Consider the following 144,179-nt stretch of genomic DNA (forward strand, 5'->3'; position numbering starts at 1 on the left):
CTGTAAGAGAATTTTAATATTTAATATTTAATTACATTTCTTTTGTATTTTTAATAGGGAACATGTTTCATCGACAATCCAGTAGAAATTAACTGGATTACATTTGCCTATAAGACTTTACCTGTCCTAAAATATATGTAGGCTAACTGAAATGAAATAAATTTAACTGTTGACTGTGATTCAACAGAACTTTTTATCTCTAAGCGTAAAATATATTATTCATTATCAAATGTTTCATCTTTACAATTGTAGAACTGAGGTCACGTTTTCAAATAAGCAAAGCTGTGTGCAACTTCAGTCATTTAAAGATTAAAAAAAAATGACTAGATAAAACAAAATAAAGAGCATGTAGTTTATCCTAAACGTTTCTTAGTGGAAAATGTGACTCACTTTGTCAATGTTATAACCTGTATGAGTAAAGGCATTTAAGAAATCATTAAAACAAACTAGAAAAAAAAATCGCTTCTCTTGCTTACTGATACAGTCGCTACGGTTACAACATGTAGACACGAGTCACGACTGGTTGGCAAACTAAACTTAATTGACTTAATCTATAATGTATAAATAACGACAATAAATTCAGTGTTCAATATCAAACTGTGTATTAAACCATTCTTACCTTTTCTTCTGTCATTTTGAGAACTTGTGTAGTTCTGCAGCTTTCCTCTCTTTCTAACCTCTCGCTTCTCGTCCTTCTTCAAATACGACAACGTCATCACGTCAGACGTGATCTCTCACCCAATCAGTGTTGAGGAGGCGTGCCCGCGTGTAAGGGGAGTGCCCGTAATGGGTAAGGGGAGGGCTGGTGTGGGGCCTACGGCCCGCAGTTAGACCTACTTGATAAAACATGAAAAACACACCGAGGTAACTCACAAAACCATGGCGAAATGAATCCAGGACACACAATATAGGAGTTCATACAGTCAGCCCAACTCTTACGTGGCTTATATTACAGTTAACATTGCTTTTCATACAGAGATTTGGACAACATTACCTCTACAGTTGATCTCTTCCCTGGTCTGAGTGTGACGTCACACGCCATGGAACGTGCTGCGTAACCCAGGTGCTGTTACAAACCATGACAGCAGATGGCGTACTCCCTATTTAGCTGGATTTAAAGCGGACCTAGACTGGAAGTTCCTATTAACGCTGTGTATCTGCGTCATTACCTTGTTTATGAAGCCCTGAAGTTTCGAAACAAACAGTACAGCCATTGCTGAGAACGCTGTGTTAATTGTAATCTCGGGCTCAGCGAGATCTCTGATAATCCCGTTATAGTTACGTAAACAGCGGTTCTCCTGAACAGCAGATCGTCCTGCTCCGGGCACTAGTCCGGGTACATCCGGTTGCGTAAATTGAACCGCAGAAGAAGAATAATGTCCGTTGTGGAGGTGTTTCACGAGCGACAGTGTCTTCTGACTCTGGGTCTGACTCCGGGTCAAAGTCATAAAAGGGACTGCGGCGGGAGTCGTGAAGAAGCTATTTTTAAACACTGTTAAAACAATGTTTTGATAATGAGGAGCAGTGCATCCACCGTTCCAGAGGGGGGAGCTGCGCTTCTGAGAGCGGATGTGCTGAATAGTATTGGCCAATCACAAGCCCACAAGTCTTCTGGGGGTGAAAGTTCACTCTGAAACAATGCGGTTTTTATATTTAAAAACCTTTAAATATAAACCTCTTTTCACACTGTTACACTATAATCACATATGCAGATGGAGCTAAGGAACCTGAAACAGGAGTGACATGATTTGGGGTAGCTGTACCAGCAAAGAGAATTGGACTAAGTAGGAAAACATCAGATATGTTAGGGGTATACACAGTGGAGATGCTGGCAGTGTTGGTAGCACTAAGCTGAGTGGAAGAGGCTCGGCATAACAAGGTAACTGATTTGCTCTGATTCATCATCAGTTCTGTCGAGCATGAATTCATTTCATTCCAATAGCCGAATACGTACAGTATGAAGTTTTGCAGTCTGTGAATAGAATAATGAAGAGAGGAGGTCAAGTTAGATTTATGTGGGTACCAGTGCATGTAGGAGTGAGGGGGAATGAGAGGGCAGATGAATTGGCAAAGAGGGCATTCAGGAAAGGAAGGGAAATTAATCTAAGGAAATTTCATAGGGTATAATATAGGATAAAATTGGGGAAATATGTAGGGGAAGTGTATGTGTTCGCGGGTGTATGGTGTGAGGGTGGCCTAGCTCTGATCCACACTCCAGTTCAGAAGGGGGCGGTAATACACATACAGATGGATGCCAACCACCGTAAAACCAAAAGAAGAAGAAGAAGAAGAATTGAATGACGACACGATGACGTCACTATTCTGCGTCCAGGGAACATGGCGGCATCCATGAGAGTGCTGGTGCGGAGGCTGATCCGTGTCTCACACAGGAATATCGCCGTGAACAGAGCAGTTTGTCACAGGGAGCCGGTGTTTTTTCGCCGTTTTAGTCATGACACAAACACACACTTTGGCTTTGAAACGGTGTCAGAGGAAGATAAAGCGAAGAGAGGTGAGTGACGGACAGCAGAGAAACACAACAGAACTGCACCGACAAATCATCACAATTAACACTAAACCTGCTTAAGAAACACACTTTTAGAGATTTGTTTTTGCATGTTAAGAGTTTGCTCAACAACTCGGCTCACACTGTTTGGTACGTGACACGATATGTATGTCCTATAAGACCTCTAAACTTTAACGAGTGATGTCCTTCCGCCTTATGTTGTGAGTTATCATCATAGTCCTTATCAGCATCACTTTAATAACTGTATTAACCAATCAATAACACAGTTATCCCGACTCAGGATTTTATCAGGACTCAGCGATTGTGCGAGCGCGAGCGAGTGAGGTCTGTTGTCTTGGCCACTAGTTCATTTAATTGTTTTTGTGTAGGTAAAATGTTGTGAACAAAACCGTATCAAATATAACCTAGCTTCGGTATCTATCTTTCACCCTCTTCTCTCCCCTGCACGTCAACTCTAGCTGCGCGCCGCAGCTAGACAGGCAGGTGGTGACTCCGGTGTTCCGTAGTGTTGTGTCGGTCAGGAGTGATTCGTTCGAAAGTACGAATCATTTGAGTGAACGAACTGACTGGGATCACTTCATGAACTGATTCGTTCATTTCTTAGTTCAGTTGAGCTCAGCAGCGATTGTTCTGTGAATCACTCCGTCGTTCGCCAACGCTGTCACTCACTCGTGAATCTTCGGCAAACGACGCCAGCCAGCGTGCACCGGGGGGGGGGGGTGGGTAAGAAGACCAGTAAGAAGAACTGTGTCTGCCGTGCTGCTGTGATTCGTTCACGCTGTCAGTCACTGACTCAGTCATTATTCGCAAACAAACTGAGAGACAGAGAACTGCAGAACTGTGGCTGTGGACGTGAATCTCGCGAACAAACTGACACAGAGAGCTGGAGAACTGTGGCTGAGGACATGAATCTCATCCGCGTTGTCACTCACTCAATGACCCGTGTCGCGAACATACTGCACTCAGGGAGGAGGTGAGTCATTTAGCAGGGCACTTGAGTAGACTCAAATGAACTGCCGATACCATCACTAGTGTTCAGGTGTTGGTTTTTCAAAATAAGGGTAGGATATTTGCAGCGTAGCGTCACATTTCACGAAAAACGCCATGTTTTGTGCCAAAATCACATTTCATACAATAATATACATTAATATAAACATAAAACAACACAATAACAAAGATAAAAAATTCTGAAGTTGTGGCGGCGTTTATTTTGCCGTGGCAGTGCGCCACAATCAATTACATGCAGAGGGAACCCTTCAATGAATATAATCCCTATTGTCATGTAAGGACTGTAGGGAACTCTTTGATTTGATTGGAAGGGCATCTTAAAGGTCACATTTCCCCACTAGAAAGGCACTGCTTTAGAAAGAATAATTGTTTTAAATGTATATTTTGCTGTAGAGGCCACACGAGAGGACACTTGTTTTTACAGTTTCGATATCGTAATATAAAACTAATCAGACTAGCAAAGGCAATATTGCATTGTAAAAATAATTAAAAGCACAGGTATAATCACACCACAAACTTTATTTAAAGAATAGTGCATTATCAGATAAAATGTAACAGCAAACATAAAAGCACACAAATTAAAAATAAATAACGTTTAGTGTTATCCAACAACATTTTAACCCACTCACAGAAACTACAACTACAAATACACCATGCTGCTCCAAGTGAAAGAGACGGGTTGCTCTGGGTGGCGCTGTAGAGCGAGTGTCTGTCCAATATCCAATTTCAAACCAACTTCACTGTGCTGCATAACAGATGCTTGCACACTGTGGTTTGTTTGTTGACATTTATTTTCTCATTCTCATCGTCTACGCTGAATCCTAAATGATCTCACACAGCGGACTTATGCGAAGACGGTGCCGCTTCAATTTCACTTCTTCCAGAGTCTCTTTCACTCGCGCTGTTTGACGCTGAAGCCGGCATGAGCAGAGCTCCTGAGTGGATCTAATCACGCAGCATTGTGTATTTTAATACATTTTCGGTTCGGTAAAACACCAAATACCGTTGCATCCCTAGTGTCTTGTGACTCAAAAGTCCACTTTAGTACGCAGCATTTTTAGGGCACATGCCCCCCACCACTGGACCATTATATACACCATGGATGTATTATATGAACTGGGTAGAGCTCCTCCCCTTTGCTTCGTTCATTCCTATGAAGCTGCTCACCCAGCGCATATACCAAAAAAGTTTTTGACTTCCGCGTTTATTTCCGGGTTATGGGGCCCATAGAGCATGCGCAGTAGTGTCACTACCATAATTCCTCTCGACTATGTAAACGACGAAATGTGCCTGATTTCCCTTATATAATTATCTAATTATTATTAGGAACAACAACAATGTGTTAAAGTAGTTTTATAACTCCCGATTCTTTCACTCAACGTGTTTATATTCAACTATAATTCGCGTGTTCATCACATTTAACAGTAACTTCATGAACCGATATTGACGATAAGACAAACAGCCTCACCGGGAATCTGTGGTAAAGTGACTGCAGGTCTCAGTGCATCACACGGTCACTGCTCCACAGTCCACACTAGGGATGGGAATTTCACACATTTTTTTGTGAAGTTTTTTGTGAGTCGATTATCGAGGTCCACGTGTCTAAATTTTTGTCTACTTTTTTTTTTTTTGCAGCAACAGCAGTAATGCGGGGGTGTAAACTATTCTACAGTGTACTACTTAATTTTAGGCTCAAAAACATGGCTGTAATGTCCATTATTGACCATCAGAACAGTGATAATAAAAATGAGGGGCAAAAAAAAGGAAAAAAAGCAACTCTCCGCTGGAACGCGGAAAACATTTGTTTTTTGTCGAGGTGCGCGTGTCGATTGTCGGTCGATTTGTCCCAATCCACAGTCCACACCGTCATCAGTGTCATAATGACATCATCACACGGTCACAGCTCCACAGTCCACACCGTCATCAGTGTCACAATGTCCGCGATTTGCTGTGCTCGTACACAGCTGTGACGTCACTCTGAGAAATAAGATTTGTCTGGGCTTTTTATGGCCTTTAGGAATGTTTTTCAAATATGAAACTCCATGAATTAAAAATATAGAATATAAAGATCTATAAAAGCCCGTATCCATGTCTCTAGGTGTCCTGTGGACACTTTTACAGGCGTCTCTTTTACGATTGCGGTCAATGGGAAAATTGCTTTTTGGGCCCCATGGGATTTTTTGTTGCAGTACCCACAGTTAAATATTAATTAAGTAATCGGCCAGTGAATCTTAAAACAAGCCATGCAATGGTTACATTTAAAAGTAAAATAAAGGAACATTAATATAAAAGTGGTAGTGACCCCTCATCTGCCTCATCTGCCCTTATCTGGTGCAGACAAATGGCCCTTTTATTTCTGCGCACCGCCCCTGCACTGTTCTCTTCTCCCTCTCCTGCGCCGTTTGTCGATCTGCGCTTCTGCGTCTCCAAGCGGTCTCTTCCAAAGCAGCCAGACTTTCCAGCGTTTAACAGGTGCTGTTCCACCGTGTTGTAGCTGTGTTTCGACCGCCGAATTATCGGTGTATCTCTAAATATAACATCTTTATTGACAAGAACGATGTAACTGTAATAATGACGCACTTGATAGTGTGACTTGGGTTTCGAGTGACACCTGGACAAGCCATTGGCTTGGGGGCGCATGCGCTCTTGTTCCCCGGTATAGAAAAAGCCGTGGTGTATAAAAAAATATATTTTCAATAAATAAACAACGCTAAGCCTGGCGGAGGGACAAGTAAAGCCTGGCGGCCCACTAGGCTTATAGTACACTGGGGAAAACACTGTATAGATAAATATATATATATGTACATATATATAAATGATCATGAGCATGAAAACCTCAGTGCAGTAAATTCCCTGTGTCCACATATCAGAGGAAAACCACTAACATGGGACCTAAACCACTTCCACTGAGACAGAATCTGTCTTTCTCTTTGTGCTTTCAGTGTATAAGGTGTTTGAAAACGTAGCCCAGAAGTATGACATCATGAACGATGCCATGAGTCTTGGGATTCATCGACTGTGGAAGGACATGCTTCTGCACGCCATGCACCCACAGCCTGGTGCACAACTCCTGGATGTGGCGGGTGGAACAGGTGAAGCAGCTTTGTGCACTGACAGAATCCCCTCTCCGGTGTGTTATACTTATAGATGTTTTTAATTCTCCTCCCTTGTAGGTGATATTGCCTTCCGTTTCCTGGAGTACGTTCGTACTAAACAAGAACAGAAAAGGCGGCGAGCGGCAAGGTCCATGCAGTCACAGTCGTGGCAGGACATTACCAAGAGCTACCAAACAGAGGACGAAGGAGGTTGCCAGGAATCCAGGGCTGTAGTCTGTGACATAAACAAGGAGATGCTTAAAGTGGGCAAGGAGAAAGCTGATGGCAACGACATCAGTGCTGGTATGTTTTTGTTGTGAGAAGGAAAACTTTAAGCATGTTCATATGGCCACAGGCTAGGACTAGAACGATTATACCATTGTGATTAGTTATCATGATAAAATCCAGGTCGATTACCGTGATCAGCTTTGGGCATATTTACTTTGCACACACAGCAGAAATGTGCGCATCAACAGCCAATCAGAGTCTACCTTTTCCTGCGCCATTCTGATTTGTGAGTTTGTGGGGAAGGTTAAGAAAGAAGATAGCAGAATGACCCAAAGTGAAGCTGAGGGCAGCCAAATGTGACGTTAGACATGACCCGAGGATGGTGAATAATAATAATAATAATAATAATGCATTATATTTAAGGCGCCTTTCAAGACACTCAAGGTCGCCGTATATGTTCTTATATATTTTTTTGCATGAATGCAGCTTATTTATTTATGTCAGTAAAATGTTGAGCTAATCTCTGGCTTATTCAGTTTCAGTGCAGATGCTGTAAAAATGGGTAATTAAGTAAGTATTAAAAAATAAATATAAAAAATTGGACAATATGAGAAAATATATGGTGACAGCACTAGAAATGGGCATTGATAGCTTGCTCACATTCTTGGTCTTTAAAAAAAAAAAAAGGGTTATGTTATTGGTATTTTTGCAGAAACATGAACATTCATGAACTGTTCTGTGTCCAGGTCCACTGTGTATAATATAAAAAGAGGCTGTATCAAAAACTAAAAATATCTATATTATTGTTCATCTTTAGTGAGTCGACCAAAGATGGAGTTTCCTGGAGTCAGAGATGAGTTAAGTTGAAAAGCTTTATTGGAAGTAACTCAGATCTGAGGACAACTGAGACAATGCCGACATAAAACAAGTATGTTAACAGTTGGGCATCCTCTGTCAGTCTGCCTGTGAGTCCCAGAGTTCGGACATTTATTCACATGGTGCCAGTGCTACACCAAGGCTGCTGTGATAGTTGCGGCAGGCACCGTCCTGAATTGTTTCAGCTTGTGCTTAGCGCTGATAACTTTAGAGAAGGCAGAATAATGTTTTCCCCTTACAATTATCACCTGAAATGAAGAACTGTCATGGTTTCGCTGTCTTAGAACAAAGCCTTTATGTTAGAGGGTCAGCCATCTTTTACAGTAGCTGAGAATGGACAGATAAAGCACTAACTGTCGGAAGGTGTTTTAATTTTTTATGCTTCTTGCACACAGCTCTAATCCCCCATATACACTTGAACCGGGGAGTGAGACACGAAAGGTAGTCACTTGTTTGTGATGCACAACTTCACCCCTGGATGACACTAAATCCTACACACGGGTCCTTTAAGTCAAAATAACAACTGTCCAGGGTGTACCCCGCCTATCGCCCAATGTCAGCTGAGATAGGCACAGCACCCCCCGCGACCCTCTGGTGGAGGATAAAGCGGTAGATGATGGATGGATGGATGGATGGATGGATGGATGATGATTTAAGAATTTAGTCTGTTATTGAAAGAGTAGTATTTTTTTGTAGAAAAGCATGGTCATATTCCTTAAAACAAAGTGTGATGTGTGTAGTGATGAAGGGAACGACTGACAACATACATGTGAATGAGTTCATGAGGTCATTCGACTGTAAAAAATAATAACACTGATAATCAGACACCAACAGAGTGCTCGGGTGTTATGCATGCTCCAGCATAGTGCCTAACATTTAGTGCAATAATCCACACAACCATTTATTACAGTGGCTAAGATGTGTAATACTTCCCAAAAATTATTAAAGACAAGGAAAGTAACGTGATCTTGGGGTGTAATCAGTAAAATAGGCAGAGCTCAGGTTCTGTGATTTTACTTGAATGTTCAGAGCAGAAAGGTTGTGATCTTACCATGTAAAGTGCCTTGAGATAATGAAGTGTCGTCACGCACCCAGTGACGACACTTCTGGCCAATGTGTGTGTTAATGATCTGGTTCTATACAAATACAAATGTAAATGTGTGTGTGTGTGTGTGATAATGGAGTATAAAGTTTTAATGGTGTATGTTGATGTGTCTCAGGTCTGTCATGGGTTGTGGGGGATGCAGAGGAGCTGCCCTTTGATGATGACCAGTTTGATATTTACACCATTGCCTTTGGCATTCGCAACGTCACTCACATAGATCAGGTAACTGATTCCACTAAAGCCAGGATACGTACGACAGCTCTTAGTAACAACAGGATTGATGTCACTTTTGTGATTGTTCTGAGAAGCTGCCTCCTTTTAAACAACTGCTAATACCACCTTTATCACAATAAAGGAAAACATTTGATGTTAATGATTTAATTCATATTTGATCTTTTTTTTATATATATCATTTTGTGCTTCAGCATTATCAAGGAAATCAAAAACAAAACGTCTCACTCTTTTTGACCACTATTTATTATTCCAAGTATTTCTCTTATTACTTTCTGTCCTTAGTTTGTTTTCCTTTGTTTTCCAAATAAAGAATAAACCTGAAAAGGCACTCTCTAAGTGCAAATAATATGCTTAATATATAACTTCAGTAATGATTCTAATTGTGATTGATGCATAATTTTACACAGATGGGCTAACCTGCTGACTAATTATTGATTTCTTTTCCTTTTTCTTTTCAGGCGTTACAAGAGGCTCTACGGGTCCTCAAGCCCGGTGGCAGGTTCATGTGTTTGGAGTTCAGCAAAGTGACAAATCCTGTGTTTGCAAGGTGAGGAGAAGCATTACCTCATGATGGATGTCTCTGTGTAAATATCTATGATCGACTCCACAATGTGCTCAGTTAGATGTAGATGTGGATTATTTACGATACAATACGATACAACTTTATTTGTCAGTTTGTGCTGAAATTCTTTTTGCATCCCTGGGCAGCTCATTTAAGGATAAGAGGACAGAAACAATACATACATGTAAGACATATAGCATTAATAGACAAACATGTATACATACAGTACATGTAGGACATGAAGCATCAACAGACAAACATGAGACATAGCCACAAATAACAGTATCAAGCATGACGGAAGACAAAGCATACATATATTACAAGAAAAAGGCTACAACAATACATCAAAACTTTCAACACTTGGAGACAATTACATCCATGAAATATATTGCACTAGATCTTAATGTTGCTGGTTTAACAAAAGGATTGATTGATGTATAAAAGAATATCTAAGTCTGTTGCGGTAAAAAGAAGGAACTCTAAAGCGCCTGTTTGAGGGCAATAGCTGATATTCTCTGTGTAGAACATGTGAGATGTCAGTGGACATGTTTCTGGCCAGCCTGAGCATGCTCTTGTTGTGGGCCTCCTGGAAGTGGTATGCTACAGGTATCCCAATGATCTTTGAACAAATCTTAATCTGATGATGTAGTTTTGCCTTATATTTGACTAAAAAGCTACTCAGCCAAGTTGTGCTACACTAAAGCATTACACTCTGGATCACTGATGTAAAGAACAGAGAGATTATTTGAGTTCTAGCTCCAAAGGATCTTAATCTATGTAGGAAATAGATACGCTGTTGTATCTTTTTGCATGTAAATTCTATGTGAAGGGTCCATGAGAGGTTTTTGTCTATCATGACACCCATGTACTTGTAGGTCGGGACTTGATTAATTTCTGAATTGTGAATCTTCACTGGAGACAGTTGAAGATTAAGTGCTTTCTCAAAACTGATTTCCTCTGTCTTTTATTGTGTTAATGATGAGTGAGTTTTTATCACACCATTTGACTAACCACTCAACATTGCCTTGGTACAGTGTATTGTCCTCGAATTGGGTGAATAGGGTCACTAGAGTGGCGTCATCTGAGTATTTTAAAAGATATTGATTTGTCACATTGGTAATGCAGTCTGAGGTGTACAGGGGTATACAGCCCTGGGGTAGTCCAATATTATTGGTATTTGGAGAGGAGAAGAGGAGTATTTATGAGAAAAGAAAAATACCAGTGAATAAGATATGGGTTATTCTGAAATCTAATCATTTTAGATAGAAGTATGTCTGGCTGAGTGGTGTTAAACGCAGATGAAAAATCAAGAAAAACAGCCCTGGCATAGGTTTTTGGTTTATCAAGATGTTTAGATAAGATGTAAACCAGTGTAATTACTGCATCCTCTACAGATGTGCTACGGCCTTGTTTATACACAAACTGGTATGGGTCTTTATACCTCTCCAGCTGTCTGTTTAGGTGTTGAACTATGATCTTTTCTAGTGACTTCATAATCACAGATGTAAGGGCTATTGGCCGATAATCATTGTATTCCTTGGGGCATTGTTTTTTGGGGATTGGCCTGATGTGAGATGTTTTCCATGCTAGTGGTATGGACTGTGTATCGACCGAAAGCTGAAAAATCGGTTGCCACACGGGCTAGTTCCCTGGCAAAGGATTTAAAAACAAGTGCACTGCTGTGGTCAGGCCCTAATGCTTTACTTGGGTTGTTGCGCTGGAAAGTACCCCTGACCTCCTTTACAGTTATGGCGATTCTGTCAATGTCAGAAGGTCTTAACTATGTTTACACATTCCTTGAGATGGGCAGAAGAATCAAAACGACAAAAGAAATAATTTAGCTCATTTGCAAGCATATATTCATAACCAGTCACAATGGTTTTATTTGAGGAGGACATTCCAGTAATTTGTTTCATATTGTCCCAGAGTCTTTTAGGGTTTCTTTCTTTGAATGTTTTCTCCAGCTGTTTTCTATGAATCCCTTAGTTTGTTTTTTTAGATCCCTCTCCAATTGTTTGCATTTGATGCCATCTTTGTTTTTAAAGGCCACCTTCCTTGAGTTTATTACGTCCTTAATGTTCTTAGACACAAACCTTTTATTGTTGGGATAGATCTTTATTCGTTTAGTGGGTATATAGTCAGTGGTGACTGTAGTGGTTTCATCCAGGGAATGCCGATTATTTCAGCCTCTCACATGCTTCAGGAGACCAGCATCTGATTTCTCTTTCTACTCGTTTACAGCGTTTCAGTTTTTTTTTTTAAGTTGGAATTAAGTGAACCACGTTATGATCAGAGTTAGCAATGGGAGGTCTTTTTGAGAACCATTTTTAACATTCGCATAGCATTTGTCAAGTATTCTGTCCTTCCGAGTCCAGTTTTTAATCATCTGACTAAAGCCAGGTAGTACAACGTCCAAGTGACAGTGGTTTAAGTCCCCCACCACAATGGCAGGTGCGTCAGGATGTTTTTGCAGTAGTCCGTAAACCTGGTCCGCGATAGTGGCTGCAGCAAACGCAGCCTTTGCCGCTAGGTGGAACGTACACCACAAACAACAGTACGCATCCAAATCCACGTGGCAGATAAAAAGGTCTTAGTGTCAGGCAGAGCAGTTCAACGTTGGAATCACATAGCACCTCTTTAACAGTGAACTGGCGACACCACAGATCATTGATGTACACACAGATCCCACCGCCCTTACATTTCCTAGATATGGCATCCCTATTGAGCCGGGTCAAAGTAAACCCGTTTATCTTAAATAGGGAGTCGGGAGCATTGGATTGAAGCCAGCTCTCTGTAAGGCACATTAGAGATGTTTCATGGAAATCGGAGCAGTGCCTTGCGTGGGTTCGGAGGTCATCGATCTTGTTGTTCAGGGAACGAACGTTGCTGAGGATAGTAGATGGGAGCAGAGGTCTGGTGTGTTTAATTTAATTTTTAGTTTAATTTATTAGACCACCAAATGTAAGGTTTGTCACAGCTGCCCTAAATTAACATCATTAGTAATTATCAAAATCAGTTAATACACCTGTATGTAGAAACCAGAATTATTACTCAAGGCTATAATATAATTATTATTGTTATCCATGCATTTTCAAATTTACTGATTAACAAAAAAACAAAAAAATAATAATAAAGCACATTATTTCTTTTATAAGATAGGGACGTCACGATTAGGGCTGGGCGGTTCATACCGAATACCTTTTTTTTTCCCATCACGACAACATCCGCGCAGCCGCTGCGATGCTGTCTGCTTTGCGAGTGAGCGCTCTGCGTGTAAACGTTTCATTAATGTTTATATATTTGTTTCAATCACTGAATGAAGCCTTTCATATTTGGGACAAGAGTCAGGACCTTAAATCACTTGCACAAAACATTTGATCAGCACTCAGCATTTGTTTGTCTGTAATTTAAACCTGTGTGCGCAGAGAGAGAGAGAGAGAGGGGCGGGCGAGAGAGAGAGCGAGCGAGAGAGATCTGCACTCTTGGTCATCAGTTCATTTACTTATTTTTGTGTAGGTAATATGTTGTGAAATATGTTTAAACTTAAATAAACTACATCTACAGGTAGTTATGTCTCGTTGTATTAGTTTGTCCTGTTATTGACGTCACGCTGTCATCACATGACAGTCTGGCTGATTGAAAGCCTCCAGATGCAGCGGATGCAACGCACACCAGATGCGCGATGCAAATACTATGAGAATATATTCGAATATCTGTGTTTTTTTAGAGGGAATATTCAAATATCATTTTTGAGCAATTTTGACTGCCCTAATAAGAATGTCTTGGAATATCAAGAATGCATCAAGTTACGTCAGCACCCATCACATCAGCAGGTAACACGGGGATTTTTATAAAAGATGTTGATTTGCACAGTCAAAGTTGTGTATTTTGACTGTAATTGTCTTTGCATTCTGATTCCTCACTTCATTAGAATCATGAGCTCTTCTTTGTAAACAGCATCATTTTCTGGGGACATGCAAACCTGTACTAGTGTGGAGTTATTCTACAGTATTCATCACAGTAAAATAGACCAACCTAACTTAATCTACTAGTAATTCTGTTAGAATGAGTAGAAAATGCTGTGAACACCTGATTATGCATGAAAAAAAAATACCGTCAGATACCGTGAAACCGTTCGAATTTTTGGTCATACCGCCCAGCCCTAGTCACGATTATGGATTTTCTTAGTACAATAATTGTCAGTTAATTGATTTCACAGCACTATGAATGTGTAAAATGAACATTGCTTATAGGTGTTAAAGTTTCATTTATTAACAGTATATCTTTTGATGCCAACATAACAAAATAATGTAGCAACAAAGTAAAGTAACCAAAAAGTACAAGAACAACGACAATAATCCCATTGAAATAAAATAAACATCACCACAGCTCTGTAAACAATAAATAATGGTACATGTATTTCTCTCAGAGAAAGCAGACGTGAAGGGCTACAGGAACCCTACCTGGACTTGGGTTAGGGTTCTTTCTGTAAACGACAGTACAAAAATGTTTTTGAACATTTCTTTTGAACCTCAGTTTATAATTTTGGAATACAGGAAAAAAAAAAAGCTTTTTGACTTACTGCTGCCCTTAAGCAATATAGCTGACTGCGATGAAATGAGTTTCAGGTTGGATATTTGATATACAACGGACATTCGCTCCAGATCTAGCCGCACCCTCCTCCGTCTTCACCCAGGGATAATTGCACGATCACGGCTTGTTCGACCATGGATGTATTATAAGAACTGGATAGAGCACTTCCTTGAATTTTTTTTTCATGGTGGCCACTCGTGGTACTGCAACAAAAAATACTCATCGGGCCCATAATGCAATTTTCTCATGACCACAATCGTAAAAGAGACATTTATCGAGATGTATGTCGTCCAAAATGTGACAAAAAAGTAATAGTATAGTATGTCGTCCAAAAATGGTCAAAAATGGTCAAAAACATCATAGTATAGTGGATACTCAATATGGATATTCAACTAAAATTCTAACAGGTCCACTTAGAGAAAATTTCCTCAAGCAAAGGTGTGGAACTTCATAATGTCAAATGTGTTATTATTTAGTAGTTGGATATATACTGAAGTAGCCTTGTAGTCTGCATGTAATCAACAACTTACTGTCAGATCAAATATAGAAAGAACAATTATAGCTCACATAGAGTGGTCCTGTTGCACATATATGTTAGTTATGGAGGTCTACTTACATACATTAACTTGTTTTTGTCAAAAACCTCTTAGTTGCTGTAAACGAGCCGATAGAAATCCCTCTTTTTGAATGCTGTTCCTCAGCTGCGATTTTTCAGACTGAACTCTCACACCCAGAAGACAGAGTGTGTTCTGATTGGCCAGCCAGCGTAGAGCCTTCCCAACTGTCTTGTGATTGGCCAATACCCGTAAGTGACATATTCAGCACACCCGCTCTCAGAAGCTCTATTTTCGCTGTCCACTTTTGTCTCTCTTCTTAGAGAGCGCCATGTTAATTATTATTCTCTGGCCCACTCTTCTCTACCTGTATCGCTCACTCGTCTCAGTCTTCTCTCGATGTATCGCTCACGAGTCTTCCCCGTCTGTCACTCGCTCCTCACTGCCCTCGCAATATTTAGCAGGATGCACAGATTTGATTGGCTTTTAGTGGCGTCACGAGGGATTGCTTAAGTCGAATGTAATTGGTCAGTGGATTTCCTGATTCGCTCAACCAGTACTGTAAAGTCCAGAGAAGCTGTGCCAGTCAAAATAGAAGCACCCGTCACCATTTAAAATACTTAAATAATTTATTCACTGCAGGTCCAGTTCCGTATAGGACAACGTCTGGGTCCGGACTCGGACGACGGTCCGCCTGTTAGTAACCTCTGGTATAGTATGTCATCCAAAAATGGTCAAAAAACAAAATTTTGGACGACATGCTATACTATGACGTTTTTTGACCATTTTTGAACGACATGCTATAGACCCCTTGGCAGCCTACGTCACACGCGTGCCCCCATTCTCTCTACTGCACATGTCGGTTGCAGAAAGCACTATTACAACAACATGTCTTATTGTGCAGTCGGTTGCACTAATCGTTTTAACAAACAAGACAAAAGCCTGAAGTTTTACCGGATACCGAGTTGCAGCCCTTTCAAAGCTAACCGGAGACGTCTTTGGTTGCAAGACATCAGGAGGATCGACTGGAACGAGCAAATGATAAAAGAAGCAAGAATTTGCTGTGCTCACTCCATATCAGTTAACGTTACGTTCATTTTTGGCATCAGGAAACAAGCTAACATAAATAAAGTAATTATTACTATGCATAACAATGTTTGAGAGCAACAGTGTAATTAAACTCGGGTCAAGTCAAACTACCTAGCTTAGAAACTAATGTACTCTGGTTGTTTAGCTAGTTGTATAGAACTTTCCATCAGGTATGGAGCATGTATATTTCCTGTTTTTCATCTGTAACTGATCATCAGAAGCTGTATGCTTTGTCGGTTTACAACCTATATAGCTGTGTGTAGAATAAAACCTCTTAAAGACACTCACGTTGTCTGCCGTACTTGTTCTGCTCGCCTTTCCCAGGATAGTTTAGTGAGCTGTAGGAAGCAGCCGGTCAAAATGCGGACAAGTTGTTTTGCTAATACTGTAACTGTTCACTTTCGTAATCATCCAGAGTCGTGAAGGACTTTAAGTTCTCCTTGGAATAAAGACTCGGAGTGTCGATCAGGTACGAGTGGAGCAGTTTGTTGCGACACGTCTTTCATTATCAGCATGTTGCACGTCCGTAGTCTGCGTCTTTCAGTAGCCAAAGTTTAAAGCTCTCCTTAAAAAGCCGCTCTGTTGTAACTTTCTTTCATACTTATTGATTTGAATTATTATTTCAGTAATGCTTTAAGAAATGGTTAAAACAGAGGAAGTGGTTGTATTCTGTAAGGGCTTTTTTGTTGTTAACGTTTTGGTTCACGCCTACAGTATACACTTGCAGCCACTGTGTGGCATCATTTGCATGTGAAGTGTTGTCCACTATAGGCGTCTCCTTTTTTTTTTACCACCGAGTAAGAACGCCCCCGTGTGTGCCTTGTGTTTTTAGCTTCTTCGTTAGCTTTTGTGTTAGCCGGTGAAACCCATACTTCCGTGTCAATTTAAATTTTAATCGCACATTACATCATTTTATTTATGTTTTACGCATCCAAAATATTATCCATGCAATATTACCATAACTTTTCCAAAACTTTACAGGAAATTTTGTTTTTCATTAGCTTTTTAGGGACCTAGAAAATGCATTTTCAATTTCCAAAACTTTTCCAGGTTTTTCATGACTGTACGAACCCTGGTAAACAACCAAGAGCCCTGTAGCATGTCATCCAAAATTTTTCAAAATTGGTCAAAAACGTCATACGATAGCATGTCGTCCAAAAATTGTCCAAAATGTCATAGTATAGTTAAGTATGTCGTCCAAAATTGGTCAGACATGTGAGTCTATATTATATACAGACCTTTGAATGGGCATTTCTTCCTATGTTCTATAATACACTACTAAAGCTAGGGATATTCGACAAGAACATGTGTATGAAAAGTTCATGCTACAGTGATATTCTACCACTGAACAATTGGACATGTGCATTAAAAAGTTTAGAGAAGGTTAACTTAGTTCACCTGTAAAGGTTAGAGTGCATTTTAGGTTCATTCTGAAATTGAATCCAAAAGCCAAACATCCCTGACTTTTTGTGAGTAGTTTATGCTTTGAATTTGTGCTTTCTGTCTCGTAGAGACAGAGTTCAGTTTTGAAAGGAGCTGATTTACTTGCTTTGTTTTATCCTTATTCAATAAAGCAACATCATGTTACTCTTTGATGTGTTTTTATTTTTCTATCGTGTGTATAAAAAATTATAATTATTAATAATTCATTAATTAATTCAATCATTATTTTAATCACAAATGTTTAGATGATGACCGTGGGTATAGGTGAATGTGAACATTGTATAGTGGGCAGTAGTGCTGGCTGAGATGACTTGGCCTGCTCCAGACTATATCATAAAAAATGACACGTAGTTGCCACTTAATTAGGTGAAAACTAACGCAGTCATGCAGACCAATCTAACAAGCATCATAAACTCACTTGGTTTTTGTGATTTGGACCAACACTGCCCTCTTGTGGATTTACATTGTATAGTATCTCAGTCGATAGCTGCTACCATGTGCTATGGATGGTTTCACACATGCCAGCTCTCCATACAGTATACCCTACAGCTGTATTTGCATATGCAATAAAATAGTTTGACTGAACTTAAAAAAAATGTATTGGTAAATTAATCTCGTATTAAAGATTGACAGGAGGTTTTTTTGGTGTTATTTTTCAGGATTTATGATGCATACAGTTTCCAGCTGATCCCAGTTTTGGGCGAGGTGATTGCTGGAGACTGGAAGTCCTACCAGTATCTGGTGGAAAGTATCCGCAAGTTCCCTGATCAGGTGAGAACATCTGTGTTTCCATATGCCAGGCCAGATATCATTAATTAAGATGCTCTAAAGTAAACATTCGCTGATGCTTTATTCTCTACGTCTTGAATAAACAGAGAAATCCTGCGCTTCTAACTTTACACCGTTTTGTTTTCTTCAGTATGTCGTATAGTGATCTTATTGGTATCGTGAGGTACTCTGTGATATTGTTACGTTATTATGGAAGCAAATGTATGCCATTATCCAAAATAAAATGCATTTTTCATTATTCATTATTCATTTTCAAAATGGAGCTGCATTTTGTGACTCATAAATAAAATGAATAATCAATATTTCAAACTGCATTTTCATCTTCAAATTCAAGACTGCTCATTCTGTGACTTAAAGGTCACATAGAGTGGTCCTGTTGCACATATAATGTTAGTTATGGAGGTCTACTTACACATATTAACTTTTTTTATGGTCAAAAACCTCCTAGTTGCTGTAAACGAGCCGATTGAAATCCTCTTTTCTGACGCTGTTCGTCAGCCGTGATGTTTCAGAGTGAACTTTCACCCCCAGAAGACAGAGGCCGTTTCTCAATACCCAAGTATGCCAGTATGTACTTGCTTACTTGGAAAGTACATACTTGAGAAGTACGACTGAAGAACATACTTGCCAAGCACGGGAGTACACGAGCACGATTCTTCAATTGGAACAGCAGCGTACTTCCTTGTTCTACTGTTTGAATGGCGGGTGGCGCGAAGCACTTAAGCCTCATTACCGCCACCTACAGTGTTGATGAACATATAAAATACTTTTAATAAATACATAAATTGTTGTTATTACACTATATATATATTACACTATATATACACTATAAATGTGTCCGTTATATGTAAATACATATACAATGACAGTGCGACTTTAATATAAATCTAAAATTCAAAGTTACAATAAATGAAACTTTAATATTAAACAAAACTTCACACTGTCAGGTCAAAAAGTTTGCATTAAAAACAAAACATGTCAACAACAAATCTATCGATCACACCAACTATGTAATGACGGAGCCGTCTGAACCAGCGGATCATTTCATCAGGACAGGCCGAGGTAACGCTGCTCTGTGCAGGGCACTGTGAGCACCGAGCGTCCACAGAGGCGGAGCTGATCACCTCCGACAGCGCCGCTGTCATACTATAAATACGTCATATCTTATTACATAAACCATATGTTTGGATTCTAAATGACTAATTTCTCGCCTCAAATGATTTCAAAACTTTGTTCTGGGACACAGAAATATATTTATTTCAGGTTTATATATGTATTTTATCCTGCTATGTTCCGCCGAAATGCATTCTGGGATATATGGCTTTCCCAAGTACGTTCAAGTCACCACCCGATGCATACTTGGTAAAATGGGTGGAGCGAGAACACTTCCGGGTATGAGAACCGTACTCGCTGCTCACGTTCTTGAGAATTGGAACAGAACTTGGGCTGAGGCTGATGACGTTTTCACAAGTACGGGAGTACGCAAGTACGCACAAGTACGCACAAGTATGAATATTGAGAAACGGCCAGAGTCTTGTGATTGGCCAGTATATTCAGCACACCCGCTCTCAGAAGCGCAGCTCCCCCCTCTGGAACGGTGGATGCACTGCTCCTCATCAAAACAACATGAAAACGAAAAAAGCATTTCTCTGTTTGCTTTGTCTTTTAATTAAGGCACAGAATAAGCAGTCTAGAAATTGAAAATTAAAATTCAGTTTGGAATATTGATTATTAATTTTATTTATGAGTCAAAAAAAATGCAGCTACATTTTGAAAAGAAAAAGCATTTCTGTTAAGGCATTTTAAATTGGATAATGGCACAAATTTGCTTCCAAACGTTATTGTTAATCAACGTAAAATGAAACTAAACTTAGGGAAAACATTTTTAGCCATATTTTATGTTCTTTATTGTCTTTTGTTGGAACCTCGATATGCACATTTCCTTTGAAAGAGGGAGGCAGATGCTTCACGTTTGAATTTTTTTAATGTATTTCTTATCAAAAGTTAAGATAGTTAGTGTGCTTGCTGAAAGGCAGCACACTATTGTCATTCTTAAGTCTTCTTATTCCTGTCAGCCAGATTTTTGGTCAGCTCCTGCTCCTAGACTTTTTGAGATATCTCCACCGGTCCAACTCTGGAATGTCCGTCCGGAACCGGTGTGGAAATTGAAGATAGTGTTACTGACCCTTATCTTTCTTACGCCATAATGGATTGAATAGAAAGCGAAACTAAACTTTCACAGGTCACAAATTTTGTCCGATCTTCACGAAATTTGATGTACATGATCCTTGGACCAAGCTTCACAAAAGTTACCAGAAGGATTTTTGATTTTCGGAAGCATTTGCCGTCACAGCCAGACGAAATCTGTTAGCTCATATCAGGAAAGCTTTCACATATTGAAACCAAACGTTGTACATGAACTCAAGGGACTGCAATATGAGGAAGCACAAGATCTGAAAAAAATAAAAAAAATTTTTTTTTAATTTTATGGATATTTCACAGACTTATTTACATGACCACACCCAGGCAACTTTACACCTTCGTCACTGCCACTACACTATTTAACAGTTTACTGACACAATTGCAGCTCTGCCTTGCCACGCATCATCAGGTGTTCAAATCTAACTTGTTTCATTATGATTATTATAGAGTACAAAAGCTGATCAGAGAGTAATATTCCAATGTTTACATCTATAAAAACATACAAATTAATATATTTACGGAAGATTATGTATTATTGTGTTGCTTTGCAGTGTTTAAAGACTAGCAATGCATTGTGGGTAGGCAGCGGCCATTTCACTGAAGCTGTAACTTACTATTATCCACGTTGCTTTGCATCCACTGGGTAAAACAAGACAAAGACATCCTTTCGCGTTAGGTCAGTAGAGAAAAAAAGAGGTTCATCTCACACTTTTAATGTTAATACATTTGTACACTAGGTGGCCCTGTTGTGTTACATTTCACATCTAAATAAGGTTAAATGTGCATTATGTAATAAATCTAAAGCAACTGGCCATAAAATCCTCCTAATATGTCACAGAGGACCAGGAATAATGTTCATATAACAAACTGAACTCACCAACAAAAATAGTAAAACAAAAATATTTGCATTAAAAAAAATCTTTTTCACACTGCAAAGTTTGTTTATGTTTTGGCATCTACCACGGTCTACCAATCATAGCAGTCAGTAGAGTCTCAGCTGTTGAGAAACCATGGGTTGCCAGTTACGTAACTACAACTGAAATGAAACGAAAAGGAAACCTAAAAGACCTCGGTATGAATGTCAAAAACGGCAAGATAAAGCGAGGGTCTATATAGGACATGCTTTTGAACGGTGGAGAGAGTTTAAAGCTGAGAGGAATTTCAAAACAGATGCAGAATGGGCTCTTCTCCTAGACAGGTAAGTTCAGCTTGGCTAACTAAGTTAGCATCATAGCTCGACTGTCGAGTTCCTTTTTGAACTGTTCCCTTGATCATACCTGCTTCGGTGCGGCGGGGGTTGTGGCTCCGGGAAGAACCACCACCACTTGATTTTGAGTGTAGGAACCGTTTTTGGCCACATTGTTACAGATGGCGCTTTTAAATTATTACAATTACTGTAGATATTATGGTATACAAACCCTAGCAAGCACACTCTGCAGTTCCCCCGGAAATGCATTCTAGTTAAATTTTCTGTTCATAAGTTACCTCAATTGATTGAATAATGTGTCATTATTTGAGTCACTTCATATGCTGTTTTTTCCTCTGCAGGAGGAATTCAAACACATGATTGAAGATGCCGGTTTCTACAGAGTGCAGTATTTCAACTTGACTGGTGGAGTTGTGGCTCTTCACTCTGGATTCAAGCTGTGACATGCAACATGAACAAATATATATTTGCAAAAATACTTTGTTTCAGGCGTCTCCCGTCCGTCTACTGAGATCTTAGAACATGAGATTCTGTCTGCAGACAGCACTACACAATGACACATATTTATATTATTGTCTGTTTGCCAATATCACTTGATTTTCTATTCACAGAGTTAAAACTATGTTTTCTTTGTACTATCTGTGGAGTGAATTAAACTATGTGAATACAACTGATATTGATTTTTTTTTTTTTTTTAGAACATCTTGGTCTTTGTGACAGATAGTAAATCCTGCAAAAGCTGATGAGAGTAACACATTTGACCGATGTCTTTACCCAGGTGCAACATTTTGAAACATCTCATATTAACTTTCCTTAGCAATAGACTTATTTATAAGTGTTTTTATCATGGTAAACGTTTGACAAAAAAAGTATAAAAGGGCACAAATGACATTACTACTCCAAAGACAGAAAAAAGCTGCAAGAAATAGAAAGGAATATACGACAACATGGGTTACTTGAATAAAACTGTATATTTTACAGATCTTTGTACACTTTAATTACAAAACTGTATGGTACTAAAGTTTTAAAATCAGTTTTTTGGTCAGAGATTTAATCGTCCTGTGTGCAATTAACCATGTATTTACAAAGTCTCATGTTAGTGATTTTTTTCTCTCAAAATAAAAAGCAACCGTAGAACTGAAAACGCTGATACACTCTGAACATAAGACATGGCTTAAAGATAAATATATTAGTAAATAAATATTCAGAGAACATATTTTCCATTTATGAAATGTGTTTTGCTATACAGGTACACAAATATACAGATTGATTTCTAGCCTTTAAACATTTGTAATGGTAATGACAGAAAATAATTATTTAAAAAAAAAAAAAATTAAAAATATTAATTTTTGTACACATTTTAATCTTCTTAAGTGCTAGAAACAAGAACAAAAAAATAATTAAATAGTGACTCAAGTACCCCAAAATGTTATATTTGCAGTTGGTACATATCTCTATGCAAAAGGCAAGATTAATTTCTCACTTGATTACAGCACTGGGTTAACTTATAAATAGGGTTATTTCAAAAGGTTTCCCTCCGTGTTGAATGTGTATATTTCATAGAAACAGTATAAAAACAGTCTGCTGGACAAACAGAAAGGCATTAATGACAAGCACTGATATCGCCAATATGTAATATGCACGGCATCATATGATTCAAACTGATACATTGTGTTATGTATAACTACATTTAAAAAAAATAAAAAAATAGTCACAGTACAATAAGAAACCCTTTTGAAATATGAGTATTTTCCTGCTACTTTCCTTTGGCCTTGCAAGATCATTTTTAAAAGATATATAATAGCCTCATTGAGGACATTGAGTAAGTGACAGCAAATAATTATATGCTCTTAAGGGCTTCCAAACAAGAGGTGAAGTGCTACACTCTACTCTGGAAAATCTGTTTACCTCACATCACATCACTGTCACTTGGTCTGGAGTTTAAACCAAAAACAGTGCAGTGTCTTTAGATATTGCTACAAATAGCTTACCAGCGTAAGGCTTTCATGTTGCTCTGGCACATCTCGTTCAGGTAGGTCAGGTAGGGTAGGCCACTACTGGACGACACAAATGCAACTCATCAACCACATTCTGGATTGTTCTAAAGAGAGACCAGTGTCAGCCTTGCATTCACATTAGTATGCATTTTTCTTTATATATACACGTATATATATATATATATATATGTATATGTATGTATATATATACGTATGTATATGTTTGTATATATATATGTACATACGTATATATATATATATATGTACATACGTATATATATATATATATACGTACGTATATATATACATATATATGTATATATACATATATATGTATATATACATATATATATATATATATGTATATATATATATATATATATATACACACATATATATATATATATACATATATATATATATATATATATATATATACATATATATATACATATATATATATATACGTACGTATATATATATAGCTTGCTCTCCTCAGAGTAAATTAAATTAAAAAAAACCTTAAAAACAATCATGTCTTTGTGTTTTGGTATCACTATGTCCATACAACCTATTTGAGTTGGTGGTTGAAGCTTTACAGGCAGTCAGTATTCATGTGCCCACATATACAGACATGTATATAATATGTGTGTACATGTTAGTGAACAATGGTGTTCTATTTTTTTTTGTCGAGAAAACTCTTTCCGATTTTTAGATCTTGTAGAAAAGATGGAGACTAAAAAGTGGGCACTAAACCTTGATGGTAGCACACAGTCCAACCTAATTCTACTTCCAGTTAGAAAAAAAAAAAAACCTCTAATCTTATTTGTCATACGACTTTGTCTCAACACAGTTTGACACGGAGACGTTTGCGGCCACAGGAATGAACTTGATTCTCTATAATCTAGAAATGACTGGCCACTTCAGTAGAAATCTACACAATCTAAGATGATAACATTCAGTGCTCAGAGAGTAAGGTTAGAACAAGGCAACTGAGGGTTTCGATGAATGACTGACTGATTCGGTACCAAATACATATACTTTTGACTGTCCCAGATTCATTTACCCAGACCTCCCTCATTTGTTGTAGTACTGCTTCCCACCACAGTGGGGCTCACAGCAGAGAGATGAGGCTGGAACAAAGCCCTGGTCTCCTCGTCCTGAGGGTATGACTGACCTCTAAACTGTCCTGAGGTTAAGTACCTCTCACTGGGATCATGTTGCTCCCCTGTTCCCACTTTTGCCTCTACTGTGACACGAATGGGCAGTAAACTGCTCTTGGTCTCTGCCACTGTGCCCAATTCACAATCTGTATCCTCAGGAATTATGGGTATTCTCTGGTTGAGGTCACAGCAGCCCTGTCCAGTACAGGCGTCTGAGTCTGCATGTGCATACTGCACATTAACAGCGTAGTCCTCAGTGTAGCACCCTGCTGTGGTCCTGTGAACCTTCATCTCTTTGTAGAAGCAGCATGGCAGTCCTTCGTAGCTCATCTGCTCTGAAGAATGGCATAAGTGCTCAGGGGCAAAGTAGTTCTTTGAGGCGGAGCTCTGAAATTCCAACCCTTGGCGACACCGCCCTGAGGCCAGAGGCCCGGCTTGGTCCAAGTCCTGCCCTTTGCACTCCACATTGGGAGGAAGCACCTCAAAGCAGCAGCTACAGGCAGCAGCCCCGATCTCCCCCGTCTCCTCCTGTGGCCCTTTCACCCTGTCTGCAACAGCAGCCTCTGGAGCCCCGGCTGAGGTAGTACTAGTGTTGCTGTTCTCCCTGGGTTCCAGTGATGAGCGACTGCTGTAGTTGGGCTCCAAACTGCAATTGGAGAGATGGTCCCCAGAATTATATCCCGAAGCCCCAGGAGGGAGCTGGAGACAGTCATGTCCCAAAGGAGCATGGGAAGATGAATCCTCAGTAGGAACTGTGGTGCAAGCTGCAGCCCCTGCTTCACCCGTCGAGCCCCTGCATGGGCTCTTACTCCGGTAGACATAAGGATCGTAGTCGCTGCTCAGCGAGCTGCGGAAGGTCGAGCAGCTGCCGTACACCCCCTGGTTGCTGACCTCAGTACAATCCAACATGGAGTCACTGGAGGAACAGTGGCACTGGCCTGAGCTGCTGCTGCTGCTGTCACTACCAGGACAGTCAGCGAGGTAACCACTGCACACAGAGCGGTGGCCATGGTAACAGCTTGAAGTACTGCCAGTGTCACCGATCCTGGAAGAAGACGCAGGTGCCATGTGTACCACTGTGGGGTATAACAGCCCCTGCTGAAAGGCCCTGCTGTGGTGGCCCTTATGGGCCCCTGCTCCACCAAGGTGTGCAGGCCCTTGGCCGCCCTCAGGCTGTTGAGGGAAAGTCAAGCCCTGAAAATAGTAGTGCTGGTACATAGTTTCATACTGCGAGAAGCAGGCAGCACGTGAAAAGTTGCGACTGTGGAACTTGGGTCGTTTAAACGCAGCGTGATGCGGCTGTGCTGGGTAAGCAGGGGGTCCTCGGTGCTCTAATCCACAGTGATGGGGGTTTAGTGAATGGTCCAGGTGAAGGGTGGGGTGGTAGCTCCGGAGAAAGGCAGACGTGGACTGGGGTGGGTACAGACCTTGAGGGTCTGGATGTTGGTCCACAGTGAGCACCGTGATGGCGTTGCCGTGCGGATCCATGCTGGTTCTGGTTGGATAGGCAGTCACCTGGCCAGCCCGGTGGACCCTGCCTGGATAATGCACTGGCAGCACCACCCTTTGTCGGCTATGGACTGGGTTGCCAGGGTCCATGCACACTGCTCCTGGATTGCCCTTCTTTTGCTCTGTGAAAACACATAATATGACATTGAGAATCTAAGTTCTAAGTAAGTCTTGGTTTTATCTTCACTGAAATTAACGTTTCCTCTGAACAACACACTTACCGATGATGTTGTGTCGACAGTGAGGACAGGTGTGATGCTGGAGCAGCCAGGGATCCACACACTTTTTATGAAATCTGTGAGCACAGGGGATAACTCGCAGCTCCTATACGGGAAAAATCCAACAAGATGATTAGATTTCACCTGTACTTTGATATATTTAGTGTAATTATCAGTTAATGCTATAACATGTTTCTTTAAAATGAGAACCATTGTCAAACCATTGTCCAAAAAGCCTAAAAGCAACACTAATAAAGTGAGACGGCAGCAAACTTTAGGATAGGGAATTCCCTGACTAAGTGAAACATGAGTGAGGTGAAACAAGAAAAAGAACTTTAGGTTAAGGAATTAAATCTGGACTTGGATTACAATCTGGATTGAAATCCTCTTTTCTGACGCTGTTCCTGAGTCTCGATATTTCAGAGTGAACTCTGACCACGAGAAGACAGAGTCTTGTGATTGGCCAGTATATTCAGCACACCCGCTCTCAGAAGCGCAGCTCCCCCCTCTGGAACGGTGGATGCACTGCTCCTCATTATCAAAACATTGTTTTTACAGTGTTTAAAAATAGCTTCTTCACGACTCCCCGCCGAAGTCCCTTTCATGACTTTGACCCAGAGTCAGAAGACACTGTCGCTCGTGAAACACCACCACAACGGACGTTATTCTTCTTCTGCGGTTCAATGTACGCAACCGGATGTGCCCGGACTAGTGCCCAGAGCAGGACGATCTGCTGTTCAGGAGAACCGCTTTTTTACGTAACCGGACTGGGTTTTTTCAGAGATCTCGCTGAGCCCGAGATTACAATAAAAACACAGCGTTCTCAGCAATGGCTGAACTGTTTGTTTAGAACCTTCAGGGCTTCTTAAACAAGGTAATGATGAAGATACACACTAAAAAACAGCGTTAATTGGAACTTCCGTTCTAGGTCCGCTTTAACAACTATAGATAACAAAGGTTGTTAGACAATGTATTTGCAAATGACCGCAGACCTACAACAAGATGCAGAATTAACATTAAACTGAGTGTGACTAAATGTCCAGAAGATGGCAGCAAAGCAAATGAGAAAGTCCCATCAGGGTTTAAACTCTGATGAACTAACTTTACATCGAGCCAAAAACAAAACTCTCCAAATACAGCGTTGATGATGATGATGATGATGATGATGAGTGTCTCCACTTTCTTCAACAAAACAAACATTAAGCTCACACTTCAAGGCAAAGAATGCAGCCCTTTGACACAGAGGAATTCCGAGTCACAAAAGCAGCTGAAGAGTTCATAAGAATTGTAATCTAATTTTCTTCAGAGAGAGCTCTTCCAGGGCCAACAGTACTTGACTCTTGCTTAATATGACTCATCTTTGGGCTGCTTTTGTTGCTTGGTTCACTGCTCAATAACCCCTTTGATGCCATTCAGCCTTTTATATCGCCACTTCCTCTGTGAAATCCTGGCGCCATGCTGTATTGTGTGTATTCTTCTTCTTTAGCGAAGAGACACAGAACCAGAAAAAAACGTACATGTAGCAGCTGTACGTCGCTCTGGGCTCTGTGGGTTTGTCCCTGCAGTGTCCGTGAATGACGATGAGCAATGATGTTACACTAAACTGTCAAAGTCCACGTTCATGATACATATTTCAACGATGACTTCTTGGGAAAACAGGAAGCACAATCACCAGCCAGTTATCTCTGCAGGTGTTCTGAATGACTGAGGCAAACATCTAAGAAGGTGCCGGAAACCACGTCAGTGAAGACCCTGAGCACATCGGGGAACTTCCATTCTATTGTCCATCAAAGTGCATTATGTTTCATGTGTGCAGAGCGTGGAATTCCAGCTCACAAACACATCCATGTTCACCTATGATCCATGTGTTTGTCCATCACGTGGAGGTTTCCTGGTACATAAACTGCTTCTATATGAACACCAACCTCAATATACACAAAAAATATTGATTGAATCATTCAAAAATATGCTATTTTATATGTTTGAAAGTACACTTTTTGTTTGCAATGATTGGGATTTTGTTTGCTCGGACTCTTTTTACGTTTCTGCTCCCTGATTTTTTGCACTGTGGTTTTTAGGGACCGAATGCATAAGGGAGTGGGCGTGCTGCTCTCACACTGTAAGAAAAGTAATCACAAAAATCTCCAAACAAACTCCTCTCCTGCCCACAATTTTCCAACTTAAACAGACATTTCTATCAAAACGTTGCTATGGTTGTTGTCTAACCCGTGTGTTGTTTATATTTATTTTTTATCTCTGTATTGAATTGTTATTCTTCAAAACAAAACTTTGACAAACAACTCCTCACACACAGTTTTGAGAAAACCCCCACACATCCTATATCAAACTGTGCGGTTTGATCGGGAATAGCCGGCTATGACTTTTTCTTAGCGTTTAGTAACCATGGCGACAAAAATCCCAAAGAACTGCGCAATCATTTCCACACACACATACATGGGAAACGTTGGAAAACATTATCAGAACCCAGACCAGTTTAGAACCTCACACTTTAACATAGAGACCTGAAACTTGATTTGAGACCAGGGATCCGTCCTGAACATGTGCAACTTGAAAAATGTGACAAGGGAACTTCCCTGAACACGTCTGCATGACATTACCTGCACACAGGAAGTAGGTCATCCGAAACAGGAAGTTGCCTGTTACTCTCCTGATATTGACCGAACTTGACATGTGAGACCAAGGCCCTGCCCTGAACATGTCTGCAAGACATTACTTAAACACAGGAAGTAGGTCACCCAAAACAGGAAGTTGTCTTTTATGCTCCCGTATAGTGACCGATTGGCTGAAAACTTGACATGTGAGTCCAAAGCCCTGCCCTGAACACCTCTGCAAAACATTACCTGCACACAGGAAGTAGGTCACCTGAAACCGGAAGTGGCCTGTAACTTGCCCGTACATCGACCAATCTGCCCTAAATTTCACATGCCAGATAAGTGACCTGGCCAGAACACAGAGTCCAGGACTTACCTGGCATGCTTGTGGCTAACCCTTACTGCTGCGTTTGAGTGACTTTGATGGTAGAAACACACTAAAAGATTGGTAATGACAATGTATTATTGCTTATATTATATTTGTGTCCCTGCCCACACATAGTCAGGACTATATGTTTCTACTAAGAATTACAGCATAACAGAGCACGAGTCCAACTGCTGCAGAACACAGAGTATATAAAAGTGTACACATGTTCCTACCTCTCCATCGATGTACTTCTCCAGACAGATGGCACAGTCTGAGGTGGAGCTGCTGCTCAGTGAATCAGATGCTCCACAGCTGATCTCACGCTGACCTTTTCCTTTAGCCTTGAACTTACGAGTTTCCATCTTCTCCAGAGCCTGGATGGCCATTCTGTTCATGGAGCTCTGTGGAAACACAGGGAGGAATATGAATATGTGCACGTTTGAGAACATCTTCCATGACCCATGATGTTTTTATTCAAACATCCATTTACAATATGCATCAGTGTAGGCAACAGTGTTCCCTCTGCTGTTGTTAACCTGACAGGATCGATGTCATGATATTGTGTTATGAAGTTTTCTGCCTCTAATTTCACAGCTTCTCTCATCTCTAATGTTTACTTTTAGAAAAGGACTCATTCCTATCAAAGTTAATGACGAACACATGAAACAGCCTATGTCATTTATGCTAGCTAATGCCTTGTTCAAGAGTTCTTTAGTAAGCTAGCATCTTTCTTCGTTCATGCCCACACAAAGACTGATAAGTCACATTTAAAGGACGTGTCGCATTAGTGCTGACAAACTTAGCCTTTATACACACACTATTGTTTGTGTGTAAGTATATATAAACGACATCATAGAGGAACCCTTAACAAAAGATAATGATCATTTTTGCTCTAAGGTTAACTGCTCTGAAAATATACAGATAAACATACAATAATGACGTGGAAGCAATATTTACTGTAAAAAGTTTACACAAATTATTATAATTATATATTAACAATTACCGGCATGGTTTATGAGCAGAATTACACCTATCGTCTGAGTTCATTAAATGCTCTAAACCTAATTCAGGTGCAGAATATAAGCCTTCATGGAGAGCTTTGTGTCAACACAGGAGGAATCAGTCAGTAACAGAGCAACTGACATAGTTAGGACACAGTTAGGACTGTTAAATGAAGCCAAGGTGAAGTGTAGTTTCGTCTCAAAGTGGGACGATCCGGACATCTCTATATTTGGACACTAACCTGGCTTCTCCTCTGCTTGAGTTTGATCTTGATGAGCAGGATGAGACAAACCAGAGACACGACCACAAAGAACGCCAGGAAGATCCCCATGTCGAAATATTCTGTGGGCTGCTGTGGGAAAAGGGGAAGAATGAGAAAGAGAAGTGGTCATCAAGTGTCACTAAAGAGAGTTGTATTTTTCACTTCATGCCAAAGGATATTTGATTTTCTTAGTGAATAAAAGAAAACTGTGACCATTACTTGTGTGTGAGGATTTTCTTTACCACAATAGAAACACAGCTGATTATTATTATTCCACCTTTCCTTCTCCTGAATTGATTCATTTAGGTAACATTGTCTTCGTGTTGAGTTGAAAACATACTTTTCTGTGATTGTGCTTCTCAAAAACGCTGAATGACTATTGTCATCAGTATAACGTCATTGTAAAGTCAATTTTAAAGGTGTCATATGTTAGAATGTGGCTAAAAACGGTTACTACACTCAAATTCAAAATAGCGAGGTCGTTTAGGTTTGCTTTAAGGGTTTTCTTTAATGTGTAAAAATGGCTGCTGTCTCTAAGTTGTTTAACTTTTCCCAGATCACTGGCCCTTCTTTTCCTTCTCTTGGGCTTTCATTTTGTCAAGTTACTTAACCTCAAATAGTGCTGATCTCTTATTAAATATTTCAAGCAAAAAAACCAGTCTTTGACCGGCCGATATTAATCTCTCACAGTGCTCAGAAGAAATCCTTGGCCTCAGGCTCAGCACAGAGCAAAGAAGAAAGGGAAGGGGTCAGATTTCACAGCTGGAATTTTGCTTTTTGTCCTCACATCTAAAACGTCTCAGCTTCACGTGAACACGTTCATCTCTTCCTCCTGTTCCTTTTCACTTTTGGCTTGAGCTCTTACCCTTGGGGGTCTGTGTTGTATCCGAGCACGAGCCACTTTCTGCTTGTTGACGATGTTCATCAGCTTCACGGCGTCGTTGCCCTTCACGTAAACCACCGGCCGCTTCAGAGGATCTTCGGCAACCTGGTTGAGCTGAGGGGAGAAAGAGAGAGAAAGAGTCAGTCCGTCATTAGCTTATTTTAAAGTGTCTCTTCACCAGTTACACACATTAAAGTGGTGGTTTTACTACTGGCTTCTTATCTAACATTTGTGTTCATATTGTGTTACTACATTTATCACAAAATAGCTTCACTTGCACTGTTGTAGATTTAAATTGGTGATACTTTTTTGAAAAGTGATCTTTCTTTATCGCTGAGCTGACACACACACATTCTTGTACTTGCTGCATACTGAGGACCGGGTTGCTGACAAAGTGAGGACCAGCATTTCCACTTTATAAATCAACACAATTACAAATATCTACTTCATGAATGACATCTACAAAGAACTACTGGTTGCAGTACCATAAAGTGTCTGCAGGTGGAGCCCCAGAGCAAAAAGGGCTGGAAAACTTTTTCCAAAAAAACATCATACTTATACTATGTCGACCAAAATTAAAAATAAAATTTGACCAAAAATGTTTGGTCCAAAATTTGACAAAAACGTCATACTATACTATGTCATCCAAAATTTTATAAACTCTTTGATAAAACATTTTTGGTCCAACATTTGACAAAAAAGTCATACTATACTACACAAGTGCTTTTCTAGTTATAATTATAATGATATTATTGCCCATGTTTGCCTGTCTGTGAGTGGCATAGTAACTATGGAGGTCATCGTCCAATGAAGAACTGATTAGATTCTGGTGGAGAGTCAGAGTTGAGTGCATTTATACTGTGGGAAATGTCAAAAATGCATCTTTGCTAGAAGTGTTCGGCTGACTGGAGTTTGTGATGCGTAGTCAGGTATAAGTTGTGGAAGGACTGACCTAACGGCTGTGACTGAGCGTAAATAAAGCCAAAAGGCATTAAGTCATTTACCAAGTGGATAAAATGACCTATAGGCTGGAGACGTGGAAACTGTGGTCACAGGAGGAAACGGACAATGAATTATGAATTCTCTAATTCTTCTCCTCGAACCTCTTGTCTGCCACTTAGAATGTGTCATTTGTAAAGCCAGAGGGAATCAGCGAGGGTATTCACATTTCTGCTTGTCATGTTGTTATCGCGCTGCCCTGTGAGATATTCTATGTTCTGAAATCTTATGATTCTACTAAAACTAAGACTAAAAGCAATACCACAGACAAACAATACAGCAAACTAAGCCTTTAAATAAACACTAAGTTAGACAAGAAGGGAGAAAATGCAAATGAGCAAATCCAAATAATATACTGTTTTTTTAACTGATTTACAGAGATGATGTGTTTTTCAGCAGACAGCTGCTCTAAGATACAAGTCTGAGAGAAAGTTTAGACTTAGACAGACTTAATTTGGATTTCAATCAAAATACATTTTCGTTTCGATGGCACACATGAACTTATTTAACAAGAATAAATAAGTTGGGATTTAAAGAAATTAATCAAATTGACCTGAGTCGCTTCCTTTCAAGAAAATAAAAGCCCTACGTCACCTCTCTTCACTGTGTTTCTGTCAATTATAACAAAAAAGATCTGTACAAAAAATACAGGCCAAATTGCATCCAATTCCGCTAAAGAATATGAATAAAAAACACAGCAGCATCATCATTATTTGAAGTTTATTCTTCACTTGACCAAGTAGGGAAAAAAGAAACAAACCCCAAAATGTGGTCTTTTGTCAAAAAAGTATATGAAGTAAGTCAAGTTTTCTTTTATCATTCCATAAGACGACTTGAACCCTCTGCTTAATTCTCCCTAAGCTCCTCCTCCCTAAGCTCCTCCTCCGTAAGCTCCTCCTCTTCCCTGCCCCTCGCTGATGGGCTGCTCCGACTGGAAATGCCTCTCGGGAATTTAACACGACCGCCCAGCTCTGCCTTTCATGTGGTCTCTGCTCAATCCTTTTATCTCACACAGTGACGCTCTTTACGACCCAGCGGCAGAGAAGAAGAAGAAGAAAAAAAGAAGCTTACAAGTCTAGGCCTGGCGTGGTGTGGATGAATACCACAGGAGAATTCTTGTGTATTAGAACTCCAAACAGCAAAGATACAGGAGCCAGAAAGACTGGAAGCAGGAGGAATGTGAGTCTGTGTGTGTGTGTGTTTCCATAAATGTGCACTCAAAAACATCCATGTTCTCGAGGGATGAGGTCATGTAGTGCTACCTGTGCAATTATGCGCTCAACAGGAGAGTTTGGTCACGGTCGAGTGAAAGCTGAAGCTGGAGATCCATTTCCAGTCGTCCCAGAGTGCAGTGCACTCCTGAAAACATACCTTTGAGCTCAAAGGCCCACAGTGGCTCAGTGAGAGAGAGGCTGATCCACATGCTTTGAAAGCGAACTAAAGATAGATCATTGTCTGTACAAATACACAAACACACCCTGCCACTGAGAGGGCCAGGACATGGCGCTCTTTCACAGACACACTTAGACCCACATTAGAGCGTTTTATGTTGTTAGGTGTGTAGCACACACTGTGTACCAACCTGGTCGATGGCATCGGGATTCTCCGACACGTCAAAGATGACAGCTGTGGCCCCGCGCTGCACCGCTCGCTTTGCCTGCACAGAACAGAACAGAAGCAACCATTAGATAAAGAGCCACAGTGTGTGTGTGTGCGTGTGTGTGTGCACGTGTGTGTGTGCAGACAGCACAGTTTGTCAGCTGGTTAATTCAGGCCACTAGAGGGAGTTCTCTGCCCAAGTGTATCCACACACAGCACAGTGGGAAGCAGAGAGTAAACTGTTGCACTGATAACACTTGTTTGGATGTACATGTGGTCTCTTGCATTGTGTAATTCACAGTCACTCTGCAGCACATTAAGCTAAAGGAGCCAACTGTGCTGTCATACACTAGTTCCTTCAAACAGCTGCGTGCACACAGGTCTATGTGATGCTCCTCTCCATGAGGACACCAAGAATCTTTCAATTCAATGAAGTTAGCAGGCTGGTTAAGGAAGTTGTTGCTCAGAGTTTGAGTTTTTCCCCCTTTCCACTAAAGACATGAACATTCTTGTGCAGAAAGTATCGACAGAATCTTCCCGTTGTTTCCTTTATCTTTAACTGGAGCCCTTTTCCCTCCAGTTTTATTCACTGTGCTGTGTCTAGACCAACAGTTTGATGTGAGCACTACATGATCTAAAAGAGTGCTGGGATCATATCCTGGTTTTATCAAGTGCCCTTGGGTTCTGGCCAGCGCTCTTCATTAACTGGAGGAAGATCAAAGTGACGGAGTACAGTTGTGTGTCTGCTGCTGAGTGACTCTTTGGTGTCTGGAGAGTGTCACACAGAGTGTCACACAGAGTCACAGAGTGTCACACAGAGTGTCACAGCTTCACTGAGTGGAATGTCCAGGCGAGGCACACTTGCTCATTTCTCGACACATCGTGCTCAGTTTGAAGGATGATGCACATTTCGGCATTTTCCGTCCAAAGTTTGAGTTCCTGAGTGAAAGTTTAATTGTTTGAATGAGTTAGTTGTGGTTTCCAAACTTCAAACATTTCAAATCAATGCAATGATGTGGCTCAAGCTTAATTAGAACACAAAAAGACTTCATTTACTCACTGATTACGACAATTAATCAATGAGTGTAATGATTGTTTCAGTGTGCCTCAGTCAGGTGTTGAACAATAGCAAAAAGATCCCTTCATTTGGTGCTTTGTGATAGAAGAGGAGCGTAACGTCCCTCCTATTGTTCATGTCATCCACGTGAGTGGTGAGCAGACATGAATGAAGACAAAGAAACAATCAAAATATTGTTGAAAATACAGATGATCGAATGTTGAAAGCCAACCTAAATCCATGTTATTTTCACAATTACTTTGCTTGTTTCTTACTTTGCTTTTGTCAGAACTTAAGCATTTGATTTAACACATACAGTATGTGTTACGTCTGAGAGTTTTATTTTGAAGTTTTTGTTTGCTTCCTGCAGCGCTAAACTTGATGTCGTTGTGTTGATTTTGTGTAAACTTTCTGATGACTGGTGCTTAGTGGCATCTAAGATAATAGAATCCAGATTTTTAGCTGCAACTGTGACAAATCCATGTTCCATGTGGGCACTTGCATCATTGCTCCGACTTCCTGCACGAGTCTTAGAAAAGGGTTAATGATTAAAAAGAGCTTTTCAGAAAGTAGTATGTGTCGTGAAGGAGGAGGAGTTCCTACTCCATGACTGTAGTTAGTTCTGTAAAATACCACAACAGATTTGATTTGACACTTGTGTGGACCACAGTGGCTCTTTGTCACCTTTGGTGTGACTGTAGCGCTGCAGCTTTGAGAAGTTACAGCAGGAGGAAACAAGACCCAGGGCAATAAAATAGGTCTGTTATAGAGTCCAATTTATACTCCTGTGTAAAGTGCTCTACGTAGGTTACGCAGAGCCTAAAGGCCACATTATACTTCACCGACTGCGTAATGTGTTATCCGACTGCGTCACCACGGAGACACCTCGAGCCTTCATACTTCTCCATCGTGGTGACAGATACGCGCTGCAATTTCCCGCCCGATCAGTAGGGGTCGCTACGCAAGGTTGTTGCTTTTGGCTTCAGTGAGCAACAGTGGCCGTTTCTCACTTTTCTGTGTCACGGACATAGTTTTAAGATAATTTGAGGTGAGAAATTAGCCATTTAGAGTCTAAACATGCGCTGTGTGTCTTAAGATATGATGTATTTATAGTTTGGCCGCGACGTTGTCAGCGGTGATCAGCTCAGCCTCTGTGGACACTTGGTGCGCACTATGAGCCGGCACAGAGCAGCTTAGCCTCGGTCTGTCCTGAGGACCAATCGCAGCCCTTGCCGTCTCCGTTGTCCCTTGACGGAGTGACGGACACTTAAAAGATATTTTGTGCAGTCGGAGACGACGCAGAGGGCTCTGCGTAAGCTATGTAGAGCCCTTTACGCAGGAGTATAAATTGGGCTTAAGACCAATTAACTCTGATCAAATTGTAAGAATTAACAGCAAAAAGCTATAAATACAAGCTCTGTCTTTCCACTTCGCTCACATAGACCAAAGCTGCTCTTTTCTTACTTTCTTCACTTTTGTACTCGAGATCTCGCTCAGCAGTTTCCTCTCTCAGCTCCACACTAACTGTCAGACTCCAGACCCCATTGAATTCAGCACAAGTCTGCTCTTTGATGTTCGCTCTCCCAGTTAATAATTAATAGCTGTTGGTAAGACGCTTTGAGCAGAAAGAGATCTTCCTCCTAAAGAATCTCCACGCTGCAGTGCACAGACTTGCCTGACGACAACAAAAATGCAGCCACAGGCAAACTCTTAAAAAACATGACACATCTCCTTCCCGGCTCTATAAAAAAAACACCAAAGCAAGGATACAGATTTCTTACTTTATGACCATTTTTCTCCCTCCCTCTCACAACTTTGCCATGTTGCTAAAAACTCAACACTTCAGAGGGGAAACAGTCCACTGTGAGTCAAGCTGCCGATAGAGTTCCTGAGTGAGGAGAGATTATGAAATCTGAGACAGTGTTCAGTCTGTGGAGCTGCAAATTTCTAAAGAACAAGATGAAAAGAAAAAATGCTGAAGACGTCAGCTTTTCTTCATCCTCACAGGTCAAAGCCTGTACACTAGTTAGTGATCAGGATGTTAGAGCTCAAACAATTTATCGATTATTAATCCATTACTAAATTAATCTTCAACTATTTTGATAATCGGTTAAGCTTTATTTCATTATTCTGATTGTTTTAGCTTCTTAAATGTGAATATCTTCTTTGTTTCTTTGCTCCATTTAACAAAGAAATCATTAAAACTCATTAAAAAACAAAACAATACAAATCGAGAACATCGTCATTTCCAGGTTTGACAAACACTGATCAACGTTTTCAACATTTTATGGACCAAACAATTCATCGAGAAAATAATTGACAGATTAACCGATTACAAAAATAAGTGTTAGTTGCAGCTCTACAGGATGTTTTAAGAATGATAAGGACCAGCATGTTTGGTGTGTTTGTCATACAGCACTGAATAAGAGAAACCAATGATTGTGATGCAGCAAGTGTTCAATATAACAGAGATACAAACACTCTGGTGATATTCTAAGCCCAGAGAGTTGTGTCCGGATATTCATTCACATATAAAGAGTGCAGCAGCAGACTTTGACAACGGCAGGAGAATCTCTGGGGGATCCAGATGTTGCAGCATCCATGTGAACATTCTCAATAGATTAGACGAGGTAGAGCTGGCATGACAATCTCTGGACAATGACCCAGGAATAACTTTTTGTGGACATTTGAGTTGGCACATACAGTACAGTCCCTCCAGACGATCTACACAGAATGTCCTAAAACGTCTGAAAGCATTTTAAGTTTTAAGCCCAATTTATACTTCTGCGTAAAGTGCTCTGCGTAGGCTACGTAGAGACTCTGCGTCGACGCAGAGACTGTCGAAGAGCCTCTGCGTCGTCTCCGGGTGCACGGAATATTTTTTAAGTGTCCGTCACTCCGTCGAGGGACTACGGAGACGGCAAGAGCTGCGATTGGTCCTCAGGACAGGCTGAGCTAAGCTGCTCTGTGCCGGCTCTCAGTGCGCTCTCCGGGCGTCCTGACAGAGGCGGAGCTGATCCCCGCCGATAACGCCGCTGCCGAACTATAAATACGTCATATCTATACACACACAGCACATGTTTAGACCCTAAATGGCCAATTTCTCGCCTCAAATTATCTTAAAACTGCGTTCCGTGACACAGAAAAGTGAGAAACGGCCACTGTTTCAACAACAACAGTCTTTCGCTCTCTTTCTTTCTCGGACGCCATTGCTCACTGTAGCCAGAAGCACAACAACCTTGCGCAGCGACCCCTACTGATCGGGCGGGAAATTGCAGCGAGTGTCCGTCACCACGACGCAGAAGTATAAATGCTCGAGGCATCTCCGTGGTGACGCAGACGGATAACGCATACGCAGTCGGAGAAGTATAATGTGGCCTATAATGTAGAGATCATCCATCTTATACCACTTTATCCTCCACAGGAGGGTTGTGGGGGGTGCTGCGCCTATCTCAGCTGACATAGGGCGATAGGCGGGGTACACCCTGGACAGTTCACCAGTCCATCACAGGGACACATATAGAGACAAACAACCGTTCACTCACACCTACGGTCCATTTAGAGTGACCAATTCACCACATCCCCAAATCTGCATGTTTTTGGACTGTGGGAGGAAGCCAGAGAACCAGGAGAAAACCCATGAACACATGGGGAGAACATGCAGAAAGGCCCTTGTTCTGACTTCTTGTTTAGTTAGAGATTTTTTTATTATAATAAGTATAACACTATTTTGGTGCAGATGAGTAAAGTATGGTAGGGTGCCACAGTCTTGGAATGGGACACAGGAATTATTATTTTCTGTATAATATAATGACAGGAAATATTTTTAACGTACACTCTCTTCTGATTTACGTACAAAAGTTGAGAAAATTCAAACCCTGTTTTGTTTCCAGCTGTAAAGAGTACAACGCAAGTTTTGGCAAGTACGAGCTAAACTTATCACGGCACAAACGTAAAGTCACAGTGAGATGAGGTCAAAGAGCCGTCAAAGTGCACTGCTAATATTTTTCCCAAAGCTGAAACATGAGCTCTGGGCCCCACATTAGTCCTGGGTCAGTCATCCATGCTCAACAATCCGCTAAACTGAGTTTCACAGGTACAACACTGCAGGCTAAACTAACGTCCCACTGGCTCAGGAGGCCTGAGAATTAGGCTACAATCTTCTCTTTCGAGTGCACACAAACCACAGCACACAGTACTGAGAATGCAGTCTAGACGAGGAGAGGAAAACAATAGCTATGTTTAGCATCCCTGAGTAAGTCTGCCAGCCTGGAAGATCTGAAGGAGAGACTTTTCACTTGTCTGGAGAGGGACTTTTCTCTGCAGAGGGCTCACTGTGACATTCAACGTTTACCGACGAGCGTCTTTAAAACTGTTTTGAAACGATACCTGCAGACAGACAAACAGACAGACAGGCAGGCAGGCAGGCAGACAGGCAGGCAGGCAGGCAGGCAGACAGACACACACAAACACACAAACGCCTGGACTACACCTGCATCATCTGGCTCATGTGAACATTCTTTTATCACATCATTCCCTCTTACTTTAAAACTTACTTCTTTGCTCCTCCTCCTAATGCTTTTCTCTCCCTCCCTCCCTCTCTCTGCAGTGCTATAATTAAGGCAATTAAGTCTTCAGAAGACTCTACACTGCTATTATGCTGTAATTTCATGTTGCCTCCTGGCTTTACGGTTTATTAAAAGATAAAGGCATAGTTTTCTCCCATTGATTTTCTTATATGTGGTTGGTCCTCTCCCTCTCTCAGTGTCTCTCTCTCTCTCCTGTTCCAAAACATTATTTACACTCAGCTAAAATAACAATTCAAACGTGGCTCGCTGTGTGTCATGTGATTGACGAAGACCGTGCAGCCTGAAGACAGACATGAAAACGATGTCTCTTTCTCATTCTCTGACCTAAACACATGAAGTCTCAGACCATCTTCAGGATTAAATCCTTTCCCATGTTCATTGAGCACTTTCCTCCATGTTTGATGTTCACGCTTCACTGTCATCACAGGTCAGAGTCCTGACACTGGTTTGACTCTCATCGAGCTGGATTAACCAAACTGCTTTTTTCCCTGGTAGTTTTTCCTTACCCTGGTCGAAGGTCTAAGGACAGAGGATGTTACCAACCCTGTGAAGTCCTGTGAGACAAACTATGTTTTGTAAACTGTGGGCTATACAAGATTGATTGATTGCTGTGTCACCTCCACTGCAAAATAATAACTTCACTGTGACTGCAGGTACATACAGTACGTGTTAATATTGTCCTGAAATCAGCTCATCAGACACACTTTACTGTATTTATACAATTTATATATGGTATGAAAAATATACAGCATTTGTGTTTATATTTAATGTTATTGTTTAGTTTAGCAGAACAACAATTTGCTGAACTCAACAGACATGATAAAACCTAATGGAACATATACGGTATATAGATAATACACTACTCACAAGAATATCCCTAGGAAAAGTTAATGCTACAGTGATATTCGACCATGAAAGCAGGTCATTTATGTAGAAGGATGCAAATGTCATTTCTTCATCTCAAACAAGAGCTAACAACAAGAAAACATCTCAATTAGTGCTGTCAAACGATTAAAATATTTAATCGCGAGTAATTTCACATTTTTATCTATTCTAAATGTCTCTTGATTTCTTTTTGTACCATTATTTTTCCTCATTTTAATACTCTTATCAACATAGAAAAGTGGATTGGCTTGCTTTGTGTACGTGTTATTTTGGCTGAACAATTAATCGAAATTTATCGAAATTACAATACAGCTTACTGCAATTTCAAGACACAATATTTATAATATAATATTTGTTCAAGCCAAAATCTAATTTTAGATGAATTATTATTACACATCTTATTCTACAGACTGAACCACCCTGACAGACAAGCTAATCTATGTTACAGGCTAAACCTGGTGTGTGTAACTTGTGTGTGTGTGTGTGTGTGTGTGTGTGTGTGTGTGAGGAGCTGTGTATGTGTGTGTGTGTACTGTATGAGTTACGAGACGTTTGCGTACTGTGACGTCAGAGAGGTGCGTAGTTGAAGCAGGAAGTAATGTGTTCCGTGTGTTTACATTAGCGAGCCGCAGGCGAATATCACCGTCACTCTGCATATTTTCAGTTATTCCTCTCATTGTGATAGAGCCGCACAGTAATAAGAGAGTCTGTGTATCAGCCCGCAGTTCTGTGAATACAGAGCCGTTCTTTAACACAGACGAAGTCCCGTGGTTTAATGTGTTGTTGCCGTAACAAGTTAATTCGAGCTGGAGGAGTTAGCGGAGAAGCGCTCGCCATCCACTCAAAAGACTACTCTTTGACCGGCTCACGCAGTGTGTCTGTTGTTTTGTTTCCAGCCTATCTAGATCCGGTGTGGTGTTGTAGTTGTTCTGACGATACTAGTTGATGCAACAGCATGTGAAAAAAACTACAAAGTTTGCTCGGCCAAAAAGATGCCGTTAAAATGGGTTCACGTTAGCGTGTTTAACTGACAGCACTAATCTCAATGTCTCAATAACTTGTCTCAAACGACTGTTTGAATACAAACTGTCATTGAAGCAGAACAATTGAACCACTATATCAGACAGTTGTTGTGATTTTTGCGGTTAATCACCTTGTTAGAGAACAGCATGTTATTCAATAGATAGATACTTTATTCATCTCACAGAGAAATTCACAGTATAAACTGAACCATTGAACAATTGGACACGTGCATTCAAAAGTTTAGCGAAGGCTCACTTTAAGTTCACCCGTAAAGGTTAGAGTGCATTTTAGGTATATTCTGGAACTGAATCCAAAAGCCAAACATCCCTAACTTTTTGTGAGTAGTCTTGAGGATTCTTGATCTTACGAGAGCTCATGAAAGTATTGATAGTGCTTTAAGCACCGTCACACGATTGTTCCATTCAGCCCATGTTCAACAAAGTTCCATCGCCCTACATCGTCAAAGACAGGAGTTACTCTAAGGGCCCTCATGAACTCCTCTTTGCTTTTCCAAATGGGGGAAGAAGTCGTCTTAGACGAGCCATAGCAGAGGAGACTGTGCAGTTTTGCCATTAGCTGTATTTCCGCTCACGTAGTTGTTGTAGTTGTTGTGGGTGGAGACGCGTCAGAGACTTGTTGTATTTAAGCTTCTGTCCAATGTGGTCACAATGCGTCTCCGATCACCTCATGAAGTGGTTTGGCAGATTGGATAACAATCCGTCTTTCTAGTTCCTCTCATCTCCAGCTTACATTCACTGATGACGGCTGCTTCAAAAGTTGCTTCAGGAATGAGAATGGTGCCGGAGCCATTTCAGTGGGAAAGTCCTATGAAAGTTTTAAAAACTAATAAAATTTGATCTGATTCTAAATCAAACTTGGCTGTTTTATTTACACTTATGCAACAGTTTACAAAAATATAAAAGTAAGTACAACATGTTGGGGTAACTTTGTGTTCCTTTTCTCCCTCCACCTCCCCAAACTTATCAACTCTCCAATATTCCTGTTTCATATTTTTTTGCATGCAATGAAGGCCCTGACTGGAACATTTGACATGTGTCCCAGGATATCTCAGGATATCTAAAGCACCGTTTCTACAGCTGCATTCAAAGCTGTTTACAGAGCACGTAAACACTGGCCAGCAAGCCTCCACCTTTCCATCTTCATAGAAACTAGTAGTTTACTCAACGTAAACACACAGAGGAAAGAATCACTTGAAGCACTCAGTGAGCTCAGTGATGGCCATTTATATACGACTACAGATTAGAGCTCTGGTCAGAAAGAGAAGGCAGATCTGTTTATTGTGACTCTTCACTCTTCAAGCTGCACTAACAAGAGTTCTATCACAACCTATAACATGGACGCCATACTGTATTAAAGAAGACCAGGAGTCGCCTCCTGATGGCCATTCAAGAGAACACACATTTCAAGGAGTTCCACATGGCTTCACCTGATGGACACAGGCACATTTTTCAAGTCATATATGCACTATATGCTATACACCGAGTATTCCCACACCACATATAAGTTTTATCTTTTATTATTTGACCCCTGGATCCACAACACAGGACAATCACTACAACTCTTGTGTGTAATTCACTTCACCACTGCTACTAGTCCAATACTTCTGCATGAATATTCTAATAAACTGTTTCAATGACACTAATTTAGCTCTGTGCCACCACGGCAGCGACAAAAGACTAGGAACACTGTGAAACTCAAGGTCCTTGTCCTTCACACAAACAAGAAAAGACACCTTTGAATTCACTGTCCTTGCAGCAGACGGTGAATGAAACGTGATTTAAAGGCATGAATGTCATCCATTTGAGAAATGAGTCATTCCTTTAGTTTGGGGGCAAAAATGTTATGTTGATATTTTATTAGAAAACTGATTTTTCAACTGTTTTTCCTTCTAGGATAAAGCAGCTATGGACCAAGTATCCTCTGCATGTTTCCATTCATAGTTACCAAGATCAGATTCCATTTACCAAGATCTGACCTAGTGATTTTGACCAGTATTGCACTGATACTGTACACCATGTCCAGCCAGCACGCACGCACGTAGCTAATAAACGTTTATTATTAATCGATCTGATGGATTGACTTGTATAGGGCACTGTCTAGGTAGGAAGCCACATTATGTCTGAACAAACTTTAAGCCAAACAACAACAAAAAAGTAGAAGTTCTGTTTTCAAACGTTGTGGAATCAGTTCTGCCTTTGAACACACCCCCTTCAGACGGTGAAACAGAGCGAGTGTGCTAAAATAACCCTAACCCGGAAGAAAGCTTGAAGAACTACAATTTGTACAGGATTGCAATATGGAGACGTGTGGTGCGCTGCAAGTTCTGTAGTTCTAAAGTGTCAAAATACCCAGGCATAAAAGTTCAGCTTAAGTCTATTTTTTGGAAGATGCAACTGGGTTGGGTATTAATTGTAGATACCATACTAGATGGCGCAACACCATTAGCTAACGCTGTATTCGGTTAATATTAGCACTTGTAATATTATCCACTGTATTAATTCTAGATACTATATTAGATGGTGAAACAACATTAAAACGCTCTGTTCTATGGTTCTCAAATGTTAATTAAACACATTTACTGTACTTACTTCTTCTTCAGATTTACTTTACGGACTATACATATGATGCCGCAATCCGCAATGTTTGTGTCATTAATAAGCACAAGTCACAAGACTGACCGCCGCATTTGCTGTTCGCTGTGTGCTGTCTGTAAGCACCGTGAAACAGTAGTTTCAATCACGGCGTAACTTTCAAACTTTTGATTTAAGTTAAACTTTAATTAACATATATGTGGTGGTTTTATATAATACTTATTTCACCATGTACACTGATTGTAGTTGGTGGCATGAAAGAAACATACGTTAATTATTTATTTTCTCCCACAGTTCGAAAAAACATGCAATGAATGTATGAATGATGATAGTGGTCTGAGGGGCCGTTTGCCGCACATTGGCAACTACACTCCCGTCAGTCTGCTCCAGAGCAGATGTGGCTCACGTAGCTTACCACCAACAGTGAGAATGTGTTAATTAATAATGGGTCATTTGTAAAGCGCTCCGGATTCTAGAAAAAGCGCTCTAGAAATGCAATGAATAATAATAAACCTGATATATACATATAATGTGTGTGTGTTGCACTGCTCGGCCATGATCTGGATTTGTGTGAAAAGCCTCCTTTGAAATGTGCTCATGTCAAGCTGCAGTGAAGGAAAACTTCACACATGACAGAAGAAGCCGGAGCTTTTCCCAGAATAACGCTTCAACCATGATCCAGTGAAGATGTCCAAGTCTACTCCTCCTCCAGTTTTTTCTGACAAGGCTGCCATCTTTCTTTTGTTCTTTTCCTCTTCTTCACCTCATCTTTCACACACACGCACCTCCACCCCAGTTCTGTCTCCGCCTCACTGAACATCGGTTGGACATTGCATAACCAGAATTATACAACTGAAGTGTGCTATCAAAATGTGCTTGGCACAGAGCAGTGATACAAAGAGGGAGGTGGGAACCACTCACTCTCTGTCATTGTACGGCTCATATCGAGTATATTCATGGCTTTTATCAAACTACACACATACGGTGTTCACATATACACATCAAGAGCTTTTCCCTCCACATCCAATCAAAAATATAATTTAACAGACTGAAAATTAAATATTCCAAATATAGCGATGATATTAACATATTTAATAAACTATTTCTTAATCCTGCTTTTATTTTTATGAAATGTAATGTAATAGTAAATCAATAGTGCATCAAGATACCTTTAATTTCTCAGGTTTTTGGAGCCACAGGCTGTTCTTTTAAGTGATATCTTACTAAAGTGTTATCATTATCCTAACAGTAGTAATGTGTTGTGTTTTTAAAGCATGTTTTGGAGACACAAGGTGACTCAAACTTGCACAAACAGGAGGCCAAATCACCTCCTGGCGAGTGATGAATATAAAACCATATTTTGGCAGAAGGCATTCACCAGGGCAACAAAAAGATAATTGTTCTCAAAAATGTAAATACTTGAAGGCCATGAAGGAGGACTTCAGAGGAAACACAGAGAAACACTTCATGAAGAACTTATGCTGTTTTTTAAAAAACATTGACTTTGTTGTTCATGTTGAAAAATGTGTGATATGATGGAGAAATTATTCATGATTCAAACGACTCAAATGAATGCCGATCAACAGAACAGACTCCTGTCTCTCCGAATAAACGCTCGTCTCAGATGAATTTTTCATCCTCTTCTCCTCCTCTAACTCTCCCCACACTAGGGCCAAAGGAATGGACAATCACTAATTCAATTTCCTCCACTTTTCCTCTCTGTCCCTCCCATGTTGTTGTTTTTTTTTTACCGGTTTTGTATTCTGGTCCTTTGTGAATCACAGGAAAATAAACAAGCACTTCTAGCTGGGGGCAAGAATATGGCTCCTCAAGTGCTTCTTCTCCATTTAGTCTACTGTCTAAACATCAGCAGCCTGGATCAAAGTGAGGTTCAGTCTTCATTACAATGTTATTTGTAATTTTTTTTATTTTATATTATTTGTTTATTTCTAAATCAGTGTAAAACTTTGAATGCGGCTAATATTAACCACTTCTTCCCTGACCCTCTTTTTGGAGTCCCTGCTCGAAAATGACATGCCCAAACTAAATAGAGTAAACCTCTGCAGTTACAAGCTCTATGTGGATTATCTTGGTATCAAAATGAAGATAACACTTGTGAGATAAGTTTCACTGTAGATGCCACTGTGTCAGAGTAAATGTACATGGAATACAGCATAACTAAAGGATTTTTTTCTCTCGCCTAAAAAAATATTGCATTTTAAAGCAAATATCACCTTTAAAATATGCAGTAGGAGCTTAAAAACACATGGAGGTCATATAACAACATGTTCACAGCATTTTCTACTGGTAGAGAACATAATTACTGCAGATGGTCTATTTTACTGACGTGAATACTGTAGAATAACTCCACACTAGTACAGGTTTGCATGGCCCCAGAAAATGATGCTGTTTACAAAGAAGAGCTCATGATTCTAATGAAGTGAAGAAATCGGAATGCAAAGACAATTTACAGAACTTTGACTGTGCAAATCAACATCTTTTATAAAAAAAATCCCTGTGTTACCTGCTGATGTGAAGGGTGCCGACCTTAACTTCATGCATTCTCGATATTCCAAGACATGCTTACTAGGGCAGTCAAAATTGCTCAAAAATGATATTCGGATATTCCCTCTAAAAAACACAGATATTCGAATATATTCTCATAGTATTTGCATCGCGCATCTGGGGTGTGTTGCATCCGCTGCATCTGAGAGCTTTCAATCATCTAGACTGTCATGTGATGACAGCGTGACGTCAATAACAGGACAAACTAATACAACGAGACATAACTACCTGTAGATGTAGTATTTAAGTTTAAACATATTTCACAACATATTACCTACACAAAAATAAGTAAATGAAGTAATGACCAAGAGCACAGATCTCTCTCTCTCTCGCACAAACAAATGCTGAGTGCTGATCAAGAGTATTGTGCAAGTGATTTAAGGTCCAGACTCTTGTCCCAAATATGACAGGCTTCGTTCAGTGATTAAAAAAAAAATATAAACATTAATGAAACGTTTACACGCAGAGCGCTCACTCGCAAACAGACAGCAGCACCGCCGCAGCGCTGCGGCTGCGCGGATGTTGTGTAATCAAATATACTGGTATGGCGGTATATTAAAAATTCATATCATGACGGGAAAAAAAAAACGGTATTCGGTGTGAACCGGTATACTGCCCAGCCCTAGGTTCAATGTACGCAACCGGATGTGCCCGGACTAGTGCCCTGAGCAGGACCATCTGCTGTTCAGGAGAACCGCTGTTTACGTAACGTAGCAGGCATTGCTAAAAAAAACAAGTGAAGCTGCTTTAACACACCGTGTCCATGCTTGCATGAAAGAGAAGTTACTGTTGTTGCCTCTCTCTCATGGAACACTCTATCCTCCTCCTGCTGCTGCTGCTATTGGGGGTGGGGGTTGCTGACGTCTCTTTTTTCCCTCGGCAAATAAGGCAGAGCAGGTCAGGACTCAGTCCTATATAACCCCCGTAATGCCTCTTTTCTTACTGTACCTATTAACTCTATCTGCTGTGGAGCTATCCTAACAACTGTGAGGTTGACTGTACTTATCAACCACCCATGCAGCAGACACCTTGTGTTCTGTTCAGGTATGCATGCACGGAATGCCAAACTGCTGTGGAAAGCTCATTTTAAAGTCATTCTCATCCGTCTGCAATGGTGTGTCCCCAGAGGTCCACTTGGATCTGCATGAAATAAATGTCATCATCCACCTATTCCTGTACTTGGTGACAGCACAATTTTATCAAAATGTTATTGTAATAGCAATATGCAATAGTTGTTAAAGCCAAAATGTGTGTGAAAATCAAATTTTGGATGAATTACAGTGTTGGTCTATACACATCTTATTCTACAGACTGAAGAGAACATCTGTGTTTGTCACAGATCTGCACAAATATAATCATTTTAAATATGTTTTGAATGAAAGTGAGAATAATGATGTAAATAACATTCCCTCTGGTAACGCAACTCCTGTTAAAATAATCACAATTAAATATTTACTCAAACTCTTTCAGCTCTAGCATGCATGCATGGATCCTCACTTTAGTAATAACAGAACCACAAACATTCACACGCATTCAGAAATACAAAGTCTTTTGTCTCTCCTTTGAAAGTCTCCAGTGAGATCAAAAGTTATTAATTATAAACAAAAATATTATATAATTATTTGCTTATAATTATTTGCTTTTTAATGAGAATGAAAACAGGTTTAATCAAATGTTGGTGCTGATTTAGCACTGCATTCATAATATTGTTGAATTCATGCTGGACAGAAGGATATCTAATGTGTCTCCTGCACAGCAAACCTGGAGTCGATGTGATGAGCAGGCTGCAGAGGTCGAGGACACTCACACACCCACTGACACATTTAATTCAATTCAAAACCCCAATTGATTAGACTTCAGACTCCTCCCTCTAGAGACTCAGAAAACTTTGCACTCTCATTTTTTCCACAGTCGCGCTCTCTGTAAACACAAGTTGATGTGTGGATTTCCCCTTTTAAGTGATCTAAGTCTGAGGAGTCACAAGATGGTTGACAGGACAGTCAAACAGAGAAACACACAGTTTGGGCTTTTTCTTTTGTTGAGAACAAAGTCTTTTGCTGTAAAAAATAGAACAGTGTGAAGAACAAATACATTCCTGTGCTGAAATTGGACTTCACATCAAAGCAAAACCATGTTTATAAGCAGGATATTGTCTATTTTAGAAAGTAGAGATGTGTTGTCTGAGTCAGTATATAAGACTGTCCCTGTAAAGGTAACATCAAAACAAAAAGGACTTGAACTCACATTACTCAAGCTCTTGTAATCTTGTTGTAATTACCTTATCTATAAAGAGTACTGTTGTGTTTGCAATTTAGAGAGAGAAGCGATTGCGTATGAAGGATCTGAAACTACTGCCATGTATTCCGACTGCTCCGGTTTTAAGTAAACTATATTAAAGGATTATATGTCTCTTTTCTTGGTTCCTGAATGTAACAAGTACCAGGTAGTACGCGTGTGTATGAAGTACTGACTGTGATGCTAATTATTTACCAACTAGCTGAGAGTTAGCACATCATAAGCTCATTCAGTAACAGACTGATCCATCCACACTACACCACAGAGCCACTTCAATGTATTTCATTAGTGCCTGCGGCAGCAAGGCAGTTGGATTTGATATTAGAAATATGTGTCTATCGCTGATCCTTCTCTCTTAACTATATATAGTATATTTTGTTTGTCATTTTTATGGAACAACAAAAACAGATGATGGAAATATAGTGGTATGCAAATGTTTGGTCATCCCTGTACATTTTCATGATATTCCTTTATAAATCATTGGTTGTTTGGATAAGAAATTTCAGTTAAATATATCATATAGGAGACAAACACAGTGATATTTGAGAAGTGAAATAAAGTTTATATGATTAACAGAACGTCTGTAATATCAGCAGATTCTGGAGAACAATGTCCAGGAATCAGTGACAAAGTTGAAGTTGTGTCGGGGCTGGATCTTTCAACAAGACGACTCTAAACACTGCTCAAAATCTACTAAGGCATTCATGCAGAGAAACAAATACAACGTTCTGGAATGACCATCTCAGTCCCAAGACCTGAATATTATTGAACATTTGTGGTGTGATTTAAAGCGGACTGTCCTTGCTCGGAAACCATCAAACCTGACTGAACTGGAGATGTTTTGTAAAGAAGAATGGTCCAAAATACCTTCAGCCAGAATCTAGACTCTAATTAGAAGCTATAGGAAGCGTTTAGAGACTGTTATTACTGCAAAAGGAGGAAGCACAAAATGTTTCTTTTGTGGTGCCTAAACTTATGCACATGCCTAATTTTGTTTAAATAATTCTTGCTAACTTTCTGTAAATCATATAAACTTTATTTTACTTCTCAATCATCACTGTGTTTGTCTCCTATATGATATATTTAACTGAAATTTCTTATCCAAACAACCAATGATTTATAAAGGAAAATCATGAAAATGTACAGGGGTGCCCAAACTTTTGCATACCACTGTATGACTACACAAGTGTAAGGACAAGAAATGATAATAGAATAAGCCCCCCCCCCTTCCTATATTTTTGAAGTTATTTCATTTCAAATCTTAAGAGGTTATTATGTCCAGTTTTTTCATGTATTGTATATGTATTGTTCTGTGTAGCAGTGTACCTCACAACATTAGTATCTGTGCCCATACATAGCAGGGTGTGGTTTCACTGACAGCTTAGACCAGGAGGGGGTTGTGCATGTAAATGTGATGATTCTGTCTCTTGGCTCTCAGAAGGTGTAAATCTTTCACCTGGACATTGTTGGAAAGCTTGGAAATCACACTTTCAGAATCTGTAAATAACTCAAAATGTCCCTAGACTTGTGACCGGTTTTGCCATGACTGGCCACATATGCATTTAAGGTACTTTTATGCATCTGAGAGCAAAGTATTAGAAGGCTTTTGCCCATGCACAGCTGTCATCCAGATGTCTCTTCACGCTATTGTTCTGTTGGCCTCTGTAAACAATGCTGATGTTTTCCCAGTTTTGTGCATTCCCACTCTTCAACCTTCCTATGTCCACGTTTCCCTTTCTCCTATTCCATGACCTCACCGTCTGACACACAAACACACACCACTTGAAATTCCATTAAATTCAGTTTTATTTGTAAAGTGCCAGTTCATAACATACATTAACTCTCCATCTCCTGGTGCTGGGCCTAACCCTGGCAGAGCATAAAAGAGCAGGAGGCCATATCCACCTGCACTAACCCTAAAGCCCAATGTATACTTCTGCATAAAGTGCTCTACGAAGTTTACGGAGACCCCTCTACGTCGCCGGAGAGGCTGTTGGAGAGTCTCTCTGTCGTCTCCGGCTGCACAAAATATTTTTTAAGTGTCTGCCACTCCATCAAGGGACAACAGAAACAGCAAGAGCTGCGGTTGGTCCTCAGGACAGGCTGAGATAACGCTGCTCTGTGCTGGCCACTGCGCGCATCGAGGGTCCACAGAGGCGGAGCTGATCACCGCCGACAACATCGCTGCCAAACTATATATAAGTCATATCTTAATACACACAGCACATGTTCAGACTCTAAATGGATAATTTCTCGCCTCAAATGATCTAAAAACTGCGTTACGGGACACTAACCCTAACCCTACATTTTTCCCCTAACCCTACATTTTGCACGCTCACGTGTAGGGTGGAGCAAGGGGAAATGCAATTTTCCCCTTATAATCAACCCTCAAAATGTAGTGAGCTCTGATGCAGGCTTAAAAAGAAGTGGAAGATAAAATTACCCATGATGCTTTGCGGATTCAGCGATCCGGCTGATATATTTCAACAAAGATGGTGGCCACATCTACCGAGGAACATTTTCGTTGTAATATATTTTCCCAAATAAGCACGTTACAATGTCGAATTGTGTTGGAATATGTTGGTTTGATATACATCCAAAGGACCGTTGAGAGCATGCCCGCAACTCAGAGCTGCATGACGGGCAAATGTTGTCGAAGCACCTGGCAAACAGCCGCTAGCCAGCTCTGCTACATCTGGGTAGTGTGTGGATGTGTGTACCGGCGTTCACTTGAACACGAATACCCTGGACTTGTCAGAGAAAAACCGGCGTTGACGAAAAAAAAACAAAAAACAGCTGTTCCGCCGGCATTTTTTCTGAATGAAAATAGTAGCACGCTCCACCGGTAGAATTGTCAACATGTGACGTAGGTTAGCACGTTTGTTACGTTCACGACACTAATTTGCATGTGGTGATGTCTCAATACCACTTCCCTCAACGAGGGGAATTTATGGTTGAGGGCGGTATTGGGACGGAGCCTTTCTCTCTCGGACGCCATTACTCACTGTAGCAAGAAGCACAACAACCTTGCGTAGCGACCCCTACTGATTGGGTGGAAAATTGCAGTGCAAATCCGGCATCACGACGGAGAACTATGAAGGCACAAGGGACGCATGTCGGAGAAGTATACTGTGGCCTTAACCCTAACCCTGCAGAGGAATCACCTGCAGCTGAGAGGCTTCAGATTATCTGTGTGGGGACCAGGAGACTTCAGTTTCAGGCCCAAGCCTTAAAGACAACATGGCCATGACATACTGAGCGGGATGCAGGGCGCAGGGATTCTCACGCATCCAAGCACATTTCCCTACAAAGCAACTGGCTTAGACAGAGATGAAGGGAGAAAAGACGAGGCTTTGGTTGACATGGGCGGATGTTCCAAGATTTACTTTTTTCCATAGCTCATCTTTTGATCCAGCACTGCCCACTTTTTCCTGGGAGCTGTTTGACAGACAGAAGAGCTTTAACTGCAGCTGGTATCTGACTTTCAAGAACAACTGCGAATAAGGACAGAAATCAGTAGAGTAGGGTGGGGAAAACTAAAAAAGAAACAACTCCTCAGTGGCACTAACTGCACTTTCTTGTCTTTCCTCTCATTTCCCTTCCTTTCTTCCTCTCCCCCTCTGTTTTCTCCCCTCGCCTTCTCTCTCTTCTCTCTTCTCAAGTCCCCAGGGCTCCTTTCTTCTCTCTTTAAATAGGGGCCTGAGCTGTGAAGTCTAATAATGGTCATTTGGCCTCCCATTGAAGGCTGGGTAATTCGGCCCAGGGACGGCTCACTTTGAGCCACATGACACAAGGAGCTTCCCAGTGACCATGGAAACAGGCGCAGTGGGATCCCAGGCGCCTCCCTGTGCCGTCAAACGTGGTGAGGCAGTGATTTAGGAGGGGGTTGGAGAAGGAGTAAGGTGGTTGAGGGTTCCAACGCAGCCTTAAGCCCAATTTATACTCCTGCCTAAAGTGCTCTACGTAGGTTACGCAGAGCCCTCTGCGTTGACGGAGAGCCTTTCGAAGAAGCCCCTGCGTCGTCTCCGACTGCAAAAAATATTTCTTAAGTGTCCGTCACTCCGTCAAGGGACAACGGAGACGGCAAGAGCTGCGATTGGTCCTCAGGACAGGCCGAGCTAAGCTGCTTTGTGCCGGCTCACAGTGAGCACCGAGCGTCCACAGAGGGGGAGCTGATCACCGCCGACAACGTCGTTGCCAAATTATAAATATGTTATATCTTAATACACACAGCACATGTTTAGACTCTAAATGGCTAATTTCTCGCCTCAAATTATCTTAAAACTGCGTTCCGTGACACAGAAAAGTGAGAAACGGCCACTGTTTCAACTTTCTTGGCCAGGTCACCCTTGTGAAAGAGATCTTGATCTCAAAGGGTCTTTTATCTGGTTAAATGAAGGTTAAAAAACAAAACAAAAAAAAACAAACAAGTCTTTCTCTCTCTTTCTCTCTCGGACACCATTGCTCACTGTAGCCAAAAGCATAACAACCTTGCGTAGCGACCCCTACTGATCGGGCAGGAAATTGCAGTGCGTATCCTTCACCACGACGGAGAAGTATGAAGTGGGATCTCGAGGGGTCTCCGTGGTTACGCAGTCTGATAACGCATTATGCAGTCGGAGAAGTATAATGTGGCCTTTACAGCAATACAGTGAAACAGAGCATGAGAGAGGCCCCTGCCTGGTCACAGTGGAAACCTCTGCCGACACCCTGCCAGGAAGAGCAGCCAAGATAATATCAGCAAGTTGAGGCGTACACAAACATGAAAGGAGAGCCCAAAAATCTGAACCCCCCACCTCCCCCCCAGGGCCACGCACTTCACAAGCTTTTCTTTCCCCTTTCTTTCTGCTCTCCCTGCTCCTCCTCTTCCTCCTCCTCCTATCTCCTATTCTTTTTTCTATCCCTCCCTCCAGCTGAGGTGTCTGAAAGTGTCAGTGAAATGTGTTTGGGGCGAGGGGCAGGTGGTAAACTAAGCTAAAGCTGTCAGCTTTATTTCAGTCCAATAACTCAATATTGTCTACCGTTTGAGATGTGGTAAAAAAGGCAGGGGGGTTCACTCTGGACAGTTGGCCAGTCCATCGCAGGGCCGACAACAGTGCAAGTCACTTGAAACTGTGGATGCAGTTCCATATGAATGTATGTGAAGTGATTCTGTGGACACATGAAGCCTCCCTCTGAGAAAACCCTTTAGAAACTTGTTGGCTATTTTTGCAGTCAAGTCCATGAAATACCCTTTAAATCTGACAAGCATATTGCAGACGAAGGATGCCCAAATCCTTATATTCAACAAAGCAGAGCAACGTATGAAGCCGCGATAACACCTGCCTCCATTATAGCGCTCACATAAATGAAAGCTGCCTTGATTTAAACAGGCATAGAGAAAAAGAGAGGATAATTGTCTTATCAATATTCTGCATATTGAACAGATTTTCTATAAAAACTTTGGGGTGCGACACACAAGCTTTATCCGTATCGAACAGAAGCCACTGTTAAAAATCAATCAGTATTGTGGCTTTGCCACAATTTAACAAAACAATCTGTAGACTGGGTGTAAAACTACAGCAATTTTCTCTCCCTCTTGTTATTGAAGCTCTCTGATTGACTGACGTCTTTGCAGAGGGAAGAGGAAAAAAGCACAAGAATGACACATTTAGTTTATTCAACCAGAAAAACACAAACTGATCCACCACCATGCGTCTTTGCAGAATCAGAATCGGGGCTGAGGTCGTGCACATCGACAGATTCTCCTGCTGATTTGACACCATTGTTATCAAGTGGACTGAAAATGCAGCCGCTTCATTCCAGCACTGAATCTTCTTTACAACAAGCCCTGCCACATGACACCTTCCTGGCATTGCCATGGCCTTGGGATGAACTCGAGCACACAACTCAGTGTGTAGGACAGCTAACCTGGCCGCAGGCTCGCCGCCAGTCAGCCACAATATCACACTCATCCGTCTGTTGCCATTTCTTTCTTTTTCTTCAGACACACACTTGTGTACATTATCCATTCACCCTCTGTGCAGCTCTGGCTGACATGCCAGACACATGTGGAGCCCAAAAGCCACTTAGCACTAAGATGTAGCAGCTGTTATCTCTGGCCAGTTGTCCTACAGTGCCAACTAGAGGGCCACGGTACAAAAAGACACACTCTCCTGCCCACGCACATTGTTACATGGCAACAGTGGTTTTAGGATTGAGTTTGTATGTGTGTCAAAGACTGAGCTTCCCACACAGGATACACTTTTTATGGTTATGTGCCTCTGGCAAAAACTTCAAAGTAGCTTGCTTTATTTCTGGAAGGACATGTCAATAAAGATCTCGAAACTTTACTTGTTGCTCTGGTTATTTTTAAGTGATTCGTTGAGGCCTGTCCCAGGCCAGTTACACTCTGCTGCCATGAAATGTTTTTCTTGGCTGGCATTTAAGGTGGAACCAATCGTAGATCAGAGACTAACTGGTCAAGGGCAGCGCCAGGCCACACACAACAAGCACATACCAGGCAATTTAAATGCTATGCCAGCCAAGAGGCTTGCTTTACAAAAAGTGCTGTGCTACATTGGAGGACGGGTCACATTTTTTTCTGCTAATAATATATATATTTATATATATGATACATATTGGCCTCCGTCATATGCTTGAAAAGCCAAAACCAACGTCTGTCTTCCCTCTGACTCCCTTCTCTGTGGTCCCTCCCCTGGTTGCTGGGGTTGGAGGCTGATGTCATGAGAGTGTGGGCAGGATGAAAAAGGGGAAAAGTCGGCGAGCTAAGGCCTCATGTGCCCATTGAAGTGACACTGCAGAGCTTGAAAGAAGAGAGATCTCACTGGCACTGTGACAAGGACCCCCGCGAACCGGAAAGCCAGTGGCATGATTTCATGTTCCACGGACACTGCCAAGAAACGCAATATACAGTATGTATGTGAAAGACAGTGTAGACATGAATTTCTGAGAAAGTCAGAAAACCAAGAATACTACATGTTATTGACTACAATAAATAGTTCAACTTCAGAGTGGATGTGAGTGGAGGTGTAAGCATGATTTGGAACATTTACAAATGACTCAGAGAACGCAGACTTGATAAACGGTAACTTGACAACCTACCACTTGCAGCTGTGTTCTGCTTCCACCAGGGCACCTTGCACTGTCATCTTTGTATGACAACAAAACAACTTCAAAGAATGCCTTAAACACAGTTGGCTACAGTAGGAACTGATTTACTCTTTGTTTCCTGTGTTTGGGGGAGGAGCTGCTGCTGTGGCACACAAAAGGTCAGCGGTTTAACAGTCCTGCGGCTCTCACAGGAACCAGACAGGAAGTGCAGGAAAAAACTGTGTACATATATATGACACGCCAGCACTTTGGTGAGGATTGCACGTGGACTTCAGAGGCCAGCATGACCAACCTCTTTTCCTTCTCAGCTATGCTGCTAATATTTGCTGATGTCAGATGACAGTAAGAGCAGCTGCGTATCTTGGATATAATAATTTAGTAATAATTTAGGGTAAAGCTCTAACTTAATTAAGAAAAATTTCCAACGACAAAATATCAAACCAAATATGTTCAGCACATCTCTACAATAATGAATATTATTATAATGACAAAATCTGTCACATTATAATGAAACGGTGTAAAAACCTGGATAGAAAATCTACCTTAAGTTCACAGTGTGAGCTGATCGCTCATGTCTTCTAAACCTTTACCAATCACTTTGCTTTGAAAATGATCAGCATGAACACGAGCACATTAGGACTGAACAAGGTAAGTCACTACCTAGTATTCAGACAACTTTAAATAGAGGTTGGAATGTCCATTGCTTCAAAGCACAGCTGGGGGCCATGTGCTCCCAGACACTATTTATCTAGACATGAATTAGAGTAAACAGCAGTTTTCCTTCCTACAACCCAGTTTTGTGCGTTCACTGGGATTCTGTAATGAATTGGAATCTAAATAGACCAGACAAGACCCCAATACTGCAAAGTGGCAGCAAAGTGGGGTGGGCTCTTGGGTTCAGTCAGGGGCCAGACAAACAGGGCGGGAGGGAGACAGGGGCTGTCCAGCATGATGCCAGACCAGGCAGGGTGACTGTGTAAAAGTGGGCATCGCATCCAGACAAGGGTTGGGCATGAGGACCTGACTGGCAGGGCAGAGTAAGCAGACTGGCAGGGGGTAAACACTGCACTGTCTGGCCTGGCAAAAGCAGCACTGCCAACACAAAGCACCCAGCTGTGTTCAGGCCCTGGGCAAGGCTCTGTCAAGATGCGACAAAGGGCTTTCCTTCCTATAATTATAGTCCTGGCTGAATAACACAGAGGAAACACAGAGGTGCAGAGGTTAGGGAGCCTGGCTGAAGACAGAAAGGGTCACAGGCCAAGGACCCTGTCATTATCACCACTGTGTCACAAATACTGTTTTTATCCCAGAATCTATAAAAATGGCTCATTCGAGCTCTACTTTAACTGGGAATCTTTGAGCAGAAGGTGTACTTTTCTTGTGTGCTCATGGCTAAAGCGGTGATTACACTACAACTGCATAATGCGCTATACAACTGCGTAACCACAGAGACCCCTTGAGCCTTCATAGTTTGCCGTCGTGGTGCCGGATACGCAATGCAATTTACCGCCCAATCAGTAGGGGTCGCGACGCAAGACCGGCCTAGTCCCAAGACGCCAATGGTCGGTAATGTCGTTGGTTGTGCTTTCAGCTACAGTGAGCAATGGCGTCTGAGAGAGAAAGACTGTTCTTGTAGTTGCAGCTGAATAACATTGAAACACAAAAATGCCGGGAGTGACTATTTCAACTACAAAAGAGCTCACTTCATTGTGCTTATGGCTACATGTGATGCCACGTATCGGTTTACGACAGTGGACGTCGGGGCATATGGACAGGAGCAGCCCTTGCCGTCTCTGTTGTCCCTTGATGACAAGAGGTTCTATGACAGGCTCTCCGTCAACGTAGATCACTTTACGCAGGACTAAAAATTGGGCTTAACTAGGGAAAGGCACATGCCATGCAGTCGCAATATATTGGATCTAAATGTGGCCCGATCATAATTACCTGCCTGCATCACTAATCGAAAAAAAAAAAGAACTGATTTTGCTTTACATACACAGCTATACCAATAACCAACAGGTTAATGGGTCGTACCAGGATATTCACTGTGCACTCAAGTAGGGCTGAACGATATATCGTTATCGTATCGATATCGAGATATGAACATTCAAGATATTAATATCGAAAAAGCGACGATATGAACGATATAGATTTTCCCCCTGCGCTCGCCCTGCATGTACAGCTCTGGCAGTGACAATACACATCTTTTTTACGATTGCCCTTGAATGCACCACTACGGATAGCCAATCACAAACATTATTTCATGCTTGCTGTGGATCGACAGCTGAAGCAAACAAATGACAAACATAGGAGGGCGGGAGGGAGACGGAGACTGAGACGCACACTCAGACGACATACAGTGGGAAAATCAAAAAAAAAAGAAAGAAAAGTGACATGAGTGTGGAAGATAATGAGGCCGGTGGCGATTTTGTGCCAAAACATAAATCATCGATCATTTCGCCACAACCACGGACCTGTGGTCAAGCCGGACAACCGAACCTTACATCAGTTTAACAATCCATTTGTTAAACGACCTGTAGTCGTATCGTATCGTATCGATATCGAGATATCTGGCATGAATATCGAGATATGAAATTTTTTCCATATCGTTCAGCCCTACACTCAAGTCAAACTCATGATTGACAGTTTTTAGAAAAGCACAAAAAACATCTTCAAAGCCTGCATTACCCACAATGAAACCATCGACAGGTAACAAAGCTAAAATCACTGACACAGGGTTTCCCCCCCATTGTATTAAAAGCCTGGTGGGCCGCCAGGCTTAGCGTTGCTTGTTTATTTATTTTAAATAAAAAAAATGTATAGACCACGGATTTTTCCAAACCGGGGAACAAGGACCGGTTGAAACTCAAGTCACACCATCAAATGCGTCATTATTACGGTTACATTGTTCTTGCCAATAAAGATTATATTGAGGAATGCACCGATAATTCAGCGGCCGAAACACAGTGAGTAAACTGTGGAACAGCACCTTTTAAATGCTGGAAAGACTCTTTGCGCTAAAGCGAGCAGATTATGAACTCCCCGCGAGCAGATTATGAACTCCCTGCGACATTCACTCCACACCAGAGAATATTCTCTCTCTTTGAGCAGTTAACTAAGGACATCAGCTCAACTGATGCATCTGTTATTCCCTTAATTACAGCACTAAACTGTCTTCTACATAAATATTGAGACCACGGAGTCTGTCACCATGTTTTACTAAGATCTACTCGGATCACCTGCACTTTATCGCTATTGTACTCCATCCTCGTCATAAAGATCATTATTTGTATGTGGGCATAAAACATGTAGAGAAATGATCCAGTCTGCTTTGGATACGGAGAGACCGCTTGGAGACGCAGAAGCGCGGGAGCGACGAACGGCGCAGGGGCGGTGCGCAGAAATAAAAGGGCTGTCTGTCTGCACCAGATGAGGGGGCACTACCACTTTTTTATTTATGTTGATTTATTTTACTTTTAAATGTGACCATTGCATGGCTTGTTTTAAGATTCAATTAGTATTTCACTTCAGTGAAAAAAAATTATATATTTTAATTTCATTAGTGTGTCTTTTTGTAAGTCTCTATAGTTGGTTATAGTGGGCTTTTTTTTTTTTTTTACAAAAACACAGTGGGCCGCCAGAGAGGCCCTACCACCGGGCTTAGCAGGATTTCTGAGGGAAACCCTGACTGACAGCTCATGTCAATCTTGACTCTGTCTCACCATACTTGGAAATGTGTCCGCGACAGAAAAAGCAGGGTTTGCTAACCCGTAGAATTACACTGTCACATTTTCACATCTCCATATCAATGTCAAAAACAACTTCTCTGTTGCTCTCTTGATTGGTTCATACACTGACCACCTCAATTTCCTGCACTCCAGGGGCCAAAGGTTGCGTACGCACAAAAACGTGACGTACGTCCTTTTCCACGCTCACGTTCAGATGTATGAAATGTGAAATGACCGTGGAAATGTGCGGTGCCCACGCCAACTTCATGGCTGGCGTACGCATGTTTCTATAGCTATTGTTCCCTTGGCGACACTTAGTGGTGATGCTGGGAAACTGTTAATAATGTGAAAACAAGTAGTCATCAGAGTGATGTGCACATCAGAGACATACTTATGAACAATTAACACACTGCAAATGGTGCAATCCGACGTGAGCGAGTATTTAGGGAGCGCGAGGATTTACTTGCAAACGATGGTAATTGGCTCATAAGCCGATGCGGTCAGGAGTGTGCCAGTCAACCCTGAGCCGAGCCATGTCAGCTGTGTGGGACGGAATCATCTGAATGTCATCCAGGTTCATCAAACTCCCATACAATGCTGTTAAACAGGCCAACATTAAAGCGCAATTTTCAGCGAGAGCCGGTTTCCCTCCGGTTTGCAGAGCTATTGACTGCACACACATTGCTATAAAAGCGCCGTCACATAATTTGTTTACGTTAATAGGAAACATTTTCATTCCATCAATGTTCAAATCATATGTGATGCGCAAAAACTAACATCATGGCAAGGTGGCCAGGTTCAACACATGACTCATTCATTATGACTAACAGCATGGTTGGGACCAGGCTGGAGGCTGGCACAGTGTGAAAGTGGTGGCTTCTGGGTGAGTAAATAGTTTATTCCTTTAATTGTCCTGTATGTAAACCAGCGCCGTGCACATTTGGGCATGTGCGCATTCACATATCATGTTTTTTTATTTTCTGCTGGTGAAATTATAGCTACAGAGCTTTCTAACAAGCCCCTGATCGTCTCCCTGTGTTCAGTATTCATGTCAGTAAAAGCGGGCGTAAAGTTGGAAATGTCTGCCGCGGCGCACTTCTGCATTCATTAATAGTGAGAAATAATAAAAAAAATTAAACATGAGTTAAAATGTTTAATATCCTGCCATCTTTACGCACGAGCGATGTCTGAGCAGCTGATTGTATGACCTGTTGCGGTCACTTTGCTTCAGCGGTGAGCAGAAACCCTCTGCTTCACCTCCACCTTCAGATCTGACCATTTCTTTATAATCTCTGTGTGTGTGTGTGTGTGTGTGTGTGTGTGTGTGTGTGTGTGTGTGTGTGTGTGTGGGTGGGTGGGTGGGTGTGTGTGTGGGTGTGTGTGTTGCTCTGATCCCACGGCATTTACAGACTCACGCACACGCTCCCACTCACGTCTTTTTTTGTCATATTTATCCATGTTGACAGAGTACCAAACAAAATCTCCCTGCGCGTTTTCATTCATTCACTAGAGTCTCTTGCTCAGACTGTGTGAAATTCCTTTACTTTCCTTTGTTCAGTGCGTGGACAGGGAGGAGTTCGGCACCTCTGCATGTGCGCTCAATTCCACGTTGACTTGGGATGTACAAAGGGAACATGCTCTGATCCATGCGTACGCACACTTTGATACATGTGAATTTATTTGGGCGTACGACAGTTTCTGGGTTTTGGCGTACGCCAAGATTTAGTAGGAAATCCACGCAAGTCTTTGTACATGAGGCCCCTGGTGTCCTCTCAGTAAAAGGAAAATCTATTTCTCCTCGTTTATATGATCAACATAATCAAATCCATCCATTACCAAAATTTCAAAATGAAGAAAATAGCAGAGATATGGACACAACACATACTGGCAACAAGCTTTGGTTACAGGGAGGAACATATTTGACAAAGTGCCTTTCTACTCTTCTTTTGTCCAGTGACATTAATCAAAAGTGTCAAGTGAGAGAGAATATATCAGGACTTACTGTCCTATCTACAGACATCATGGTATAGTAGTTTAACCAGTTCCTCAGTTAGCATTAGCATTATTTACTAATGAGCAAGGCCCACACCACAAAACCATGATATATTCTTAGTAGCAGTCAGATAACATTCTCAATGCCAGATTTCAGGACTCTGCATCAGTATGCATCATCTAGGTAGCAGCAGGCATCACCAAAGAAAGTGGCCCATTAGCATCTCTATACTGTACAAGGGCTCCTTAAATTATGAATGGCTGCTCCCTTTCTGTCACCAGGCATGAAAAGGATAAATGAGACTATAGCCAGAGCCGCCCCACCCTCATCTTCCTGTTGGTACATTCCATTAAGAGGAACACTTAATTAAAGTATGATAAAATACCACTCAGAGACTCCAGAGGGGTCTGGGGATAGAAGGGAAAGGAGAGAGGGGAGGGAAGATGGAGACAAGGGGGTGGTAAGAGAAGACGACGGAGAAATTTAGCTCAGCCTTATTCTTGCAGGAATAAAATAAAACAGTCACCCTTCCATGAGTTGCCTCAGTGACCTAAATAAAGTTCACAGATAACTTCTTTGGAGTGGGTTGATAAAGACAACGGGGGACAAGTCTAAACTTTTTGCAAAGGTGACAACTTAAGTATAGGATTAGGATTTTAAAAGAGCACTATTCTTTCAATATTCATGTCCTTAATGATGGAAACTGTATATGGACAGATAACCTTCTGGTACGCAACAAACACACAAACATGCATGTTTTGGCCACTTTGTGTCACTACAGTGAATATGTCTAATATGTCTAATATCCTATTATGTTTACGACACCTTTGTTATTCACTTACAGTGGTTCTCTTATGCACACCAGGCTACACCCCCATGGAATATCTTATGTGAAGTGTACAGCATGCATGCAGCTGTTTGATGTGTGCAGAGATCTTTTGCATTTCTTTTTCAAAGATTCATCCATGATCATTACTTTTAACTAAAATAACCTGAGCATGCTATGGGAGTAAATGACGTCATTGATCATACAGTGAAACAAGCAGCTATTTACCTTTCCCAGAACGGTGAGACAACTGGGGTCCAGCTCAGGTTGCTCCAGCTTCACCACTCCAACCCAGCCATACTCGTATAGATCCTCCTCATCATTATTATTACATAGTCCCAAAGGATGCATCTGGAGAGAAGAGAGAAGTGATGTGTTAACATCAAAGACAATGAGTGGCTACAGATTTCAGAGGTGACTGTGTTGAAACCTTGCCATGATCTCTAAAATCCAAAAAACACTCGTGTGATGAATGTGAAGGAACCTGTTAAATCCACTCCATCTGTGACCACGTTTATGGGGAGTACCCCTATTTATCATTCATTTGTCACCCTTTTTTTTAACAAAGAAACACACAAGAATGTGCTGTGCTGCAGAATTGTTCAGGATCTAAAAACATACAATGCAGCCTCCCACCTGATTTCTCAAGGAACAGTGCCAGATAAATGCACTTGTGCACTTTTCATGGATCTGCCAACGTAGCACAATCTCACCGAATATCCACCTTAGGAAAGTTGCATAATGGCTACTTCCCATCTTACTGCTGAGGCTGATTAATGGAGCTGCTATTTCTACTGTGCCTGTATGAATTTGTGCATACTGGTGAACACACTGCTCTGATTATGGTCTACCAGACTTTCTTAATATTGCTCTCTTGTTATACTCAAGGCCACTAAATTGACCAAGCTGTTTGTGTCATGAAGTAAAGCCAGCAGTGAGACAATGTCTTTAGAGAAGAATAAAGAGTAAAATAAAAGAAGAACACAGTAGTGCTAGCAACCCTTTATCCTGCCCTGATACACATTTACAGATGACCTTAACAACCATAATCACATGCTTGAACTGAACACAAGTCTGAAATAAAACATGGAAATAATGCAAACACAAACCAAAAACCAAGATAAAGGCTGCAGCCATTTGCTATTCATGAAATAATGATGTGCTCAAACAAGGCTGGATTCAAAATGGATCAAAACTGTAACCATGTAAAGTTCCTGGATCCAGCCCCCATCCTTATAACAGAGCAAAGACAAGCTCTTATATTAGCATTAGCATTAGAACTGGGCCAAACTGACCTTCAGGCCACTTATTCTATTAACCCAATGACCACAGCACCCCACTCAGCCAGAACTGTGACGCCAATCCCTTGGCCACTCTGGCCCCTGGGCCACCACTGATGACCCCAGATACATTTTCCCTCTAGTGACCCCTGACCTTTGAACCCCACTTCATCAATTTGAGAGCAGGTTAGATGTTAGCAGGTTAGCAGCCAGCCATTTGGAGAGATACTCAGGAGTTGCTGGGTTAGGATTAGGACTTACTTCATTGCAGAGGAGTCAAGTCTCTGACCTGAAGGATTTATAGGGAGGATTTAGGTGAGAGTAAAAGGGCCAAATACAATTCAGGTAGAGAACAGAAGAATTTTTAAGATGGAACATGGACAACACGTGCCATTAAATAATTATTCTCTCTGTCTTGGAGATCTGATGACAAGATTGATATCAGTGTTAAACCTCGGTTCTGCAAGTCTTAAAAAGTGAGCCATGGGCCCACTCATCACAGCTCTGCATCCATAACACAAGAAGAAAAAACTGTGACACATGAAAACCAGAGGATGACGCTGCACTCTGGATAACAGGGCATTACTTCACATAGATCCAGCCAGGCTTTCATTCAGCTTGCATTACTCAACCTATAAACTCCAACAACTGCATACCAGCACATCCCAGTCAACTGAGGTAACACACTGTGACATACCCATAAGAGCATGTTATTGGGGGGAAAAGATTGAGTAGTCAGTGTAGGAGGATCTAAAGAGAGCCTGTCCCAGTGTCTGAGTCAATCTAAATGAGGCGCAGGACATGGAGCACTGCTCGCTGTGTGATGACCTCTCTCTCCTGCTTGTCTAACAGCTTGGATGGCAGTGGGGAGCCCCGCCTGCGCCCTGGGTTCTGAACACTAAGCCATTGTGCCGGGGCTCTTGCACTCCAAATGGGGCAGTGTTGTTGTTGTGGACCATGTTATTTTTCGAGGCTGGCAATTGCACATTATCTTCACCACAGGGATTTCTCTTTTTGTCAGATGTTGACGTAGGCATTGATAGATGTAGGGATGAAGAGTGAAATGGAAAGGGAGCTTGGTATGGATGAGAAAGGGTGATCCGTTGAATTGTGTCACAGCTACTAGCTGTGCACACAAAATAGTAATGAGCGCTAATTCAAACAGGCCTGCACACACACACATGACATGACATGACACAGACTGTCCCCTCTTGTGTTCCAACAGCTAGGTTTCCCTGCTCTGCCCCAAATCACACAAGCTCAGTCCACTGGAAACATCCGGACACTCCTTTTTTGCTCCACTTAGCTCCACTCCTCTGTACCCAGGGTTTTAGGTGAAGGGCATCCGGTGCCCCCGAAGTGCCACGAGGGGGCAGCTCTTGTTCTGCCCTGCCTAGAACGCCCCTGGGGGAGACAGCCTTTCACATGACTATCCTGTTACACAGACCACACTCTTAACGAAATTCTACTGGGGATTTGGACTCCACCTGTCACTCAAGTTGGGCAAACCCCTTGCCAACCCCCAACACCAATATGGAAAACCACCTGAAGATGAAGGACAATTTTTATTTGATCCCATTTGATCCCATCTTCTTATGATATCTATTACAATATGAGATCGGATTCATAAGAAGGGGTTTTTATTATTAGCCAGTGTGATCTACTGTGTGATCCAGAAGTTGAGTTCATACTAATTTTACCTTCAGTGTCCAGGTTTTTCCTATAAATACACAAAGTGGCTCCAAAGTCCATTGAAAATCTTTAAGATTTAAGACTAAAATATATCCTACATTGATTTTCTTTTTTTAAATAAATATTCAAACTCTGACACTCCTTAATGGTTGTTTCCTCCAAAAACAAATTACCTTAAAAACAGTTGGTAATGGGATCAAGAAAATGCCACTATGGTCTTCTCCTCCTCCTCCAACCCCATTCCAGCCCCTGAGCTCTCAGAGGAAATCAAAATGCAAGTCACACCATCCAATGCCATTCTTCTCCATCTGTCTGTGACACAATTCACTGAGTCTTTGATCATACAACACCCACTTCTTTTGCCCCTCCTCCTCTTGCTAGAAGCCCTTTTTCCTCTCTCCCTCTAAATAATTGGTGGCCCTGGTTACAGCCCCCAATTGCCCTCATCTGTCCAAAATAGTCACCCTCCCCTGATCTCACCATGCTACATCTCCCTTGGCTGAAAGAGATTGTTGTTTTACTTTACACAGCTCTCTATGTTTGAATATATTACAATTATTATTACAAAGTTTGTACGGACTTTAAATTCAATGCTTGAAGTAGTAATGGTGAGCATCAAAAATAATTATTGCTTTCTTTGACAAAAACTGTTCTCTATTGTTTTTATCTCCAGCAGTCAAGAAAACATTGTGAACGATCCACACAGAGTAGCAAAATCTAAAAAAAACTCTACAAGAAGTTATTGAAGTGAAAGTGGTAGGACTAGAAGAGTGATCCCTGAACCTCGCTGATCTACAGGCGTACACACACATTTGAACGCCAACTAAAAAAACATCTTAAGCACCAATTATTTCCATAGAGCTGCGTTCCAACAAGTATTGTCATGCAATGTAGGTCACACTGAGGACAAGTCTCTGTCATAACAATCAAAGCTGCCTTGTTGTCTGAACTAAGTGACAGCCAGAGACATTTTTTACAAGCTGTTCTTTGTGAAGCTGGTTAAATGATTAACCAGACACATCTGATATCCATGGGTGTCTTTGAAGAGTTTGGGAAGAGGAGCTGGCACCTATTTCACATGCACAAAATATAGAAAGATGAAGAACCTGGGCGCAGTGCCAGTCCTCGCACCCATCTGCTTTCCCAGTATCTGGCTGTTTGAGCATGGCCATGTAGAAAGTACGTCTGTAACACAACATGGGTGACTGTGGCATCTCTCATGTCACCATGGACTCATTCACCCTACCCAAGACCCATCCCGCCCACGTACCCAGGCCTTTAATTCAGCCTCCCCCCCACCAACACTGCCCAACACTGCCCCACCTCCCCCAACAATGTTCTTCAACCTCCTTCAATATGGGGGGGGGGGGGGGGGGGATATTGTCAACTTCCTGGAATAACACAGCAGTCTTGCCAACAGAGGTGGCGAGTGGTTGTGTTGAGGGCTGTGGGGATGGGATGACTAGGTGGAGCTGTGTGATCACAGCCCACAGAGACGTGGAACTCAGACACAACTCGTCAGAGCTGTTTTTGAAGAAGAAAACAGGGACAGACAGTGGTATGCGTATTGTGCAGAACTAGACAAAAACACACACAACTACCTTCAGCCTACACCTGGACTCTGCTTTTGAGAACTGATTATAGTACTTGACTTATTTGGCTGATTTTCATCAGGATTAATAAAAGCACTATTTAAATAAAATGGATTGTTTACATTGATTAACTTTTCTGTCTATCAATAGTGTGGTTGACTCCAAAAGAACTGATGACTAAATTATACGACTGCAACTGCCACACCCGGTTAATGGTTCAAATAGGTACATAACTACACAGGACTCCACTCAAATTATATGACAGTGACTATTAGTTTGTGTTATCCAGTTGTCATTTTCAGTTAGTGTGAGGTCTTTTCAGGAAACACAATAGCATCAAAGATTTCACCAAAACAATAAAACCACAAAGTAAATATAAAAATAAATTGTTTAATACAAACCAGTCTATCACATGGATGCTATATTATATAACATCTAGCAAAAACAAACTAGTTAAATGTAAACGTGTTAGCACTAGCACCTTCATGAACCAACCTGCTTCACTCACCCTGCCAAACTGCGAGGTGTATATAGGTTTGTATCCTCCAGAAACACAACTCAGAAGAACACGTACACACAAAGATACACACTAAATAAGCACACACTACATACCTTCATTCACAATACTGCATGTATTCAAGAGGTACATGGCAAGTCACAATTGATTGACAGTCACAGGTCAAAGGTTACTTTTTCCCAATGTCTTCTCACCATCTGCTAAATGGAATTCCTCTCTTAGCTTTCATCTCTGCACATCTCCTCTAATTCATAATCACACTTCCGGCGGCTGGCTCACACGCTCTAAACCCTGATGAGCATCATGCAGGAAGGACAAAAAGTCAAAGTCAGACACCTCAACCAAACAATGATCCACAGAAGGCAAGTTGTCATTGGTATATAAAATTAATGCCTTTTACTGACCTAAGTTACTTAACAAGTTAATCTTCTTGGACGCAGCTATATATGCAATTAAGTCATGTTTATTTTCAGAATGCATTTAACATGTACAGGGTACAACCCAAGGAACAATAACAACAACAGACAGACAAAAAAGACCTCAGTCTAATGGAATAATGCACAAGCTCAGCCAATAAACCTAGCAATGTGAACGTAGTAGTCCAGAATGTTGTTTTCATAAACTCTGCTGGCCAATGTTGATGGTCAACTCTATATGCTCCGTGAAGGGAGTTAGCATGGCAGCTAAAGACAGCCTGGTGGATATCTGACAGGGCAGCAACAGATGTTTCACATCTCAGGTGGTCTCCGTTCAGTGTCCCTCACGTCTGCTCAGGCCTCAGGAAGGTGGTTTAAGATGAATTCAGCTCGATGGCATATTGAGAGACTCTCAAGTTAAACGCGAAACAGCACTAACGTCAGCCCGGCATAGTGCTTGTTAACACTGACTTTACGCTAGCCACAGATAGTTAAACCTCTCACAAACACTGCCTATATAACGCAAATACATCGGATGTAGTGAGGTATTAAATACTTATGACAAACATGACATAAAACAAGCAAACAGCACTGTTTAGAATCCATTTGGTCCAGTATCAAGAACCACAGCGGCCGCCATGTTTCAGTTCTGTTGACAAGCAGCCACCCAATTGGTGCAGAACGATCACGTGACGAACCGTGGCACTACTTTTGCCCAAGATCTTATTATGCCGTGAAGAGACTAGTTCAGCAAAAAACGTCGCTAGAAGAATCGTCTGGAAATTTAGCGAATAACTATTTCTTTGTGGAAAGCATGACTCGTTCTTTTTTATGAACTTAAGATTATGTAGTTCCATGCCTGTGGAGCGGGATCCTTTTCTAAAGGACTTTTCGAGGTTCACCTTGCGGCCTATCTATGGGAGACCTGAAACAGGTCCCAGAGTGGGAAAATCTCAAACTGCTGCTGTTGCATTTTCAGACAACAAATATGCGACTTTAGGAAAACGCTGATGTTATAGTCCCAGCACACACAGTATTTTGACTTGAATGAACAGATTAGGGGGTTCCATGTGGATGGAGACTGAAACTATGTTGCGTTTACTGGAAACTTTTTTCAGAAATGGATGGTTTTACGTTTTTTGCAGTGTACATGTGGATATGGCCTTAGTGGTCCAGTGAATAGTGATGCAGCAATATTAGGCTACTTGAATGGCATCTGTGAAAGTCTGCACCATGGTGCATTCTGCAAGTACAACCCCTGGGAAAAATTATGGAATCACCAGTCTTGGAGGATGTTCATGTTTAGTTTTGTAAAGAAAAAGCAGATCACAGACATGACACAAAACTTAAGTCATTTCAAATGGCAACTTTCTGGCTTTAAGAAACTCTAAAAGAAATCAAGAAAAAAAATTGGTATGCAGTAACAGTTATTCTTTTAGCCCAAGCAGAGGGAAAACATTTTGGAATCACTCAATTCCGAGGAAAGAAATTATGAAATCACGCTGTAAATTTTCTTTGCCAAAGCGAACACCTGCATCAGATTAGGTCTGCACGTTAGTCTGCAGTTAAAAATGGAGTGATCACACCTCAGAGAGCTGTTGCACCAAGTGGATTGACATGAGTCATGGCTCCAACACAAGATATGTCAATTGAAACTACTTGAAACTCAAGTCACACCATCAAATACGCCATTATTACGGTTATATTGTTATTGTCAATAAAGATGTTATATTTAGGAATGCACCGATAATTCGGCAGCTGAAACACCGAGTTCACTGTGGAACAGCACCTATAAATGCTGGAAAGTCTCTTTGCGCAAAAATTTAACTTATGAACTCCCCGCGACATTCACTTCACAGCAGAGAACATTCTCTCTCTTTGAGCAGTTAACTAAAGACATCGGCTCATATGATGCATCTGTTATTCCCTTAATTGCAGCGTTGTAGGGGTAAAATTGCGTGTAGAGAAATTATCCAGTCTGATATGGAGAAGTGCACGGCGCAGGAGAAGGAGGACAGTAAAGCACAGGGGCGGTGCGCAGAAATCTGTCTGCACCAGATGAGGGGGCACTACCACTTTTTTATTTATGTTAATTATTTTACTTTATTATTGGCATTTACTTAATTAGGATTTAACTTAAATGAAAATAATTTAACAATTGAGAAGTCAGTGGATTCAAGAAGAAAGTTGCATTTCAATGGACATTTTATTCACTGACACAAAAAGCACACACTCTATGGTGGTTAAGTAAGTATAAAAGGTAAAAAACGGAATTTGGAAAAAAATAAATCGGAATTTGGAAAAAAATAAAACGGATTTCATAGGGCCCTAGATCAGTCAGAGTCTGTGCTACGGTCATGGAGGATGTATTTAAAATATTTTAATTAACTGACACTGAAACACTGTGTATGTGTGTGTAAAACGTCATGCATTTACCATGAATATATGATTCTGAAAATTTAGATTTTTTATTAAATAAATCAGGGATTCTATTTTTAGGCCATATCACCCAGCCCTAAAATGATGTACAACTATTTCTGACAAAACTATGAATTTCCTGGCAGTTTCCTTCTCCGCGTCCAGAGATGCAATGTCAGAAATTGTGGCACGTAAACAGGCAAAGGAAATTAGTTTTAAATTGCACTCTATGTTTAGCATGCAATAATATACTCACAAACTTGAATGCATTCATTAAAACACACAAGGACACACATGCACGCACGCACGCACACGCGCGTACACACACACACACACACAGCCTCTTTTCCCAGCACTTGAAATAACTTCAAAGAGGACCGGTAGCCTTGAGGAGAGGGAGTCCGATCCGGTTACAGTGGAGCAGCTGGGAGGGCTCCACAGGTAGGGTTGACACTCCTCCTGTAACATTATCACCGTAAAGCGATCACTCTGCTTCTCCTCTCAAATAATGAAGACTTCCTCCCTTTTGTCTTCTACACTGGGAATAATGGAACAATTAATCCAATCCAGCCCAGTGGCCAGCTTTTGTTTTAGTGGTCTTCATCGACATAAAGCAGGAGGAGAATAATAGAGTGTTTGCAAAAGTTTTGGGAATATTTTGGTAATGACAAGAATGTGAATTAAATTTTAATCGTAATCTTTGAATCACGTTCACCTTTCAAACCATCTTCATATCAACAGGAAAAGCAAACGACTGTTCTGGTTTCAGTGGAGTAGAAGATGCTGGCTGGCAGAAGACACATACTATCATGTAAATGTCCTGATATGTTGCACACGGCTCTGGGGTTGACAGCTTTAACACTGAGCAGGACGCCCAGCTTGTGGCTCTATTAAGTCTCTAAGTGCATCTCAAAACTGTCAATGGTGTGTGTGTGTGTGTGCCTTCCTGGTGTCACTTTCAACTCTTCAGTCTTAAAAACAGAGTGACATGAACTAAGGACAGGCCGACAAAGTTCAGGGGTCAACATTGGGCTGGATGCAATCATTTTGGAAAACAGAGGGGTGGGAGGCACAACTGCCCTCACATTGTCTCTATGTGTGAGAGGCTGCAGTCCTTATGTACCTCACATAAACTATGTTCTGTCACTCTCTACAGAACCATTCATGTCCAATAATGAGTCAACATTAGGGATGGGAATTTCACAAATTTTTAGAGTCGATTGTCGAGGTCCACGTTTCGAATTTTTTGTCGACTTTTTTTGGTTTTTAAATTATTCTACAGTGCACTACTTCATTTTAGGCTCAAAAACATGGCTGTAATGTCCATTAATGACCATCAGAACACCGATAATAAAAATGAGGGGCGGAAAAAAGACTCTCCGCTGGAACGCGTGTGTCGCCACTCGCCAGACGGCTCAGGTTTTTGAACCTGCGCTCGTTAAGTGTCCACCAGAGTGAAGTACAGTGATCCTGACTGGGTGAGATGCCGTCTTCATTTGTGTAGCGCTTGTGTTATGTCCCCCACCCCCGTCCTAAACTTAAGCGCAACCTCGTTCGCACTGCACACACACACACACACGCTTGGAGGCGCACAGCCACTCGAGAGAACGAGCCGGTGACGCGCACACCATCATCTGAGAGCGCAGAGAGCCTGGACAGTAGGATCACCTTTTCGTGCACAGCTTCTTTAACCTCCGTGGTTGTGAAATTCACGTGTTTGTGACACTTCGACTTTTTTTACTTTTCATTTTTTTGTCAAGGTGCGCGCGTGTCGATTGTCGGTCGATTTGTCAACAAAAAAGTCCCATCCCTAGTCAACATTTTACATTAATAACTTGCAGGTGACAGTGAAAATTTGACATACTTAATTTGATCTGTCCAAAATGATCATCGCATGAAACATAAAAGCTATGAATCTTCTTATTTTAGTGGCAAAAGCTTGCAAATGTACAGTCATTGCTGTAGCTTGACCAATGGCCTCTTCTGAGGAGGTTGTGCTTCACTGGTGTTTGTCTGTCTGTTACTCAAACAGTTAAGAATAGAATTTGAATCGATATTTTGGAGATGAAGTATATTCTGGCATACGGAAGAATGTATTACATGTTGATGGTGATCCAGAGTTATGTACAAATGTTCCCACACTGTGGGACAATGTGTGGCCTTGGCAGAGGTTTGCTCTCGAGTAATTTTAGCAAAACACAGTTCATCAAACAACAGTTTTCTACCATTGTTCAACACCACATTCACTGTCTGAACAGCGATTATGTCTAGTGCCACCACCACCACCCCAATTATCAGTGGCATAGCCCTTTTCCGCCTCCTCCCATGCCTCCTCAACCCTCCCAGTAAAACAAAAGTCAAAATCACTTCTTAATGAGCTGGTAAGCCTGCGGGGAGGAAGGAGGGAAGCTGAGGGGCACACATACCTGGCACAGTGAGCGTATTTTAAAACTGAGGTTGACGTTGCTAAAAGTGGACTGAGGGGAGGATTGCAGTCATCAACACCTAGACTTTGAGTGGCCTTTGATGTTGTGCGGCATCTTTGATGGCCCTGATGATGGAGGTATGCTGCTCACGCTCCCTCTTCGTCTAAAACGTCCTCAGGGTTGTGGAATGCAGAGTTAGCTGCTGCTGTACAGCCCTGTAGACTGGGATTAGAGCACGAGCACCCTTCCTCCACTCCCTCATCTCTCTCACAAACCTGCTTCTTGAAGTAGGCGATATGGCCGCAACCTTGTCCAGATTATGAATATTGTAGTGATGGAGTTACGACAACAAGAACACATGTGTATATTCTTTATATACGTACTGTATGTCTATTGTCATATTTACCCCCTGGACTTTTCACTCAGCTTCATACTACAGTGGCGTCTTTCACTTATTTCCTGATGTTGGGGGTCTAACTTGTAACTAAAGCTAAAACTTCATTTTGTCCAATCAACTGAACAAAACCGAAACATATTGGAGGAATAAACTTTTTCTACAAGTAATGGCTTGAACCACTGATGCCTGTTAATATTTTGCCTAAAAAATGGCAAATGATCAATCGGCTAAAGTAACACAATTAACCTCTTCTTCACGGTTGCCCCCGGAGCCGGGGGCAGCGTCAGACGCAGCGACAAAGGCGTCATAAAACAATATCTAACTTTAACAAACACAGACATGCTGCATACCCACAAAAAGGTCAGAAACTCAGCTAAAAGCTCATATAAACCATTCTTACGTTCACCAAACACAGTTAAAACACCGGTGGATCAAACAGCAGGAGTGGAAAATAACCATCACAGCGCAGACATCAGCGTGATTATGTAAACAAAAAAAATGTGTCGACTGGACAGCGGAGAATCTACAGATTCCAACAGTACCATTTTTATCACTCTACGACCAAGATTCACGGATCCAGCCCCAAAATAAGAGCAAAACAACAACTGACTTTCAAGAAATACAAGCAGAAATTTTGTCTTACCTTCGCTGTTTATCAAAACAAGTTATTTCCACCAGAACAAAACCACTTCTAATTAAGAACTACACTTTCCAGCATGCTTTGGGAACAAATCCCGGTCTGATTAATCATTACAGAGCAACATTAGATCGTTCTGATTAGAGAAGGGCGAATGTCTGCACAAATGCGTCATATGCATTTATGTCCTTTTGACTCGCTAATGAAGTGATTCACACGCATTTGGAGACCGAGGTCTGATTCTATTGGTTTAGAGTCACCCTAATTGACCAAGGTAAGCCAGAGCTATGATGGCACAGAGGGTGCCAAGCTGTGCCAAAAGAGAGAACGCCCAGACATCTCTTTACTAAAACCTCTGTAATTTCACTCTGCTTCATTTCAGCATCAGACTTTGCCAACTCATGTCCACATGTTGTTATATGACCTCCATGTGTTTTTAAGCTCCTACTGCATATTTTAAAGGTGATATTTGCTTTAAAATGCAATATTTTTTTAGGCGAGAGAAAAAAATCATTCAGTTATGCTGTGTTCCATGTACATTTACTCTGACACAGTGGCATCTACAGTGAAACTTACACCTCTGGTGGAATCTCACAAGTGTTATCTTTATTTTGATACCAAGATAATCCACATAGAGCTTTTAACTGCAGAGGTGTACTCTAGTTAGTTTGGGCATGTCATTTTCGAGCAGGGACTCCAAAAAGAGGGTCAGGGAAGAAGTGGTTAATGATATTGTCTGTTACAACTGTAAAATATATATAACGTGCATAGGCCTGTCGCGATATTCAATAAATCAATTAATCGCACGATAATTAAAATTAGCTCGATCATTTTTCTGGCCACGATAAATGCCATTTGCATGCTTTTTGTTTTCCCCGTCTCTCTCTCTCTCCCTCTCGCTCTCGGGTCCTAAAGTGTGTGAAATTTGATGTAGTGTGCATGCCAGGTGGCTAGGTGGCATTGTGAAGCACTGCAATAAAACAACACCAGGAGCGCGCGCATGCGCTGAAACTTCCTTCTACTTCTCTCTAGTAGCGCTGAGTAGCCCACAGTCGAAAAACCCCAACATTAACTTGGCGTAATTGCTGAAATGACTCCTGGATAGGTATCAGAGCAGCTAAGGCGACTTGAATGTGCGATTGATGGATTCTCATCCACATGTTTGTTGTTGTTTGTCTGTACTGCACATGGATCTGACGTCAGCGTACAGGAGGATAGCCAGCGTGACGACGCTGAAGTTGGCACCACATTCGCCTCAGGTTCTCTAAAGAGAACCGGGGGCGAATGTGGTGCCAACTTCAGCGTCGAATGTGGTGCCAACTTCAGCGTCGTGCCAGCGTGAGCAGCTCAGAAAACACTTTTGCGTTTTCAACCCTTTAGACGGGAACGCGACAGCGGAGCGTTTTTAAGATTTCCACTCTGGAGGGTGGGTTCATTTTTTTGCGTTTTTAAGCCCCAAAAACGCCATCGCCGTCTAAACGAAAGGCACATCTGATAAAATATTTTGTCGGTTTCACCCGGGAGCGCTGCCGTGTAAAGCCAGAGTAACGATGAGTGAACCCTCATGTCAGTCAATTGTCAGTCGCATGATGTGTGGGGAGGCGGGACTCCTGGCGTAGCCTACCACAGCAGAGTGCAGCTAACCCATTTTATTTATTGCTTTTGCTTGTTTGTTAATTTATTGTGTTCTAGTGTTAAATATTCTTTAAGAATAAAAGTTTATTTCTCTTTGAAAAGGTGTACCTGCATTATTATACCATTATCATTGTATTAGATGAAAATTATCTCAGAACAACAATATTATCGATTATCGCAATAATTTCTGAGACAATTTATCGTCCAGCAAAATGTGTTATCGTGACAGGCCTAAACATGCATTTGTTGACCTGAAAACAGTGAAACAGAACTTCTAGCATGCAAACAACCATGTCTTCAGATCAAGCGCAGTAGCCTATGTTATAGCATTTCATACAAACATGGTTACGAACCAGTCATTGCAATCAAACCAGACGATTGTGCTCTATTGCTGATTTTAAACTTCTGCAGTGAAGTGCTATTTTGTAGTTACTTGTGTTAGCATGGCGCCAACCTGAAACCCAAAGTTGCATCATGCTAATGCAGGTGATGTGGACCTGCTTCACACCCTGTCAGTTGATTTCCATCGAAATGATGTTGGAGACAGAAATCCTACCTTGTATTAGTTTAATGGGCAAATTATTGAACCATCTAACAGAAAATAGAGCAAATTAACAAACCTGTAGCAAGCTTTTGTTGAATTAACTCAGACCAAAGTCCCATTGTGTTTTAAACAAAACTTTGCATTATACTGTACATTTGGACACAAATGGCCAAGTGCTGATATGATTTAGTCATTGCAATACGAATGATAATTCTTAATGACAAGTCTTAAGAGGCCTCTTGTCAAACATGCACAGTAGCTCTTGGAGTGAAATCTCCTGCTGTGCAAAATATACAGTATGTGAATATATGCGTGTGACGGTTCAGCTGGAAGAGGATCACTCCTCAGTGGGGACGGGGCTTTCTGCAAAGGTCAGGTTCATTTTGTCCTCACACACTTAACATAGTAAATGACCTTCCAGACAACAACTGCACAAACAAGCCATTTTGGCTGTGGATGCTGGTGTCTGTCAGAACTTGGCGAGACTAGACACAGCTAACCAGAACATTGGCTGAAGCTGCGCAGTGTGTTTGCTGAGGATTGTAGCTCCCCACCAGTGAGAGTTGAGAGGAATGTGAACAGGACTTACAGTACATGCACATGTTTGCACACTTAAACGGTGGGATTGGTGTTGTAAGAAGTGCACGCCCTCCCCTCTCTCCTTACCTCTGCTTTCACCCTGACCACATGGTTTAGGGAGGGAGGGAGGCGAGGAGGAGCGGCAGCCAGCATTAGCTTTGGTTTCAGATTTCGGCCACCTCTGACTTGTTTTCTTTAGGAAACATTTAGTGGGTGCTACAGCTACACCAGGGGAAGTGCTCACCTACATCACTTCCAGGTCGGGGGGCTAAGGTCACGCTGCACTCGGGGGAAGGAGATGAAGACTGGGGCACCATTAAACCACATGTGAAATGCATTTAGTGTCACTAGCAATTAACCTGGCTGTTTTGTCTCAAATGTATGGACTTATAGAAAACATGGAGGGGTAAGTGGGAAGGGGGGAATTAAGAGATTGATTTTCCTTGTAAAAACTAGTGCACAGAGAATCAGCCCCATGAATGTTTACCAAGTCTTTTCTTGGCTTGTCCATGTCAGCTTTTCTCCCCCTGCCCCTCGCTTTCTTTTGCTCCCTCTCATTTCTGTGAATGGCTGCACGATCACCTTTCATGACAACCTGGAGGGGGGAAACAGAAGGAAAGCTCCATCCAGGAGCTCAGGGCACTCCAGGAAACAAATGATATTCCAGAGGAAATGAGAATTCAAACATGAAATAACTTTATAAGGGAACAATTAAATTAAGAAGTTTTAGGGATTTATCACAGTAATTTAACTAAATTAAATGTATTAAATGGACCTATGTGGATGTCCATATGCAGCCCAGTGGAATAGAATAAGGATGCATGCATGGCACGCCACATGGATCTATGTCAGAGTGCATTAAGTATGACGAGACCTTAAAAATACTCATTTTTAAGTAAATTGGGGCAAACACAAGTCTTAAGAAAAACTTGATCATCAGCCACAAATGTCATTCACATCTTCGAAGAAACAGGCTACAGGCATCAGGTTTATCCCACCTCTGAATCTACATCTCTGCATGTGTTTCAGAGCCTCTCCCTGTCCTTGTTCAGACCAGTGATCAAGTTAGACAAGTCCGTCTATTCAGAGCTGCACCATAACACCGATATCCCCAAAGAGAGGGAGGAGGTGGAGAAGAAGAAGAAGACGACGGATAAGGAGAAGAAGGGGTGGGGGAAAAAATCCTATCTGAGAGATTAACTCACAGCACCCAACCGTCAGTGCTGGGTTCACCGGCTCACTCAGTCCTATCCTACCCAGAAGTCTCTTGTTCTAAAGAAAAGCACGTCTTTGATACTCAACTAGAAGGAATCTGGAGGCGTTACAGGTTTCTTTTGTGCTTTGCAATGCACAGAGAGTCTGTGTGTGAGTGCCAAGGCTGGGATTTCTTTTCTTTAACTGCCTCCCTCCCTTTCTTTTTCTCCCTCATCCCCTTGCCTAGTCTCCTCCCCCCTTCCCCCCACCCCAAACACAAAGTCAGTAAATCATAAACCTTTTCTGCCATCACGGACTCATCTGCTGAAGTTTCAAACTTCAAACTGGCTGTGTGATCATGTTCAAAGTGACCATGTTTGGGTGATGGACACTTTTGAGTTTGAAGGAGAAAAGGAGAGGGGAGAGAGGTAGTGGGGGGTGTATGGGTGTGGTTTGACTCCCTTGGAGATTTTCTTAAACCCATTACATCAGCTTTTTTCTGCTTCATGGACTCAAAATCTTGTGCTTTTGTGAGGGTAGAAAATGATCTAAATTGACATTGAGAGTAGTTGGGGTTGCTTAATTGTCACCTGGCATTTTTGTCATTGATAAATCATGATTCCACAGGCCTTCTTCTTTAACCCTTTGGCAAAGTATTTCTTCTTTTTTTTGAAGTATGGCCTCCACTGAATGTAAACTACAGATAACCAGAAACCATGTGAGCATTCTCAAATGTGCTCGACCCCTGCTGATTCCCATGGTGCGAGTCAGCCTTTGAAGCCAAGTGTGCAGTGCTTGTATCTGTACTTTTAGATTATTGAACAACCTCAGATTTAGTCATGATGAGGAGGCTGTCAAAGTGGCACATCATCTTTGGTGCACCACAGGAAACCGGCCACCAGCAGCACAGCCAAGCATTGAGCATGAAACACTATGCAGTCTCTTAAGCTTTCTTCCAGTCACATGGTGAGGGGGGAAACATGAAGAGTGGCTCGGCAAACAGTGAGCGCTAAAAGCTCAAAGGGGCCTGGTTGCCCGGGAGAGTGGGACCCACTGCACCAACAATGTCCACATCAAGTGTCCAGCTACAGACCAGGCCTCGCAAAGGTGCCTTCCCTGTGTGCTCTGGGGTCAGTGGCGTGGACAAGAGGGAATGGGGTATAGAAAGGGAATAAAGGCTTAGGACTTTAGAAAGAGGTGTGTAATTGTGTATGTTTTCCAGGAAGGATAAAGGGAACACAAGAGAAAGCAAGCACAGAACTTTCAAATTTCACATTTGAAACCGATCAGAGTTGAAAACCTGGGAGGTGATGCTTCAGAAACATTTCCCCCTCAATGTAAATTCCCATCCCATTTCTCTTTGATGAAATTCCAAATCTTTCAAATAAAACCTCAGGGGTTCCTGTGTATTTTGTAGACAGTACGGCATCAGTATTTTCTTACTACGATGACATTGAGGGCTATCCTGCTCATGAGCTTTAGTGTACAGACATGATTCCCAGTTGTTGCAACGCCTCCTGAAGTCAGTTGGTCACTGAACACAAAACCATACCTGACACACTTAAAATTGATCTACAAGTCTTGAACTACTAAAAACTGTATCCAGTGTTGTCAAAGTTTTAAAAATCTAACCCCTATTAGAGGCATATGCCACAGAATTTGGACTCACGGATGTTGAGTGTTTTTGTGCGCTTGTTTTTGCAATTTTAGTTATCAAAATGATCTGGCCACACCTTCTTCTAGTGGTTTGAAAAACTGTGTGCACACAGACACAAACATACACACTCATTCACCAACTGTCCCTTCACACACACCAATAAAAGGGGGGTGGGGCTGCAGTGGTGATCACTGGACAATCACTGTTATTGGAACTCTGCTGAGTAAAGGCCACATTATACTTCTCCGACTGCGTAATGCGTTATCCAACTGCGTAACCACGGAGACACCTCGAGCCTTCATATTTCTGCGTCGTGGTGACAGATACGCGCTGCAATTTCCCGCCCGATCAGTAGGGGTCGCTGCGCGAGGTTGTTGTGCTTCTGGCTACAGTGAGCAATGGCGTCCGAAAGAGAAAGACTGTTGTTGTTGAAACAGTGGCCGTATCTCACTTTGCTGTGTCACGGAAAGCAGTTTTAAGATAATTTGAGGCTAGAAATTGGCCATTTAGAGTCCAAACATGCTCTGTGTGTTAAGATATGACGTATTATAGTTTGGCAGCGACGTTGTCGGCGGTGACCTGCGTAAAGTGCGTATAAATTGGGCTTAAGGCTATTGTGCAGGCGAACGGTAAAGGCTGGGGAGGGCCGGGGGGGACATTCAGGTTGCTTCAATAGCTGACTCCATCAGAGATACACGACAGAAAGGAGGAAGGCCAAGTAGACACACAGTGTTCAAATCATTCATCATGTCTTTCTGTTTTACTCCAACTTAAAGCACTCAATTTTGTGTTCTTGTCAATATATATGTCATGTTGACATTTCCTACTAAGGTACTTGAATTTATTTGATAGTTGAAAGGATTCAGATAAGCTAAAGCTATTGATCTCCACAGCCAGAGGAACAAGGTGAAATTGAACCACATCTTTACATCATCAAAATCAATTGCTAGTGAAGAAATGCATCAAATGGATTTTTCCATAGCAATAGCATTTGTTTTTGATTGAAAGAGCTTTCTTATTTGGCTGAACCAACATTATTCTCTTCAGGACCATTAAAGTCATCTTCCACGTGGATCCTTAAACCATTTACCTCAGGGCCACATTGACCAATGGTCTAGGTGTGGATTAATGTCACAAACCACATAAAACCATCGCTTGAGGATGGGGTCTGTGGACTTCATACATTCCAGTGAGGGAGGATTTACACTTTAGATTATCCAACGAAAGTGTATAAAATGTTTTGATTTCCTAAATTCCATGAAAGCAGTCTCTGATAAAATGAAATAAAGATTTTAAAAAAGAAGAAAACAACCACAGTGGATGTTATGGCACTTTTCCACTACAGTTCCAGCACCACTGTACTCGGTTTGGTATTGTTTTTAGTTACTACAGTACCTCCTCATAGCACAGCTGCATAAAACTGCCATGACGACACATTGACGAGTGACTTGTAAAGCAGTCGTTTTCGGTGTAATAATAGATTTCTTCACAGAATCGTTTAGTACTTCCTGCATGACCAGAGCACAGGCTCTGCCTGACACAGTCACTGTAAGTAAAGTGTGTAAACTAGGGATGCACCGATCCACTTTTTTTCACTTCCGATCCGATATTCTGAATTTGGATATCTGCCGATAGCGATACTATTCCGATATGGATGCTCGGTTTGCTTTAATATTATTATCATCATTTTGATTATAAGGCTTTAATAAACTCCTTTATACAGGCAAGTATGATATGTACGACTTTTACAACGTTTACAGTGACTTTACAGACCCCTGGCGACTTCTTTTTTTTTTTACAATTCTGTTGCACAGAGTGAGATCCAGCTAACTTTATTTACTGTGGGCAGAGAGTCTCTCGCTCACACACACACACACACACACACAGTGAGGGCAGAGCAGCGCATACATAAACCGGAGTCACAGACGAGCTGTGAAAACACAACGCGATGCCAGCGTTTAAAAAAATAAATAAATAAATACTGTCTCCGTGTCTCACCAATAAAATCATTGATTTCACCGGACATTTTGGCCAGTGATATTTTTTTTTCATCCGCCAAATTCACGCGACAACAGCCAAAAACTGGTATATATACCGGCTAACGTGAACCTTGGCTTGGAGGAGTGTGATTTTCATTGTTTTTATGCCACTGTCAGTACTGTTCTCCTCAACGAGCAGGCGTTTAAAACGGTGACGGCTGGGATTACGTCGGCTGCAGGTTGCGGAGCTGAACTTCCTGGTTAACTCCTGGTCAATCATGCTCGCCTGCTAGCTGGCTGTAAACTGTGGAATGCATCGTGCATCATTACTCCGCGTCTCATCGAAACATGCCTCAGTTCAGGAAACCCATTCCACTTTTTGCAGCCAGCTAGCAGAGCAGTCTAATCACTTTTGGAGACATTTCAGAAGACACACGCAGACGGATCCGAAATTTCCGATCCAACTATAGAGATTTCAAATCCGTCAATTACGTCTGTATCGGAACCCGATACCGATACTGGATCAGATCGGCCCCATCCCTCGTGTAAACCATCCACCCATCCATCGTCTACCGCTTTATCCTCCAGGTCACTGCAGCCAATCCCAGCTGAGACGTGGCGACAGGCCGTACAAGGCAACAAACATGAACAACCGTTCAGTCCATCACATCAATATTTTCACAACATCAGTGGCAATTGCAGATTGCAGACAAAATGTTGTTATGTTAAACATAATGTAAAGTTCATGTGCAAATGCTTTTCATTCATAGGGTAGCACTTACTTAAAATTGTTATCAAAATAATGAAAATGTTGATGGTTGAGGTATAATGGGGGTTGAGGGGGTGCTCAGATTTATTTGAATGAATTACAGGTCATTATAGATTCATTCAAACTTGATTTTTGAAAAAGTTACAGCCCAAGCCTACAATAGACTGTCATGGCCTCAGACCTCGCAGAACTAACAGGACTAAAATGAAAGGTCTACATGTTGGTGAGAGGAGAGAAAAGTGTAATTGTTGTGGAAATGATTCATTACCCAATACAGTACTGAGATTTGCTCTTTTAATCAGCCAAGAGAGTTTATGATGTCACTGTCCGATCAGCCTGGGCCCAGTAGCAAGGCCAGCCATAGAATTCCTCTGAACATTTGTTTATCAGCAGAGCACTGTACAAACACACTATTGTTCCTGGTGCTCTTGTTAGTCATGCTTCCAGAGGTAGAGGCTGATGGTGCCTGAGAGGGACACAGAGTTTTGGGGCTAAGTTGGGAGTTTGGAGTCAGCAGACCCTGAAGATAACTGGTCCTGAAGGAGTTAAACATCAAACCCACTTTACATTCAAGCACTTCCTGCACTTGGTGTTACCAGGACCACTTTGAAAAGGTAATGACCAACTACTAAAGATGAGGTAATTTCAAAGTCAAGAGGACTATTCCATTACAGAATGCCCAGAGCCACCACCTTACCCACTCCACTTCTACTATCAGCATGTTATAGCTTAGAAATTATCCAATCAAAGCCAACAAGTTCCTCCCACATCTAGAAATGGTGCAGAGTAATAACCAGACTGAACCCTGACTGTTTATTAATATCACAGCCTCCTGGTGTTCCAGCGTCACTTGCAGTGTTGGTGCTTGGCTTGTTGAATGGCCATCGATGAATCGATTATTAATTGATTACTAAATTAATCGCCAACTATTTTGATAATCGGTTTGAAGCTTTTTTCATGATTAAAACAAGATTTCTGATTGTTTCAGCTTCTTAAATGTGAATATTTTCTTAGTCTTTGCTCCACATAACAAAGAAATCATTAAAACTGAATCATTTTGGTTTGTGGACAAAAGAAGATCGTCGTCATTTCCAGGTTTGACAAACACTGATCAATGTTTTTTTTTTAATTTTCTGCCATTTTATGGACCAACCAATTCATCGATTAATCGAGAAAATAATCGACAGATTAATCGATTACAAAAATAATTGTTAGTTGCAGCTCTAATATACAGTATGCTACATTCAATATTTCTGTCTCTCCGCTCGAGGTAAAAGTCAGAAGTTGAATGTGAAATCTAAATGCTGATGTTCTTTCACCAGGTTAAGACAACAGAATTTAAGTAAACAGAAATATAACGTGTAGGTTGACTGGTATCAAGAGAGATCTTGTTGTTTGAGGGCTACTCGATGGAGGTTGAGGATTATGAGGAGGAGACAGACAAGGCAGAAAAACATGCACGTTTTAAGTTCTGAATCAGAGGAAGAATATACTATCTAGTCTAAAATGAACTGTTTTTTCCATTACAAAACCTAAACAACATTTTAAATTTTGCAGCCAAGAACTCAGACAACAAGCAGTTCTCACTCCCTCACAGAGCAGGTGCAGAAAGAGATAGACATACAAAGACCTGCCTGCAATCCCATCTGGACCAGATCCTGTGGACAAGTGGTAGGGTAAGAGGGATAACCTCCCTAATCTATCTGTCCTCTCAGATATCTATTTTTTATGTTCTAATTTGTTTTAATATGTTTAAGTTCTATTTCAAGCCGTGTTTAAAAAGTACCAGTTTGGCACCAGTATAGAATAAAACCTCAACAATACACAACCCTACTGACACCCATGCCCTTGTCTGGGGATATTTGGTAAAGACTTATCTGTTCCAAAGTTCACGACTCAAATATCATAAACCTCTATGGATCCATGTGATTTGATTTGATTTTTATTACAAACAAAGAACCACTTAACTGTAACCTTTGGGGCATTTGGCTCCAGAAAGTATTTCTCTGAAAAAGGACAGCCATGGTAAATATGGCCTATGGAGACAAAAAAAAAAGTTGGGATAGTGATGCAAAGTTACTGTATTTGAGACAGCATGTCTCAAAGCGAAAAAAAAAAGCAAAAATAATCACATGATCGTTGCATAGGAAAGCCTGTGCAGATACGAGTCATGTAATGTAGCAGAAATCTAACTTTTCAGAGCCCCATATTAAACAAAAAATGTGGCTTTGAGCTCCTTTATAGCATAGATGATTTTAAAACCCTGTCTGCAGGGGCATTTACTCTGGCCCTCCATCATCATTGGACAACAATGAATTATGGGACTGGAATGCGTTTTGTTGATAGGCAATACAGACCCTTTAGAAAGTCAGTGTGATAAAAATATCAAAAGGACAGAGGAAGACGAAGGGTCAAGGAAGGTCAGTCCGTCTCTGCCTCAGCCAGAATCAACATACGCCTCACCTAGGACTGTTGCAGAAGGAACTTTCCCTGCAATAAACTGAAGTGGCTTAATACCACAGTTTGCAATATTCAGTTTGAACCAGTCTTAAGAAATGAGGTCATATGCAGTTGTTCAGTGTTGTGTATTGCCTTGTTCGTATCCTTGTATTTAATCTTTGTGATTATCGTGAATACCTAATTCTGAGGATCCAAAGATGATGAATTCTAAAATGGAATGAATGTATATTCAAATAGCCTGGCAAGTCTGGCCTATTTTTGCATATGAAATTCCACTGCAACTGAGGGTCGAGACCTCTGAGTCCTTCAGGAAAGAATTTGTGACTTGAAACGGGAGACCAAAGGGACTCTCTTGCATCCCCTGGCCTCCCAGCTGTGAGGACAGCATACGGATCAAAGAGACTGGTGAATCTTCAAGAGGGGCGATCGGGATAAACTCGGAGGGCATGTGAAGGGTCTTGTCATGCACTGTGTGTGGAAGCCCGTTGTCCTTGGGACCATTTACAGCTTCTCTTTGTTTTATTAATAATTCAAACAAACATGACAACGACTGCAGCCAACTTCTGCCATAAGAGTCCCCAGGGTGTGCTGCTAGCATGTTACAGTAAGCCAAGGATTTATATCACATTTGTCTTGACCAGCTGTGTGGTGCCATATTAGAGCAAAATGAAGAATGACGAAAAATCTTGGAAAATGCATGATGACTCCTCTCCTGTGTTGTACTGGCTGAGCACGAGTCATGAGGGTAACATGTGCAGGCTCAAAACCAACATCACAGTGGCTGACAGTCACAATTCAAAGCTATTGTTCACTACGTCTCTTTAACTCATAATCTCTTTGCTCTTTCGTCACATTTATGAAGAATAAAATGTTAAAATATTCTGATAAATGGGGTAATAAAAAAAACCCCACCTAGAACATGTGAGAGATAAAGCTGACATTGGGATATGCGACTCCCACCTTAACCTGTATGTTTAGGTGGGGCCTGGCATGTCAATAACAAGAGCTGATAACAGAGAACAGAAAGCATTTTGCAGAGAACAGCAAGGACCAGCATCTCTTGTTGGGCTGAAGTCTCCCAACCTCCTGTACCTAATCTGCCAGCCTGGAGAAGCCTGTCATCACTACCACAGAGGCCTCTATTCATCCCTGCAAAGACAAAGCCAAAAGTGTACAGCAGCCATCCAAGGCATCCCAGGCATCCAGATCACGCTTTTAGCTAGGATTTTTTTTTAAATATATATATATATATATATATATATACATACATATACATATAAATGTATATGTATACACTATTTCCCGTGACCTCGTGAAGAACAATATGTCTGCAATGACACTTTAATTTTGCAACATTGCAACAGACAAACCCACACACAGTCAAACATGGAGACATGGAGAGCTGCATATTTTCAAAACACAAAAGCACAACATTCAGCAACAGTGAGAATGGCTCGAAGCAACAACAAGCATGACTGATGCTTTGACAAGAGAAGTCTTTGAAGTCCAGTACAGGAAAAAATACTTGTCAATTTTTTGTGTTCTAACTTCAGAGGGAAACTAAAAAGGCATGTGCTCAGTTCACAGGTTAACGGTAGATCCACGCTGTCCAGAGCTCACAATGAAAACCCATGTACCAAACCTTTACGGTCATATATTCCTCTGGTCACCCCTGAACCTGCTGATAGCATCACCTGCCTGCTCTCTCCTCCCCTCTCTGTGTGGCATGTGTGGTGGCCACTGATAAAAGAACTACAGGTAAAAGGAAACACAAGCACTCAAAACAGGAGAACAGAACATCAGCCAAGTGGAAAGGAAGCAGTCGAGAGGCAGAGGAAGAAGGACAAGGACAGGGGGAGGACGCTGGCTCTGTCAAACTAAAGTTAACAGTATAAACAGAAACATGGAGCAAATTTAAAGAACAGTTCTTCATGGAATATAACGTCATTACCTGAATTAGGTTTATATTAGGGATGGGTATTTCACACATTTTTAGAGTCGATTGTCGAGGTCCACGTGTATATATAATATTTTGTCTACTTTTTTTTTTTTTTTACAGCAACAGCAATGTGGGGGTATAACCTATTCTACACTGTACTACTTCATTTTAGGCTCAAAAACATGGCTGTAATGTCCATTATTGACCATCAGAACAGCGATAATAAAAATGAGGGGCAAAAAAAAGGAAAAAAATCAGACTCTCTGCTGGAACGCGTGTGTCGCCAGACGGCTCAGGTTTTTGAACCTGCGCTCGTTAGGTGTTCACCAGAGTGAAGTACAGTGATCCTGACTGGGTGAGATGCCGTCTTCATTTGTGTAGCGCTTGTGTTATGTCCCCCACCCCCGTCCTAAACTTAAGCGCAATCTCGTTCGCACTGCACGCACGCACACATGCTCGGACGCGCACAGCCACTCGAGAGAACAAGCCGGTGACGCGCACACCATCATGAGAGCGCAGAGAGCCTGGACAGCAGGATCACCTTTTCATGCACAGCTTCTTTAACCTCCATGGTCGTGAACTTTACCCGTTTGTGACACTTCAACTTTTTTTACTTTTCATCAAAAATGAAAAGATGATTGTTGATCGATTTGTCGACAAAAAAGTCCCATCCCTAGTTTATATCATGTTTGTCAAATAAAAATCGTGAGAGGCCCAGCTAGAGAATCATCTTTCAAGTCAAGTATATAACGTCATAATATCTAAATTAATTATAGAGTACATTTAAATATGTGCATCAACAACTAAATATTAAATCTAATTCAGTATAATAAAATCATATTTTGATTTGTTTTTGTTCAATTGAAGTGGACGGAAAGTGGATTATTCTAATGCAGACGTCTAACCCAGGTCTGAATATATCAGACTGTTTAACCCGATGCTACATTAATATCACCTGAAATAACCTTTATTATCATGCTCAGTGTCGTTAGCATTAATCAAATAATTTACAAAATTTTTCATACAATCTAAATCTGCCATGGCTTAGAGGGGAAACAGACCAGGGGCCTCATGTACAAAGACTTGCGTGGATTTCCTACTAAAACTTGGCGTACGCCAAACCCCAGAAAGTGTGCGTACGCACAAATAAATTCAGATGTATCAAAGTGTGCGTACGCATGGATCCAAGCACGTTCCCTATGTACATCCCAAATCAACGTGGAATTGAGCGCACATGCAGAGGTGCCAAACTCCTCCCTGACCACGCCCCATTTACATATGCAAATCAATTTAAATAGAACCTGCAATTCACCTCTTTGATCAAATAACGCACTGAACAAAGGAAAGAAAAAGAAAGAACACACACACACACTAAAAAGAAATGGTCAGATCTCAAGGTGGAGGTGAAGCAGAGGGTTTGTGACCAAACATGCCATCCCGCACTGTGCCAGCCTCCAGCCTGTTCCCATGCCGTTAGTCATAATGAATGAGTCATAATGAACCAGACCACCAGACCCATGATTGAACATTGATGGAATGAAAATATTTCCTATTAACATTAACAAATTCATCCTGTGACGGCGCTTTTATAGCAATGTGTGTGCAGTCATTAGCTCCGATTACATGAGGGAAACCGGCTCTCGCTGAGAATTGTGCTTTAATGTTGGCCTGTTTAACAGCATTGTATGGGAGCACACCCCTGACTGAAATCAGCTTATGAGCCAATTATTATTGTTTGCAAGTAAATCCTCACGTTCCCTAAATACTCGCTCACGTCAGATTGCACCATTTGAAGTTGTAAATGGTTCATAAGTGTGTCTCTGATGTGCACATCCCTCTGATGACTACTTGTTTTCACATTATTAACAGTTTCCCAGCATCACCACGAAGTGTCGCCAAAGGAACAATAGCTGGAGAAACGTGCGTACGGCAGCCATGAAGTTGGTGGGCACCGCACATTTCCCCGGTCATTTCGCGTTTCAAACATCTGAACGTGAGCGTGGAAAAGGACGTACGCCACGTTTTTGTGCGTACGCAACCTTTGTACATGAGGCCCCTGGACTCCATTTACTGACTGATCCAAAACTGTAACTCCACTTAATACACCATGAAAACAATTACGCTGCTGCAGGATTCTTCCTGGAAAGGCTTTAGTGAGACTGACAGACTTTATTATTATTAATATTTTCTGAAATCATGACAACATCACACTGCCATTTTTTCAGAAATCCTACAGCAAACACTAAAAGGCCATCACAAAGCTGCTTCCACTTCAGTTCTCTGGAAAAAAAAAAGAGCGAATGTAAATAAATCTGAGCTGTTGACACGAGCCAAGAGTGGAGGCGACAGGTGCCACAATGACTCGACGACCTCCATGGGGATGTATGCATCCCATAGCGGTGTCCCCTTTCAAGATGGACACCAGAGGGGACAAACCAGTTGGTTCAGCCAGGAGTGTGAGCACAGCAACGGGTCACTCTTCTACAGCTATTAAACACCCACAGCTTAGGCAACATTTACATACATTGGTTGGATTCCTTACATCCTGCACAAGGATTTCTACCCCTCATCTACTATGACCTACAGATTATTATTTTGGGTATAACTGCAGCTTTTAACCCTGCTGTGCTTGAAAGAAAGCTGTGCTGTGAAAGAAAGCGTTGGAATACTTGCATTGTACATACTGTATATGTACACATATACACACATAAAGATTATTTTAGCCTGCATTCAACTAACAAATATACCCAGCTCCTGGCATGGGCTTCCTCCTATTGGCTTACAGTCAGTGCGACGTGCCTTGGTAATCCAACAGTTGTCTGTCTACACTGAAAGTCACCTCTGAGTCCAGCTCTTGCACTCATGTCAGGAATCCACAGGCTCTTTGCATATCGAGTGGCCGGATATCCTCTAGTTAAAAAGGGCCCTCAAAGCCAAGGCCATGTGTCGGTTGATTGGGGAGGGTGACAAGGGGTAGGGGTGTTTTTGGGGGGTGGTGTTGGCAGGGATGTAAAGGCAGTGCTTTAAAGGCCAATTGCCTGAAATCAGCACCTCTTTGAGCCAAGACAAAAGTTGGGCCGATTCCGATACCAGTATCGGCGAGTCCTGGAGTCCAGGCGCCGATCCGATATCACGTAATATATTACAAATAGGAATCCGTTTACTGGTTAGCTCCGTTAGCTCTGACACAGTTCTTCATCGCCGCTCTTAAAACAGTTGCGCCGGTCTGCCACCTGTAGACAAGGAGCTAACGTTAGCGTGTCATGTCGGCGGTTTGGCAGTATTTCACACTGGATGCTCCCACCAGTAAGACTGCGACATACAACATATGCAAAGAAGCAATTTCGAGGGGTGGCACGACCAACCCATCTGTTGTCGAAAATGTGGGATTTCCCAGCTTAATGGAGCCATGGTACTGTTTTCCCAGTCATTTATGTAACCAGTAGGTCACATAAATGTTTCACGAATATTACATGAACAAAAAAGGGGTAGTATGATTTTAAAATAAATAAATAAAAAATTATAACAATGGTATTGGTACTCGGTATCGGCCGATACACACAGCACAAGTATCGGAATCGGTATCGGGAGGGAAAAAATGGTATCGGAACATCTCTAGTATTCACCAAGTGTAACGGGTCGCTTTCATACAGCACATTATGGATTTGTTTGCATTTCCATTAGAAACAGTAACAAAACAACCAGACCCTTCCTGTGTGTTACCAAGGTAAAATGGTATGGTACGGTCAGGTGAGCCATTTGAGCTCCACCCACGACAATCAGCCTATTTGGTGACAGAAAAACGTCACTCCCTCGCGATTGGTGTAAATATCCCATGGAATTCAACGGCCACAATCTATTTTCACACAATGCTTACAAACCGCAAACCGAGCAGGAAGAAAAACACCTGCTGGTCGTCCTCCACTGTCTGTTGTGTCGCGGTTGATGGCATTGTGTACTGTTTAGGGCTGTAATCAACTAAAGAAACTCTTGGTAGACTAAAGCCCTGAAATTTCGATCAAAAATCGACTAATCGACAGGGGTACTTTGCGGGTGCGGCTCTTTTATTTTGAAAAGAGCCGCACCCGCAAAGTACCTGTGCGGCTGCGGCTCTTAATTTGAAAAGACCCGCACCCGCGGCTGGAGTTCAACAGAGTCTGACGGCTCTGACAGTGTTTTGCATTACGTTCATCTCCGCAATACCATAGCCCGTGATATCAGAAAATAACTAGTAATATCAGCACAATAAGTGTTGAGGAACACAGAGCGAGACTGAACAGCGCAGCGCAGCTTCGCGGCTGAGACACAAATAGACCGCGGGACGATGCCGCTGTTACGAGCAGGTGCGCCTGCAGTTATAAAACCAATCAACGATTATTAGACTAAAACATTGAAATATGCTAATAATTCTGATATGTTCATACTCAAAACGGACAGAGCAACCTTAGCTTAGCGTTTTTTAATGATATGTCATATGATATGTCATAGAGCTGTAGAGCTGTGAAAAGCAAACTGTCGCTTGCAAAGTTTGCATTCCACTTTTTTTACTGTCATCTACTTTTGAAAAATGCTGCCACACTGCTGATGTCTTTGACATGGATGTGACAGGAGGACTGACTGTAGCATAACATGAAAAGCTCAAAATTCATGTCTAATTAAAGGCAACACGAACCTGTCTGTCTCTCATGAGCCATGGAGCGACAACAACTCACTGGGCTGGACTAAACCAAAATAGTGGAAAACAAGGGGGGTGTTCTCTGACGACAGGCTGTTACCTGTGAACCACGGGTGCTGTAAAACACCCCTATTAGCATGTGGTACTTTCCTCCAAATGAAATTCACCATAAAAAAATTTGAAACAAAAGTCACACTATCAAGTGCATCATTATTACAGTTACATTGTTGTTGTCAATAAAGATGTTATATTTAGGGATTCAAAAGCGAAACTTGGCTCCATACGGCGCAGATTATGAACTCCCCGCGATATTCACTTCACAGCAGAGAACATTCTCTCTCTTTCAGCGGTTAACTAAAGACATCAGCTCATCTGATGCATCTGTTATTCCCTTAATTACAGCGTTAAAGCGTCTTCTACATAAATATTGAGACCACGGAGTAAAAACGATGAAAAGTGCGCTCTGCTCTTCAGAGTTTGTCACCACGTTTTACTCAGATTCACTCAGATCACCTGCACTTCATCGCGACTGTACTCCATCCTCGTCATAAAGATCATTATTATTATGTGGAGATAAAACACGTAGAGAAATTATCCAGTCTGCTTTGGAAGAGACCGCTTGAAGACGCAGGAGCGCAGATCGACGAACGGTGCAGGAGAGGGAGAAGAGAACAGCGCAGGGGCGGTGCGCAGAAATAAAAGGGCCGTTTGTCTGCACCAGATGAGGCAGATGAGGGGGCACCACCACTTTTTTATTTATGTTGCTTTATTTTACTTTTAAAGGGCCAATATTGTGCAAAATCAACTTTTTAATCATTTTAGTACTTATATTTGGGACTCAGGGGGCCATACAAGTCCCCAAAATGTAAAAAAAACAAGACTCAGTCATGTTTTAGTGGTTCCACTTAGTGTAAGTATAGGCGATAAAACACGCGATCTTTAAACCTCCCGCGCAGTTACGACATAGCGAACATTTCACCGTGAATGTTGCCCCCCCTCCCCCCGCCAGGCAGAGTACTTCAGAGCTCCACCTCCACATCCCATCCAGAGCACTTCGGTCAGCTGACCAACTGTTGTTGGAAGTGCCCAGGACAGGGCTAAAATCCAGGGGGGACCGAGCCTTCGCAGTAGCAGCCCCCAGACTCTGGAACTGCCTCCCCCTACACATCCGTGCAGCACAGTCCCCAAATATTTTTAAATCCCAGCTATTATGCTACAATGTGGGCCGCCTGTGGGCTGCCTGATAGGTCCTTCCACCGGGCTTAGCTTGACTTTACCATTCCAAACCATACCATGAGGGAAACGAAGCAAAAGTCGCAAAGTGAGAGTGGACTGTAGAAGTTCCTTGGAAACCAACCGACCGAGCCGTTTTCCTATGGATCTACAGAGCAGTGCACCGTCTAGGCCATAGATCACCAACGTGGTGCCCGCGAGCACCTGGTAGCCTGCAGGAAGCCAATACGGTGCCCGTGGGCTCACTTCACCTCACTTGCATGTATCCATATGATCACTCAGTAAAATATAATTGATATTGTTTATAAAAACTAATAATCGTAAGCACTAGAATTAGTGTGAATGCAATTGAATACATAATATTAATCACTTAAATGGTGAGAAAAAATGGTGCATAAAAATGTTAATATGGTAGCCCTCCATATTATTCTTTACCCGTAAGGTAGCTCCTGGTCTCAAAAAGGTTGGTGAACCCTGATCTGGGCTAATAGCACACAGATCTGTGCATCTGTTAATGCCTTTTGTGCTGCTGCTCAGGCAGAACAAAATGAGTTCAGGTTACTGCACTCCTCCCATTATTGGACTACATTGTCTCTAATTATTCCAGCAAACATTGACACAGCATGTGTGGTCTCACATCTATACACCTTCCACTTACCCTCCCATGCTAAACAGAGAGAGAGAGAGACAGAGAGTAAGGAAAACCTTATGAAAGGGAGAGAAGCGATGATGAGAGAGAGAAGTTTTTACATTGACTGTGATGCTGTTATAGTGGAAACTGCTTGAAAATGTACGGACATGCTTGTTTTCATGTACATGGAGAGAACACAGTGTATACCCACGGGTCCTCATCATCTTTCTCCCATGTCACCTCAGCACAGGCGAGAACAAATGCACCATGACAACAAAAGCTACTCATACATCAACAACCAAGCCCAGATCAATTTGCGCAAAAAAATATTTTTAGGGGGGGACGCAACAACAGAAAGAGAAAACAGCCCTTCTCCACAGCTAAAAAGCACAATCCCACAGTCTAATTTGAATTCTGGAGCTTCCCTGTTGCTGAACAATTCCATCTCCAGCCTCTGCAAAACAATAATTATGACAAATGTATGGATCAGTAGTTTAAACGTCCTCTGTCTTCCCTGGAGTTTAGAAAGGTTGAACCTAATGTGCAACATGTGGTCACCAACAGGAAATGATGGTATTGTGTAGAATAAAAACCACAGTGCATTCCAACAGTTGCAACGGGTGAATTTCCAAACTATAACATTAGTACTGACCTTTTATTATCATTTTGAAAACCTAGAGAAGTGCTCAACTTTTCCTGTGAGACCTGCAATATTTCTGATCTTCTGATATCTCTGAATTATTGATCATCTGTTGCGATTAATAGGAAAGTGTGGTGTTTGTTATCATGTGAGCTCTATGTGCATGTCCATGTGTCAAGCGAAAAGCACTGCAACAGGATAACATTATTAGATTAAGAACCCTTTAAGTCCCGCAAGGGGAAATTTAATTCTGCAGTGAGTTAGTGAACACACACAGCACACAGTGAGGTGGAGAACATGCTAACCCAGCGCAGTGAGCTGCCATGCCAGTGAGCGGCGCTCGGGGAGCAGTGAGGGGGTTAGGTGCCTTGCTCAACAGCACTTCAGCTGCGGACTGGTCGGGGATTGAACCGGCTACCTTCTGGTCTCGAGCTCGAAGCCCTAACCACTAGGCCATGACAACATCATATCATTTTCACTGATGCCCATTGCTGTATCATGTGCAGGTGGTACAGCTACAGAGTATTTTCCTGCAGTGATTGAGGATGAAACCTCTGTGTTTCAGTGTTTACCTGCTCGGCCATAGTCATACTCTTCACAAAAGTACATTAAATCATTCTAGGTTTATTTGAAATGAAAGGTTTAAGTGCCAATAACTAAACTTGAGAGTGAAAACATTTTGTCACACTGTTAAAATAATCGCCCAAGTCATTTTTTCTCAAAACATTTTGCCTAAATCATCTCTTCATGACACCGGCCACCTATGGTAAAATCACCTATATACTCAGTTGATCAGTTCATGTGACCCTTTTAAGATAATGGCCTATGTCAAGTGTGATGTGTTTCCTGAAAAACTTGAAAAAATGAGTTCGCCGATTATTTTAACAGGGTGACGATTTGCAAATAGGCAAGAAAAAGTGTAATTCCTTAAAGAACACAATGTTTCTTCCTTAGATGCTAATGAAGGTACATAAGATTCATCTTATGGTTAAATAAACAGTAACACAATATGTTGTGAACAAATGACACATCTCCCTGCATCTCTTCCATCCGCGGTTGGCTAAAACTGGCTGCTGAAGGTTACCATCCAACTCTCAGACCAAGCATTCCTCGAGATTGTCCTTACTTCGAAATGCCTGTGGGATGCATGTCACCATGGGGGTGACAGTTTGACTTTGTCACATGCCTGTGGGATGCAGACAAAATAGCAAAAGGCTGTATTGGCCCCTCTTTCTCAGTCATCCTCATCTCCTCCCTCTCAATCTCTCGTTTCTATCAAAACAACATTCTAACTAGGTGGACTTCTTGACTACTCTGGAGACAAGTTATCATTACTGGGCCAAATGTGTTTGGACATAGAACAGTCAGTTTCCTCTGTACCTGTTTTTTAGTATTTTTTTAAAAAGTGCAACTTTTACAACAGAAGGACAAATCTGGATAAATACAGGGATGACACTAACATGGAGACAGCAGAGTGACACAAATAACAATGTGATCCATAGTAATTTCCCCTAATATGACGACCTGTATTCCATGTCTGCACAAAATCTATGCAGACAAAAAATAATGTGGCCAATAAATTGTCCTGACCTTTAAACAGTGACGTTCACAGTGTAAAAGTTACCCTGGTGTGATTTTATCCAAGTCGGCAGGGTGCACATACTGCAACATATGATAAAGATGGTATACATTACAATTAGTGAAGAATATTCTATTAATTTTAACTAGGGCTGTCAAAAGATAAACATTTTTAATCAGATTAATCACAGGGTAGCTGTGGATTAATCACGATTAATCATGATTAATTACCATTCGTAAATATGCAAAATAAATTCTTTATTGTAGGAACGGAGTGATAAATAAAGTATGTGAAAATATAAATGTAAAGAACAATAAAATACTGTAAATAACTTGTAAAAACCTATACAAACTTAGTAAAAAATAAACATTACATTGTAAAGAACCCACATTATAAGACAATATAAATAAATAGAAAAAATAAAATGCTGTAAATAATTTTTTTTTTTAAACTTTTTAAAAAAACTACACATTGCACTGTAAATAACTCACATTATAAACAAAATATAAAGTATAGAAGTTAAATAGTTTTCTTGGGGGAACTAAACCCACAGCAGGAGAAGCACTACTTCTACTAGTTAGCGTTAGCGTCAGCTAGCATTCTGACGCTAATGTTAGCTGCTGTCTGTGTTCCCGTTAGTTAGACAATGACTGTTAATGTTATGATTATATCATTATCTGCGCCAGCAGCGCCACTTAACTGTCTTTCTTTCTTTCTTCTTCATCCTCTTTTTTTCTTCCTCTTCTAACTACCTGATTGATAATTTTTTTTTATGGTGAATTTCATTAGGAGGAAAGTACCACATGCTAATAGGGCTGTTTTACAGCAGCCATGCTTCACAGGTAACAGCCTGTCTTCAGAGAACACCCCCCTTGTTTTCCACTATTTTGGTTTAGTCCAGCCCAGTTGGTTGTTGTCGCTCCGTGGCTCATAATCAGCGTTGCCTTTAATTAGACGTGAATTTTGAGCTTTTAATTTCAGGCTACAGTCAGTCCTCCTGTCACATCCATGTCAAAGACATCAGCAGTGTGGCAGCATTTTTCAAAAGTAGATGACAGTAAAAAAAACTGTAATGCAAACTTTGCAACAGTTTGCTTTTCACAGCTCTACAGCTCTATGACATATCATATGACATATCATTTAAAAATGCTAAGCTAAGGTTGCTCCTTCCGTTTTGAGTATGAACATCAGAATTATAAGCATATTTCAATGTTTTAGTCTAAGAATCGTTGATCGGTTTTATAACTGCAGGCGCACCTGCCCGCAACAGCGGCAGCGTCCCGCGGTCTGTTTGTGTCTCAGCCGTGAAGCTGCGCTGTTCAGTCTCGCTCTGTGTTCCTTAACAGTTATTGTGCTGATATTACTAGTTATTTTCGGATATCACGGGCTATGGTATTGTGCAGATGAACGTAATGCAAAACACTGTCAGAGCCGTCAGACTCTGTTGAACTGCAGCTGCGGCTGCGGGTCTTTTCAAAATAAAAGAGCCGCACCCACAAAGTACCACCGTCGATTAGTCGATTTTTGGTCGAAATCTCAGGGCTTTAGTCGAGCAAGAGTTTCTTTGGTTGATTACAGCCCTAAATCTGTCCTTATTGAAGCTCTTGTCAGCCGCGCTGTTTCAGACAGAAATCTCGCCCGAGAAGGCAGACTGTGTTGTGATTGGCCAGCCAGCGTAGAGCCTTCCCAACTGTCTTGTGATTGGCCAATACCCGGAAGTGATAAATAAGCACCCTCTCTCTCAGAAGCACAGCTCCCCCCTCTGGAACGGTGGATGCACTGCTACTCATTATCAAAACATTGTTTTAACAGTGTTTAAAAATAGCTTCGTCACGACTCCCCGCCGCAGTCCCTTTTATGACTTTGACCCGGAGTCAGACCCAGAGTCAGAAGACACTGTCGCTCGTGAATCACCTCCACAACGGACGTTATTCTTCTTCTGCGGTTCAATGTACGCAGCCGGATGTGCCCGGAGCAGGACGATCTGCTGTTCGGAGACAGGATCCTTACGTCACGTTTCCAGGCTTTTTTAGAGAATACAATAAAACCCAGAGTTCTCAGCAGTGGCTGAACTGTTTCCAACATTTAGGGCTTCATAAACCAGGTCATGAAAAAAGCGTTAATAGGATCTTCCGGTCTATGGGAGCTTTAAAGCAATTAAAAAAAATTGTCTAAATCAGAATATGTAGAATGTTACCTGCACTTAATATATATATATTAAGTATAACTAGCCTACGCTGTCGGGGGCCGACAGCAAGGGGTATATCCGCGAACCTGTCCAATCCTCAACTTTCCAATATACCCAAAGTATACGCACTCGCACCTGCCACGAACTGTTTTAATTAATTATTAATAAATTCAACAAAATAACTGTTAAATATTATGATATAATGCTGACTACACTTTATGCATGTTCAAAGTATCCATATAAACTCGATATTGAACACAGAATACCTGAACTTGTAAATTTCTCTCTTTAACCTATTATACCTTGTTAAATATTATGAATATTAAAATGCTAACCACACCTGCCATATCTTCAAAATGTCCAAATTTCATGAAAAAGCATAAAATATGTTCAAACTTTCCATTCAATGCATTAATAAAGAAATGGAGGCTTAACTATTTTTTATATGATAATTAATCAATTTATATTATAATGTAATAAATATTATGAATAGGTGCTAAAAATAAACCCATGATATCCTCAATGTGTCCAAATGAGCTCAATAATAAAGAAAAAATGCCTTAACTATTTTTTCTGTGTTCACTAATAAGTTAACCAGTTAACTTATTATGTAACTATTACCAATCATAGCCAAAGTAATAATGATTGTACTTGTAGATGGTTGTTACATGAATCATTGTACAACATTTGAAGGCAATATCTCCATCAGTCTGGAAGATAAAGCCGAAAATGTGTTTTTAGCATAATAAATTAATTAATTTGCTAATTAATATTAAAGCTACAAAGATAGGGATAATTCTCAGGTGGTATTTGATGCCCATGCAAAATTTGAAGCCAATTCCTGCAATACTTTGGAAGATACAGGCGAAAATATGTTTTTTATATCATTAATTCATTAACTAATTAATAATAATGGTAGACAGCTCAAAATCAATAGGGATCATCTACAGGGGGTATGTGACCCATAAAAAAAAATAAGAACATTTAATCTCAAACGCCTTTCCAGTTATCGCGTTAACGCACATTTCTCGCGGATATAATTAAGTATATTTTCTTAACATCTGCTCTGATAATCTCTTAATTGTTGAGAATGTCATCAAGCAAAGATGACAAATGCAGTGATTTACTTTTCTCTGTTGCACAGGAATGCTCATTGTGAATGTTTTGTTGAATTTATTTCTGTGCGCTCGGGAAGATTTTAGGGGCATTTACCATTGTTTACTGACAATCCACAGCCGAGTTAAAGGGTGAACTGATAAAGAAAACTGGAAACAACGAGGTTTCTTCTTCTTTATGAGGAGCGGAAAAAGCTTTATGCAGCATCGCTGACTTCAGAGTTCAACCCAGGATGCCGGAGCTAAAAGAGCGACCTCCACATGAACTCCACATAAATAAAACTGCAGCTGTTAACTGCTAATGTAACACCAATGAGATGCATGTTTACAAAACCAGGGCAAAGGAAAGCTTCGATCAGAGAAAAAAACATAAAAAACAGCAGTGAATTATTGATGTGTGCACACAGCAAGGTACAAACATTCCTGTAATACATCTGTCAACTGTCATGGGAGCTCTCAATGAGTCATCAGCTTAATGACAGGGCTCTAGAATGCCACCAATATGTGACCAAAAATCTTTGGGTTAGGGGTAGAATTAGTGTTGTCAGTTAAACGCGTTATTAACGGCGTTAACGCGAACCAATTTTAACGGCGTCAATTTTTTTATCGCGCAATTAACGCTCTTTTTGACCGAGCAAACTTTGTAGTTTTTTTCACAAGATGTTGCATCAACTAGTAACAACTTGTTAGAACAACTACAACACCACACCGGATCTAGATAGACCGGAAACACAACATCAGACACGCTGCGCGAGCCGGTCAAAGGGTAGTCGGCTCGCGTAAGTAAAGAGTAAACGTTCCGTTTTGAGCGGATGGCGAGCTTTTTTCCGCAAGCTCGTTCAGCTCGGGTTAGCTCGTTACGGCAACAACATATTAAACCACAGGACTTCGTCTGCGTTAAAGAACGGCTCTTTATTCACAACACTGCGGGCTGATACACAGACTCTGTTATTATTGTGCGGCTCTATCACAATGAGAGGAATAACTCAACATATGCAGAGCGACGGTGATATTCACCTGCGGGTCGCTAATGTAAACAACACATTACTTCCTGCTTCACCTACGTACCTCTCGTACCTCCTACAGCACACACACACAGCTCCTCGCTCTCGCGCGCACACACAGACAGACAGACAGACACAGACACAGACACACACACACACACACACACACACACACACACACAGCTCCTCGCTCGCGCACACACGCAGCTCCTTGCTCATGCACACACGCAGCTCCTCGCTCGCGCACACACACACACACGCAGCTCCTCTCTCGCGCACACGTGCACACACTTGTGCAGCTATTATTCTTAGGACAGTAAACACTTTAGTCTGTAACAGATTAGTTTGTCTGCCAGGGTGGTTCAGTCTTTAGAATAAAATGTGTAATAATCTAATAATTCATCTAAAATTATATTTTGGCTTGAACAAATATTATATTATAAATATTGTGTCTTGAAATTGCAGTAACTTGAATTGCAATTTAGATACATTTCGATTAATTGTTCAGCCCTACACTACAGTATATGTCAAAATATGCAAATAACATTTACACAACGCAAGCCAATCCACTTTTCTATGTTGATAAGAGTATTAAAATGAGGAAAAATAAAGGTACAAAAAGAAATCAAGGAACATTTAGAATAGATAAAAATGTGAGATTAATTGCGATGAATCGCGAGTCATTAATATGACATTAATGCGATTAATCGCAATTAAATATTTTAATCGTTTGACAGCACTAGTTAGAATAATGTTTCACCAAACATTTCCAGAGTTTCCCGTACATTGATCAATGCCTGGCGACAGAATCTGCACCGATTGAAAATGATTCAGTCAACACACACAGCACCTGCAGCTTATATGAAACCATAATACTAAGAGAGATCTCCGTTAGCATATTTTGTAGATAGCATTAGCCGGCGTTGCTTGAAACTTACACCTCTTGTGGAATCTCACAAGTGTTACTATATATTATTATATTGTTATTTTGATACCAAGATAATCCACATAGAGCTTGTAACTGCAGAGATTTACTCTTCTTAGTTTGGGCATGTCATTTTTGAGCAGGGACTCCAAAAAGAGGGTCAGGGAAGAAGAGGTTGAACTTTTTTTCTTTTTTTACAAACATGCCGTGGTCCGCCGGTGGGCTGCCCGAGAGGCCCTACCACCGGGCATAGCAGGTTTTCTGAGGAAAACCCTGCAATGTCACCATTTAATGTGGCTGTGTGCGCACACACACTCTGTTTGGGTTTCTAACAAAGGCAAATATTGACTTACACCGTATTCTCGTTTACAATCACTGACGTATGAATGTATAAGGGAAAGGACAAAAAGGCAACCCACTGAAAAGTGTGGGCACACCAACATGCATTAGCCTGGAGCCCTGAATGATCCTGTGGCATTTTATAAAAAGATCTGAGGCCACGCTTGGTTTAGGACACACTACAAGTGAAGTGCATGCGCCCACAGAACAAAAGAGTCAACTCTGTTCCACCTGAAGTGTACTTTGGAAACGCCCAGAGGATTGTCTGCATAAATCAGATAAAAATGATTTCCTCTTTCAAGTCCTCAATCAAAAAATGTCTATGACTATTTTCTTTGCACCCAGATCTTTACATTAGCCGAGTGTGAGGAGGTGACCCGATACCTTTGCCTGCGAGTTCTAAACTGTCTGGGGTCAATCAAATACTCAGAAAAAGTTGTCTCACTGTGCCTGTGCAAGGCAACACCTCCACCTTTATTTGTATGGGAGCGGATTTAGCTCGAAGGTCTACAATTACGTCATCACTGAGTTTTGCAGCTCTACATATCAGGGCCGGCATTAGTCAGAGAAGCCTTTGAAGAGTTTGGCCCGGCCCTCACTCCCTCGCTTCCCTCCTCCCCTACACCTCCTCCCTTCAGGCTATGCCTTTGAAGTTAGCGCATGGGGCTGTGCAGCACGTCGAGACCTCACTGCTCTCCGCGTCTTGCCTGATCCTATCTGCTCAGGCTGCACATTCATGTGGTTTACACCCGCAGCATGACTCCTCGGCAGCTATTCACCCAGTGCTACAGGCCCCTCCCTGTTTAGGGTCTAGGGTCTGGAGTAGCAGGCAACATGGTCAGAGCTGCCAACAGGGGTCCCTGAGAAGAAGAAGAGGAATTGTGGAGGTTTTGTCAAAGCCCAAGGCTCAACTAAAAACTTTTATTTGGCACTATATGTCTGTGGATGGTCTATATTTATATAAATAATAATAACAATGATAATTTAATCATTACACCTGACCCTGCAGGATTTCGTGGAGGCTTCAGCAGAAAGTTAGCTCATTCCCTTTGAACTGACTGCATTATGAACCTGTTGCCTTGCTTTGCTCACACGTTCTAGTGGCATCAAAAGAGTCAGCCAATCAAATCACGTGATACAAATATTCCAGCACAGGCACTAGCCCATTTACGCATTTTAGCTCAACAGTACACCTTTCAAATAAAGCTCACAGACAAACCTGTGCACTCATCAATGGTGGACCCTATCTCACCATCACTTCAGCAACTTAAGCCACGAAGTTGTCCCTAAAAACAAAGCATGCTCTGCAAACATCTGAAAGCAGGCAACAACATCAGGTGTCAGGAACTCCCACTGCCATGAGCTGAAGTCATGCTTGCATAATGAGTGTTCTGTTAGAGCCACAGTGTCACAGACCTGCAGATGTGCACACCCAAGTCAACCAACACAAAACACCACGTCAACATACACTGCTTAGGCAGCCATCAGGAGGCAAACAACACTTTTGATTTGCATTTGGGGATGTGCCATGTTTACAATTGTATATAGGCTTATAGTCAATAGATCAGAGGACTTGTCTTCTGAGTACGGAAGAGAACAACCAACATCCACCTATGATGCAGGGATGTCATAATAAGAAGCCAATATTCCATTTTAAATCTATAACATCTATAACAAGGGCTGCATGTTAGAGGACATACATCTTCACTCTGGAGCTAAACAACACACAGTACTCCTGGGGGAATGCATAAATAACACAGCTTGTTTTTGTCTGACCAAACCAGCTAAATTCATCACAGGGCTGGCCCCATTGCATTAGAGCCTGGATTCTCCTCATTACTGGAGCAGCAACCTGCAAACACATAAGACGCATCTACAATATGGTCTATTTAATAAAGAGAGGTGATGCTAGAGTTGGAGTGTTCACCTGAATCTGATTTGTTTCTATCTGGCACCGCTGTAAATGTAGGAATTCATTTAAGAAAACAAAAGCTGGAGAAAGACAAACGACAGGCTTGTTGACAGAGGGCCTGTCAGAAAAACCTCACCACATTAATATGATGCATTGGGCTGAGGTTGAACATGTGCACCAAAGCAGGCATGGCTGCCTTGAACAATAGAAAGAGAAAGTGAGAGGCTAAAAAAGGCAGGATCTTCAATAACAACAGTGTGATATATGTGAGACGTGAGGCTGATAATTATGCAAGGATGTATACAAGAGAGACTTTGAACCCTCTGTTCTTGAACTTGGGTGAGTGGGCCAGACCTGTGATCGGATTTCATGAAAACAAATGCCAGTGGTTAAGGAGGATTGAGCACATGGATAGAAGTATAGTGGGAGGTAGGAGAAGAAGGACAGCAGATGGAGTGTAGTGCTACCTTGGTAGTCCATTGGCAAAAAGTACTACAAAAAAGGGGGAGGCTAGTGTGGCTTTTCACATTAGTCAGCACATTCCTCGCAAACAACAAAGCATGCCGCTCCCTGGATGAGCCACTGTGAGCATTGTCATTTCATAACCCTCGACCCGTTAGCCTTTGTTTTGCAGAGCCTCTGTGTCAGAGGATAAAAATGTGGGCTAATGGGGTGGACTGGGCCTTTCAGCAGGATCTCATCAAACACAGACAGACACATCAGGGGCCATTCACAAACTCTAGACCCTTTATCTTTGAATTGTTGTTAATGTGCTTTTATAGTTAAAACTACTTTTACCTATAAAAGTGTGTGACAGTCTGTTATGGTGCATTACCCAACAAATTACAAATTATAGAAAATGCACACTCTCAGGGAAAAATTCCTAGAGTGTAAAGGCCACATTATACTTCTCCGACTGCGTAATGTGTTATCCGACTGCGTAACCACGGAGACACCTCAATCCTTTTCCCGCCCGATCAGTAGGGGTCGCTGTGCAAGGTTGCTGTGCTTCTGGCTACAGTGAGCAATGGCGTCCGAGAGTGAAAGACTGTTGTTGTGGAAACGGTGGCCGTTTCTCACTTTTCTGTGTCATGGAACACAGTTTTAAGATAATTTGAGGGGAGAAATTGGCCATTTAGAGTCTAAACATGTGCTGTGTGTATTAAGATATGACGTATTTATAGTTTGGCAGCGACGTTGTCGGCGGTTTACAGCTCCGCCTCTGTGGACGCTCGGTGCGCACTGTGAGCCGGCACAGAGCAGCTTCGCTTGGCCTGTCCTGAGGACCAATCGAAGCTCTTGCCGTCTCCGTTGTCCCTTGACGGAGTGACGGACACTTAAAAAATATTTTGTGCAGTCGGAGACGACGCAGAGGCTCCCCGACAGGCTCTCCGTCAACGCAGAGGACTCTGCGTAACCTACGCAGAGCACTTTACGCAGGAGTATAAATTGGGCTTAAGACAGAGGATAGACAAACGACATTGAACACAACAGCAGATTGGGGAGAGTGTCATGGCAGAATAGGGTTCCCCTGGGAGCAGCCCTGGCACTGGAGATAGCAGCAGTGAGCACCAGCACTGACTGCTAATCTCCCTTGTAGTGGAACATCAAAGATTAGCTCAGCTACTCAATTCAGTGGAAATGAACATAGCTACTGGGGCGAACAGTACCACAACGCTATTGTCTCAGGTGGAGCTGTGCAGTGAGCAGGAATTAGAGGCTCAAGCTCAAGCACACAGTAGGAGATGGAGTAATAATAGAGATAGTAGCACAAACATTCAATGCATATCAATGCAATGCTAGTTGTTAGCATGTCCAGTGCCATTCAAAGTCTTCCTAGCGTCCATAAAGTTTAATATATTCAATCTACGGAGACGTATAGTCTCCTCGTCAGTTTACTGGCCTGGATTTCATCATCTTATACTTTATACCGGCTTATTCAATTATTACCAGGTTTAAGATAAGGTGGAAAATGTGGCACATGCACAGAACACCCAGGCCAGCTCGAGTCTGATAGTGATTCACCTCAAAGTCCCCAGACAAATCTGGACAAGTAGATGAAATGAATGGGAAAATGTACTATTAACTATTACTATTGTTTACTAATAACATACACCTGAATGCTCACTACAAGCAATCACTCATAAACCGATTATTCCTGCATGCTTAGTCGGACAGGAGTGAGATTTCTGCGCATTCACCAAAATGTCATTGCAGTACTGTTGCCAGATATCAAACGGTGTATGCAATATATTTAGTTATACACCTGCTGTGAAGTATTTGCTCAGTGTATAGACAGAAATATTTAATCCATCTAAAAACATTACTTGGCAGTTGCTGCTACTTCAATGCGTTTTGGGTTTTACCTGATCCTAGACATTTTTCCAATTATTTCTGGCCAAATCAACAAAAAGATTATTGATGATGGAATAATTTCCTAAAATAGAAGTATTTCAGGTATTTTTTGGCTTTATTATCAGGTTGACAAGGAAATTGCAAGCAATAATGGGAGAGGGAGAGGTGAATGATAAGGCAAAGGTAGCCATGGAAAACCACAACAACCCAAGTGACAATTTGTCAGTGCACGCTGATTAAGAAAAGGTTGTAGTCATCATGTGAAGTGATTCTCATGCAATATAGCAGGCATGACAACAAAAAGAGCAGACTGGTGGTGGGGGGTGAGAGTGTGTGTGGGAGGGGGGTGTGAAGCAAGAGGAAGAGAAAAACAGTTCAGACTGTTCTATTCCGAAAAGGGGAGAAACGCAGCCTCAAATTACTTTGGCTAGGACATGAAAGTTAAACAGGGTGGCGGTTAAGAGACGATAGAACTTAAAATACAGCTGTAACCGCCAAGCCAATAAAGGGAAAAAAGTAGGGAGCAGCACTTTTAACCTTTTAAACCAGTGTTTGTGTACTGCTACTGTTGCTTTGGAGCTGGGAGTGGCCCGATCCCTGGCACCTCCCGTCTGAGACCAGCCCATTATGGCCTCTTGAGGTTTCCAGCCTGTGGTGAGAAAGTGCACTAGATGCCTTAAACCACTAAAGCTCTCATTATAGTCTAAATGCAGAGCGACACAACTCCTGCCAGCTCCAAGGTAGGAGCTCCAGGATTTAAGCTCATCGTTGTCTTAGCACAAAACCAGCACTTTCCCTGTGCACATCCAGTCAGAAAAAATGCCACTTTCAAAGAACCACACCAAGAAGTCTCCCAGCTATAGTTACTAGAATGTTGTGCACATGGCGACAAGGTTCAAAGGAGAAACAGCTCATGGGTTGGGTTGGGAAACTACAGCCTCTTGTTCCCCATGAAGGACTCAGGGGATGCTCTGTGTCTCATAAAAAGAAGTAGGTAAAAGTCACATTATTCCCTCTGGTTCTGGCCGATGACACTACGAGTTCCATCTAGTCCTCTTGACTGGCCCTGCCACGTCCCTGCCTCAGCTCCTCACTCTCACTGGAAATCAGAGGCAGATGTGCGGTCACGCAGTGCATCGCAGCTCATCTCACAGCAGGAAAGACAATTTGGCGTCTTGAGAGAAAATAGAGACTGATGAACAGCAGATGGTGCATCCCTTTGCACGACTGGCATTCTTATCAGTGGAGCTGTGTGAGCGTCATCAACGATCATCGACAACACATTAAAGACCAGTCCAACTTTGAAAGGAGACCATTTCTAGCTGATGGAAAGGCTTACAGTGTGCTCAGTATCACCAGGCTTCATGTCAAAGCTGATGTCAGTGATCAAACCTCGGTGACTCATTAAGGAGATCAATTGGTTGTGCTTCTTTTGCCCTGCGTAACAGCTTTAACTCCAATGAAAACTCTCAATAATATGTGGTAAGGTATCATCATCTTTTAAGCTGTGAAAATTGTAAAAATCTAAGAAACTGAGTTGTTCAGTTAGTTTTATTTTCCCTTGACTCCTAATTTGACCAGGACATTCACAATACCATGATCTAATCGACTCTGGGACTGAGGACAGTGAAGCTGAAAAAATCTAGTAGCCAAGAATCGAGAGGTAAATGCACTTTCAGCTGTCTTATGTCATGGAGAATTAGCTAAATTAAGCATCGAGTGTTATGAACAAAGATTGCGGTTGGGTCTTTGCTCAGGAACATTGCCAGCCTTCCCCAACCCCCCCGTTTCCTTGAATTTGAACCCATACCTGCTGAGGTCTGGTCACTACTGTACACACAAGGTAACATTAAAGGTAACATTAAACCCCTTGGGGCTTTATACAAACAGCACAAAGTGAGAACTAGACGGCCCCATAAACCTCAGGCAGACCAAATCAAGACCCCTATTCACTCAACACTGAAAGCTCAAACCTTTAAAAGAAAAGTAGAAAGTGTCTAGAAAGTAGACAAGTGCACTGGTTGCCGAGTTCACTGCGGTCGCGTGAAAGCACCAGGACCTAAATACTATCTTCAAAACTATGTCCGTTACAACACCACAGCAATTTACCAACACATTACAGCAATGTTATTTTGCAAGTAAAGAATTTGCAAGTGGGGAATGTGATACCAATTTTAAATAATTACATTCTTCAGGTTGTATGGTTTTACATTTGTCGTCTTTTGCAGCGTTCATAAATCTTTGCTAGAATATATGCTGTAAGAAATTCAAGATAGCACACTGTGCTGGACATACTGCCCCTCATTATAGTCTGACAAAATATAAGCTGCCTCTAAGTGGTCAGACGCTATGTTAGAAAAAAAAAAGCAAACCTAAATAGATGTGGTTTTCGATGTAAAGCTGAGGTCTGACATTTCTGTGTGGTTACCAAGTGGCGCCAAATGGCCATCACTGTGTATAAACAGGGGCCATTTTTGTGCAGTGTATCCCCTAATTTGATCCCCATGTGTCATCCTTCTTTCGAAGCTTTTTAGGAAAAGGAAAACGAAGTTGGTTGTGTACTAAAAAGATGCTGCTGCTGTGTGGCTGATTCGGCCATTGTTGCAGGGCAGGAGGGAATGGATGGAACGAGCTGTGTAAACTTCACCGTCATCAAGACGAAGGAGTTTGTTAAACCTCATCGCCATGTTCTGCGGAACTATTATGACAAAGTTGAGGTTTCCTGTAATAAAGAGGCTGATGGACTCCAACACATCACCTGGCTGTCTACACAAGCTGTGTCCTCCATCAATGATCTCATGTAGTTTCTCCATTACAAGACCACACCTCACAGAAAAGGCAAACATCAATATCATCTCTGCCAAGATTCTGTCCAAGCACTGACACCACAGTGATCACAGACCTCACATGTTAGAGTTGTTTACCTTGTTAACCTCCGCCAACGAGGTATATGTTTTCGCCAGAGTTTGTTTGTTCGTCTGTTAGCAACATAACTTGAAAAGTCACAGACAGATTTGGATGAAATGTTCAGGAAATGTCCGCAATGGGACCAAAGTGATCCATAGACGCTATCCCTATTTTAATCGCTATTTTGTAGGAACTGAGCTGCCTTGGCGGAAGTCTGCACTCTCCCAGTGCTTTTCTGGTTAAAAATTATATCATAAGAGTCACTGTGAAGCATGCAAAACTCAAGCAGTCTACTTTCTTTGACGTGTCCTCCCACAGTCTGCTCTATCACACAGAATGTGTTGGAGGTCAGGAGATAAAAGCTCCTCAAACCTCATGAGACAGAGCCTGGATATAATATAGGTGTGTAGATTCAGAGTTTTTTTGCTCTATCAAGGTTTGGTCGATCTAAGATCTCTTTAATCTGTAAAATACAAGTGTGTAACTTCAGAGATGATGATGGCTGCTGTGAATGCCAACACAGACAACAAAACAAAACTAATTCCGCTGTTAAAACACAACCTTTCATTTTTTAAACAACACTCGCCACAAAAACAGCGTAAACGTCGTGAGACCCGGAGCCAAAGAGTGGCCTCGCAGCCGAACACTGCTGCTCTGATCGCGGGGGAAGTTTCATAACTTTGAGCGAGCTCCACGATCCACAACTTTATTTTTATTTGTTCACTTGACGTAAAGACGCGAGCGCGTCCGCGAGAAGATACATGACACACACACACGAGCACAAACAGAGGCAACAAAATAACCTGCAAGAGCATGTTCTCACAGTGAATGAATTCCAGCAGATAGGAGCCATCTTGTGACCGCATACGCTCGCATGCTTGGTACCATCCACACACACACACACACAACACACACGCACGCACACAAGCACACACAAACACAACTCTTGTCAAGCCTCAAACCCCCGTGGAAAAAGTTTGCAGAAGACCAGCGTGTTACATTCAAACAGCACGTCTCTGCAGTGTTCCCCGGGACTCTTGTTTACCCCCCCTCCCTCCTCCTCTCTCTGTGTGTTAGAAGAACAAAATAGTTTCCACGTACTTGAACGATCTCCCCCTCCGCGCTGATCGTGGCTCCTGCTTTAGAGAAGCGTCCCTGCAAGCCCGTCGTGTAAGTCGTATAATCTCCATTAGGACTGGACTCGAACAGAACCACTTCCACAAAGGCAGTGTCCTTGGCGCAAACGGTACCAACGGCACAAGCGGCGATCACCAAGATCACCAGGACCACCGAGTCGGGCACACGATCCGAGCCTGGTGAAATCATCATCTTGCCGGCTGGATGTGCGCTGATCGGGACATAATTTCACACGGATTAATTAATCGGGTGCGGGTAATTGAAGTAAGGCCTGCGCGCGCTGTGGCCGATGCGTCAAAAGAGTCAGAATTGTGTAATAAAGCTGCGCCTGAGCTCAGGCGTGTTTATTTCACCACTGCAAGCCTTATCAATTACACTGGCTGCAGACGCGCTCTCTCTCTCGCTCTCTCTCTCGCTCTCTCTCTCGCTCTCTCTCTCGCTCTCTCTCTCTCCTTCTTTCTCACCCCCCTCCTCTTCTCCTCCTCCTCCTCCTCCTCCTCTACAAAGCGGATCTCCTTTGATCTCCAAACACGTGATTCTCTCTCTCTCTCTCTCTCTCTCTCTCTCTCTCTGAAAAGGGTTGTATCCCCACCCACCATCTTTCTGTCCCCCTCCCCTTCACTCCCCTCTCTGGAGCTCCAGCACTCAGTTAAGGACGCACCGCCGACCAGGGGCTGGTGAAGAGGAGGAGGAGGGAGGCGTATTGTTTGAAGTTATACATTTTTGTTTGTGTTTATTCACTTTTCTATCATTATTTAATCGGGGGCCCCATTTTCAGGTGCCGGTGAAACGCTGGTGTACACGGCCCCGTTCTCTGCTGTCGTTCCACCTTAAAACAAACAGTCCATGATTTAACAGGCTAATTTTTCAATCCGATTATCATTTTATAAACTGCAGTTCAAAATAACATTATCTATCTATCTATCTATCTATCTATCTATCTATCTATCTATCTATCTATCTATCTATCTATCTATCTATCTATCTATCTATCTGATCATAGATCATTCCAATCTCTGATGTACAGCTGTTGTTGTTGTTTTAAAGTGCTTTATAAATAAAGTTGGATTGGACTGGATGTAATGAAGAGAGGGTGCACTTTGTGGCTGGACTGGAACATTGAAGTAATTATTGAGTGAATGATTTTTCTGTGCATTTACATTTTTATATTTTTCAATCCCAACTTCCTCTTTTGTTGTGGGAATGAGACAAAAGTGGGCGAAGTAGCCCTCTAAATTTTAACATAATATCCGGTATTTCTTCTAGAAACAAACTGCAAAAAAAGACAATTATCTCTCAACATTCCATGTTTAGAGATGGAAGTGTGTTGTGAGATGTCCATGCTGACCAGTCTTCTGCCTTTCCTCATTAAGTGTCTGCAAGTAAGCACAATGTGATAGGAACGGACTATAAATGAACAACTCCAGATCTGTTTTCATTCCATACAAAGACTTCAATCAGCATGTCACTAAACAATGTGTGGAAAGAGCTCATAGTTCTGTGGCATGCATTGTTCTGTCTGAAATGTAGGTTACAAGACATAAGGTGACCATAGAAGTGAGTTCAAAGACATAATAAGACAGTAACTTTTCCAAAGTGGCCTCTTGTAATGGAAACACTTGTGTTTCTGATGAAGGGCGAGCTCTGCTCCATGGTAAACAAGGCTCCGTCTTGCAGTCAGCTGTGTGGCAGTGTGATTATGAAAAGAAATGAGGAAGACTTTTAGGTCAAGAATGTGGCCGCCTCTGGAAGAAAGCGTGATGGTCAACATGTGTTTTGGGCTCGGAAAGAAAAAGAAAGGAAGGGGGAAAAAAGAAAAAAACTGTGTGGAAAAAAGTAAAAGCCAAAACTTGAGAAGGTCTGCAGTGCCTCCAGCGTGACAATAATTTACAGATATACTCTGGTTTTTATGAATCCTGATCCACACCACATGTCCCTGGATCCGTCTTATGACACTGTTTCTCTCACACATGCATGGAACACATGACTGTGTGATGAAATCTATGAATGATGGCATTTTAAAGGTGCAATGTGCTCGAGCTTGATGATGAAATGTAATTTGATTTACCTTTGCACTTCACTAATGGATAGCACAATGCACTAAGCCAGGGCAACAAGTTCCTGCCATCCATGCTCCTCTGTTGTTGCAAGTCTGCCCTCTGCTGGCCTGTTTCACAAAGCAGGTTCAACAAACTCTCAGTCTAACCCTGAACTCTGAGTTGATCTACTCTGAGATAGGAAACCCTGAGTTTTCGGTTTAAGAACAGCTGATCTGAATTAGTTTGATCAACTCGGAGTAGTTTCACCTCCAGTTAAGCGCGTACACCACAAGTCTAAAAAGACAGCATTAATGGAGCCCCGTTTCGACGAGTCACCATGACAACGGGGAAGCGGAGGGTGACGTTCTTCACCCACTGGAGTTGAAAATATTAATGTGCTCATCAGTGGCGTAGGCAGAAATAATATTTTGGGTGGGCCAGTACAAAAGTGGGTGGGCCATCTTTGCCCCAAGAAAAGGAATTAGAACTTGAAAAATGACAACTATAGACAAACTGGAAAAACAATGACTATTTGACTTTGTAATATTATGCATTGCAAAGGCAATGACGGCAAAATACTGACTATAACACAAGCTCTACCATCAGAGCTATATAAAGGCTTGTACACAATACAACAGTTTAGACAAAAAAATTATTTGCATATCGGCGTTATTGCACGACACAATGAATCATTATATTGCACAAAGTGCCAGTAAACCCAAACAGCAGAAAAGTTGTTATACATACAGTATAACATAGTGCTACATCAGACAGAATTCAGTTTGGCACCATCTGTGCCATTTGAGATTTCTTAGGTACCAAATTATTAAAACCCATCCATCCATCCATTATCTACCGCTTTATCCTCCACCAGAGGGTCACGGGGGGTGCTGTGCCTATTTTATTTATATGTCACTATTGGTCTAAAAAGAACTTGTTTTGAAAAAAAAAAAAGTATGATAACTCAGGTGCTCCCTGTGCGGAGCGTAATAACAACTCTGTGACTGCAGCGTCTTCAGTTACGCAGCGCCATAGCTCTGGCTTGCCTTGGTCAATTAGGGTGATTGACAGCTCGTTTTAAACCTCTAAACCGGTAGAATCAGACCCCGGTCTCCAAATGCGTGTGAATCACTTCAATAGTGAGTCAAAAGGACATAAATGCATATGGCGCATTTGTGCGGACATTCGCCCCTCTCTAATCAGAACGATCTAATGTCGCTTTGTAATTGTCAATCAGACCGGGATTTGTTCCCAAAGCATGCTGGAAAGTGTAGTTCTTTATTAGAAGTGTTTTTGTTCCGGTGGAAATAACTTGTTTTGATAAACAGCAAAGGTAAGACATTTCTGCTTGTATTTCTTGAAAGTCAGTTGTTGTTTTGCTCTTATCTTGGTGCTGGATCCGTGAATCTTGGTCGTAGAGTGATCAAAATGGTACCGCTGGAATCTGTAGATTCTCCGCTGTCCAGTCGACACGTGTTTTTTTTGTTTACATAATCACGCTGACGCTCCGGTGCAGCTTTTCAATGTGTGCGCTTTAACGGTTTTTTGCCGCTGCTGCTGGTTTGATCCGTCGGTGTTTTAACTGTGTTAGGTGAACATAAGAATGGTTTATACGAGCTTTTTTAGCTGAGTTTCTGACCTTTCTGTGGGTATGCAGCATGTCTGTGTTTGTTCAAGTTAGACATGGTTTTATGACGCTTTTGTCGCTGCGTGTGGGCAGCGTCAGTGATGTGCAGGGATAGATCCGCAGGTAAACCCGGCGCGTTACGCTGACCGGGAGAGAGCAGCTGTGCCGGGGAACAAACGTCAGTGTCCGGGGCCGGGCTAACCTTCTTGTGGGCTAATTACTCTGAAATGTATTTCCTTTACATGCATGTTTTTATTTTTTTTTTAAACAAAACATTTTTATCATACTTGGGTGGACCAGTGAGTAGGCCCACTGCTGGCTACGCGCATGGTGCTCATACAGTGAGTTTGAGAATGTTTTAGAAGGAAGTGTAACAGCAGCAAAAGAGAGGGAGACGGCTTGGGAGAAAATTGCTGTTCGGGTCAATGCCGACGCAATGCGTAAATTTAAATGTCGTCCTTTGCACAATCACAATAATATTACATAGGGAAACTGCTTGAGTTGTAGACTATTAATGTATTTCATTTAGGTGTAATCCCGCGGGGGAGAAGCGCACTACGCAGCAGTTAAATATGAAACATAAAAACATTGTTCAAACAGGTAAGACCTCGGTATAATCTCATGGGATTAACCTCATTTGATCATGTTTTACATTGTCAAGTAAATGTGAAGTGGCTGTTTGACTGTACAGTTGTTTTATCCCCAACATAATGATGTTTTCCCACACATACATGACTTCTCATTTATACTTCTTAATTCATGTTCAAGTGCTCTGCATCACCACGTTCTATAAAAAAAAAACTCCTATTTGCACAAAAAAAAACCCAGCGCAACTCACAGTTTCTGCTGTGATGTGAGAACATGGCTGCGGTTGGTAATGTCGTAAATGTAAGGACGGATTAGGTTGTGTATGTAAATGATGGACTGTGACGTGAAACTGTGCCGCTCAAAAAGAAAAGTGTCTGGAAATGTAAGAACATCTATGAGGTCTGATAATCATCTCCCGACGAATATTTAATTCTCTGAGCAGTAATGATGCACCTTCATCCACGGGATCACTGTCAAAAGGACATGGTAGTGAAAATAGTCTCCACCTAATATAACTTCTAATGTAGACGCAGAACAGACGAGACGGGTACAGCTGCAGCCCGGAGCCTCCCGTTGCGAGCCCTCCCGTCTCAGGCCTGGGCGTGTACAACAACAGAGTGTACAACAAGCATACGCAGTCCAAAATAAAATTCGCGAACTAGATTTAAATCTCAGGGGGATTTGTCGTTAGGTGGCGGTATTCCACTAACCTAAGCAATAGTTAAAACCAAAAGAAAAAGAAGAAGAAGAAGAAGAAGAAGAAGAAGTTAAACAGTCCACGAAGAAACATAGACATATTACAGTAGACGCCGCATTGGCTGCTGGGGCGCGAGAAATGCGGCCGCCATCTTGGACCGGTCATTCTACTATTAGTTGAGCAGCAGAAGCAATACGATGCCAGAACATTGTGCAGCATATTCCTGCGTTAATAGACGGACGTTTGAAAACAGGGCTCGAGGGATTACTTTTCACAAGTAGGATTGAACATTACCCAGAAAAGGTGATTAATTGAACCTAAAACTGATTTTGTCAGTTGTTTATTACTGTTCCATCCAGTGTCTGGTGTGGGCTGCAGTTAACGATTCAGCCTCCAGAGGCATCTGTTCTTTTAAGTAATATTGAGATTCCATAAAATTTAAAAGGAAAAGGGAAAGATATCATTTGTAAAATCAAGATAATAGTGGAAAAACAATAAACACTGTGTTGTGATCTCCCCAAGTAAATATGAGAGTTTCTTTGTGTCTGTAGTGTGTTCAAATTCAGGGTGTATTTGTATTATTTTGGGAAAGTGTTCATTTCTCAGAGCCTGGTATTTGGTATCTCTCTCTGTATATGAATTATATATATTTTCATTTTCTCTGATATATACCGTGTGTGTATGTATATATATATATGTGTGTGTGTGTGTGTGTGTGTGTATGTATGCACACACACACATATATAAATACACATTTATATATGATTACTCTATGATTTCTATTGCTGTGTTTATATTTATAGTGTATATAGTGTTTGCAAAATACCTACATATCACATATATCATACATCTGAATATTCTATTACTGTTAATCCCACTATGACTATTAAAATACGCCGAACCATGTGTTCTGTATCACAGCTACATGTATGACGTTTGCAGCAAAAAAAAACCCAGCGTGAAAATAAGTTTTGAATTCAGAGTTACGATTGATAAAGTGCGCATTGAGCTGTCAAACAGATAGACAGAGTGGAGCGGGCGACCTGTCCAAGATGGCGGCCCCACGGCTCGTCAGCGCCAATAGGCAGTAGTGGTCGATGCGGCGTCTACTGTTATATGTCTCTGCGAAGAAATGTATTGACAGGGAGGATGACGGAGTCACAGGAGCTTGTTTTCTGCAGTTCATTTCAAAACATGTTAACTCTTAAAGTAACGTTTTTTATGTCCATATAGTATGCAGATTTTGGACTATATAGTTTTTTAAATATATAAATATACACATATATATACACACACACACACACACACACACACACACACACACACACACACACACACACACACACACATAGTATATATATATATACTAGGGCTGTCAAAAGATTAAGCATTTTTAATCAGATTAATCACAGGGTAGTAGGAACAGAGAGATAAATAAAGTATGTGAAAATATAAATGTAAAGAACAATTAAATGCTGAAAATAACTTTGAAAAAAAACCTATACAAACAGTAAAAAATAAACATTACATTGTAAAGAACCCACATTATAAGACAATATAAATATATAGAAAAAATAAAATACTGTAAACTAAACTAAAAAAGCTAACTAAAAGGTAAAAAAAAAAATACATTGCACTGTAAATAACTCACATTATAAACAAAATATAAAGTATAGAAGTTTTCTTACTAAACCCACAGCAGGAAATTCCTCATCAGCACCTTTGAAGCTCTGCTTCTACTAGTTAGCGTTAGCGTCAGTTAGCATTCTGATGCTAATGTTAGCTGCTGTTCAAGTCTGTGTCTCCGTTAGTTAGACAAAGTAACTGTTCAGTAACAGCAGTATTTACTGTTAATGTTATGATTATATCATTATCTGCGCCAGTAGCTCCACTTACAACTGTGTGTCTTTCTTTCTTTCTTTTTTCTTCATCCTCTTTTTTTCTTCCTCTTCTAACTACCTGATTAATAACTCCTCTTCATTTTCCTACAGCTTCATTTACAACTTGCAGAACGATAACTTCACACAGGTTAACGTGAGGTGACGTTGTGCCCCTTTAGGGAGTTTTCCTACTGAGATGTCATTGTTGTTTAAGGGGGACGGGGATGCGGCTGCTCACTGATGCATTTAGGCAACAGCCTTCAGGCTCTGAGTGTCGGGTGCCCCCTATCGACTCGGGGCCCCAAGCAGTTGCCCTCCGCCTTGCCTGTTCATAAACTGCACGTCTACCCGTAGCACAATGAAAGTGAGAAAGTGCGTTAATGCGTAAAAAAAATTTCACAAGTTAATTCCACAAATTAATCATCCTGCGTTAACGCGTTAATTTTGACAGCCCTAATATATATATACACACACACACACACACACATATATGTACACACATATACACATATATACATATATATGTATGCAGTGTTGGGAAGATTACCTTGGAAATGTAGTTGGTAACAATTACAAGTAAGTTACCCTGTTGAAAATGTAATGGTAGTGTAACTATTTCAATTACTTTCTCAAAGTAATGTAACTAATTACATTTGATTACATTTGGGGCTAGATGTTATGATTAAACTGGTCGGGACCAGGTTTTGGTCTGTCTGTATGAAGCGTTTTTTGTATTTCCAGACCAGGAACATCTTGTACGCTGCCGACATTATCGCTGCTGAGTCTGACTGCCGCCGTACGGTTTGTCGGTTGAGTCGAATGGCACATGACTAGAGAGAGCCAATCACAGGCGTCAGTTTTGGAGGAGGATGTTGACTTGAAAAAAACTAAAAACAAACATGAATCCATGGGGAAGAAAAAACTGATAAATCCGAGCTTTTGTCGCGGTTTTATTTTTTTTTTCAAATGTAACTTAAGTTGTAATCATTAAATTTTCAAAAGCAACTGTAATGTAATTACATATTTTCTCCCAGTAATGTAACTGAATACAATTACGTAAATTTTGTAATTAAATTACGTAACGTCGTTACATGTAATTAGTTACTCCCCAACACTGTATGTATGTATGTATAAGTATTAGCATGATTACTTTTTCCAGACTGCAGACATACACTTTGACCTTTACTGAGGCATATCTAGGGCAGGGTAAAGTGTGGAGCATAAATCTCATGTTGAACAATACATTTTATACAATTTAGAGCCCGTGAGGGCCCGGTCTGCAGCCATACACTCTTGGGACCGACGGCAGAACTATACTACGCCAAAACTTGCCTACTGACTGAATGAATGAGGAGCTGGAGGCGGGGTCCCCCCTTCCCTCTGTGACTGACTCCCATGGGTCGGGTGCAGGCTCCTCAAGGGATGCTGAGACTGGTTCTCCCACAGTTAAGCAGGCTATTCAATTAGCCATCTCGCGGCTTGGGTTGGATGCTGCCCCCCGTAGAGGTTGCTCCCTCCAATGCATTTTTCAAACACACCCAACAACCATCTGCCTTTAAGGTTCCACCATCTGAGCCATTCATTAATGAACTTCAGAGGTGCTGGCCGGACCCCAAGGCTTTCCTTCACCTGCCAAGTGAGTGTCGGGCTTTAGCTGCCATGAAGGATGCGGCCCAATACGGACTGGAGCAGATGCCTGCTGTTGATGCTTCTATCGCTTCTTTGATAGTGTCTCCAGATGAAGCCCTTAGGCCTGATGCCCGTTGTCCACGCCCACAGTGTAGGATCACTTATGACCTCCTCACTAAGAGCTATGATATAGCAGCTCGGATGGGATGCATCGGGAACTCCTTTTCCCACTTGGTCCTGGCTTTATCTCAGACCCTTCAGACAACTGGAGCCGGCCGCCCAGACACGGAGTCTAAGTGCTTCACTCCAGGCATTTGCCTTCATGAGCAGGGAACTTGGGAGACTGATGTCCACCCTGACCATGGCTCGGCGCCAAGTGTGGCTTGCCCAATCCCCCTTATCAGAGCCTTGTAGGAGGACACTCCGCACGCTACCTGTCGTTCCGTGTCAGCCCAGCAGGCTGCGGAACGAAGTGTGCAGGTGACTAAGGTCAAGAAACAGTTTTCTGACTTACGTCAGCCATCATTGTCTAGGCCAAGACACACCGCTGCTCCCCATCCAGCAGTCATAGCTCAGGGGGGCTCCAGGGCCAGCCGCCCGTCATTCCAACAGGGGCGTTTCCACAGGTCTCCTCAGCAGCCTGCCTTTCGGGCACCTAGGGACAAGGCACCCAGATATGGGTCGCCTTCTGATCGACGCTCCCGGCTGCCCAAAGGTCGTGGGAGTCGAACCTGACATCCTTGAACCCAGGCGCCAGCCGTTTCTCCCCACAACATCTGAGCCGCTGGGAGGCCCTGACCTCAGACCCTTGGGTGTTATTAACTCTTTCCAAGGGGTACAGTATTCAGTTCAGGCGTCGACCCCCAAAGTTCAACGGGGTCAAGATGGCTGTCGTAAAGGACCCACTTAAGTCTTTTACTCTAGAGCGGGAGATTTCAGTGCTTCTGGAGAAGGGCGCCATACAGTGTGTAAAGTGTTCAGATCGATCGAGAGGGTTCTACTCGACATATTTTCTTGTTCCATAAAGGACGGCGGTTTTCGCCCCATCCTCGAGCTCAGACGGTTGAACAAGTTCATGAAAGTTCTGCGTTTTCACATGCTCTGCACAACAGATGTTCTTCAGTCTGTCTCAGAGGGAGTCTGGTTCACGAGTGTCGATCTCAAAGATGCTTATTTTCATGTGCCAATAGCACCCCACCACAGGCAGTTTCTTCGTTTTGCCTTCGGGGGTCGGGCATACCAGTTTTGTATGCTCCCTTTCGGGCTCTCACTTGCTCCTCGGATATTTATCAGGTGCATTGTGGCGGCACTTTCACCTCTGCAGAGCAGCGGTGTTCGGATCCTTCCTTACTTGGACGACTGGCTCATATGCTCCGCAACCCGCAAGCAGGCCATCCACGGCACAACAATTGTGTTGAATCATGTGACCCAGTTGGGTCTTACTGTGTAAAGAGCTGTTTGGTTCCCAGCCAGCGAGTCGTGTTCATCGGAGTTGTTCTCGACTCGGTGTTGATGAAGGCCTCCCCCGCCCCACAGAGGGTGGACGATATTCTCAGCATTGTCTCTCGTGTGCAGAGAGGCACAAGGCTGACATACGGTCTGTTTCTGCGGCTGCTAGGAAAACTGAAAGCAGCAGCAACAGTTATTCCTTTGGGACTTCTCTCGTTGCGTCCCTTGCAGGTGTGGATCAATGGGTTGGGCCTCGACCCCAGGAGGCACCAGGACAGAACTGTGATGGTCTCATGCAGGTGCCGTCGATCTCTCAAACCCTGGAGAAGCAGAGCTTATCTCTCCAGCGGTGTTCCTTTGGGCTCTCTTCCTTCTCGGCGGGAGGTAGTGGTAACAGACGCCTCCCTCTCGGGCTGGGGAGCTGTGTGGAGCCACAGGACGGTCAGGGGAACCTGGAGTCCTCAAGTGAGGCTTCAGCACATAAATGTGTTGGAGCTGCGGGCGGTGCACTTAGCTCTCAGACGCTTCCTCCCTTTTTTGGAAGGGAGGCATGTCCTTGTCCGGTCGGACAACACCTCAACAGTTTACCATGTGAACCACCAAGGGGGAACTAGATCCAATCATTCCCTATGGGAGGCTCAGAGACTACTTCAATGGGCCTCACCTCGGAGCAATGCATTTGCCAGGGGTACAGAACACAGCTGCGGACATGTTGTCTTGCCAAAAGCCCCCTCCAGGGGAGTGGAGACTGAACCTCACAGTGGTTCAGATGTTGTGGGAGAGGTTCGGCAGAGCAGGTGTCGACCTGTTTGCCTCAGAAGCATCGACTCACTGCCCACTGTGGTTCTCCCTCTCAGAACCGACCAGTCCATTGGGGCAGGATGCCCTGGCACAGTCCTGGCCACACTGCCTCCTGTATGCCTTCCCTCCAATCCCACTACTCATGCTGACTCTTCACAGGATAGTCAGGAGCAATCACGTGGTGTTGCTGGTAGCTCCCTACTGTCCGGGCAGGGTATGGTTTCCTCTCATCTGTCAGCTCCTCAACGGGGAGCCCTGGCCTCTTCCAATGAGGCAGGATCTTCTGTCACAGTTGAGCGGGAGCATTTGGCATCCTCACCCGGGGCATCTCCAGCTGCATGTTTGGCCCCTGAAGGGCCGGACTCATTGCTAGATTCATGTGATCAGGCTGTTGTCGAGACCATAACCAATGCTCGTGCGTCCCCGACTAGACTGCTGTACGCCAACAGGTGGAAACTCTTTTCTGTTTGATGTGGCAATCAGAATGCGAACCCAGACCGTTGTTCTGTGCCTGTACTGCTTAGGTATATGCAAACTTTGCTAGATAGAGGGCTCTCTGTCTCTACTATAAAGGTATATGTGGCTGCTATCTCGGCTCGACATGCCCATGTGGATGGTCGATCGGTGGGCTCACATGTTCTTGTGAACAGGTTCTTGAAGGGTGCTCTCCGATTACGCCCTCCACATGTCGTTCGGGTGCCTTCATGGGATTTGTTAGTCGTCCTGGAAGCCCTGTGTTCTCCTCCATTTGAGCCCCTGGAACATGCTGATCTCATCTTAAACTGCTGCCAATTGCACTTCTCCCCCGCGGGAGAGTTAGAGTTACTATGGAAGTAAACACTGAATTTTTTGGCAATTTTAAAAACCATCAAATTTCAAGCACTGTTTTTTTTTTGCCATTGATTTTTATTCAACGTTGAAATAAATTCAGTGTAAAAAAATTCAACGTCTCAAAAAATTCAGTTGCAAAAAATTTGATGTCTCAAAAAATTAACTTGCGAAAACGTCAGTTAATATCCGGGTCACCAGAGAGAAGCAATCGATCCCTGCCTCAATTCATCCAAGTATAATTTAAGTATCTCGAAGCAGAGCCAAGTGGCCTCCTTTCTAAATATGGTCATCCTAATTAAAGTCCAGTAACTTTTAGCTGTTTAAAACATCATCTTTTTGCTACTGGTTTGTAATATCCTAATTTTTCTGTGCTGTTTGTGATGACAGGGTAGTCAGCATGATGACATTTTGCAGTCAGCCAGGCGCTTATTGCATTTACTCAGTCTGTCTGATAGACAACAAGGAGCAGCCAGTAGTGGCGCCACAAATCAAGTTATGAGGTTTAGTATTAAACTGTAATTCATGTATGGCCAATTTATTTATTTATTTATTTATTTATTTAAATTAGGACAATGCATATTCATCGACATGTCAGCATAGAGCAACAATGTAAATATGCCAGAGTTAGCACAATAGCTAGTTTTCATCCGTTGTCCTAAGGCAGGTGAGTACATTAGACATTTAACAGGACATGGTACAAAAGAATACATAAATCACAAGACATTACAAAAAAAATAAAAAAATAAAAAATAAGAGTGGATAATCTAACTGTGAGTGCATGTCTGGTTAGTTTTCAACCATTGTTTCAGTGATTGTTTAAATGTTGAATAGGTGTCACAGTTTCTGACATGGTCTGGTAGCTTATTCCATGTCTGTGTGCCCCTGATGGACCCCACCATTTGGCCAAATTTCTCCAATGGAATGTAAGTTGATTGGCATGATGTTAGATGAATTGAGACAGGGATCAATTGCTTCTCTCTGGTGACCCGGATATTAACTGACGTTTTTGCAAATGATTTTTTTGCGACTGAATTTTTGCAAGTGAATTTTTTGAGACTGAATTCTTTGAGACATCGAATTTTTTGCAACTGAATTTTTTGAGACATCAAATTTTTACACTGAATTTATTTCAACGTTGAAAAAAAATCAATGGCAGAAAAAAAAACAGTGCTTGAAATTTGATGGTTTTTAAAATTCAAAGTCTAATTTCTGTTACGTTTCCCTTTAACGGGAAACGTAACTGAAATAAGACTTTGACTTAGAATTGAGAATGGAGGACCCGAATGCAGTACAGGACAAGGTAAGTATGTAAAATACAGTGTTTATTTAGCCTGAGGTACAGCAAGCTAGCGAGCACGTAAGTATGAGCAGATAGGGGAACGTGACAGGGGAATTGCACGTCTGTCCGTCCAGGGAGTGGATCCCTCACCTGTGGTTCTCCCTAAGGTTTCTACCCTTTTCCCTGTTATAAGGGTTTGTTTTTCCTTACCCTGGTCGAAGGTCTAAGGACAGAGGATGTTACCAACCCTGTGAAGTCCCGTGAGACAAACTATGTTTTGTAAACCTTGGGCTATACAAATAAAGATTGATTGATTGATTGAATTGGGCGACGTCAGCGATTCCACAGGGACAACAGTTCATCAGTTTGGGTTCCAAGGAACGAACTCACTCAAGGTGGTGAAGAGGAGAAGAGGAATCCAGCTGACGAGTGGCGTGTGCACAGGCGGAGCGTTCCACTGACGAGGAGGTGACGAGATGAGAAGACAGGAGGAGGAAGTGACTCCAGGGAAGATGGAGTCCACTGAAGCCCCGTGATTTCTCGAGCGCAGGAGATGTGTTGACCTGGAGAGGAACGTGCCGTTAGAATTTTCAAGAGAGTCAAAGTTTCTAAGAGCAAGTACGAGTGACTGTTACCAGCTAGGCGAAACAACGAACTGACACCGGTGATTCGCGAAGCCCCGCCTTATGAGTCCTTCTGATCGCAGATCAGGAACAGCTGAGGAGGAGCTGCGCAGGTGTAGACAATCACCGGTGTCGTCAGAAAGTAGTTCAGCCACGCCTCCTGCGAAGAGAGAGAGAGAAAAAAGGAGCAGCAGGGAACAAAACACGGAACTTGTGGAGATGTGAGAGTGTGGATCGTGACAATTTCGATGCAAAAAAATTCAGTGTTAGAAATTCGAATTCAAACTCAGATGGCACAGATTTACTTCCATAAGTTACCCCTCTTTCTCTGGTTTGACTTACCTCCCTTTGTGAAATGGAAAGTTTACCTCATTTCAGGGTTAACAGACTCTCAGAGTTTGTGAAACAGGCCCCAGATCATGGGTTACTAATAATAATAATAACAATAACAATAACAATAACAATAACAATGATAATGATGATACCCAAATGGAACATTAGTTTGATGAGTGCTTCACTGCAGCACTACATGTACCAACTCTCTCTAACTCTCTCTAACTCTCTGTGAATCGTCTCTTTGTTGGTTCGGTGCTGACGTTATTTTTTTAATGAAGGACGGAGAAGATTGGGGGGGGGGGGGGTTTACATTCATGGCTCCCAGAAGAGAGCGCATCACTGCAGCATATTATTACATAAAGCAATTAGGGGGCCCCACAGCCCCCAGATTATGGGACGATGCTTTCCCTATGACTATTGACTTCAGTCAGCTCAGAGTGTGCTGCACGGCTGCAATGACGTCATTTTCACAAGATCCAGTGGGAAACTCTCATGAAACACTTTGAAAAGCATTCCAAGTTGAGAGGCTGTAACTAATGATAGAAAAATCAAATAATCTGCGGTTGGTCATTGTTATGAAAATGAATTTGACATGTCATCTCTATCTCTTAATGAATGCTACACAACTGTGCTGTGTAAAGTTCATCATTGTATTTTATAGCTCTAGAAACCAATGAAGTCTAATGCAGCAGAATCGTCCCTTCTCGTAATCTGGAATGTAATCAAACAGACAGATGCAAACTGCACCGTATGTCTCCTCAGAATTAAAAATCCTCAAGACATTCATTATCTTAGGAAAGAAAAGTTGGTCTAACGTTGGTCTGAACTCGTTGCTTTGCAGCTCAGTGAGTTAATGTTGTGAGACGTCAGGCACGTCACCTTTTATGTCCTAAATCTCCTTATCCCTAACCGCTGACACAGAGACAAACTACTCTTCACATTCACACTTACAGTGAATTTAGAGTTTCCAAGTAACCTCTGCAAACTGGGTTACCCAGAGAAAATCCATGCACACGTGGAGAATAAACCCCACACAGAAAGAAAGGCCTTAAATACAGGATTTGAAGAGGAAAACTTATTGTGCCCCCACACTTATTCCAATATTAGAAAATGAATAAACTGACCCAATCTACAGATGCTATAGAGATGCAGTGGGCGAATATACACCCATGTAGTAGGGGAACCCAGAGTTCCAAAAAGGTCTTAGCCTCTGCACTCAACACAATTAGCCTCTGATTATCTCAGTGTTCATAGATTGAATGGCACAAGATGGGCCCCAGGAATTGAACTCAATCACAGGGCAACCCTGTGGAATGGTGTGTTAAATTCTAAGCATTAAACTAAGTGGTTCCTACTCTACTAGAGTGAGACAGCCCTGCTCCAGAGCTCCGACCCAGCATAAACACATACATATATTTCAGTGGTATAGTTCAGTAAATTTAATGTCAATGTTTTAACTCAAGGATTTAATTAGTGAAAATGTTTTGTCGCTGTATCATCAACTTAAAATTAAAGTTTGAAGTTTGTATCACACATAGACAAAAACACTCAGTTAGCTGTCTCTCTTCACTTGCTATAATGACATGGAATGAAACATCATCGCCCTGTTGTGACTTATGGAGACATATTTTAAATGAATACATAAAAACATTCAATTAAATCAAAGAGGAGACAAACAACATTGCTTTAGGTAGAAAACAAATGGGCAAAATGAGAAATATACTTGGGCTATCCAATACAAAAGGTCCTTTATGGTGTTAAATTGTTTGGGTCATAATTCTTTCTCTACATTACTGTTGTCATTTACAACAAATCTCTGAAAGCTAACCTTTAATGTAGACATACAAACTTGAATTTCTCTTCTCAATATCACACAGGTTTATGAAGCAATACTTATAAAATGTGATTTTGCCAGACTGGTCTGACAATTGTAATTACGGTATCATCTTCACAGTGGACAAATGATAGCAACCATCAGCCACTTTTTGAGTGTTCTCTAGTTTTCAAACAGGTCATAACTACATTTTACAGGCTTTGAAGACTTAACTATTCAGGGGCTGGGCCCTTTCCTTTCCCCTCGCATCTGGCTCCAGGGTGAAAGTCGACTTTGAAGTGCAGACTAAACCAGGGAGAGGTATTTCAATAGACCCCTAGGTCAGTCAAGGGGTAAAGTTGCAGCCAAAGAGGGGGAGGGAGAAAACCAGAGAGGACAAGGAGTGAGAGAGAAAAAGAGACGAGGGCCAGAGTCTTTTGAAATGAGGCACCTGTACATTTGAGGCTTGCAAGAACAGGTTTGTTCCCAGGGGTTAGGGACTGCTATGAGGAGACGTGAGGAGGATATGTGGGGGATATGATGCTGATACACTCACACACACGCGTCAACATGTTCTCTAAAAGACTGGATGGATGGAGGGGAGGAATCTGTACTCACTCACACACACACACACACACACACACACACACACACACACACACACACACACACACACACACACACACACACACACACACACACACACACACACTCAAAGCAATGTAAAATATAAAGTGAAAAGAGAAGTCTACATATAGTTAGTTATTTCTTCCTTCTCAGGTTTGAATCCTGTCAAACCATGTCTAAAGTCTTTTTAGAGATTTGATTTAAAATGTTTGTTGTTTTCTTACCAGAACAGGCAATTATATTTTATCTATCGCTTGTCTCTCTTCAGACAAAAAGGCTTTAAAGTTTAACAGTATATCGCCATCTGTTGACTAGGCATGGATTTGACTGCACTTAATGGTCGGCATTTGTTTACAAAGGTTTAAGGCTCATCAGTGGTCAAAGAGCAGGGGCCTGTTTCTCAAAGCAGGTTCAACAAACTCTCAGTCTAACCCTGAACTCTGAGTTGATCTACTCTGAGATAGGAAACTCTGAGTTTTCAGTTTCAGAACAGCTGATTTGAGTTAGTTTGATCAACTTGGAGTAGTTTCAACTCGAAGCGTGCACCACAAGTATAAAAAGACAGCATGAATGGAGCCCCGTTTCGACGAGTCACCATGGCAAAGGGGAAGCGGAGGGCGACGTTATTCACCCACTGGAGTTGAAAATATTAATGCGCTCATACGGTGAGTTAGAGCAACTTTTTAGAAGGAAGTGTAACAGCAGCAAAAGAGAGGGAGACGGCGTCGTTTAAATGTCGTCCTTTGCACAATCACAATAATATTACGTGGGGAAACTGCTTGAGTTGTAGATTATTAATTTATTTATTTAGGTGTAATCCCACTGCGGTCAAGCCAGCCGTGGTTCGCGTTTGCCTGGTCAAATCAGCCGCACGTTTTTTTCTAGTGCACGAATCTACTAACGTCTTCAGTAACTGCACTGAAGAGCTTGGAGTGACAGTGTGTATTGCAGCCCCGGAGAGCAACAACCTGGAACAACACACCAGCGTTATGGATGTTTTTTTTGTCTTTGCCGTGGAATAAAAAGCTTTTTTCCCATAAGTAGTCCAAGATTCATACACGACTGAATTAAGTACCTCCTACGTGAATAATATCAAGTACTTTTACTGTGTACTTTTTGAGTAATCCTCTGTCAAAATCCTTTACAGAGTACACGGTTAAGTCGATTTCACCCAGCTTTGACATGGAATAAAATGCTTATTTCCCATAAGTAGTCCAAGATTCATACACTATTGAAGTTATTACTTCCTAGACTACCTGCATGAAAAATATGAAGTACTTTTACTGTGTACTTTTTGAGTAATCCTCTTTCAAAATCCTTTACACTGTACAAGATTAAGTCGACTTCTCCCAACTTTGACATGGAATAAAATGCTTATTTCCCATAAGTAGTCCAACACTCATGCACCATTGAACTTAGTATTTCCTAGATTACCTGCATGAATAATATCAAGTACTTTTACTGTGTACTTTTTGAGTTATCTGCTGTCAAACTCCTTAACAGAGGACAATATTACATATAATCCTCTCAACCATTACTTATTCCATCCATCATAGACCGCTTGATCCTCCACCGGAGCTTCGCTGTGCCAATCTCAGCTTTTTTTGTCATCGTGTTTGTCAGTTTTTTGCTTTTTTTGGCTTTTTCCTCTCGGCGATACCGGTTGGTTGTCTGACACGATAAATCAGCACGTTTATGTCAATTAACCCATGTCGTCACCTCTCTGGACGACACGGGATGTTTTCATTAGTTGGCATCTCTAAACTTTGTATTTCTTCATTGTACAATTAACATCCCGTGTCGTCGAAGCTCCGTTGTGCTCAATCAGAACCTCAAAATGTCTTCCAGAGAGGTGACAAAGAGAAATCGACTTAATCTTGTCCTGTGTTAGGGATTTGGACAGAGGATTACTCAAAAAGTATACAGTAAAAGTATTTTATATTATTCATGTAGATAGTCTAGGAGATACTTAATTGAGTCGTGTACTCTGTAAAGGATTTTGACAGAGGATTACTCAAAAAGTACACAGTAAAAGAAATTGATATTATTCATGCATGTAGTCTATGAAGTACTTAGTTCAATAGTGTATGAATCTTGGACTACTTATGGGAATTAAGCGTTTTATTCCATGTCAAAGTTGGGCGAAATCGACTTAATCGTGTACTCTGTTAGGTATTTTGACAGAGGATTACTCAAAAAGTACACAGTAAAAGTACTTGATATTAGTCATGCAGGTAATCTAGGAATTACTAAATTCAATAGTGTATGAATCTTGGACTACTTATGGGAAATAAACTTTTTATTCCATGTCAAGTTTGGGAGAAATAGACTTAATCATCTCCTGTGTTAGGGATTTTGACAGAGGATTACTCAAAAAGTACACAGTAAAAGTACTTCTTATTATTAATGCATGTAGTCTAGGAAGTACTTACTTCAGTCGTGTATGAATCTTGGACTACTTATGCAAAAAAGGCATTTTTATTCCATGGTAAAGTTGGGTAAAATCGACTTAATCTTGTAGTCTGTAAAGTATTTTGAAAGAGGTATAATCTCATGGGATTACCTAATTTTTACATCATGTTTTACATTGTGTTAATAAGTAAATATTAAGTGGCTGTTTGACTGTACAGTTGTTTTATCCCCAACATAATGATGTTTTCACACACATAAATGACTTCTCATTTATATCATGGTCAAGTGCTGCATCTCTGATGTTCTATAAAAAACTCCCATTTGCAAAAACAAAACAAAAACAAAAAACCGCAGCGCAACACAATTTCTGCTGTGATGTGAGAGCGTGACTTTAGTTGGTAATGTTGAAATGTAAGGACGGATTAGGTTGTGAATGTAAATGATGAACTGTGACGTGAAACTGTACCGCTCAAAAAGATAAGTGAAATCATTGCGCGGTCTGATAATCATCTCCTGACGAATATTTAATTCTCTGAGCAGTAATGCTGCACCTTCATCCACGGGATCACTGTCAAAAGCACATGGTTGTGAAAATAGTCTCCACCTAATATAACTTCTAATGTAGACGCAGAACAGACGCAGAACTATACTACGCCAAAACTCTACTGACTGAATGAATGAGGAAGTCATATACCGTGTGTGTCTGAAAGAGGGCGGAGACAGAGAGAAACTCAAGGTTAGTTGAAGAAAACCTGCCAGTGAGCAGGTTAGGTTCACGGCGTATGTTGCCAGGGTAACTGACTCAGAGTTAAGCTGAACTGGCTTTTTGAAACCGAAAAACCAGAGTTTCCCTCATTTCAGGGTTAACAGACTCAGAGTCTTCAGTAAACCTGCTTTGTGAAACAGGCCCCGGTAAGGAAAATGGATGAGGATCTTTGTGTGTGTGTTTGTTTGCATGTTTAGTAACTTTTACAAATCACAACCATTAAAACTGCTTTGGATAAGATTTGTTCATACTATATATAAATGTGCTGCAGTGTGATGTTTCTGTGATGACTGCAGGAGAATTGGTACTTGTGCATTTTTAGACTACAATCTAAGATGAGGGAATAACGTTGACCCTTTTTTCATGGATCTAGAATGTATTCGCTCATTTTTTATTTTTTGTTTACCAAGAGCTGGATAAGCAAGTCAATCCCAGTCTTAGATCTGGAAGAGAATTGAGAATTGACAATCAATTCCCCCTTATTAATATTAGTTTTTAATATTTGTCACACCATTTTTAAGAATATATTTTGAATTCAGGATAAAGTATTAACAAATCATCTTAAATAATTATTTATCCATGTATATGTATTTTGTATGAACCACCTGTAATGGGGAGGAAATGGCTTGAGAATTAGTTTTTTGTCTGTCTCCCTCTAGGGGTCGCCACAGCACATGATCATGCAGATCACATGATTTGGCAGAGATTTTTATGCCCTTCCTGACCTGGTCAAATTAGAATGTCCAATCAACAGTGAGCAATGGGGATTGGGTACCTTGCTCAGGGGTACCCAAACCCTTGACCTGAAAGGGACTTGAACTGGCAACATTCCCGTCACAAGCCAAGTTTCCTCTTCACTTGGATATGGGCTGGGAAAAGAGCTCTCCAACAGGAATGCTAAAGTGCACGATACTTTTATCTTAGAATTTGCTATAAAATAAACTAATACATTGGCAAAATGATTGTAAATAAAAAACATTTCTTTCAATACAAACAGTTTGATGACGTTTGGATCTAAGTAAATCCCATTTAACATAATTTAATGATATTAAAATCAAATGACACTGTAGCTCTCATTTTTCCATGTCATTTTCATTTACCTCTCTGTCTCCCCCTCTTCATCTCTACTCACTCCACTCCCTCTGATGGTTCAGTCCTATTCCCAACCCCTAACCTCTCATTGGACCCCTCTCTTATTGCTTCTGACTGCAGACACACTGAGCAGGGAAATAATGCATCACAGCACCAAATCACAAACATGAAAATCTGCTCCATACACACTCAGACGAGTCTCAAAGAGAAAGATATTTACTTTGCATGCAAGGATATGCTGACATGGTGCAACACTTTGCCACATGTGCCACCCGGTGGTTGCGAGGCGTTATTGATGTGGAGAGAGGGTTGACTGGAGCAGCCATTCTCAACCTTGGGGTCCCGACCCCAATTGGGGTCCCGACTCCAATTGGGGTTGCGAGATGATTTCTGGGGGTCGCCAAATAATTTTGGAAAAATATAATTATTGTTATTTTATTTATTTATTTTAAATCAAAATTAATGTAGCGTCCGATCAGACGTTAGAATGACAACGAGTGGTTGGGCCGAAAAAGTACACTGGATACACCAGCTTTTCACCACCTGACCGCCATCTGGAGATACATCCGTGACAGCGGAGAGTTTTTCCCTTTTTTCTGCCCCTCATTTTTATTAGCGCTGCTTTGATGGTCAATATTGGACAGTACAGCCATGTTTTTGAGCTTAAAATTAATTAGTACAGTGAAGAATAATTTCCACCCCCGCAAAAAAAAACTAGACAAAATTTGAAAATTTAAAATTCATTTCATTAAAAAGAAAAAGAAAGTTTGCGTTATTTGTTTACATTTTAACCGGCTCAACTACCAGCAATACGATGTGATTTAGCGACAATTGTTGGTCTATTACTTGCGTAAAAAGTTACCCTCCTGATGCTGCTGTATGTTTTTCAAAAAATCCAAAAGTATTTCTAAATAAAAACGAATAGCTGAAGTGTGATCGTAAGTGCTTGTCTGATATGTAAATGCGACGTAGCCAACGGTGTATTGATCCGACGTTGTTTCAGCACCGCGGACAGTGCTTTATCCATCATACCCATCATGCGTTCACACCCGTGTGTGTGTGTAGATGGCAGGGGGGCGGGGTCGCGGACAGCCGTGCATGTTAAATTTGGGGTCGCGACTCAAAAAGGTTGAGAACCACTGGACTGGAGAACATGGTCAGGCTGAGAGGTGTGTTTGAGACCTTTAGTTTCTTTGACTTATTTTGTTTTCCTGCTGATTTTGTGTTTTTCTGTCTTCATGCATCCTCCTCATATGCTCATATACAGTGTGTGTGTGTGAGACTCTAGAGCAGGGGCCACAAACTCCAAATCACCTAGGGGCCAGTGAACTTCTAGGCTGGTCAGGAGGGGGCCGGTCAAATGAAAAAAGTCCAACAGTTCAGGAAAAATGTACTGTTCAGTCATTAGAAATAAAATATATCGATAAGTGTTTGATATAGTTAAAAAAACAACAACAAAAAACATATTTATGATGCAAAATAACAAAAACAGACTCAAAACATTAAATAATTAATTAAATTAATAGTAATTAAAACAATAGAGAAGTTTTTAATTTAGTAACATATAACCTAATGTATTATTGTTGTTCACTGTTGGACAGTTTTAATTTTTAATTTTGAAATACGTGTAGGGCTGCAGAACATCGACTGGGGGGCTGCGTGTTTGAGACCCCTGCTCTAGAGCCACACACAACATCGACGGCTCTAATTGAATAAAAATATCAAAGGCACTTCAATTCAAACAAAAACCTAGTTTCAGTTTTTCGTGCAATACACATGACTTTACTGTATAACATGAAATAGATTGAAATAGAACTCTCATGTGTTGTTCCTTCATGCGTTAAGGCAGTAATTCCAAAATGTGTGGAATGATCATTTACAGGAAGCATTTACATAATAATAAAAGGTACATTTAATTGTATAGTTCATCTTAAACATAGATTCTTACATGTCAAACACATGTAATTACCAAACAAACAAAACCCATAGCCATCAAGGCCATTAAAATATGTAAATATTAATTAATATATTTATTGCTTGACGTGTGGGAAAACAATTCTTAATTGTTTTTGTCTTAAAATGGACAATGACATTAACTTTGACCCAGTTCAGTTCAACCTTTTGTACCAATGTGTCTCTTTTAGGAAAGTAAATATTTTTCTTTAAATAGTAAATTATTTGTTCTTTAAGAAATTAGAAATATGTAGGGGGAAAACGGCTAAAAGTGCAGAATTCCGAGAAGATTTTCCTCACAAATTCCTCAATTCTATTTGATTGAATGAAACATAAACCATTTGTTTCTTGTGATATTTAATTATTTGTTGTTCTTTTGTGATTAGAAACATTTCTTTGACCCTGTATTTTCTTTATGGCAAGTTGTTTTAGCCATAAAAGTATTTCCAGTGCATGAATGTTTCTGTTGTTTTTTTGTGCAATGTGCTTTTACGAACACCAGAGGGCAGTCTGACTTCTGCATTGACTTGATGAGATGGCAAGTCGGATTAAGTTTATAATATGCATAAGAGCATTTTAGTTTGAGGATATGTGTGTGTGTGTGTGTGTGTGCGCGCGCGTGCGTGTGTGTACCACCAGTAACTCTGATGCTGACGTCAAAGTAAGAGGAAGTGACTGTCAGCTTATGATGAATAAAGAGTTAATGTGGGTTTGACACCTTCCTGCTCAGCCCTGTGTTGCATCAGTGCAATGTTGCATCATTGAGCAACCATGATATCCTGTTTTACTCTTTAGAAATCTACTGAGTTTGGCACAATTTATGGTACCTCTTCTCACTTCTTATGACTGAAAATGGCAAATTCCATTTATAATAATGCAGTTAGAGTCGACACTGATGGTTCTGCGCCTGAGAGTTGAGGGAGTATGACTAAGATGACTAAGGCATGAACTAACACAAGACTTCATGTTGTAGGCTGAGGATCTGATCCTCTGTATGTGTTAAACATACTTGATAAAATGTCAGACAAAGTCAACACAACTGTAACACAATAGCAAGGTTCTCCCACAGTCGGCAGGAGAGCTAGAAAACTAGTTGATTTAGTTAAGATAAATACAATATGTTGACCTCAGAGATCACTGGATTTACATTATGCTTGGAATTGTTGATGAGTAACATTTAAGAGCAGATTTAGGCTGAATCCCAATTCCACCCCTTAGCCCTCCCCCTTCCCCCTACCCCTTGTTTTTGCGCGTTCTAAGGGGTGGAATTGGGATTCAGCCTTAAGACTCTACAGCCAAACAGGTTTAAAAGTAACATGATGTTGCTGTTGTTGTTAGTCTGTTACATCATTGTGGCCCATTAAACAAAAAGAGTGATATGTCAGCTCCCTTTATACTAACAAAGCAGTGCTTATCTGCTTACAGAGACCCTGAGACAATTATGGAGAGGACAGACAGCACGCTCTGTTCCAATAGTTGGATTTAGGTCAATTCATGTATTCACCTCGGATGTCTCTTCATTAATGGTAGATTTGCTGCAGAAACTCTATGATGGATTCATTAAAATTTTGCACAGCAACAAAGATGATTATTTCTATAATCCAGCTGCAGGGACACCAATGGTATCTCTCTAATCTGTTTTACTGCCTGTTCTCTCTCTCTCTCTCTCTCTCTCTCTCTCTCTCTCTCTCTCTCTCACACACACACATGAAAAAAAGTACGTTCAAAGTGGTGTAAAGCTAATCTCTAGATAGGTTAGCGAGGATGTACATGCACTCAAGCACAATCATACACACTCACACAAGATAAAAAGCCAACTCGTGTGCAGAATTTAGAATGGAGTTTCTGAATAATGACAGCAGATAGGTATGAAGAACTGTGCATAAACAAAGAGGAACTTGACATCACGTATGACAGCGAAACGCAACAGAGGAACTGCAAAACAACATAGAGAAAGAAAAAGACAGAGCAGGAGATAGAGTTTGAAGGGTGTGGGAAGGCTCCAGGCCAAACAAACACCCCAGTGGTTCGTGGGTAGAAATGTGTGATGGGAAGGACTTATTGGCAAACACATCCACCCACCGCCCCCTGCAGCTGGCTGCTGTCCCAGGGCGTGACCCCTGCTCACCTCTATTGTTCAGCCGAGCTTCAGCCATAACAGCGTTGTTTACACCAGTGCCCACCCTGACGAGCACACACGGGTGGTGCTGTTGATGCGCCGTGTCATGGCGTCACTGTAGAAATTAAACCTCTCAAAGAAATAAGAGTCAGCCTCAACTGAAGCATGCATGGAGTCCGTTATACTTTTGACTGTGTTTGTCTGGTTTTGAGCAGCATAACTAAAAAAGAATGTATTGTAGGTTATGATTTAATGTAAGTAGTGAAGTGTGAAGTTAACATGAAGTGTTAACTCTGTGAGATGGGGGAGTGATGGGGGAGTGATGGGGGAGTGTGTACTCTGTGGGGAACCGTGAAAAGAAACAGCCTTTAATTAATTCAATCATGAATCGTTTTAAATATATTAACGTTATTTGTAATCAAGGTTAAAATTAAATGAGAATGCTGTGAAGTGCAACTGTTATACTTTTGAACACAATGACAAGCTGCCAATTGTTCTCATGCCAGCATGCAAATTCTTCAAGTGGAGTCTTTATACGCTGCCAGACGGACACCCACAAACCTGAAACCTAAGTATTTTAAAAAACATGAGTGCTTTGTGAGTGAAAATGTGAGCCTCAAATCTTAATAATATTAATAAACTTAATAACATGGATCTAAACCTGCAGGTTGGGCCCAGTAATGGTTGGGGCCTGTCTTCTTTTCAAATAGGGTTTGGCCAAGATAAGGGGCAAAGAGGCAAAGATGAAAATTACAACCGACATGTAGTCAGACAGAATAGTGGAGTACACCCACAGTCAAATACCACAGGGTGCTGCTTTAATCTGGTTAAAGCAGCTATGCACCATCTGGAATCCAAATAGATGCAATCCACACACGCTGAGTTGCTTTTGGGATGGGTCAGTTTTGAATAAAGGCTTTGAGGACCTACCCACCTTAATTACAGGCTCCAACAGCAGGGAGGGAGGAGCAGGGAGGATCCCTTCTTATGTATGTGTGTGTGTCTATGTACTGGTTAGGCAGAATCTAGCAGCCAGGCAGACTATACATAGATTTGGCTGTGCACACAGTCCTTTTCAGAGCCAACAAGGATTATCTAATTCCAGGATGTGTAAGGCTGGCACTGTAAATACAATACGAGTTGAATAAAACTTTTGTTTTATAACTGGTTTCTGCTGATTATTTCCACTACAGAACCTGAAAGAAATATATGTTTAACAACCCTGACATTAATGAAAGCTGCTTGCAGACACACACTGAACTCTGGGAATTTTCTGGGGACTGTCCATCGAGTGCACTCCAGAGATTCTTCTGCTTCTGCTCCCTGGTATAATCGATTCTCATTTCCAGTTGAGCTCATGTAGGAACACAGAAAGAGAAACTCTGGTGAGATCACTGATGTGTTGGTCATGTGTGAGCAGCAAACCCTGGAGAATGTCCTGCCCTGCATCTCAGGAACGTCTGAAAAATGCTTGTAGTGAGGTCATTATCTGTGAATGATCTGGATTTACATTAACAGTACGCCCATTTGGTGAGATGAAAACAGTCAGATAAATGCTTATTAGAAACTAGAGAATCATTTCTATCAGATTTTCTATTGTTCCACGACGTTCCACTGTTTAAATTTCCACTGACGTATTGTCAGCATTTTCCTCCAAAATCTCACCTTCAGGACAGCTATACTGGGTGGAACTGTTACTTATCTAAATGTCATTTTATCTCTGTTGCTTTGAACTTATACTGCTAAAAAATGTACAACGTTGATTGACTGTGTGCACCCTTGTGGAGGGGACAATAATACTTTCTGACACAACATCTGAAGCAACATCCTGATGGAACATGAAGAAGCAATATCAGTTAGAATTTGTTTTATGAGCATAGTTTAAATCATGCCTTGGTTTTCTGACTCCAATGATGGTGGTGCATTTTATTTGCAAGTCAATAACAATACAAATAATAATAATAATAATAATAATAAAGGTTTTATTTATGACATTTTCCTCGAAATAAATGTTATCATTTCAAAATATTATCAGAGATTTCAAGCACATTTTGAGATTTTTACACTCTGGTAAATATTTTTGCTCCTTGGCAACGGGTTAGGTGAGAATGTTATCACTTTATGTAAATATGATGGTATTGCAGGTAACAACTTGATTGGCTTTTAGTTTAGCATATAGATTGAAAAGTGGGTATACAACAAGCTCTGTTGTTTAATACGTCTAGTTAGTAAACGTAAAAACAAGAATTGTAATCTCAGTTACAGCCAATTCATGCTTCCAGTATCCAGACGTCCACTGAGGTCTTGTGAAGACAAGTCCACTCATGTTTGTGACAGTAATGTGGACACTGCAAAGACATCAATTCGTGCTTTAAACAACACTTTGTGGACATGAATGACATTCAGTATGGAGAGGGCTGTAGAGGTATAGATTGTTTCTTTTGGGGAGAACTTACTCTTTGCTGGCTGTAGTTCACTTAAGGACAAAACAAGAAGCAGATTAATTCTGCTGGGTTTCTGAGTGAAGTTGAACTGGTGTTTCAAGAAGCTGCAGGGCTCTTTTGGAGGAATCTTTCTTCAAGGTCTAGTTCAAGCGTACTTCAGATGAAAAACCAGTCAGGCAGCCACAGCCTTTAAAGACGTGAGTGTCCTGGATCTCCTTGTCTCACACTTGAGCGCTAACTGTTTGTGCTTTGTATTGTTACACCCACGTAAGCACCTCATGCATTAAGAGGATTTTCTTGCAGCACTCACAGAGCATTGCCTCTACTGCATGTAGCCTTTCATGCTATGGAATGTTGAGAAACAGTCTAGACTGACAAACACTATTTGCATATTTCATGCACTGCATTCATCACACAAAAGCAGATATTTGACTATGAAGTTCTGTGACATCTCCAAGCTGACAGCTGACTATTTTGTACACAGGACAGAATGTAGAGAGAATGAAACACGACAATTAAAAATCCCCCTGGCTATTCTCTTCTCAGAAAGTCTTTTTTTCCCACATCACAAAGAGCTATGCAAATATCCACTATGGTCACTTTGCTAATGACAAATGTGACTGACAGCTGGGAAACCCCCCAACTGACTTCTGCAGTCAAAAATAACTGTGTTTAATCATATGGCAAAAAGGGTGCTATACAATATCAAATATGTCTGCCAGTGTGGTCTGTCCAGTGACATCAAGAAACTGAAATGGTAATGTGGAAGTCTCACGATGAATGTTTAGGTTGTGGCACGTCATTGAATAGGAGTTTGATACTTTTGGTATATAGCTGAAAATAAAGGACACCCTGTGTTGAAATCCTGTTTTCCTTCTTCAATATATACGACACAATGACTCGCACACAGGACTTTAATAAAGCCCTGCTCTCACTTTCTGAGATGTTGATTCAGCAGTGCTGCTAAAGTCCTGCAAACAAGGCCTGTGTTTGTTCTACAAGCAGTGCTTACTCCTCCTGGACTGAGGTACTAGGGGAAAGGGACACAAGTTGTAAACAGACACTGCACCAATGTGTGAAGTCCTGCTACAGGACAAATTACAGTTTTAGATCTCGTATGCACATTTTAACTCTGCCTTTCATTTGATTCCAGTGTAAGGTATCAAAATGAACTGTTGTTGTGTTGTTGCTGTAACACACTTCCCATTAGTTTAATTTAAAATCTGTCTGTTACTGAGTAAAAATAAAAAATTCAGCACAATGAAGACCAACAGGGGGAAAATATACAGCAGAACCAGACGAATGATGACGTGATTAGCACCAGCACTGACGTAAGTCAAAAGTGACGTAATATCCTGTGCCGGGCATGTGAGCTCCAAAATAGTGCTGGATTTCTGAGCCCTTGTCATATTTCTACTACCCTCACAGCCCACGCAAAGTACCTAAGTAACTTTTACTTAAAGTACATTTCAAATGAACTACTTTTTACTTCTACTTGAGTACATTTTTCAGATGACTACTTTTACTTCTACTTCTGGAGTAATATTTCATCAAAGTATTGGTACTTTTACTTGAGTACGATATTTTTGTATTTTTCCATCTCTGCAAAGAAGAGCCTGTTGTCGTCGCTCCTTGGCAGTAAAAAGGAAATGTGTGTTTGAGAAAGCCATCGCAGTGGCAAAGCTGGTTATATTTGTTTGAATTGAGGAACAAGGAACAATAAATACCAAGAGTACAGAGTGTACTACAAACAAAGAGGCCAGCTACTGTCATTCTGATAGGATAATAATAATAGTACAATAATTACATTTTACTGTCCAGCAAAACAAGCTGAAGTGTCATAAAGTCTAAAGCTTTGTGATCTTTGACCTTTGAAACACACATAATGTCATGACTTTAATTCTGTTGATCTTTCCTGGATAGAGAGGTAGTAAAGGCCACACAAACAGCTCCAATGTCCACTAAACCACTCAGAAGAGAAGTTCAGATTGAATTGAGGTGGATGAGTCGGCACATGCGGTAGATGGACTGTGACTGTGGTGAATATGAGACGGTACAACCTGATGCAACTGGTGGAAACAGTGCACAGTGAAATCCTTGTTGTTAAGACAGGCTGGAGAGAGAGAGCAGATCACACTTTACAGTTGATTCATAAAAGTAGCACCATACTTTTCCCATCAAACATCAAAGTTCAAAGGTGCCCTTTATCATAGAACATCAAAGATCCACGAAAACATATATTACATGTAACAAAAACTGACAAGTATTAATGGGACATTTTCGGAGAACTTTATTAAGAAATTCAGTGAAACTACAGATGCAAAATACCTTCGCAGAGTGACCAATCACAGCGCGCGGAGCGATTGCGTCAGAGCCGCCGAGAGCCAATCAGGTGTTACCACGACTGTAGAAAAAGATCGCAGAGGAAAGTCCAGCCCAGATTCAGAGGTGGTGATTTACAGTGGTAACTCGAGGGGTTTCTACTGAATTCAGCGAGGAAACACGGTATTTTCTGACTTCAAACAGCGACAGTGGGATCGTTGAACATGGTGGTCGTGGCAGCAGGGACCGGGGGAGCACATAAGGTGCTCCTCATATCCGGGAAGCAGAGCGGCTCCTCCGGCGGCTCACAGCCGGCCTACAGCCGACCCTTATCCGTCGTTTTACCGTCACTTTCCAGCCAAGTGTCGTCAGACTCCGACTCCAACAGCTCGGCGGGGCCGCCGATACGAAAACGACAAAGACTCACACACTTGAGTCCGGAAGAGAAAGCACTTCGAAGGTTAGTTTTTATTCTATTTTCTGTTTCCATCTGTTTTGTACTGACAGCGTATGCACCGCCATTGTTCTGGGTAAGATCACAGGGACACGCCCTAACATATCGACCCCTCAACAATATATATATATATATATATATATATATATATATGTATATATATGTATATGTATGTATGTGTATGTATGTGTATGTGTATGTGTATGTATGTATATATATATATATATATATATATATATATATATATATATATATATATATATATATATATATATAAACACAGTAGTAATCCAATCAATCGTCCAATAGAAAGCCCTCATATGTATATCCCTCATATGTTGTATATCTTATATCCTGTACTGTAAGAAGCTTATCTGAACTGTCTTAAGTGGCCTTTGTATGAGACAAATCACTTAAAAGGGGTTTATTGTGTGTCACTGGACTTTGGAGCAGCTTGTCAAACGTGTGTGCGTGCGTGCGTGTCCGTGCGAGCGTGTCCGTGCGTGCATGCTCGCTTGCGTGGCAGCAGTTCTCTGATCCCAAGTCCTGTCATAGAGTTTTGTCAGCATCTTGGAAATACTGTGTAAAATTCTTTTAAAAACTTTTTATGTACACACACTTAATCAGTTTCCACTTCCCCCCTCCTCAGGAAACTCAAGAACAGAGTCGCAGCTCAGACAGCCAGAGACCGGAAAAAGGCCAAAATGGGGGAATTGGAGCAACAAGTCCTAGAGCTGGAGCTGGAGGTAATTTGTCATTTCAACCCCAAACCTGTGCAACTCAAGTCTTCATTTTAATTAAATGTCAGCTGCAGGTTTCAAGCTCAAACATGCATTTCTTTCTTTCCACTGCAGAATCAGAAACTTCACATTGAAAACCGACTTCTTCGGGAAAAGACGAGTGGTCTACTGACCGAAAACGAGGAACTGAGACAGAGGCTTGGGTTGGACACCCTTGACTCAAAAGAGAAGGTAAGATTGAGTTGAGATAGGAGAGTGTGCTGCATACTTATTCTTTTATTTTTGATTGGACTCGATGTTAATGTCCACGTTCTATTCTTTTCACAGGTGCAGGTTCCATTGTCCACAGGGAATGATTCAAGTTTAGAGCTCGGGTCTTCTGAGTCTGCAGTACTCAGGCTATGTGTGCCTCCGCAGCAGGTACAGGCCCAGCAGTCCCTAAATCTGAAGACTTCTCAATGGATACAGATGGTTCTGACACTACAGACGATGAGGTGAGTCTCTGACACAGATTTTAAACCCTGTTCCTAGCTTCACGTTAACACCACTCATGGGGTCAGGTTAATCTCCTTTTTTCTTCAACCCCTTCTAGTCTGATTTGTTACTGGGCATTCTGGACATCCTTGACCCAGAGCTGTTCCTCAAGTCATGTGAGCAGGAGTGCCAGGAGCCGCAGGTGCTGCTGGTCGGAGGGGGGGACCCAGTACCTGCCACCACATCTGAGGCTCTGGGGGCCCCATCAGTTAAGTTGGAGGCCCTTAATGAACTGATCCACTTTGACCACATTTACACCAAGCCTGTGGAGAAGGTCGACGATGGGCAGTGCGACGACTCGGAGAGCGACACAGAGGAGAAGATGGACGAGGCTGCATTCCCTGTGACGGAGGAGGTGGTGGTGGTTGAGGATGAGGAGAGCGTCTCCATCAAAGATGAGCCAGAGGAGGTGGTCATCCCCAGCTGTAATGGTCACAGTCAGGTGGATGAGTTTCTCTCTGGTGCCTCTTCCCCCCCAGCATTCAGCTCCTTGGAGAAGGAAGCTTGCCTTGCGGACACCTACAGTGACTCTGGATATGAAGGGCCCCCGTCCCCGTTCAGCGACATGTCCTCTCCCCTGTGCTCAGAGAGCTCCTGGGATGACATGTTTGCCAATGAACTTTTCCCTCAGCTTATCAGTGTCTGAATTCAACCCCAGCAATTATAATGTAATCCAGCTAATAAGTAGTGTTTTATTGCAATTAAGCACAAGATGCTTCAGAATACCTTTCTAAAAAAAAAACCACACCACTCAACCCTTGTGTGTGTGCCTGTGTGTGGGCTAAAGTTAAGCACATAATCTCCTTGTATTACAGCAGGTCTGTACCACTGATACTGCATTGACTTGTGGGATATGGAGTTTATGGAGACTTTATTTTAGCTCCACTGCATTTACTGCATAGGATCTAAGATTGGATACAAATCTTTCACTTTCCATTCAAAAAAGTTCAATTTCAGTGAATTCAGTATTTTTGTGAGTTTGTCAGGGGGATGGGGGACTGAACATTTAAATTTTATTTATTTGTATTCTCTGCTTCAGAGTTGTTGTATGTTCGCATGTATAAAGGCCATCTTCTCATTTGTCTGCCGCTCTCCTTGTAGTCTAATTACTGCAATAAAAAAACTTTTTGCATTGCATCTTTGGCTCTTTGTTTCAGTCACTGAATGAGTTCTTTATTTTTTTTCCCCCACATACAGCTTAGTTATATTCTCCTGACGTATCACAGTTAACGAAACGTGGCATTGAGAGTATAGCAACATGGACATAAACGATTACTAGAATAATCAGTTAGAAAACCGATGATATAACTTGATCAACTTAAATACCTGCATCAGGCATTTGTAAATGATGAATGGCTCAGCTCTTGAAGATAAAACCTGTAATTTACTGTATTGCTTGCCACAAACTCATTAACTATAACTAAATGATAGTAATTTGAGGAGTAGTTTCAGCTATGTTCCCGTAAAGGATGGGTAGACTGGTAAATATTTGCTGTTCTCTGAACAAAGGGCCAAAGGTTAGCCAGAACCATTTCTCCTGTATCGATGGAAGAGGCCTGCTCCTGTTACACAACACTGTTCATGTAGCTGGGAGTTTCCTGGAAGTCTATCCTGAGAGCGTGATAAGTATTTACCTCTCAACAGAAGTAGGTCACTATTTGCATTGTCTGCGTTTTGGCCTGTTTGTGAGTAGAGGTCTGATGTGGCCACACCTTTCACCTCAGGCCTTTATTTCGTCACAATGAGGATTCATTTTGTCTGGTATAGGAGACAGTTGCCTCTTTTATTTTCCCAAGGCTGTGACTGCTCACTCAATGGACAAAAGACCCCCCCCCCAGCCTTTATCATCAAATCAGCGATCATCAGGTAGGTCAGGTTTTTAGATGTCTTCACTGTGTGTTTATCACTTTAGCTCACTGGTTACACACTCCATTATGTTTTACAACAGCTTTTTTAGTTTTAGAGTAAACTGGAGAAGAACAACAGGTATTCTACTGCAATTTTACTTCTATTTGGGGTTTATTGTGGGTAAGGAAACCGCAGCAGCCTTTGACGTTGCTTCCTTCTCAGCTCCACTAAAAAACTAGAGAGAAACTTCGAGCTTCCTGTGTCGTAGCTGCAAAACCACAGCAAAGGCAAAAACAGCCTCACAGCTGTGGAGCTGAAACTGAAAAATATCTGCTGAAGCAGCTCTTTGGGTTTCACTCTGCTACTGATTCAAATCTGTGGATGTTGGTGACCCACATCAGTTAAACTGAAATGGTTTCATGGTTAATTTTTCAAAGGATATGTGGACTTCTAGCATTTTTTTCATTAAGGATTTAATCTCAAATTTAATCCCCTGCTGTTATTTCCCATCCTTTTCCCTTTACAATACTCCTGCCTGTATTCTGCCTTGAGACTCGAGGCAGTTCAGAAGTGATATTCAAATGATTAACTGTAAGAAAGAGCAGCATTCAAGGTACTTTTGAATAGAACACTGAGATATACAGTACATCCTGTGTACATTTAGGATTTATAATCCATCAGTCAGTGAGTTATTTAAGCAGAAAGGTCACGTTACACTGAAGCTGTGACACGACATGAGCTAATGATATCACTCATAAAATAATGCAGTGGAAAAAAAGATGAAATTTGACTTTTTGAACTAATTACAATCCTTCAAATTTTAGTGGAGCAGCATCATAGCGAACAAAAAAACTCATGTAAATGCTATAAACTGAATAAGCATCAAGTAAGTAACTCCATAAAGCCCTGTAGCTATTGTATTTGGCATCTTGTGTCTGCTATGGTGTATTAGTTTATGTTAATTTATAAACTAGAGTGAAGAGAAGTTCAGAAATGACACATCCCTCATTTTTCTATCCATGTGAATGAGATCTGGCTTGTAATTAAACAAACTATTATTAGTTATTCATTGTATCTTATCGTAAAGATCTTATCTTATGTATCTCCTGCATCAATGGTCTCACAAATACATTCTTAGAAATAAGGGTTCCAAAAGTGTTCTTCTACAAGGGCTGAGGTTCTACCTGGAACCATTTGCTTCTGAAAAACCCTTTCCCGAAGAAAGGGTTTTTCAAAGGTTCTTGGAAACACTAATTTTTTGTTCCAGGTGGAACCTTTGAGGACAAGCCGAAGAACCGTATATGGTTCTACTTTTATTTCTAAGAGTGTATAATGTTTTCTGTTGTTGATGATGACTCATGGAAAAAGGCATTTGTGCTGATTGCGTTCAGATGCAAGACACTTGTAATTGATATGTGAACTATCAAATCTGATGTGTTGACTGTGTGAATTGAATGAAGTAACTGTGGGTATTGAGGCACCAAAAGCATTATCTTCAGTGCTATTGTTTTTTATTTATCATCAGGGTTTTGTCATTCGTCTAATTTGTTTCTGTTGCTGTCTGGTAGTGTCAAAAGTGTTATGAGATATTTTATGATGCAAAGATTTCATATTTTGTCAGTTATTGTGGCCTCAGATTTGATAAAGACAGGCTCCAGATCAGTAGATCACACTAAACCAGTGTGAAACCAACTTG

General features: G+C 41.5%; 3 protein-coding genes across 3 annotated transcripts; 2 read left to right on the plus strand and 1 right to left on the minus strand.

Annotated features, from left to right (window-relative positions):
* Positions 1-2,337: 2,337 nt before the first annotated feature.
* coq5 (coenzyme Q5, methyltransferase) lies at positions 2,338-22,137 on the plus strand (the record flags this gene model as incomplete). Its single annotated transcript, XM_083904458.1, has 7 exons — positions 2,338-2,512; positions 6,478-6,627; positions 6,709-6,933; positions 8,955-9,061; positions 9,532-9,620; positions 17,974-18,085; positions 21,854-22,137. 7 exons carry the CDS (start codon positions 2,338-2,340, stop codon positions 21,953-21,955), a joined length of 960 nt encoding a protein of 319 aa, XP_083760584.1. The 3' UTR covers positions 21,956-22,137.
* Positions 22,138-24,329: 2,192 nt separating this feature from the next.
* Positions 24,330-63,160, minus strand: znrf3 (zinc and ring finger 3; the record flags this gene model as incomplete). The annotated part of the gene is made up of 7 exons (XM_083904508.1): positions 24,330-26,303; positions 26,403-26,505; positions 29,612-29,779; positions 30,622-30,732; positions 31,508-31,639; positions 34,107-34,181; positions 63,038-63,160. 7 exons carry the CDS (start codon positions 63,158-63,160, stop codon positions 24,568-24,570), a joined length of 2,448 nt encoding a protein of 815 aa, XP_083760634.1. The 3' UTR covers positions 24,330-24,567.
* A 75,875-nt stretch (positions 63,161-139,035) lies between these two features.
* xbp1 (X-box binding protein 1) lies at positions 139,036-141,766 on the plus strand. Its single transcript, XM_083904995.1, is given in 6 exon segments — positions 139,036-139,367; positions 140,011-140,107; positions 140,216-140,332; positions 140,429-140,595; positions 140,694-140,759; positions 140,762-141,766. Coding segments are annotated over 6 exon segments (1,203 nt in total). The 5' UTR covers positions 139,036-139,131; the 3' UTR covers positions 141,282-141,766.
* The last annotated feature ends 2,413 nt before the right edge of the window (positions 141,767-144,179 follow it).

The sequence above is a fragment of the Microchirus variegatus genome (genome assembly GCF_963457635.1).
Source record: "Microchirus variegatus genome assembly, chromosome: 18".
Lineage (NCBI taxonomy): Eukaryota > Metazoa > Chordata > Actinopteri > Pleuronectiformes > Soleidae > Microchirus > Microchirus variegatus.